This window comes from Mustela erminea, chromosome 8, assembly GCF_009829155.1.
Source record: "Mustela erminea isolate mMusErm1 chromosome 8, mMusErm1.Pri, whole genome shotgun sequence".
Taxonomy (NCBI): Eukaryota; Metazoa; Chordata; class Mammalia; order Carnivora; family Mustelidae; genus Mustela; species Mustela erminea.
In genome coordinates, this window is record NC_045621.1 from 73,309,096 (window position 1) to 73,450,719 (window position 141,624).

At 40.5% G+C, this 141,624-nt stretch overlaps 5 protein-coding genes across 14 annotated transcripts in view; 2 read left to right on the plus strand and 3 right to left on the minus strand.

The window, feature by feature from the left end:
* Positions 1–414: 414 nt before the first annotated feature.
* On the minus strand, positions 415–19,478 carry PRKRA (protein activator of interferon induced protein kinase EIF2AK2). 4 transcript variants are annotated; one of them, XM_032356062.1, is made up of 8 exons: positions 19,231–19,478; positions 18,508–18,677; positions 15,294–15,375; positions 13,083–13,161; positions 11,922–12,039; positions 10,232–10,326; positions 4,244–4,418; positions 415–1,086 (listed from the first exon to the last, which is right to left on the minus strand). In XM_032356062.1, the coding sequence occupies exons 1-8, from the start codon at positions 19,293–19,295 to the stop codon at positions 929–931; spliced, it is 942 nt and encodes a 313-aa protein (XP_032211953.1). In that variant the 5' UTR covers positions 19,296–19,478; the 3' UTR covers positions 415–928. The 4 variants fall into 4 exon arrangements, with proteins under 4 accessions (XP_032211953.1, XP_032211954.1, XP_032211955.1 ...); XM_032356063.1 differs by lacking the exon at positions 19,231–19,478 and having other exon boundaries at positions 15,245–15,375; positions 18,508–18,620; XM_032356064.1 differs by lacking the exons at positions 18,508–18,677; positions 19,231–19,478 and having other exon boundaries at positions 13,083–14,196; positions 15,294–15,359.
* Positions 19,479–21,537: 2,059 nt separating this feature from the next.
* On the plus strand, positions 21,538–27,470 carry PJVK (pejvakin). The gene is made up of 6 exons (XM_032355617.1): positions 21,538–21,748; positions 23,008–23,203; positions 23,978–24,119; positions 25,277–25,394; positions 26,866–26,964; positions 27,178–27,470. Exons 1-6 carry the CDS (start codon positions 21,538–21,540, stop codon positions 27,468–27,470), a joined length of 1,059 nt encoding a protein of 352 aa, XP_032211508.1.
* A 2,540-nt stretch (positions 27,471–30,010) lies between these two features.
* On the minus strand, positions 30,011–40,541 carry FKBP7 (FKBP prolyl isomerase 7). 3 transcript variants are annotated; one of them, XM_032356074.1, is made up of 5 exons: positions 40,196–40,541; positions 38,776–38,927; positions 33,700–33,833; positions 31,783–31,834; positions 30,237–30,359 (listed from the first exon to the last, which is right to left on the minus strand). In XM_032356074.1, exons 1-5 carry the CDS (start codon positions 40,402–40,404, stop codon positions 30,331–30,333), a joined length of 576 nt encoding a protein of 191 aa, XP_032211965.1. In that variant the 5' UTR covers positions 40,405–40,541; the 3' UTR covers positions 30,237–30,330. The 3 variants fall into 3 exon arrangements, with proteins under 3 accessions (XP_032211964.1, XP_032211963.1, XP_032211965.1); XM_032356073.1 differs by lacking the exon at positions 31,783–31,834 and having other exon boundaries at positions 30,011–30,359; positions 33,700–33,830; XM_032356072.1 differs by lacking the exon at positions 31,783–31,834 and having other exon boundaries at positions 30,011–30,359.
* A 100-nt stretch (positions 40,542–40,641) lies between these two features.
* Positions 40,642–67,351, plus strand: PLEKHA3 (pleckstrin homology domain containing A3). 5 transcript variants are annotated; one of them, XM_032356071.1, is made up of 9 exons: positions 40,642–40,727; positions 46,801–46,917; positions 47,860–47,901; positions 53,389–53,544; positions 56,159–56,295; positions 57,828–57,992; positions 61,699–61,742; positions 63,775–63,890; positions 66,400–66,819. In XM_032356071.1, the coding sequence occupies exons 4-9, from the start codon at positions 53,412–53,414 to the stop codon at positions 66,525–66,527; spliced, it is 723 nt and encodes a 240-aa protein (XP_032211962.1). In that variant the 5' UTR covers positions 40,642–40,727; positions 46,801–46,917; positions 47,860–47,901; positions 53,389–53,411; the 3' UTR covers positions 66,528–66,819. The 5 variants fall into 5 exon arrangements, with proteins under 5 accessions (XP_032211962.1, XP_032211961.1, XP_032211958.1 ...); XM_032356070.1 differs by lacking the exon at positions 47,860–47,901; XM_032356067.1 differs by lacking the exons at positions 40,642–40,727; positions 47,860–47,901 and adding an exon at positions 42,347–42,784 and having other exon boundaries at positions 66,400–67,351.
* A 21,620-nt stretch (positions 67,352–88,971) lies between these two features.
* The window catches only part of TTN (titin), a 274,226-nt gene continuing 221,573 nt past the window's right edge, over positions 88,972–141,624 (minus strand). Inside the window, exons 301-342 of the mRNA XM_032356075.1 lie at positions 141,264–141,461; positions 140,877–141,173; positions 140,198–140,785; positions 139,804–140,106; positions 122,588–139,693; positions 121,704–122,000; positions 121,014–121,601; positions 120,619–120,921; positions 120,205–120,501; positions 118,533–118,820; positions 118,117–118,416; positions 117,542–117,844; positions 117,137–117,442; positions 115,251–117,017; positions 114,641–114,934; positions 113,466–113,753; positions 113,054–113,353; positions 110,903–112,969; positions 110,503–110,805; positions 110,097–110,402; positions 109,690–109,980; positions 109,294–109,590; positions 108,861–109,166; positions 107,386–107,691; positions 107,024–107,305; positions 106,237–106,830; positions 105,830–106,117; positions 105,428–105,727; positions 104,676–104,978; positions 103,515–103,817; positions 102,812–103,396; positions 102,378–102,683; positions 101,963–102,262; positions 100,701–101,276; positions 100,291–100,596; positions 99,159–99,752; positions 93,371–99,018; positions 93,103–93,259; positions 91,535–92,388; positions 91,280–91,433; positions 90,447–90,749; positions 88,972–90,315 (exon numbers count right to left, since the gene is read on the minus strand). Of these exons, the coding sequence (XP_032211966.1) occupies positions 90,017–90,315; positions 90,447–90,749; positions 91,280–91,433; positions 91,535–92,388; positions 93,103–93,259; positions 93,371–99,018; positions 99,159–99,752; positions 100,291–100,596; positions 100,701–101,276; positions 101,963–102,262; positions 102,378–102,683; positions 102,812–103,396; positions 103,515–103,817; positions 104,676–104,978; positions 105,428–105,727; positions 105,830–106,117; positions 106,237–106,830; positions 107,024–107,305; positions 107,386–107,691; positions 108,861–109,166; positions 109,294–109,590; positions 109,690–109,980; positions 110,097–110,402; positions 110,503–110,805; positions 110,903–112,969; positions 113,054–113,353; positions 113,466–113,753; positions 114,641–114,934; positions 115,251–117,017; positions 117,137–117,442; positions 117,542–117,844; positions 118,117–118,416; positions 118,533–118,820; positions 120,205–120,501; positions 120,619–120,921; positions 121,014–121,601; positions 121,704–122,000; positions 122,588–139,693; positions 139,804–140,106; positions 140,198–140,785; positions 140,877–141,173; positions 141,264–141,461 (39,851 nt within the window). The 3' untranslated portion in view covers positions 88,972–90,016. The remainder of the gene's footprint in view (positions 90,316–90,446; positions 90,750–91,279; positions 91,434–91,534; positions 92,389–93,102; positions 93,260–93,370; positions 99,019–99,158; positions 99,753–100,290; positions 100,597–100,700; positions 101,277–101,962; positions 102,263–102,377; positions 102,684–102,811; positions 103,397–103,514; positions 103,818–104,675; positions 104,979–105,427; positions 105,728–105,829; positions 106,118–106,236; positions 106,831–107,023; positions 107,306–107,385; positions 107,692–108,860; positions 109,167–109,293; positions 109,591–109,689; positions 109,981–110,096; positions 110,403–110,502; positions 110,806–110,902; positions 112,970–113,053; positions 113,354–113,465; positions 113,754–114,640; positions 114,935–115,250; positions 117,018–117,136; positions 117,443–117,541; positions 117,845–118,116; positions 118,417–118,532; positions 118,821–120,204; positions 120,502–120,618; positions 120,922–121,013; positions 121,602–121,703; positions 122,001–122,587; positions 139,694–139,803; positions 140,107–140,197; positions 140,786–140,876; positions 141,174–141,263; positions 141,462–141,624) is intronic.

The following is a 141,624-nucleotide window of genomic DNA, read 5'->3' on the forward strand; positions in this document are numbered from 1 at the left end:
GGAAACAGAAAAGGCAAAATTAAACTTTGCACCTGAGACTGATCTCCTAACCTTTCACTCACTCACTGCTTTGTTGGAAACATTCTTGTAACTGAAATAAGTGCACTGGGAAGTTTTGTTTTTGTGATTTACTAATGCTTTTTCAACCACCAACTCCTGTAAAAGGTTGTCAAAGAAAAAGACGATGTTACATTTGCTTGGAGAAAGAACATGGAACATCTATCACCCCATAGATATTTGTAAGTTTTTGCTTAGGCCATGGGTGTTTTATCAACTTGGACTTTCAGAAGGATACTAGAGATAGGTAAGTAACAGAGTATCCGCATCGTGTCACTGCCAAGAATGGCTACAGAGAAGGGTTGGTAGGTCGGTAACAGTGGGTTGGTACCACCTTCACAAAACGAGCAGAACCCATTACAACAACAGCTCTTTATTACACGGATTCAAATACACAGCAGACCAATCATGTTCCCTGAAATTCAACAGTGACATTCAATGGACGTCTGTCAGCGCATTCCTCCAAACTCTAAGGGGCTTCCCTCAAATTCCCTGTACAAAGCCTTTCGCAAAGAAGAGGTTAAGCACCAGTAAGAACGACTGTTGCTAGCAGTAGTTTTGTTTCTTTGCTGTCTTCGTCATCCTCATCGTCAACAACATGCACTTTCTTCCCTGTGTGGACGTGGCATTGTAACATGGGTGCTACACTCTGCCTATGGTACAAAGTTTATAAATACAATATACCAGTACAAAGTTGAAGCCATTAAAAAGAGTTTAAGAACTACGAGGAGGCGTTAATTCTGGAGTGTTGATGGAATCTAGGTAGAGATTTAGAAACAACACACAACTCAAATGTAGTAAACATTTTACTTGGTGAGGGCGCAGGGGGAGTTCTTCTGTGCTACTGAGGGCTCCAGGAGTTGCTTCAGGCTCACTTTCTTTCTGCTATTATCTTTAAATACTGTAGGGCGTTGTGAGCGGCGTCACTCTGTGCGTTGCCACAGGAGATCCCAGAGCCGTGACAGACCGTGATGGGGCTGGTGGAGAGTTCGGCGAGACACTGATACTGTCCGTTGGCGCTCAGTTCTTCTGCAATGACACGTTCGAACATGACTGTCAATGTCAAGTGTACAGAAAGCCCATCCTTTATGAAAACAAGTCTTTACTACAGTCTAAATCTATACCACTCCGCTTCCTCCTCAGCTTTATCATTCTTCTCCAAACAGGAAACCAAAATGAGACAGCTCAACCCTAGCAGTTCTCAAACACAGCTGGGCTCCGTAATCACCTGAGGGAGCTTCAAAGGCGAGCAGGTGCTTTGGCCTCACTCCAGCTTGCTCAGTCAGAAACACGGGGTTGGGGGAGGAGGTGCCAGAGTCTTGCATTTTCTTTTTAAAGCTCCTAAGGCCATTCTAATGTGGCTAGCTGAGCAGTGTTTGCAAACTGAACTGAACCATATCCAACTTTTTTTTAGAGGGGAAAAACCCACTGGCTAGAGCACTAGAGAGATTGTGTTTTTCACTATGAAATCTAGGGTTATTTTCAGGAGACCTCTGAACCAAGAAATAAATGACTCAGGGCAAGACCTCTCTTTTGCCTTCTGTGTTCTTTCCTTCTACATCTGTGCCGACAGTCTCACTGCACGCTGTGTATGTGGGTTAGGGTGTTTCAAAAACAATACCTAAACTCAGGAAACAAATGTTCTTCTCCTCAAATGATGAATCACTGTCTCTAAGGATGGTTAGATGACACAGGGGAAAGAGAAACAGGTAAGTTACAATTTGTTTAAAAGTGGCCACAATTCAATGTTATCTCAGCCACAGTCAATATGATGGGAAACATTCAGATACAGTGGAGGTGTTTTAATGTGTGAAGAGGCTTTCTAGTTCTGGCACTGAGCTTTTATTTCTTTTTATTTATTATTAATTAATTAGTTAATTTTTAAAGATTTTACTTATTTATTTGACAGAGACACAGTGAGAGAGGGAGAAGCAGGCTTCCTACCAAGCTGGGAGCCTGATGTGGGGCTTGATTCCCGGACTCTGGGATCATGCCTGATCCGAAGGCAGATGCTCATTGAGTGAGCCACCCAGGAGCCCTTTTTGTCCTTTTAAACTGAAGTAAAATTCATGTAACATACTATTAACCATGTTAAAGTAACTATGCAGTAATATTTAGTACATTCACAGTGTTGGGAAATTGCCATCTCTAACTACTTACAAAACATTCTCATCATTTCACTTTCCCACGAAGAAATTCCATACACTTTGAGAAGTTGCTCCCTACCTCCCCTCCCCCCAAATCCCCTGGCAACCACCAATCTATGCAGTAAGCTATCCTGGATATTTCATTTAAATGGTATCATATAATGTGACCCTTTTGTGTCTCACTTTTCACTTAGTAGGTTTTTGAGGTTAATCCATGTGGTAGCATGTCTCAGAACTTCATTTCTTTTCATGGCTGAATATTTAATTGCACATGTATACCACAACTGATTTGTCCATTCATCTGCAGATAGACATTTGGGCTATTTCCATCTCTTGGCTAGTGTGAATAGTACTACTGTGAGCAGGTGTGTACAGGTGTTTGACTACCAGCTTACAATTCTTCTGGGTATATACCTGGCAGTAGAGTTGCTGGGTCACATGGTAACTCATCTGAAGAGCTGCAAACTTCTGTTTTCCACAGCAGCTGAACCATTTTATATTCCATGCAGTGTGGGAGGGCTACAATTTCACTACATCTTTGCCGACATTTGTTATCTTCTACTTTCTTCATCACAGTCATTGCAGTGGGGACGAACTAGTACCTCATTGTGGTTTTGATCTGCATTTCCCTATGCAGATGACTAAGGATGGTGAGCATCTGTCTGTGTGCCTGTTGGCCATTTGTGTATATTTTTTGGAGGATGTCTAGGTTCTTTTGTGGGTAACTGCATAGAAGTTAGCTAAATTAGTGGACTGTGCTATTTAGACTGCTGTTCTATATTTAGAAGAACCACTTAGTTCTTAAAATTGGTATGATGCATTTCAAAGGCATCATTAATTCATAACCTCAAAAACCATCTCAACTTTTTTTCTTTTCCCAGACTCTACCATCCATAGTCCTATTCTTGACCTAGCTTATTCATCTCTGTGTCTGAAACACCTAAAACAGTGTGGGTAACTTAATAAATATTTACTGAATGAATGGTCTCCCCTCAGCCACCTCTTCTGACCACGTGCGTCTGTACTAAACTCCCACTTTCCACATCTTTCTTAGTATATATTAAGACATTACACTTTATCTATCACATTCAATCCCAAAGTAGCAGAGAAAATTAAAAATTCTTTAAGCAACTAAACACCAGAGCTGGCAGCTCCTTCAAGCTGGGTCCTCACAGCCCACAAGGATGGAACAAGAGATATCAAATTCTCCACAAATTACACTGATGTCATCAGTTAAAATCAAGACACCAAACACACGTGTGCCAGCTTTATAAAGTAAATTAAAATCCAATGTGACTTGTTTTCTAATCTATCCACAACTGTCTACCTCAATGATTAAGGGTGAGGACATACAAAAGTGGATTGCTGGGATGGAAGAAAGCTATAAAGTGTTTGTGCCCACTGATCTCCTTGAATTGGCCAACAGTGACAAAGTGGAGAGAAGGGGTCTGGCCCCCACCAACTTAGTGCTTGTTCTAGAAATGTGGCTGGTTTTTATTCGTCAAGCTCTCCATCAGAGCTAGTTTAATGGACACTGGATCTGCAGGGGCTCTTCCCCTGATCAGACTCTACCGCTAACCAGCTACGTCATCTCAGGCAAGTTTCTGAACCTCTCTGTGCCTTCCTTTCTCTCCTCATATATAAGGATAATCAACCTACTTCACAGATTAGTTTGAGAATTTAATGAGCTGAAATATGTAATATCCTCAAAACTGGGCCTGGGCTATAGTAAAACTACAACTATTACCTACTGTTCTCTATTATTATAACATCTATAGAGATGTTAGCTATTATTATTATTTATAAGAATGGGACATACCAGTGATGAATAGAACTCTGCTAATTTTATATGTATAAACATATGTGTATGAAAGAGATATATATATATATATATATATACATATATATATGTATATATATATATATATATATGCCATTTCAGTATCCCTGGTCAATGAAATAAATTGTAATACAGGCTTTGTTTCTGAAATACATTTTAAAAACAGATTTTGAGGTAAGCCAAAGAAAAAAAATCCTACCTATATCCAAATATGTTATATTAAAACCTTGTTCCTTGGCGATTTCACTAAGCAGCTGGATGTAATCTGTATTTGGAATACTGAGAAGGCTCCTTTTCAGTAAGTTGATCTTTTCACCAGGAGAATTCCTCAACGAATGCCAAGTACATCCTAAAGAATGGCCTACTACATTTGTCTGAAAAACAGAGAAGATTAAAACTCGTAAATCAGACTGACTTCTAACACTATGATATAATTACAAGTATTTATTAGACACTCATATTTAATACCTTATAAAGCATGTTTAAATGAATACTATCTGGTTAACTTTCCCATTTTAAATGAGATAACACCAATAAGCACACACCTAACAAACACCACAACATCAGAGAAAAAAGCACATGCAGTAATACACTGGGAGTTTTTAAAAATACTTTCGTATGGGACAAAGGGCTCTCAGTTAAATTTCCTGAGGCCACATTTAGATGTATAAAATATTTTTAAAAAGATGTAGAAGATATTTAAGAGCAGTATAAACCAAACTGTTAATAACTGAATCTGCCTAATAGCAATTTACAAATTATAATATAAAATAATTTTATCATTATGATTTCTTGTATTGAATACCAACCAATCACTCTGACAGCTGGGAAGCAGAAAACTGTAGAAAAGGTGCATTGTACAAGTTAGGTTTGAGAAGGACAAGTCTTTCAAATGAATGGCAGGAGATCATAACGTGCTTACCAGCCTTTTCCCAGAACCCAACAGAACGTTCTCCTCTTCCTCTTTTCCTTATTGTCCCCTATATCCTTCCCTTTGCACCTGTGTTCTTAGAATGCTTTACATTTCCATGTTAGCTTCATTTTTCTCAAATTGCCTTCATATATTATGCCAAAAAATCTCACAAAACAAACAAACAAAAACTACTGCCCTCTGAAGTTGGGCAACCTATCCATAGTCTTATTAATGAGCCTGGCAAAGATTAAGGGATTTTCAAAAAAATAGATCACAAGAATGGCCAGTATACAGAATTAATAATCTGCAAAATTTGCTAAGCAGAATTTCATTTTCCTTGGTTGGAACTTTAATTTTTTTTTTTTTTATAAAATTTTAATTCATTGATAGAGTAATTTCATTTAGAACACGTATATAATGAAGATTAGTCTCTTTCCTTACCACTCCTTCCTGAAGACATGTTTCACTCCCAAAAGGTACTTACTGTTAAAACTATTTCTTCAATAATCTTCTATAATTCTAAATTCAAGTGCACATAATCTTTTTATTTTATTTTTTACTTCTTTCTTCCTCCCTCTCTCTCTCTCTCTCTTCTTTGTAGCTCCACACCCAACATGGGACTTGAACTCAGGACCTTGAGATCAAGAGTCATATGCCCTGGCAGAGCCAGCCAGGCATCCCCATAATCTTCTTTTAAACAAAAATGATAGCTTACTCTTCTATATCTTATTTTTCTCATATCAGTGTACATCTAGGCACTATATTTCACCAGTTTTCAATTATGGCTTTTGGGTTATTTCTGATTTCTTTTTACTAACAATGTTACAATAAAACTTTTGCACTTGGATGACTTTATCTGTAGAATAATTTCTAGAAGTAGAATTGAGTCAAAGAACAGGTATGCTTTTAATTTTGATAAATACTTCTGGACTGATTTCTAAACCCACTTATACTACCATCAAAAGTCTTGGCGGGTGCTTGTTTTCTGATACCCTTGCCCACACCTAGGACTATCTTTGTAGGTTTCATCAGTCTAAAAGGTGGAAATAGTTGTATCTTTAATTTCCATGAGTGAAGCTGATCATTTTTTTACCCATTTGTATCCTACAGGGTTATCTTTTTTATTGATGTGTAAGAGCTTTTTATGTGGTACTGAAAATATTCCAATTACAGACCTGTGTTAAAAGTAATTTGTTCTTGGGGTGCCGGGGTGGCTCAGTGGGTTAAAGCCTCTGCCTTCGGCTCAGGTCATGATCCCGGGGTCCTGGGATCGAGCCCCACATCAGGCTCTCTGCTCAGCAGGGAGCCTGCTTTCCTTCCTCTCTCTCTGCCTGCCTCTCTGTCTACTTATGATCTCTGTCTGTCAAATAAATAATAAATAAAATCTTTTTAAAAAATTTAAAAAATTAATTTGTTCTTATTCTTGGTTTTATTTACAGATTTTTAAACTTTTTTGCAGTGTAATAGATTTTGTGGGGTCAAATTTATCAGTCTTTTACTACTTTACATCTTCCAGATTTTAGGTTCTATTACAAAGATCTCCTCTATGCTAAGAATTTTAAAAAGCAAAGCTCTTCTATGTTTTCTCAAACTTGGTTTCAATTCTTAGGTTCAAATTTTTGATCATCTAAAATTTGTTTTGATATAAGGAGTAAGGCAGCAGCCTAAATACGCCACACTCACACCCCCCCCCGCCCCCGCACACATCCTCCCCTCCACCCCCCACTGCAAATGTGGCTGTAAGTTATTTCTACATCATTTATTGACTCATCCATCCTTTTGCCCACTGATCTGAAGTCTCACTATTGTCATATACTCTACTCCTATGTGGATTATTGTCTGCACCTGGATTCTCTATTCTGTCCTCTATCCCTGTACCATACACGTTTCACCACTAGAGATTCATAGTGTGTTTCATTCTCTGGTAGGTAGAGTCCCACTCTACCTTTTCAGTTTTCTTGGCTATTCTTGAGAGTTTATTTCTCTGGATAAACTTGGTAAAGCTGTATTGTGATCCAAGATGAATTCTGGTAGATTTAGAGTGAGACTACATTGCCTTTTTATATATTTTATAATATTGAGTCTTCCTACTGGAAATAGGTAGCTTTACATAAATTCAATTTCTGTTAATCCCTCAGTAGAGTTTGGAAGGCTTTTTCACATGGGTCTGCACATTTTAAGTTTATTCTCCAGCACATTATCCTCTTTCCTATTATTGAAATCTTTTTCATTCCAACTTTTAATATTTATAAATAGGAAAACTACTGATTTTTTTCCCCTAGTATACTTTTTAAGGACAGATTTCTCTTTTGCTTTAAAATGATCAATGTTATCAATCTTCATAAATTTTGTTAATAAAACACATAGCACAAAAAGTCAAAAAGTACAGAATTATAAAAGCAACACTCTTGAACTCATTTCATCCCTACCTTCAGCCCCCTTTCCAGAAGCAATTTTTAACACTCTTCTTTAATTATTCTAGTGGTTACCTTCATAATCCTAAATATGAAAAAGCTATTGGTTTTATACATTAATTTTATGATCAATCACCTTAATGAATTCTCTTATTCTAGAAATTTTTCTTTTACAGGGCTTTACAGGGACACAATCATATTATTTGTAGTTAATGATCACGTTTATCTCTTCTTTTTAAATATTCAACCTCATTGTTTTATCTAATTACATTGATTGGTACTTCTAGAACAAGACTTTAAAAATGGCATTCATGGGTATCCGTGTCTTTTTTTCTGAAATTAATGTAAACATGTAACTGTGATTTTGATTTTTTTTTTGAGGTATCTTTTGAGTCACAATAGGGATATGTTTTTAAATTTTTATTTAAATCCAATTCAGTTAATTGTATTATTAGTTTCAAGGGTAGAATTTAGTGATTCATCAGCTGTATAGAACACCCAGTGCTCATACCATGTGCCCTCCTTAATGCTCATCGCCCAGTTACCCCATCCCCTCACCCATGTCCCCTCCAGTAACCCTGTGTCCTAGAATTAAGTATCTAGGACACAGATACTTGGTTTGCCTTCCTCTCTATTTTCTTTTTTTAGAAGATTTTATTTGTTTGTTTGTCAGAGGGAGACCGCTTCCAGGCGTGTGCATGAGTAGAGGGAGCAGCAGGCAGAGGGAGCATGCTCTATGCTGAGCTAGGAGCCAGATTTGGTACTCAATCCCAGGACCCAGGATCATACCTGAGCTGAAGGCAGATACTTAACGGACTGAACCACCCAGGTGTCCCTCCTCTCTACTTTCATCTGATTTTACTTTTCCTCCCCTTCCCCTATGTTCATCTGTTCTGTTTCTCAAAACAATAGGGATATTTTTAAAAGAGTTTATCAATGATTGCTAAATATCTTTTTGGCATCTGTTGACTTGTTTTTCTCCTTTGACCCATTAAGGTGATTAATTATTGTAACAGATTTATAGGACCCAGCCTTGCATTCCTGAAATGCAAAAGAAATATCCTTGTGTTCCTGAAAGAATAATATACCAGAAAAAAGTTGGGCAACTTTTTTCTGGTATATTATTCTTTTACTGTTCTACTGGATATTTTATTAAGGTATTTCACTATAAGGGAGCTTAATCCATAATTTTTTCCATTGGGATTTGCTACTGTCAGGTTTTGGTGTTAGTGTTATGTTAGTTTTGAAAAATAAATTTAAAAGCTTCCCCTCTGTATATATGTATTGCCTGGAAGAGTTTAAATAGCATTGGAAATGATTTCTTCCTTGAATATTTAACAGAATTCACATATAAAACCACTTATAAATTTATCTGTGCTTTGTGATTTCAGTGTCCTTTCTGATCCAATTTTAAAACAAGTGAATGCACTCTTTAATGTTTTTCTATTAAGAATGTAAAACCAAAAATTTTTTTACTTTGTGTACGGTCTTCAATTTTTTTTCCTACAGGATGAGCCCTTATTTTGTTATCATCATCTAGGACACTACTATAGTCCTCACTTCTCATGTCCCACCTAATAAATCCTCAGATAATGTACCATGAGATGGAGAATATCATAATCTCAAACAATATGTCACAGGTAACTCAATCTCTTACACTCTGTATTTGTTTGCCCAGCTGCCTACTCCATATCTTTACTTAATTCTCTAAACACTTCAGATTGAACATATCCTACTCGCTATAGGTATGAACTCATTGCAGATATTAACTCAGAATCTTCTCTCCCTCATGTCCCACTCGTCTTCTGTGCTCCCCACACTACTGAACGGTACCACCTTCTACTCAGTTGTCCATCCCCTTAGTCCCCACATCCAATCAACTGCCATGCCCTCTTCACTCCAGTTTTCTAAATAATTTTTAAACTAACCATGTCGACTGCCACTAGCTTAGTCCAGGCCACCAATATTTCTCATCCATTTTTTGTAGAATATTCTACAGGTCTCTGAGCCTAAGACTCATTCACTCACCAGAGTGCGGCCAGTGATTCCCCTTCTAATCCTGTCCTTCCCAGCTTAAAATTCTTAAATTTTAAGGAAGAATTTATCAGTGATTGCCAGATATCATTTTTGCTCCACCCTCGGGATAAAGTTCAATCTCTTGACTATAGTAGTCCCTTCCAGATTTAATCCCAAAGAGGCCTTCTGGCCTCATTTTTGAGACACCCTCCTCCAACTCTATGCTCTAGCCAAGCCAAACTACTTGGGGTTCTCAGATGACATAAAGTATTTTACTCCTGGTCTGTGTAGGTGCTCTTTCTTCTCTTTGGAGTTCTTTCCTACTGTTCTCATCCTGTAGGTCTTGGCTTAGATATTACCTCCTCCAAGAAGTCCTCCTAAAATCCCCAGTCTTGGCTGGATCCTTCTAGGTTGCCAAGCCCTCTCTGTAAGGACTAGTCCATCAGGTTATTTTCTCTTTTAGTGGGCTACAAACTCCCGAGTGGCTGAGACTGTCTTATTCAGATGCACAGAAGCTGGCACAAAGTTCGGCACACAGTACGAGCTCACTAAATGTCTGCTGAGTGGATAAATGAATGAATGCATTGTCAATGGGAAGACAAAATGGCAATATTGGCTTATCATCTTTCAATCCCATCATGTGATTTTTAAACTTGACTCCCAAGTGCTCTTACCTGGTCACCCTTGTGACAGCTAAAATTGGGGTCGTGTACATCTGAACAGTGAAGAGTTTTTTAAAAATTATGACTCTCAAGTGTCTCTACACCAAGGAATCTAGGCAAGTTTCCTACAGCAAGAGATGCTTAATTGTATTGTCATCACAGGCATCTTGATCATTACTTACTAAAGAAATGTGGTTCTCTGGAGAAATATTACTGAATTTGGCAAGAAATTTCTCAGCAGCGTTTCTCTTGGCTTGCTTTTTTGATGCCCCCTTTCCTAAATAAAAAAAGAAATGGTAGGTTTAGAAAAAAAATTAGTGTCCATAAAGTATTATTTTTTTGAACTATACTATTCTTTTGCTGACATCTTTGCTTATTGTGCTTCATACAACTATTAGTTCTTTTTTAAAAAAGATTTATTTAGTTTAGAGAAAAAGTGAATGCACACGAGTGTGGGGGGTGGGGGGAGAGGGGCGGGAGAGAGGGAGGGAGAGTCCAGACTCCGTGCTGAGAGAGGAGACCCACACAGGGCTCAGTCTTACAACTCTGATATCACGACCTGAGCCAACACCCAGAGTTGGGTGCTTAACCAACTGTGCCACCCAGGCGCCCCGATACAACTATCAATTCTTACATTTCTGAAGGCATTTCTTTGACATTTTTTCTTTAACAGTTACACTTTCTGTTTTTAACTGGTATATTTCCCTATGGCCTAGCTTTAATGAATCATACTTGGTTTAATTCTGACCAAGTATTCAAATTTATCAAGGTACACCTGAATTATAGCTCTTATCTCTTAAGGTTACTTCTGACTTACCATCTTCTACAAACTGACAAACATGTGGAATTTTTCTTTAACATGAATAAGAAGGGCACAGGAGATACTGCAGTTGAAAGATACCATAGTAGCATCTCCTGTCATGCTTTTTGTTTTACAGATTTAAAAACTGAGGCCTAGAGAGATTAAGTAATTTGCCAACTCTCGCAAATCAAGGTGCATCAAGAAAGGACACAAGGTGGGGTGCCTGGGTAGCTCGGTGGTAAGCATCTACCTGCATTGACTCAGGTCATGATTCCCAGGATCCTGGGATGGAGATCCATGCGGGGCTCCTTGATCAGTTGGGGAGCCTGATTCTCCCTCACCCTCTACCCCTCCCCAACCGCTGTGCATGCTCTCTCAAATAAATAAATAAATAAAATCTTTAAAAAAAAGAATGGAAGTTGGGGTTCCCACTTGCAGTCCAATGCTTTTTGCATTGGGCAAACGGTTGTTCATTACTTGAAACAGATACCTAGCCAATTCCATTTCATGCCATTTTAAGAATGACAGAAACACGGTGAGACATTACAATAGGGACCCTCACTTAGTACTCTATTAAGTGACTTTCCCCCCATTATTTCTGGCCCTTATAACAAGGAAGTTGCTATCATTCAAAGGGATAATTTCTACTTTATTTTTAGCTCACGCTATTTTTTGCCATCCAGCCTCTTATTAATCATCTTATTTTCAAATGTGATCGTCTTCTAGTCCTCCAATTTTCTCGAACAGCTGTTGAAACTTCCAAGAGATTTACATTGCTTTTTTCTAAAATGATTCTAACACATCAACACAAAGTATGTAAAGTCAATTATTTCCATAAATGAGCTTCTCCAGGATTTTTAAAAATATCATATTAAGAAGCATAAGTATTCTTAAGCCAAATATTTATACTTAAATTCAACTGCAGAAAGAGACAGTGGAATAGGAGTGTATCAATTTTTCCCCCCACAGAAATATTTGAAAGGAAATCACAGCAGAACTTTCTATGGTCATTCATCATCTGAAAATATTTCAAACGTCTTCAGTTGTATAAGAGTAAAAGAAATACCTACCAGTTTCCATAAACGACTCTAGCCTACAAATTGTGGTATATTCTCTCTTATGCGCAGGTCCTCCCTCTTGGGAAAGGGTATATTCAGGAAGTCTCCAGCCATGATGAATAGCCAACTCCTAGAAAATCGAGATGAGGCTGTAGTAGTAATTTTTATTATGCAATGGCTTAATCACATAAATGATACTTTCATGATTTTGATCCCATCTCTATTTATATGTTTGAAAAGAATAATGATATTCTGCAATGGAAAAATGGGGGAAGACCTTATACACCCCATAAATACTCCTGCATTTTATATCCTGCAAGCCCACAATACCACAACTGAAGCAGTTTGCTGCTAGGATAGGAATGGTGTTCCCCTATTAAGCCATAGCAAGCAAATATCAAAGAGCTCGAAGAGAAAGAGAAGCTACTATGGCCCTCCTGGGGAACATCTACAGGTCTCACTGTCAGCAGTTCCAATGCCTCTCCCTCCTAGTTACAGACTTCCTTCCCACAGCTGGCTAACTACCGCACTGGAACAAGAGCAGATGCGCAAAGGCAGCAAACAAACAGACTTGGACAGAGCTGAGGAAAGAGCAGGCGAAGAAAACTAAAGAAAAAGACAGCAAGAAAGGGACCAAAAGATGGGCTGGATAACGGGGAGGGGAGCTGTCCAACAGAGCACATGGATAAATCTGCAAGAAGGATATTCTGCGTGCAGAAATTCAAAGCTGAATTTTTTTTTTTTTTTTTTTTTGGTAGAATAAGCAAATAGACTACTTCCCCTCTCTTGAGGTAGGTTGCCAGATCTGGATTCTTTATAAAATCTTCTGTCTTAACAGAAGTAGAAAGAGGTTTGTCACAACAGTGGCATGAAATATGCTTAGAGTATAAAACACTCTACCCATGTGCACTGGGGTCCTGTTGATCTCAAATGAGAATTCCAGAAAACAAAGGCAGATACTGTATATGGAAGAAAATCCAAAACATAAATAAATAGGAAAATAATTGCAAGTAAGTGCTGTAATATCTAATGATCATAACTGGAAAAACAAAATATTATACCATCTTATCTTTAAAATATTTATTCCTTGTTTCAGCCCTTGTCATATGATCAATTTATGACATCTTTCTTCAATAGACAAAGTGTTATGTAAGGAAAAACCCTGTGACTTACCTGTAATGAACCAATAGGGTTAAGCTGATTCTTTGGTTGCTTAGAAGGGTCAGGCATTAAGGGGTCAGGAACTGCAAAGCTGAACATTTTTTTTAAATGTTATAAAACAAAATAATTTTCCCCAAACTATTAAGTAAATGACAAGCATTTCTTATTTCATCCTCCATGCCCCTGCTGTTCTCCATGGGATGCCCTTCTCTTCCACCTCATCTATGAGAATGTGATCTATCCACTAACCAAGGTATATCTCAAATGCCACTTCCTCTAAGAAACCTATATTATTATGAAACATAATGGAGTATAATTTCTCCCTCCTTTGAACCATTATTAAGGTTTAGGTTGACCCTTTCTTAGGCAAATTATTTTACCATAAATTCTACACTCTTACAAATACATATAATTTGTCCATCCCTCACCACGTCGCTCCTGTGTTCAGATGTGAAATCTCTGATGGCAGAGCCTATGTACTACTTACCTCCATAAGCCTCACAGGACTGTGCATATAGTAGGTGCTCAATAAAAATGTTTAAATAAACCATAGTACTGTCACAGCTACACAAAAAGGGAAAGACTAGTGATCGGACAGGAAATTCAGCCTGGTAATGTGCAAGGTACAGATTATAATGATGGTTTTCCACTAAAATAATTATGGGAGAAAAATCCATCTGATCTATCATCTGCTCCAAGCTAGAACAATCCTCCTGAGATTGGCATGTACCCTGCATCAAGTAGATGGCCTACATGTACCTGGTTTTAGCACGTGGGGACTATGGTTGGGGAAAAAGAGAACAGTGTCTTCTAACTCGTTTGAAATTACTCATTATTTAGGCGATGAGTTTCTAGCCCCGAGTAAAGCTACATTCAAGGTTAGTACCTCCCAGGTGACTGAGGAGTCACTTTTCTATGACAAAAGCGGTTTAGTTATTGCCACTTCATCAGGTTGCTTTTTCACTGCCAGAATCTCAAGCCTTACATAGGCTGATGAGACAGGAATAGTCACTTACTATGCTGCACGCCGAAGCTACCCAAATAATTGTGATGGAGAAGTGAGAAAATCTCTGTATTAAATCAGGCCACTTTAGGCCTGATTACAGCTTAGTAATTCCCATCTTATCTGTCAAGAAGCATAAATATATAGTAAAGTTTGTTAGCCTTTTTTTGCTGACAAAGTGAAGTGTCCCTGTGCAGAAAGGACACTCCATATGTTCATTTCTACAGATATACTTAACACTTTGGGTTGACCTTTGGGCAGCACAGAAATAGCATGGTCATCACTGGCGAGGGGGAGAATCTGACACCTGCCATGTCGCTGGGCATATCTTCAAAGCCAGCATAAATCAGCTACAATGTATGACCCCAAAGACTCAGGCATTGTTTTGGGAGATCTAAAGCTTGTCAATGCTTCATTCCAAGCTATTCAAATGCTTTGGAAGGGCTTGGGAAGGGGAGAAGCACCGCATGAGAACCTAAGTACATGCTAGACCAAAAGTTTTGAAGCTGGAGGAAAACCCCTTCTCAATTCCCGTGGACCTCTGCTTTCAACGCTGAGCAGGCACCAGACTATACTCCAGGAATAACTGAGTGCATAAGAAGAGGAGAATTTAAAGGCTCAGGATGCTCCAGACTGTGTCCATTAGAAACCACAGGACCTCACTCTACGATACGTGAGAAGCTCCAGGACCAATATTTTCCAAAAGCACCTAAAGTGACAACAAATTTATTTTGGAATAAAATCTCATCAAGGGTTAACATCCCACTGAATGGCACTTAACATCTTCTTATATTTGGTATACATTCTATAATAAAAGGAAATCACTTTGTCGCCTTCCAAATTAGAATCTTCTGAAGAGTACTTTCCACTGACCTTTTTGCACTTCACAACTTATTTTATGTAGTGTAGAAATTATTACAGTCTTAATACAGTAAGATATCTTCCAGAAAAACTGGGGTTCTTTACTGTTGCATCCCACTGAGGGGAGAAAAAAAGCCTCATTCCTGAGAGCTTTCATTTAACACTTAATTGCTGGATTGAATTTCTTAAGGATAAAGTCATCTTTAACAGATGACTGACCGGTTTTCTCAAGGAAATAGAATTTTAGAGCTATTACTAACAACTGTTCACTTTGTTGCTTTTGTGAGCTTGTTCAAACTTATAATTTTACCTCAGCCATGATATTTTTGAGCTGCAGAATACAAAGAAATTTAGCTCACCAAATACTTGCATTGGCTTTCAAAATGTTTATGGCAGCCTCTGCAGCTCTATGTTTCGCCAGCTTCTTACTTGTACCTTCACCTGAATTAAAGTTAGGAAAAAAGAAATGTCTTTATATGCTGTGAAAGTGTGAGGCTTGCATAGACATTTGCATAATACAAAGCAAAGTCACTATGTGTTTCTATACATACATACATACACAAGGGTAATAAAAATATATACTACATATTGTAACAAGTCTCTACATGAAATTCATACATTAAAAACCTATGATTTTAAGTTTTATGTATCTAATTCTATGTACACCTATATGCAAAAATTCTTGTGTATGGTTGTTTATTACATACAATGGTAATAAAGTAGACCACGTCACACTTTTTGAAAAAATGCAACTTAGTACTTTACTCTTCCTTATTCCTGGAGAGAGAGCAAACTCTTCTTTGGCAAGAAGTCTCCTTCAAGGGAGCCACTTATATCAACACTGTTTGACAGCAAAATGTGCACAATCTTATTTCAATAGTCCATCCTAAATTGAGTTTAACTCTGTTTGGCTAAGCAATCCTGGCTACATGTTGGGTACAGTGGGAGAAGGCTTCTACAGGGAACGTGAGAGATTATGTCATGTGTCTTTCACACAATCTATATCCCTTACCTTCATAGCTAACAGGGTGTCGGGGACTGGGCCTGACTCATTACTGAAACTGCAGCCTAATTTCAGTAAGCCATCACACCTGTTAAATGGTAAATTGAATCTCTTGCCCTTCTGAGTTCAAGCTAGGTGCTGAGAACCTTTCATAAGTGGTACCAGAATACTGATGTCCATTTCTCTGGTGTGGAGGAAAGAAACAGGATATGGAATGAATTTCAACCGTGACCCTCAAATGTCAGAGGACACACAAACCATACATCTTTATCTACTAACCTAGGGACTTAAGAGCTATCAGAGAGTGCGAACCAAAATCCCGGCCCTTAAGGAGCACACAGCCTAGAGCAGGATTTTGTCTGTGAAGAGGCCTCCGAAATATAGTCGTAGGTGTTACAGCCAAAGTGCAGACTGGAGGGGGAAGCACGCAAAAGGGGCAGCTCCCCTCCTCTTGGTAAGGATTCAGAAAGGTTACAGGAAGGAAGAGATAGTTGAACGAAGACATAAAAGACTAGTAAAAGCTAGTAAGGTAAAGAGAGCTGGGGCGAGGGGGTTAGGAAGAGCATTCAGGGCGGAGAAAAGAGCACCTGCTGGGGCTTGGAGATAATGGGGAGCATGGTGTTCTCAAGAGCCCAGAGCAGCTGGGGAGATAAGAGCTTAAGGAAACGGGTTTTGAGATAAAAGACCATAGGGCTGGGACAGTAGGAAGAAAGGTCAAAGAGCAGTCTTCTAAATTTGTGCTTCTCAAACTTGAATGTGCATAGGAATTGCCTGGGAATTCTGTTCAAATGTATACGCTGATCCCACAGGTCTGGCATGGGGTCTGATATTCCAGAGCATTTGCAGCAAGGGCCCAGGTGATGGTAATGCTGCTGCTGATCACATTTCAAGAAGCAAGGCCATTAAGTCATATTAAGAAATCTGTATTTAACCAGAGGGTGATGGGCACACCTTTGAACGAATTTTAGGAGCAAGAAGCACACGAACAGATCTAAAGAGCCAGTGTCATATGAGAATGGACAGCCTGGGACTAGAAGCTGAGAGAACAGCAGCAAGGTGGCAGCTGTGGTCCACATGCGAGACAACGGCGGTCCAGACTGCAGCAGCGGGAAGACAAGGGAAGCAGGGAGATGCCAGAGCTGCTTAAGAAGTAAGACTTGGTGGAAGAGTGGGCAAGAGGCGGATGGAGAGCGAGAGGAAGGAGTCATGAAAATGAAACCCAACTTTCCACTGTGAGCAAATGGGTGACGGTGGCGCCTTTAGTGAGTGAGGCAATGCAGGGAGAACAGTCTTGAGGGAAAAGAGATGGTCTCAGTCTCGGATAAGGTGAGACTGAGATGCCTTTGGGTCATCCAAGTGAAGAGGCATAGCAAGCACAGGTTGATAGACTGTTCCACAACCAGACCTGGGCTGAATGAAGACAGAAATTTCAGGATGTTCAGCCTTAGAGAGCACTTGATCCCATGGAGAGGCATAAACTTGCACAGAAAGACAGGGCAGTGGGAGGAGAGCAGGGGCCTAAGAGGAATGGTTGGTTGCCCTAGGTTGTTAATCCCTGGGCCCAAAAACACACTGAAGGGGAAAACACTCTTTACTTAAACGTTCACTGAGTATTTAAAAATAGACCTGTTAAGGAGTAAGGCAACGATTCCATGGTTCATTATGAGGAAACTTCCAGCTAGCACCTACAATCCACCTGCCTCATATAAAGCCTCAAAATTAAAGTTGTTTCAAAGAAAATAGTGGAATCCAGATTTTCAGGGATCTAAACAAATGATGTCTTTAGATGAGGAAATGATGCAACTCCAGCCTTCCTGCTGAACTGTTTTCTTGGCATTCTTCAGAATTAAATGTAGTATTATTTTTTGCTTGCAACTAAATAGATACATAAGAAACAAAATGCCTACATTTACAAATGGCAAATTTAGTTATCATTTGTTCAAACTCACAGACCATAAGGGGAGTCTGAGCTCTGAAACTTCATTGTTAAGTGTCTTTGGGCATGTTAACCTGTTTTCTCATGTATAAAAAAGGAGATTACATCTTACTAAAACCTGTAAAGTGCTAGGAACTATATGGTGCTAGGTGCTATGAAATATGGTATTTGCTATGAAATATGGTATTTGAGCTGTCTTCCTCACTTGGATACACAAACAAGTGTGGCACAATGGGCCCCAAGTGCCAGATGAGTCACCAAACAGGGGTGAGGCTCAGAAAATTCTGTGCACATGTCTCTTGGCATCTTCTATAATCTATGAAACTTGTCAGCACCTACTGATCCAGCTATGGTTGCTCCAAAAACCTTTCCTGCGTCTCCCTAATTCTTAAAGAACCCTAGGAGGATCCTAGGGCATGTTTCTGAGCTTTTCTTGGTATCTGGAGAAGAGAAAATTAGGGAGAGAATCAGATGGAGCTGGAAAGTCCCCATGACCTGAGATGAGAGGTCGCAGTTTCAAGAGCCTGCTCCTCACAGCCGTCCCTGGTAAAAAGGTCACTTTTCCGAACTGAAAAGCAATACCAAGTCTTGCCGGACAACCCACACGCGCATGGGGTTAACTGTGCATACAGACCTGTGCAGGTTATGTCACCAACGGTTACTCTGAAGGTGAAAGTGGGTACGTGTATTTGCACATCCGATCTTTCACATTCATAAACCGGGATGTTCTTGGTCTTCATGCCGTATTCGTGTAATACCTGAATTGGTGTTTTCCCTGGCTTAGCTGTTATCATCTTCCCCAAACTGCAAAAAACAGAAAAAGGTGTGCTTTGCATGCCAAAGCGGGTAGGGAAGCAGAAGCATACAGAAGCTAGCTCTGACTGCCACCAACACTGACGCGGGAGGCGCCGAATCTCCCCTGCCGTCAGCGCCAGAGATGGCGAATCGCACCAGTCTCCGGGCCCCGCTGCGGCGGGCAACCCGCAGGGTGAAAGAGGGCTTTGGGGCGATAACTTGAAAGCGGGTGGGAGAAAGTCCCCGAAGTCTCCGGCGCTGCAATCTCTCAGGACCAAACCCACAGAACCGGTCTCCCGGGTAGCGGCGGCGCGCCACCTCCGCCCTCCCCGAGCGCAGCCCGGGGCCGCAAGAGGGGCGGGGCCAGGCCGCAGACCCCAGCCCGCGCGCCGCCGGGAGGGCGGAGCCGAGTGCCCCCGGGTCCGCCCGCAGCCGCTGGGACGAGGGCGACGGGAAGGGGCTTTACCCAGAATGCCGCTGGAAAGCGGGCTCCTCCGCCCCGCCTCTCGCGCCCACCACTCCCGGCCCTTCCCGGCTCGGCCCCTACTATTCGGGCGCTGACCTGAAGGTCCCGCTGTCCTCGCGCTCCAGCGGCGGGGCCGCGGCGCGATGCCTGCTCTGGGACATAGCGAGAAGGGACGGCTTGGCGGCAGGCGGAAGAGCGGTGCGGAGCGATATCCTCGCTCCGCGGGTCAGCCGGTCCCCGAGAGGAGCGCTCCAGCGCCGCCGCCGCCGCCTCCTGGACTCCCCCTTTCCTCCCGGCTTGCGTCCCTCTTGCGAGGGGGACGGGCGGGGGCGGAGTTTGGGTGCAGCAGTGCCGGCCACGCCCCCTCGCTGCCCGGGCTGCGGGCCGACTCCAAGCTGAGCCCCGCCTACCGGCTCTCCAGTCTCCTGGGCGCCCGGCCCCGCCCCCTCCCCTCTAGACTCCGCCCCTTTCCCCAGGCCCGGCTCCTCCGGCTCCCGCGGGTTCCCAGATTCCGTCCCGCGGATTCCAAGCGCTTACCCGCCTACCACCGCCTAGGTGTGGCCGCAAGTTTATGGCCTCCATAAATGGAGGCGGTTTCCGTCCGGGAGAGGCGGCTAAAATTTTCGGAGGCAAGCCTCACGGTGGGCGAGGCCTGAGGCTCAGCTTCTTTTTCGGAGCTGGGGCTGAGGGAGGCTAGGGATCGGGGCTGCGTCACTTTAAGAGAAAGATTTCAGGATTCTAAATGCAAAATTGCTACGGAAAGTCCCTGGACCTGGCCCCGAAGCTTGGGACTCGCGGTATATCCGCCCTGGGGGGCTGCAGTGGGCTCTGCCGGTCTGAGCCCTGCCTTGAGGAGCTCGCAAGGATGTCCGGGGACCCCCGACCCCACGCCCAACTCCTTTCCGTCCGGGTGGTTTCCATTGTCTCTAGGCTTTCGTCGCGGCTGGACGCTGGGCAAGCAATGCCCGTTAGGTGTGAATGAAGGCTTTTCTGTAGGCTCCAATAAAATGCTGTTTCTGACACCTGTGTTGTTAGTCGTAATTGCGTTTGCCTGGGGTGCACCACCTTAGGTGGGGATCGGATAGCGACGGTAGATGAGTCGCCTCGGGTATTGCTAGCCACTTGCAGAAATGACTCCCCGTGCTTTCTCTGCGTGGTTGAAGATTGCACAGTGCTGTTCACACAAAAGGACGTTACTAAAAACTTTTAGTGATTTTTGGTTTTGAGTTTTTTGTTTTGGTTTGGGTTTTTTTTTGTTGTTGTTTGTTTGTTTGTTTTGGGTTTTTTTTTTGTTACATGAGAGTCTGGATACTCGCAAGCAAATGAAAACAGCTGAATCCTGAATCTAATCAAATTGATTTATATTATTTGGGGCTTGAATTAGGCCTATTCTGTCTTCCTTCCACTATCCCTTCTGTATATGTGTGTATCGTGATTACTACCTATTATATTTTAATGACTATTTTACTGTAAGTACACATAGCCACTTTTTCAAGCTATTTGAACATCCACATAACTATGGCAATACAATATTTCAAGCACTCAGCTTTGTTTCTAAACATTTACTTTTTGCCCTGATATCTTAAAAACAAGGCCAAACTTGATATAGCTCTCTTTAAAGGTTGAGTAACTGAGATAATAATGATGAAACAAAATAAATGCAGCACTATTTCGAAGAGTTATCTATGTGCCAGTTACAGAGTAAGAAACCCCTAAGTCATAGTTTATAGTTATTTATATATGTTAGTATTACATAGTTATTTCTGCATTTATATATGTAATATGTCTTTTATTTGTTATTTCATAAAAATTGGTGTGCAGTTGCTTCTCTATATTCTGTGAATTTATATTTTATATTAATCACTTGGTTTTGTAGCATATAAGAAGGGAAATGAATGAACTGTATACTATAAGGATTCAAAATAGCACTTTAATGTTGCCACACTTGGCATGATGTTGTTGTGAAGGAATTCCCTTTGGACTAGGTCCACTGCAGATGGTATCCAGGGCTAATGTTAGTGCCTCAATTGCCTTGTTCCCATAGAGCTATAGGTTTCCTCAAAACTGGCATACTACCATCAACAGCAACCCTCATCAAGGACACTGGTAGTATTTTAAAATTAGTAGTTTTCTGCATAAGCTTATTGACTGCAGTTCCAACTGACTTGCTCGCAATATATCATTTAACACTGTTGATCTATAATTCATTACGTGAGCACACCAAGAGAGGCAGTGTTGTGAATTGTACACTGGTATGCTACTTGGTGAAACCATGTTTTGTATTTTTAATGTGTTCAATTATATTTAAAATCAAGCAAGTCTGAGGTGTGTGCCTGGCTTTCTTTGAAAGTATGGATTGTTATTGGAGGGTTGCAGTTGAGGACGTTTTGATACCATAATAATATGTTTGCTGCGGCTACCAAGAGCTTTGTCAAGCAAGTTGGAGATGGAGGGAGATTAGTTCCTGTTCCAAGCCTCAGTGAGGCTGACAAATACCAACCTCTAAGTCTGGTGGTAAAAAAGAAGCGATGCTTTCTCTTTCCTAGGTATAAATTTACCTCAACACCTTTTACACTGAAAGATATTCTTCTGGGAGACAGAGAAATTTCAGCTGGTAAGTTTAAATATCTGTTTGGGAGTGACTACTCATTCAGCTGTATTAATGACATTTTAAATATCCGTTGTATGTACTAATATTTGTAATATTTGCACATTGATAAAAGCAACTTTTCTTAAGATAGTAGTATTAAGATTAAGATTAATAATATCTAAATTTGTGTAGTATCAAATCTCATTGGTTGAATAATTTTCCAACCTATTTTGTGAAATTATTTATTGTGTAATTTTCTTTCGAGTATTTTATAGACTGTTTAAACTGAATCAATTTAGAATATGACAAAATAATATATTTCTTTATCTATAAAGTGGGATATTACTTAGTCTTACCTATCTCACAGGGTCAAATGAGATGAAAGTAATTTACATTTATTTCTTATGACTCAGTTATTGCAATTGGTCAACTGAATTGTAGTTTACAGGCTAGATTAGAAAATAAATTGACATTTTGACAAATTAGTTATAAACACTTGTTTTTCTTTCAACCATTCAGTGGATCTTACAGCTTTCAGAGTTCTTTTGGTTGAACAAAGAAATTGAGTTCTCATTTAAGTACTCTATTTTTTTGTTGTTGTAAATTAATTGAGTTGCTATTTAATTTTTTAATTAAAATTTTTTTAGTTAATAATATTTAATAGTATTATGTGGTGACAGGTGGTAGCTACATTTGTGGTAATTATGGCATAATGCATAAATTTGTTGAATCACTATGTTGTATACCTGAAATTCATGTAACATTGAGTGTTAACTACACTCAAAAAAAGTTGATTTTTTAAAAAAGAGTTCATTCTCTAGCAGGAGTGGTATTTTACATGATTTAAGATGTTTGACTGTTTTGGGGCAATTGGGTGGCTTAGTCGGTTAAATGTCTGCCTTGGGCTCATGTCATGATCCCAGAGTCCTGGGATCCCTGGACTCTGCTCAGGCTCCCTGCTCAGCAGAGAGACTGTTTCTCCCTCTGCCTCGGCCTGCTGCTCCCCCTGCTTGTGCACTCTCTCTCTCTCTCTCTCTGTGTCAAAGAAATAAATAAAATCTTCAAAAAAACATGTTTATGTGTTTTAACAATAAGGTCATAATGTATATAAACATGTAATTTTTTCATTTAAATGAGTTGCTACTTTAAATCTCAGTGTGAAACATCACCTTTCTCAATGTTTATGTAATGGAGTCTTACATAGTAAATTAATGCATTACTATAAATAATCTATATTAGATGAAGTCAAGACATTTAAAAATATTGATTTCCTTTTCATAAAGGTATTTCATCTTATCAGTTACTGAATTATGAAGATGAATCAGATGTTTCACTCTATGGAAGGCGAGGCAACCATATTGTGAATGACGTTGGGATTAATGTCACTGGATCAGATTCTGTGGCAGTAAAAGCTTCCTTTGGTGTGGTGACCAAACATGAAGTGGAAGTGTCAACATTACTCAAGGAAATTACTACAAGGTCAGTAGAAGAATATTTAATATGCTTCAGTGTTTCCATTAAGTATTTTAATTGTATAAACTTTGTTATAAACAATGCTGAAAATATTCAGGTTATGTATATTGTCTAATGTAATTTATTTGCTTTATTTGCTTGAAATATACAAATTAGCAATTTATCCAGACCTTAGATAAGGGTAGATATCCAAAAAAAAAAAAAAAAAAAAAAATCACATGGTTTAAACAGATTTTTTTTTTAATTGTTCCACAAAATTGCTTTGGTCCTATACATAGGTACTAAGTTATTAGATTAAAAGGATACACTGTGGCACCTGGTCAGCTCAGTGAGTTAAGTGGCTGACTCTTGATTTCAACTCAGGTCATGATCTCAGGGTCCTGGGATTGAGCCCTGTGTCTGGCTCTGTGCTCGGTAGGGTGTCTGCTTGAGGATTCTCTCCTTCTCTCTTCTTCTTCTGTCCCTCCCTCTGCTTGTGCTCTCTCTCTCTCAAATAAAAACAAATCTTAAAAAAAAGAATACACAAATCTGCTTCCAACAGATATTCTAAGGGAATCTCTTCCAACAGACTCCTATAATAAGCATGTTTTAAGAAAAGACAAAGGAGAGGCAGATTACTAGTGGCTATGGAGCATATTTTCTGATTTGTATTAGACCTGCCTTGATTTGTTTTTAGTTAAGGTGGACCATGAATGAGTAACACATGACAGCAAGAAACGTACTCGGTTATATAGAATTAGAATGTGACATTCTTGTGAATATCTCTATTCTTTATTCTAGAAAAATTAATTTTGACCACAGCTTGATACGTCAGGCAAGGAACAGCAGAAAGGCAGTATTGTGTGTGGTCATGGAAAGCATTCGAACCACACGACAGTGCTCACTGTCTGTGCATGCTGGAATTCGTGGGGAAGCCATGCGGGTAAACCACACTCATGAGGTTTCTCTTACTAAAAATGTGCAATGAGAATTTTTAAAAAGTACTCAGTGTCTAATGAGATGTGTGTGTTTTGTCAAGTGTTGAGATTAAAGAATTACAAGGGTATATAGGATTTTGCACAGTAATGGCTTTGTTTTAGAATGTTTAAAAAATCCAAGAAAACTTCAATTCTGAATGTGTAACATAATGCAAACAAAACACTAATCCTTATGAAGTAATGCATATTGGAGTTCCTTCTATGACTATTTAAATGATGTTTTAAGAATAAAGTTTGAATGCTTATGTTGAATTCTTGATTTTATTTTTAAGTGAAGTACTTTATATTGCATTTTTAAAAAGTCGATTTTATATTTTTTTAACTTTTCTAAAATAATATTGTGAATGTTCAAACATGCTTCATTCAGTGTTAAATACCTAGAACAACAACAACAAAAAAATCTTGGAAGTTACTTGTGTTTAGTTCTCAGCATAGTATTGTCTTTGTCATTCACATAGTAATGACACATAATAATGACTTGATTCGTCTTACCAAAATCATTTGTTAGAAAAAGAGTCCAATGAAAAACTTTTTGAATCTTTGCAAATTAAAGTTCTGTTTAGTCAGTGGCTACATTTAGCTGTCCACTGAGTTGTTTAACATTGGATCATTCTGGGGGCACAAATTGAAATATTTATTTAATTGTTGGAGATTATTTTGGTAAATAAATTGATGATTGCTTTGGAAAGCTGCTGAAAACTCTAGGAACTTTGGAACAATCGACAGAGTAGGCTAAAAACAACTGTAGCTCTTAAACAGTTGGTTTGTAGTTGAAAGGAAAAGGTGTCTATGTCAGCATTACTGTTGCGGCAGCACTACTCATTGGCCCTAGGACCAATGTTAGTGAGAAAGTGGTGAGTGGTATTGCCTGGATTGTGAGACCTCCATTGGATCATTTGGACTTCTGGTATAGACAGTTAAATTCAATGGGATAATTTGTTTTTGTCTTTTTTTTTTCACATTTTTAAAAAAATTTTTTATAAACATATAATGTAATTTGTTTTTGTCTTATCAGTAAGATTGTATGAAATGTTTTGCTTCTCCAAAAAGCTCTCCTTATGTGTTATGCCCCTTAATAATGTTATTTACTTATTTACTATAGTTTCATTTTATGGATGAACAGAATCCCAAGGGAAGGGACAAAGCTATTGTTTTTCCAGCACACACAACCATAGCTTTCAGTGTTTTTGAACTCTTCATTTACTTGGATGGTGCCTTTGGTAAGTGAATGATTTGCATGAAACACTGAAATGATTATACTTTTAAGAAGAATTTAATGGGAAGCAAACACATACACACCCTCTCTACGTAATTCAGGAAGAATGATACTCTCGGTACTGTCAGTCTTACGCTTGGCTAAAGCAGCTGGGAAAGACCTTCCGGTTCCACTTACCCGCTCCCTCTTTTCTGCTTTTTGGGGAACGCTGCAGACTCCCTACCACCCCATGTGCGATTATAGAGAAGAGCTCACATGCAATCCACTGACAAAGTTTTTCTTGACTTACATGAGGAGATAATAAATGATCTTCTAATAGGTCGTTTTTGAAGACAGCAAATAAAGGAGTGGGTAGGTAGTTAAGATGCCTGTCAGAGTCTGTGTGTCCAAACTAAGATACCTGAAGACAAATTCTTTTCAGCTTTACCTCTCATGGATCCAGTTTCCCCCCAACTCTCCCTAAAAAATAATTTTGACAGTATAAATGCTTACCCTAAAATTGTCTTTCCCCTCCAGAATGCCTTGTATACCTTATATAATAGTGTAGCTCGCTTTAGACTTTTCACGGGTCTTTAAGAGGCCTGCGCCTCAAAGGATGGGCAAGGGAGCCCCCTCACCATAGTAATTCGTAGACATTTTTAGACCTGTTTGTTTCTGTAGTTTTGTGAGAAGTGAGAATGGGAAGTCCAGAAACATGACAAAACATGCTAATTACAGTCTATTTGGGACATTTCAGTTGTAGGTTTTTACAATTATATTGATCTTTAGGAGTATAAACTGATAGAACTGACACAGGTATTGAAATTTAAAATGTGCATACGCTTTTGGGAATTTATCCTACAAATATACTTAAACATAATGGAAGTGATATGGGTGTAAGGATATTCAGTTTGTAAGAGTGAAAGATTGGAAATAATCTTAAGATCTATTACCAATTAATAGTTCAATAATGGTGCATCCATAACTATGGAATATTATGAAACCATTAAGAAGAATGAGATATGGGCTCTGACATGGAAGAATGTCTAAGAGATATTTTTAAGAAATGTGCTTAGTGTATAACTATTTGAGCCTAATACACACACACACACACACACACACACACACACACACACGTTCTTTTATGTGTGTATGAGCCTACACACACACACACACACACACACACACATATATTCTTTTATGCTTATAAAATATACTGAGTATATCTGGAACTATACTCTGGAAACTTAACAGTGGTTACTTGTGGGTGGAAAACTGAGGCTGGGGTCTAGGGTATACTGGAGACTTGTTACCATATCTTCCTTTTGTAGTCTGGATTTTGTGCCATATGAATATTAACTTTTCTAAAAATATATAAAATTTAATTAAAAAAATACAGTGAATGGCATGTACCAGCGTTCATCAGCCACAACTAAAACTCCCAATGAAATTTGAGTTGTCCAAGTCATAGCATCTTCTAAAATTTTTTTTTATAGACCTTTGTGTCACTTCAGTGTCAAAAGGAGGATTTGAGAGGGAAGAAACAGCAACGTTCGCGCTGCTCTACAGACTGAGGAATATACTATTTGAGAGAAGTATGTCCGTTATAGAGTATTTCAAATGTCTATTTTCCTCTTGGATTAAAACTTGAGTTTGTCTAATCAGTACTCCTTGTCTGTTGAGGATTTTAAATCTAAAAGCCAAATCATTTCATGACAGATGGTTTAGATTCACGTATTTGTAAATGGGGTTTGGTTATATATTTCTAATGTGACTTCTAACACATTTCTTTGCTTTTGTGCTTTCAGATAGAAGAGTGATGGATGCCATTTCTCGCTCCCAGCTTTACTTAGATGATCTGTTTTCTGACTACTATGACAAACCTCTCAGCATGACTGATATTTCTCTCAAAGAAGGGACCCATATCCGAGTTAACTTGCTTAATCACAACATTCCAAAAGGACCTTGCATACTCTGTGGGATGGGAAACTTTAAAAGGGAGACAGTTTATGGGTGCTTTCAGTGCTCTGTCGATGGGCAGAAGTATGTGAGACTTCATGCAGTTCCTTGTTTTGATGTTTGGCACAAGAGGATGAAATAAAGTGGAAAGTGAACGTAGTGTTTTAGGTGCAACTGTGCCACATACCTTTCCAAAATCATTTGGTATGCTTTGATGAATTGTGGCAAATTAAAGAGGGGGAGGAAAAAGAAATTAACCTGTCTGGACATCATTTTCTTCCTCTATAAACATGGAGATGATAATAGTATCTGGCCTACAAATTGTCATAAAGATTAATATTGTTTGTGTAAAAAAAGGTTAAATATAAAATTCAAAATATAGATGTTCCTTCCTGAAATCTACCAGTTACTTTAAAATTATATTTGGGATTCGGCTATCATTTTAGATAACTTTATTACATAGTGATTTTTCTAAATATCAATTTTATCTTTAGTTGATTTTTAATTCAACATTTAAGAATGACAAGAGGTTAGAAGTGATGACTTTATGATGCTTTAACCATTGCCTTAGGTCTGGTAAAATGAGAAAAATGTGTTAATAATTTAATGTAATCCTAAATGTTTAATTGTGGTATCAAATGAAAAGCACATTGAGCTCTGGGTGGGGTTTTATGGACATAGTTCACAGGGTGACTGAGAGCAGTGTGCTATTGTGAAATGTGCACAGGCTCACTAGTTTTCTCCTTATAGAAACTCACTACTGTCATTTTAAAGTTAAGACCACTAGGACACCTCTATCTTTCTCCTCTGAAAATGTTTAAAATATTTAATATATTCAGTTCTGAGAGATCTTTTTCATCCACCCTATAAAACATCTGAGATTTTTCATACACAAACAACCTAAATTATTAATTTATTATATACCCTTATTATAATAATTGCAGAAGTAATGAAAATTCTAGAACTCAAAATGTAGCGACAGCATTCACTATGAGATATACACCTGTGAAAGTGTAAAGCAATTGGGTAACTATAAAATGCCTGATTATGTATGTAGAATGATTAAATTTTTACTTATTTAAATTTGACCAGAGTTTTAGAATCAATCTCCATTTTACTTCATCTATAATTTTTAAAAACAGAAGTTTAAAAGCATTTGGAAAACAATGGGACAGAAAGGACAGAATTACAAAGTTTTCTTCATTATGGAATGATTTCCGTTTCTTCTTCCACTGTGTTGGTGGTTTGAGCCGAATATATGACTCAAAGGCAAATAGGAGTATACTGATTGCAAAATGCTCTAGTGACTTTTTTTTAAGAATAGGGGCAGTTTCCAAACCAAAACATAATATTGAATCACCAACTTCGTTCCAACGGAGCAGATTTTCCTGAGGGAAGTCAAGAAACAAGAACTGGCAGTTGAGCAAGTGAGGAGGAGTTACAAAATTGGGTACAGGTACGAAGCACTCTTGGGAGGAAAGGAAACCAAAACCCAAGGTGTTGGTTTTATGAAGTGTCAAACTCTGTGCTATGCATACGTGATATCTGTCAATCTGGTGGGTTTTGCCTTACCCCTGAACTTTTAGATAATAGCATTTGGGGCAGTGTAGTTAAAGAGTTTAAAGACAAACACTGAACAATGGTTTGGAAAATGGAAAATGGAAAATGGAAAAAGCTTTGGTTTGAACTCACTTGTTTGGAGCAGAGCTATTTAATGCCTGACATAGTTTTCTACATACGCAATGGGCAAAACCTTCCATGGTCCAATAAATAACATGCACTTTCTTTGACACCAGTGTGATCTACAGCATCTCTTACCTCCTATTCTCAACAAGTTGGATGTCATGATTTGACCATGATGCAAAACTGCCACTGAAGTGTATATCCCAGTTTGTATCCCCATTTGATACCCTCATGTGTAAAATAAATTGTACACATTTTCAAAAATTTGATGGGGTACCAGTTTGTAAGGCTCAGTCATGATCAAGAACAAGGACATCATAAAATGAAGTGGCATAGGGTAGAGATACATAGAGAAAGGGAACCGGAAATTAAGGAAAACCATGGCATTAATTTAAAACGATCAAGACAAAAAGTTAGGGATGATAGATCTAAAGGCCTACAAGAAGGAAGAGGAGGTAGCACATTTATAATGATGTCTGAAGGAGTACAGACTCAGAACAGTATAGATTTTATTATGTCTGCTATGTAAGAGGCACAAAGCCTTTGGTCTGGTCAATTGCCTTTAAGCATTCCCCATTGGAATAATGACCAAAGACCAGAGCTTGCACCAAAAAGTAGAGAAACTGTGTTTAAGGCTCTCTGTGGGACAGAGGTATACAACTAATACTTTCTTATATGCATCCAAAAGGAGTATTTGTTTAGTTCTGTGATTTTTATATGCTTCTACTTGTAATGCTGTGAAATGTATAAACAAATGAAATGTTAATTCCTGGGTCCTATTGAATATTTTCAATATAATGGGACATTTTTACAATTAAAATGTTAAAAATTGGGTATTTAACACTTTTACATGTTGTTAAGGTTGGAGCTGGAAAGAGCTTGTAGATTTTGACATAGATGTCCTCTTGCTTCCTGAAGGGGGAAAACTGCCCAGTGGGATGTGGTCTATTTCTTGGTGATGCAATTTGTGTTCACAGAATAAAGCAATAGGAAACACAATTATACTTTTCCTGAACGTTAAATTTGCAAAATACCACACATTTATTATGCCAAAATTACATGTATTGATGGGATCAAAATATATTCTCGTGGGAGGAAAACATAAAAGACAAATTCTAGGGGAAGTGACTTTGTTTTATATATAAAGTACAGTAAGTAGCTAAGAAAATTTAGAAATAAAAATATGCTACAGTTCATCATGTTGATATACATTGTATTCCTTGGAAGAAATGAAGCCATCACCATCATGATCATTCTTCTTAAAAATATCTTCTAAAACTGCATTCTGATATGACTTGTCACGTGGCTTATCATCCTTTTCAAACTCCCTTTGCAGGTAGTGATTTATCTAGAGGGCCAAAATAATGTCTTTAATAAAAAAGTACCACAGTAAATTTTCTGTAACTTTAAGGAAATGTTTACATAAGGAAACTCAACGGTAAGGCTACTTACAAGTGATATTAGAAATTTAAAAAACGACTTGAGGTTTTATTCTTTTAACCTTTGAAGCAATTTTTCTGAAAAGAAGCATCTTCAAATTAGCTTCCCCTGAGGTTACAGATGGTTAGTGGTACATACTCAAAGATTAACCTTTGAATTGAATTTTGTTGAAACCAAGTATTTTCCAATAATCTATACTGTCCACATTATGAAAGGAAAATGAGGAAAATCATTCTTAAGGAATCCTATTAGTGAATAAAAACCAAATTGGTATTTTTATAATCTCTAAAATTAATGTACATATTGAATTATCAATAAAACTCAACCATAGGTTTTGAAATAAAATTCAATTTTCTTAACTTTTCTATGATTCTATAACTCTCCTTCAAATCCATACAGCTATGGCAATCTCTATAATAATAAGACCAAATAAAGAACAGGTATTAAGTATTCTTTCTCTGCGTTAATATGACATTTCTACTAACCACATGGGACTACTAACCACTTGACATGTGGCTAGATCAAATAGAGGTATGCTACTCTCAGGGTTAAGTACACAACATATTTTGAAGACAATAAAAAATATTTATAATTTTTACATTGATTTCATGCCGAAGGGGAAATATTTCAGATATACTGTTAGATAAAACATAGTATTAAAATTCATTTCACCTGTTTCTTTTTGCTTTTTTAAGATGTGACTACTAAAATTTTTTTTATATACGTGACTCAATCATATTTCCATTGGAAAGTGCTAATATATATAATAACTAAAGAATACAATGTGCAATAATCTGGAGATACTGTTCAGCAAGTCTGGGTATTTTAAACGCAAGAGGATTTTTAAAGCTAAAGTTGAACTTTGAGAGGTTTTTAGCAGTATGTATCCCAGCTCAGTCCATCATGAGTACACTATTTTAGAATGATCAACAGAACTGTTCTCAAGTGAGACTTTAGTCCTATTGAGGGAGATACATTTTTTTCTTCTAGTTGAGCCATAACAATGCTATGTAGATGAAAAGAATTTTAAAGAACCTCAATATTCCTCAGTTTCTAAATAAATATATTTTCATAACCAATATTACTGACTCTCAGGACACACTTTTCTAGTATAGTTTAGTGGAAATGTACAAAAAGGCAGCAGTAAGAACATAACCTTAATTTCGCTGACAATGAGTTCCATACTATTTCTACTTCATAATTTAATAAAAAGTACTGTGTACCTCTTCTCTCCCACCTTATACTAAAGAATTGAATTGATCTTTCTGATGATGAGAGGAGGTAGTTTCTTCTAGTTCATGTTTTAAATCTAGTCTTTGTCATGTACTCACTGTGTGGTCTTGGGACAAATAATTTAACCTCTCTGGACCTCAATTTTGTTATCTGTAAAAGAGGGGAAACAGTATCTCTATGGTAGTATTTATGTGAGTATTAGAGTAATGTTTATAGATGTCAATGAAAGCTATTACTATTCAAGCATGTGAAAGTCACTCTTAACCTAGTGATAACACAGCTGATACCTGACAGACATCTGGACAGACTGTTGCTAAGCAGGTCGCTGTTTTGGACTTTCTCTACTTTTATTTTCCAGAAAGAACTAAAGAACCCATAAGAACTACTGAAGACTATTCATACTGCAGAATGTGCCTCTTTGTGTACATCTGATAACGAATGGTTTGTATGCACAGGCTGAGCTCTTGGGTACTTTGTGAATTCATCAGCTGCAGTTCACTCTGAAACTCATAAGGAGTCAACGCCAAGTACGTGCTGGATGGATTTGCCACTCCACTAATTGTCCTCCTCCTTAAGGAACAAGGGATGTTTTCATTCACATATCCCTCTCCCACTGCTGAGCAACAAAGGAGCTTCAGGGGCAAGTCCTTACTAATATCCTAGAGGAGGAAGTAGAATCAGGGTGGGGGAAGGACTGGAGAGGGAGCACACCTGTCTCTGGAAATCAACCCCTCAGGGACCTTTTGTTACTGAGGTGGTAGAGTCATGCTTGTTAAACTGTCTCCCAACAAAGGGGAGACAAATGGGTTACTCAACTGAAGCAAAAAGGGTATAGTCAGTGGGACTAAGCCAATCACTGGCCTTCAGTAGTACAAACATTAGCCCTCAAACATCCAAACTGGAAATTCCCTGAAAGAGGTATGTAGGCCCTGGTTAAAAGCAAGGTAGTGTGGACAATCGGGTGGCATGGTGGGTTAAGCAGTCAACTCTTGGTTTCGGCTCGGCCTGTGTCCGGCGTTGTGCTCAGCACAGAGTCTGCTTGAATTCCTCTCTCCCTCTGCCTCTCCCCTCTCTAAAATAAAAATCAATCAGAAAGAAAAAAAAAAAAAGAAAGAGCCAAGTAGCAGAGCCAGACTGATTTTGCCACTTAAGGGTGGTGTGAACTTAGGCCAGTTACTTAACCTGCTTGGGCATCATTTTCCCCTTCCATAACATAGAGATAATGACATGTGTATATCTCATAAACTGTCATAAAGATTAAGTGAGTTCACATGCTAATGTGCTTCTAGTAGTACTTGGTACTGAGAAAATACAAAAGAAAATTACTATTATTGCTCCGACATCTTTATTAATCCCCCAATTCATATAGAAGACTGACTGGAGGGGCGCCTGGGTGGCTCAGTCAGTTAAGCATCTGCCTTCAGCTCAGGTCATGATCCCAGAGTCCTGGGATTGAGCCCCACATTGGGTTCCCTGCTCAGTGGGGGGCCTGCTTCTCCCTTTGTCTGCAGCAACCCCCCAACTTATGCTCTCTCTCTCTCTGGCAAATAAATAAATACAATCTAAAAAAAATAACTGGAGTGTGGAAGCTAGTTAGGGAACTCCTGGATCCTGCTTACAACTTTCTAGTGCACACAATTCAAATTCTCACTAGCTCTTTTCATAGTTTCATGTAATCCCCACAGTCCTGCAAGGCAGAAATTATTTGTACTATTACAAATTCCTATGGTGTTGCTTGAATGAGCTCTGTTCCGGTCTAAAAACTGGAAATGCCCTATGGAGATGAGCTTGTTATTTTAATGAACCTCTGGCAGGGAGAAAGGCAACTGAACAGGATGACTCATTACAAGTTTTATGTTGAAAAAGGCACATTTTCTTCTTGGAGCTTAGATTTTTTAGTAATCGGCTCTGTAAAAGCAAAGTAATCAGCCCATGCTCAGTAGAACTTAAAAATAACCAATGTAATAGAGATCTATTTAAATTGTGAAGAAAAAAAAAGACTTTGTTTGAATTACCTCAGTTTTAGAGAGTTGCCTGTCGTTGTCTGTGTCTATCTGTTTAAATGTTTCAATGCTTCGTGGTCCTTTGGTCACAGCATAAAGTTCAATCTCAAAAATCAGTGTTGCATCAGGTGGAATCTTGCCTTCTGCTAAAGGTATAATTTTTAACAGTTTAACTTACATGAAGATAAGGTTCAGATATTTAATCACAAATAGCCATTATAGCATTATGACTATATTATTTCACATTTATAAAAACCACTTACTAAACATTTTAAAAAAAAATTTCCATGTTTTTAAACCAAATCAGTTTTAAGAACCTAGTAGGTCATTAATTTCTTATTGAATTAAAATAAATACAAGTCATGTAATTTTTATTAATACACCCCATCATTATATAGAAAAGAGCTAGTGCAGAGAAGAAATGCATGGGCAGAAAGATTTCAAAGTGTAAATCAGTAATCTTCTAAAAATTGACATTGTGTAGTTATTTGGCAGCATAAATAAAACATATGTTTCAATATATTTGTCTTCCCAGTCCTTTACAGACATTAAAAAATAAGTGCAATGACAGAATAACACAGTAACAATTTTATGAAATCTGTAATCACAATAAAAAAATTAAGCATTAAGGTGAATAGTCCTCTTAAAAAAGTTAACCTATTCACTCATCTATTACATCACAAGACATCACAGATGATCTTAGAAAGCTATGGGCTGATTCAGATGACCATTTCATAGAAATGACCTGCAGAAATGATGTGCTAAGAGGCAGGGGTTGGCTTGTGTCACCGGTATTGCCCAGTCTCTCCCAGAGTCTCATCCACTAATATTTGTTGAATGAATATTTGTTGAACTAATGCCCCTATGGTTTATTTTTTAAATGGGCTGCTTGTTCTCTGAAGTAAATAGAATTCTTGCTAAAGTATTGATTTAACCCAGAGAGAAAAGAGCTTCAAAGTTACAGCCAAAAGGAGAGATAGATCAGTCATCTCCAAAACCAGGACATAGAAAAAAATCTACCCATACATCCTATGACTAATGAAGTTCCAAGTTATGTAGCCACCTCTTACCTGACTTTAGAGCAAAAAGAGGTAGAGATTAATTCAATGATCATTTTTACAAAATCCATCCCTAGTCTGTCCAGTTACAATCTCCTTACAACAGGGAAACAACTAATGATAATAAGGCAACCTCAAAACACAAATTCAAATTTCTTAAGAAAAAATATTACAAGTCCATATGAAGTTTCTAAATAATTCTACTGGAAACACAGAAAATATTGCCAATTAGGCTTTGTCATACAAAGAAATCAGAGCATAAAAAAGGAGAAAAAGGTGAATTTGCTATAGAATTACTTGTATTTAGAGAAGCAGATCAAAGACGTAGGAGTTAAAGAATCTATACGTACCACGTGTACTGTTAATTTAAAGCACTAAAAAGTCACATGCATTTCAAGACATGCAGGGTGCTCTGTCATATGAAGCAAGGATATTGCACAGAGGAGAGCCTTCTTCAAGTACTACCTAAAATAAAGTTATAGCTGATGTTAGGTCTCAATAACAACTTATTTAAAAGAGCTTATTTGACAAGAAGTGGTTGGTTAAGCAGTGGTGTATGGTCTCCACCACAATTTTTACGTAATCTAATCCTACCTACGTGATGCAGGTAAGCCAGCAATTAAGTATGTCCCAAAGAACATACTTTAGTTGGGCCACAGTTTCTTCATGTGTAAAACAACAGCGTTGGTGGTATTACTAATGAGATTCATCATTTTTATGTCTTTTGGGGACACCTCAAATTGAATACCATCTAACTTCTTCAAAGTTAAACTTGTACCTCTCTGCAGTAAGGGTCTGGTTTATTAATAGCTTAGGCAGCCTGGGTAATCATTCATAGCTAAGCATAAACTAGTTTACAAAAAGTGTAACTACGTGGACTTCTGCTATAGGGAAGCGGGGCCCAACAGGATGAATAAGCACCTATTAATGCGGGATGTGGTTAAAATGAGACTGAAGAGTCGAAAAGGCAAACTTTACCTGTATCATCTTGCCTAAAATCGGCCTCAACCTATGACAATATTTTTGGGCAAGGACTGCATTCAATTTAACTTATCTTCAATTTTTTTTCCTCTCTCCCTCTCCCAGATTCCTGTGCAACTCTAAATAGGATATACATATTATGGTTCCATGGGAGCTATTTTGATGGGACCAAATGATTGGTCAAAAGCATTGAGAATGAAGCTATAGTCACCTGTAACTGTCTCTTTAGGAGTTTTCAGTCTGACTGGGTCTGTTTTGTGCCACTAACCTCCCTGCAATCCAATCTGGGGCAGTGGGCCCCTCCTCTTGCTGGAAAGAGCACGTGAGGGAATCACAACTATCAATGAGTTAACAAAACAGCCTCAGAGAGGGTGAACCATTCAACGAAATATTTGGGAGTAATGACAGCATCTCATCATAGAAAATGAATCTGTAATGACTTTAATCACATACTAAATATTTCAAATAGGTGGTGTTAGCAAGGGTTCTAAATTGTATGAGGAGGGAATGATTATAGTCTTCACATAGCAAGAGGGAGCAAGGATCTGATAGAGAATGCAAAGTGAAAACCATCCCTCTGTCAGGCTGACCATTTCCCCCTTTTAAAAACTTCTCTTTATTCAGCTTCATTTTTAATTTTGTCAATTTCAAAAATTTAAACAGTACAAAATGTTAGAGAGTAAGAAGAAATCTCCTAACCCTTGACCCTCAGGGTTTCCTTCTCAGGAACACTTAATATCATCAGATGACTGTGTATCCTTTCACATATAATTTGTGTAGATGCATGATGCATATGTGAAATTCTCCCCCTCACAAGTAAGATCTTTGAGGATAGGAAATTGTTTCTTCTTTGTACATTGGCTTTATGCTCAATGCCTGGAAAGGGCCTGGCTTTGATGCTCAATAAATACTCCTTGCATGAATACATTCTATGCCACTTTATTTTATTTTATTTATTTTATTTTTAAAAAGATTTTGTTTATTTTGTTTGTTCTCTCTTTGAGAGAGAGGGAGAGAGAGCATGAGCAGAGGAGGCGGGTAAGGGCAGAGGGAGAACGAGAAGCAAACTCCTCACTGAGCAGGGAGCTCAATGATGATGCAGGGCTTGATCCCAGGACCCTGGGATCATGACCTGGGTTGAAGGCCGACATTTAACCCAGTGAGCCACCCAGGTGCCCCATCCCACTTTATTTTTAACATATTAATACATCTGGCTCTATGGCATTCTTTTTATTGGCTGCACCACAATCCATTGTATAGATACATCATATTTGACTAATTCCCTATGGATGGATTCTCAGGTACTTTCCAGTTTTTTGCTACCAAATAAAAGTCTGTAATGAATGTTCTTTTATATATACCTCTGTGTACATTTCTGTAAATGAATCTACTGGCTCAGAGGATATGTGCTTTTAAATCTTGATAGAAATTGCCAGAAAGGTAGAGTGATTTATATTCCCAGCAATAATGTATGAGAATGCTAGCTTTCTATACCTGTGCCAACTTTGATGCCTTTGATCATCTGATGAGTGAAAATGGTGTCTCACTTTGTTTTAATTTGCCTTTCTTTAATTATTAATGAAACTAAATGTTCCCATAGATTTAAAGGTGTTTTTGTTTTTTGTTTTTTTGTTTTTGTTTTTTTTGTTAGTAGGCTGCTTGCCTATTTCTAGGGTTGGGTCATTTTTATTATTGGTGAATAACACAGTTGCCAAAATTTTGTCCATTTATCTGCTTTACCTAGGTTCTTAGATCTTATAGTAGGATTTTTAAAATAGGTAAGATATTGAAAGAAGCAGTTCATTTCTTCCACATTTCAAGGCTGTTCCCGAATTCGGGGATTAGTGACTGATAGCTTTTTATATTCAGTTGCTCTTTTTACTATGTTCTCGTGCTGTCCTTTTATTCTAAGATATGTTCCAGTTTCCTGAGGTTTATGAATTTGACTTTGGTACTGCTTACCTAAGGTATATGATATAGACATTTACATAATAATAAAATAACATGTACTAAAACCAATAAAAATGACTAAGGTAGATGGGGCGCCTGGGTGGCTCAGTGGGTTAAGCCGCTGCCTTCGGCTCGGGTCATGATCTCAGGGTACTGGGATCGGGTCCCACATCGGGCTCTCTCTGCTCAGCGGGGAACCTGCTTCCCTCTCTCTCTCTCTCTCTCTCTGCCAGCCTCTCTACCTACCTGTGATCTCTCTCTGTCAAATAAATAAATAAAATCTGAAAAAAAAAAGAAAAAAAATGACTAAGGTAGAACTTATAGAATATATAGGATCTTTATGAGTACTGCCACTATATGAGGGAAAGAACTCTGGCCAGAGAGCTATCTTCCAACAAATGTCTTAATTTTCTATAAATGTGAAAAGTGGGGACCAAGCTGGACTGGACTAGATACAGCTAGATTATTGGTCCCTGTGATTCTGTAACTATTTTCCCCTGTGGTTTTTTAATTTTGTTTTTAGTCATTCAAAAATTTTTAATTATGGAAAATATATGCAACATAAAATTTATCACTGTAACTATTTTAACTGTATAGTTCAATGCATTCACATTGCTGTGCAACCAATCTCTAGAACTATTTCATCTTGGAGAGCTGAAACTCTATACCCATTAAACCACTTCTCTGCCTATTCCAGCCTCTCTCCAGCACCTTGGCAGCCTCTCTTCTTTGTATTTGACTAGTCCAAATACCTCATACAAGCAAAATCACATAGTGGTTTTTTTGTGATTGGCTTATTTCATTTAGTATAAGGTACTCAAGTTTCATCCATGTTATAGCATATAGAATAATTTCCTTCCTTTTTAAGGCTGAATAATACTCTATTTTATGTGTACACATGTTGTTTATCCACTCATCTGTCAATGGACACTTAGGTTACTTCTACTTTTGGCTTCCACTTTTTTATGAATGGTGCTGCTATGAACACGAGTATACCAGTATCTCTTTGAGACCCTGCTTTCAATTCTTTTGGATATATACCCAAAGCTATGCTTTATTTTTAAATATAACTTAGAGATAGAATATTAATACACCTTACCATAGCCTTCCTTTCCATATGCAAATGAAGGGGGTATAATCACTTTCCGCTTCTCTCCAGGGCACATATCCATCATCGCAATGTCTAGCCCTTTTATGACTTGCCCAACACCAAGAACAAACCATTTGGGGTGGCCTTCATTTTGTGTCCGGCTATAATAAAAAACAATACTTAGGTAAGCTGATTTTAAGAAAAATGAAATAAAACTTTAAAATACACCTGGGCGGGATGTCTGGGTGGCTCCGTCAGTTAAGTGCTTGCCTTTTGCTCAGGTCATGATCCCAGTGTCCCAGGATTGAGCCCCACATTGGACTCCTTGCTCCGCTGGGAGCCTGCTTCTCCCTCTGCCTGCTTCTCCCCAGTTGTGCTCTTTATCTCTCCCTATGACAAATAAATGAAAAACCTTTAAAAAAAAATAAAATATTTCTGGACATGAGGTTATAATTTAAAATTGGAGTCCTTTCTCTTTTTTCAAATTAATATTCATTCTGAACCTCCTGGCAGGATGTTTGGCTCAAACTTCCTTCAAAATAGCCAGAAAGAAGTATGATTTGCCCAAAGCTAATCATTAGGAGTCATGTCCATCTTTTTTATTGCCATTTTGCAAAAACTATTCAATAGTTACCTTTTTAATGGGTCTCTGGCCTCTAACTAGCTGCATGGCTTGTCAAATAACTCATTCAACCTTTCTGAGTTTGTTCTAAAAACTGATGGCTCCGGTTTAACCTCAAAAAGTCATTTGAACAATAACTAAAATTTGTATCTTTTCTTACTAAATTTATCTATTTTCTTCCAAATGAAAAGAACTAACTTTCCCCAATCATATCTTTAGAGGGTTATAGCACAGATGAAGAAAAGCCATTCTTCCTTTGAGTAGTAAAAAGATCAGTTAAATCAGAGCAGGCAGTGGTGAGATTATAGGGGTGACATGAGAGAACACAGGGCCCAGAAGACACCAGGGAAAGTTATTGTGGTTTTTGGATACCTTTGGAAAGTGGTCCATAGTCTGTAAATATCATGCTTCTGAAGCTTCTTAACCTACCCTACCCAATCCTCTGTAAAGAGGCTCCAAAAAATGGCAGAAGAAAATGTTGAGAACATCCTTACAGACAGTACCATAACTTATCCTTCCATGGATCCCAAGGGTGGTGGCAGTGGCCGGGGTGCGTCTGTATGTCGTGTATTTCCGATAATCTCGTGGGCCACCATTTTTAATAATTTAACAAGTAATAGTTCAACAGGGAACTACTGCATATCAGTAGGAATTCCCCCCGCCCCCTCTCCCCCCCGGAATAAAAGGCTCAACTCTTCCTGTTAAATAACGAGAACCAATCAACCAACCACGTAGCTTCTGGTTAGTAGAGGAAGCCTGGATTTCATGCATCAACAGGACGCCAGAGCAGTTCACAGCCTTTCTTACCTGCAGTAGAACTTCGAACCGTCTTTAGCCAAGAAGCCGTCGTAATGGGCATTTAGCAGGTCTCCCTTCTTGCTTGTCTTAGAACAGTTTTCTGGACGATGCAAAACTTCGATCTTCACTTCCTCTGTGCTCTCCTCTTCCTTTTGTCCCTGAGCGGTAAAAATGCCCCATACATAAAAGAAAACGATTAATCTTAACAGAAGCGGCATGATTCCTGAAGTTGGCCTCAGATGACCACCGCGTTCCTTCACGCGTGTCAGTCGTGCCCAGTCGCTGCCAAGGCAGCTGAGTTCCGACGCGTGGCAGGCATTGTTCTACGTCACAAAGGGCTGGGGGCGGGGCGCCCCATGGCCCCGCCCCTTTCGGGCGGCGCGCTCAGCCTCAAGAATTTTCGTCGGTCTGCCCGGGTTCCGTCCCTCCCGGTACCCGAGGCTTTGGATCGCTGTCATTAGTCGTTAAGGCAGGACTGAACTCTTGCACCGCTTCTCGTTAAATCCGCATATTTTACAGAAGGTTTCCTCAGCGTTCGCTGGTAATGATCTCGTTTCCTAAAATGAAACAGAAAAAGAATTAAACGGCCTGGTAGTGGGATGTTGTAGTCAGAGAAAACGGCTGTCATTTCTGGGCGTACAAGGTTTCTTCTCAGACCCACAGGGCGCTGGTGGGCATCTGGGGAGGCATTCTGCCTCTGGTAGGTCCTTGAAAGCACCTTCACGGGGCGGAGTCACGCATTAAGAGGTCCCAGGCTAAGCCACACACCATCTGACGGCCACCTGGTCGGGAGTAAACAGAGGTGCTGCTGCTCCTCTACCGTTTAAAGGCGTTTCCCACCAGCCAACTCCGGAGATTGGGGGACCTGCTGCTGGCGGCCTCCGGGCCGCCCTCGACTGAGGGCCCATGGGAGTTGGGGGAAAACCTGACGGTGTCCCTTTTCTTACCAGCTCCGCGAGGTTGGTAACCATCCACGGTGCACCGAGGAGGAAATGAAGTTATTTGAGTATTTGGCCTTTTCAATCTCACATGCACGGTAGGGATTTCACCAAGTTTGGCACAAAACCAGCTTTTACCCCACCCAACATTTTAGTATGAAATCTTTCAAACATACAGAAAAACTGAATTTTATTGCCCCATTCCCGCGGCCTTCTACTCACCACTTGGATTCTATCATTAACTCGTAACTCTATTCGACTTTTTTTTTACGCCACCATCTACCCATCTCTGTACCCATTGTTCACCAATTCACCTGATTTCCAAGTGAATACCCAAAGACTATTTACCCAGACCAGAAAACGTTCAGCGCAGGCCTGGATTAGGTTCTGGAAAGAGAGAGTTCGTTCTGCTTGGCGTACTCGGCCCTGCTAAGCGAAACCGCAGCACCAAGCCTGCCTGGCGTAAAGCCTGCAGCATTTCATAAATCGGAATTATTGTCATTATGTAAGATGATCATTTCCAAACAGGATTTCTTAAAATCACAAAAGCTAGGGGAAAGTCTTTATTTCTAGAAAAAAAAAAATAAATTCCAAAGTTTGGTTCCGTGTTTTATATTCTAGATGAAGTCGTGGCTATCTGAGGTTAAGTGTCGGCATGGTGACTGTTCTTGGGGCCCCTCACGGTTCCTTGCCGGAGGGCTCGTAGCGGCACCCCGAGGGGATATCTTCCTAGGAGATAATTTCTTGGGCTCTCTGAATTTGGGGAGGGTACGAGGGACACAGAAATAGGTAGTCTTTCACGTTCTTGAAACAACCACCGGAAGGACCTGAGGCTCGGCGATAGGAAAACCTACCGCGCACCAGGACGTGTGCGCGGGCAGTTCGTCGGGGCTACGGGGGGCCGAGAGCGCCGCGGGGTCCCAGTCCGCCCGCCCGGGCTCGGAGGCTTTAGCTCCACCGTGTGGTGGGTCCATGCCTCCCCGGGGCGGAGGGAGAAGTGTGGGGAGCCCCCGGACCGCCGGCCGAGGGCCTGAGGGAGAATGAGGAGGAGTCAGGCGGCAGGACTGGGAGGTGAAGGGTGCGCCGCGGCCGCCAGTCCTCTCCCGCAGCCTCCAGCGCCGCGACCCGGCAGCCAGGCCGCGCCCGCTCCTCCAGCCCCGCCGCCGGGGAGGGGTTTCCCGGGACGAGCCGGCCCCTTTCATCCAGGAAGTGAAAGCGACGTCGGGGTCAATGAAAACAAACGGGGAGGCCCGGGGGGGTGGGAAGGAAGGCGGGCGAGGAGGAGGGAACGCCGGGGCGCGGGAAGGAACAGCCGTGTGGTGGACGCGCGAGCCGAAGGCGGGTTGCGGTCGTGATTTTGTCGCCGCCGCCGCCGAGGCTCGCCCGGGGATGTCTGAGTCCGCGCCTCGCGGCCCCCGAGCTTCAAGCGGCGGCCGCCGCCCGGGCCTCTAAGGGCCGCCACGTCCCGGCGGCGCGCGCGCGGGCTCAGGGCGGCTCGGTGCCGGCGGGGTTGCCCGGGGAGTGCCGGGGCGGGCCGGGAGGGGCTGCCCAGGCTCCGCGCCTACCCAGCACCGCGGCCGGCGCCCGGCCAGGAGGATGCGCGGCGCCGGGCTCTGAAGCATGGAGGGGGTTCTGTACAAGTGGACCAACTATCTCACAGGTCAGAGGGCTCGGGTACCCGGCGGGGGGGGTGGGTATTGGCGGGGAGAGGCGGGGGCCTCCGGCGGGTTTATGTGGGGAGGCTGCGGAAAAAGAGGGTCAGGGGCCTTTCCGTCTCCTTGGCCTGCAGTGACCCTCGCGGAGAATGGGCTCCCTTGGCTTCCCGGGCTTAATCCTTCCCTCCGTCCCTTGTTAGAACTGGCCTCTGCAGGGGACGGTTCGAGACTGCGCACCTTCCTGGCGGTGGGAAGTGTGCCTGACCACTTCTTTCCCCGTGTAATAATGCTTATTTCCTCCCATGGCTTCGGTAACAATTTCCAGTCACACTGCGTGTGTTGTTGCAATCTCCATCCTTATCCACACTTGATTCTGCATTTTGTTAATAACTGAGTTGTCAGGGTGTAGGACTAGAATGGATCCTGTAAGATCAAGATTTAATTTTAGGGAAACTTTTCTATATATATATTTTTAAATTTGTAGAACATTTTAGCACGGTTTATTTTAAAAGTTCTGCACGGTTTATTTTAAAAGTTCTCTTGTTAAAGTTGTTAAACTGTTCCCAGATAACATTCTCTTAGGAGTTGGTTGTCCATGTGCTATCTTTATGTTTTGGAATTAAGGTAAGTGTGAGAAATAGTGGAGGACGGTGCAGTACACAGAAGTGGAACAGTCAGTGTCACCCATGAAGCAGGTTGGAAGGAAAAACTCCCAAGAATCTGTGTTTCTGTAGAAATGAAAGATCAGCAGGGAAGGGGCTTTTTCCGTGACACCAAGAGCCTGGCCCATTTAAAGACCCTTAATTCTGAGTTGTAGTCCCATCTCTGCCATCAACCAACAGTAAGGACAAGTCACTTGCCCTCTCAGGATCTCAGTTTGTGAAGTACAGGATGGTCAACTAGTTTATCTTGAAAGGTGCCTTTCAACTCCAGAATTCTATGATCTCAACACATTAGAGGAAAGGAAGTGAGTTTAAAGGAAGATTAAGTAGCAAATAGATTTCTTGTTCTAGTGTAATATAGACATCTTGATTCCCTACCCACTTATCTACTCTGCCCAAAGTATTGAAAAGTTACCCAAAGTTAGCCTTGGTAACTGCAGGTACACTCAACTTGTGTCCACCCTGACCATGTGCAAAATCTGCCCATAAACACTGTAGGGCATAAGCACTGAGCTAGGGTTGCTCCCTCCTTCCTTTCTTCCTTTCTTCCTTCCATCCTACCTACCTACCTTTCTTTCTCTCTTTCTTTTTCTTTTCTTTTCTTTTTCCTCATTTTCTTTTCTTTTCCTTCTTTCTCTCTCTTCCCTTCTCTGTCTCTTCTTTCTTTCCGATTAATTAGAACGTAAAGCCTGATTTATAGCAGCAAATGCTTTAACATTTATTATATATGCATGTTTTATTTTGCTCATTTGACATTTGCTCATTAAAATGTCAAACAGTTTGTTTCTATAAATAACATGTTTTAGCAGGAAGCTTTTAAAAACCAAGGTATGTATTTGTTCTTAAACATTTTTGGGGGGCAGTTGTGAGAACAGTTACCCTGTTTACTTGAAGTACGGTATTAACTTTAAAGACAGTGGTTTCTATGCTTTGAGATGCAAATGATCATCTCATTGCAAACTTTCATAAGCATAGTGTCTACAGTGTCTTGGGAGGAACCACTTAATGCTAGCCTAGAGCAATGGGTGATTACTAACATGAGTCATAATTTATTCCTGGAGCGAAATGTGGTCTTGGTGGCCATCTTTCTCATCTAGGGCACTGAGCACCAGCTGGTTGAGCTTTTAACCACATGTGCTTAAGCTCTTAGTCTTTGCAGAGCATTTAAGCTAACTGCTAGTATGCATTGTAGAAGCTTGCTGAAAGGAGATCTTTGTTTGGAAGAATTCCATTTTAAAAATATGAATTTGACTTGGTGGCATGATGATTATTAATTTTAGTTCATCTTAGGTCAGAAGAATGAGCAGCTGTTCGTACTGAATGATGTTGAAGGAACTTTTTAGTTTCATGACAGTGTTCTTTGAGAATGTGTTCTTTGTAGAGAATAAGGATTTCAGTAACATTTGGTAGTTGGAGATAAAACGAAAGTTGTTTTTTTTTTTTTTTTTTAAAGAATGCCTCTGAATCTTTTTCAAAGAGATATAGTCCTTTGTTATATAAATGTGTGAATCAGTTAGATTGTTTTGATTAAACATTTCTTCACAAAGGTGTGTAGAGATAACTAACAGTCTCAATTATTTTATTAAGCATGATCACCTTTCAAGTTGCTGCAAATTATAAATGAGTCATTTTACTCATTTGTTTTAAAGAGATATTGAATCTCAATAAAGAAGGCTTACAAAATCACAGTTTGTCTTAAAGGCACCCTGGACCTGGGGTGGAGTATACTTTTACCACCCTGCTTATAATTTGTTTGCCACAGTGAATTAGTGTTTGGAAAGATAATGTTTTCACCATTTCTGTACATACTCAATATACAACATATGCTCATGCAATATATTGCATATCTTTACTCTCATGGATAACATGCAATATCTCACTTTTCTAGTATTTAATCACTGGTTTAATCATTGATACTTTTTTTTTTTTTTTTTTTTAGCACCTGTTATGTGCCAGGCACATTCTAGGTGCTGGGAACATAATGATAAACAAGATAAAGTTCATGTACCAAAAGAACTTAATGTTTTAATTTGCTAGGCCTTATTAGGAGTTGTAGTGTTTCATAATAAGATTTTTTTTAGTGTTTGAAATGTATTTTAATTATTTTGGATATCCAGCTTTCTGAACTGTATTATGACATTCTCTTTTCTGAAATTTAACCTTTTTATGATGACTTGATCCTGTCATTTCACAAGTGTTACAGGAAAAGCCATTTGGGGAGATAAGTCCTGCGTTTGTATCGGGGGTAAGAATGAATCTCCCATCTGCCACTGTCTTGGTATTCTTTGGCCCTGGAAAAACTGAATTGATTAAGCATATAGCAGGCTGTGTCTAATGTGACCAGGCTGAATTGTGATTTAATAGTTACAGAAAGAACAAGGAGAGTCACACTGGCTTTAGTGAGGCACTGTGGTCATGGTCACTCTGTTATTAATCAGTGAACTGTTGTAAATTAGTAGCATGCTTGATAAGATTTTAGGGATCACTGAGTTTGGCTTGTAAGAGTAACAGTTGAACTCTGAGGAAAGCCATCAACCTCATTCTCAGCTTTGCCTTAGAGCCAAGTCTGTGACAGTTGTGTGATCTAGTCACTGAGTAAACACAAATGAAATGAATGATTGCAGTTTCTAGCATTTCTGCCTGAGCTGTGTACAGCAAGGCAAGGAGAGAGGGAATGTGGGAAATCCATGTTATCGCCACAGAATATGCAGCTTCTGTGGAAGAGATTAGAATTCATTCAACACTCACTTGTGCAGGGGAGTTTGCTTAGGCTACATGTAGAAGAAAGAGGGAAGGTCGCATTGCAGAATTGAAAGGCTTAGTGGCACCCGAGAGGTCATCTTGTTCAATCGCTCATGGAAACTGAGAATTTTTGATATTTACTGAAATGGAAAAATTTTTTTCAGCTTACCTAACTAAAGAGTGAGAATAGAACTAGGGCTGGAATCCGTGTTTCTGTTGCTTTTTTCATTATGTTGAAACCCAACTCTGTTCCCTTCAGGAAAAGGGGGAAGTCATGTTTTATCCTGTGTAGGGTTATTATAATATTATATTATTATAACATTATTGAGGATGAGTCTCATGGGTTGTTAAGAAGAAGGTCATGAGTCAGAATACAGGTATTACTCCCTATATTTATGCTGACTGACAGATTTCTGGAGAAGGCTCTGGAGAAGGCTCTCCTAGCAAAGTGGGATTGTGGCAAGAACATTTTGGGTAAGATTTGGCCATTAAAAATTTCATTGTCAGAATGTTACTTTAGAACCAAGAAAACATGGATGACAAATCTTAGAAATCATAGATTTCTATGTGATTAAAGTAATTTCTTATTAATCTTTTGTTATTTATAATCTTTGTAGGTTGGCAGCCTCGTTGGTTTGTTCTAGATAATGGAATCCTGTCCTACTATGATTCACAAGATGATGTTTGCAAAGGGAGCAAAGGAAGTATAAAGATGGCAGTTTGTGAAATTAAAGGTAAGTGAATACATGGAATTAGAGAAACTTGAAGTTAGGTAAGTAAAGCATTCTTCATTGTAGTCTAAAAAGAGGAAAAAAAGCATTTCTAGTCCAATAGAGATCTTCTAATATCATCTATTTGCTTAGTAATTAAGAGTGGCACTTAGCATTATTAAGCACAGTTTTTTACTTTTCTCCTTTTATACATGTACTTTGAATTGAAGTTCAAAAATCTCAGTGTTGGTCTTCCAATTTGGACCTGAAAAAAAGTCTCTTGGGGATGCTATTTCAATAGCATACAGAGTCCGCAAGTGTTTTCTTTCATTCTCATTGTAAAGGTATTGTGAAGATTAGAAGCTGAGCTTTGAAGATGATGAGGCAGGGCGTCTGGCTGGCTCAAGTTGGTAGAGGTACAACTCTTGATCTTGGGGTCATGAGTTCAAGCCCCACGTTGGACATAGAGCTTATTTAAAAAAAAAAAAAAAAGCTGAAGATAATGAGGCAAGCTCTGTATGGTTTTTGATAAAACAGAGTCATAAACTCTTGTTCTTTGCTGAATCAGAGGTAAGCTCTTCTGGGGAATAGAGATATTTTCCTTTTCTTCCAAAAGAGAAGAAATAAAGTGATAGGTCATGCTGTAATTTTCATGATGGAAGGTTTCATAGACCATTGATTCATTTGGACATGTGATTGGGCTGTGTGTGGGGGGTTGAGGTAGGTAGGAGAGATCAGACAAAATGATAAAAAGTACTGAATTCTTCAGGGAATTGAAGGAAAAACTAAAACACTAGAGGAGAGATCAGACAAAATGATAAAAAGTACTGAATTCTTCAGGGAATTGAAGGAAAAACTAAAACACTAGAGGAGAGATCAGACAAAATGATAAAAAGTACTGAATTCTTCAGGGAATTGAAGGAAAAACTAAAACACCTACAGGCCTTTTTCATTTTTCCTCTGTAGCTTGGATACTTGTCCTTCCTGAAGAGTACTTCTTTTGACACGGTGAGCTCTTGGTCATAGCTGTCAGACACTTCAGAGTAATCTCACTGCTCTGTGCATTTTCTTATTTAGATTAAACCAAAGCAGCAGCTAATGCGTTACGTTATATTTTCCAGGGCTGGACCGCTAAATTTGTATGGTATCGTGGTAGTTTTTTGTATGATTTAGCCATGGAGACAAAATAGAATTTTTGCTTGCTACACATCTGGTTCTTCACATTCATTTAAGACTTCCTACCACTGGGACTCTTTCAACGGCAGTGATTTATAACGGGTTAGATCAGTGTCATCCAGGGAGCTTTCTCCAAAATGCACGTCTGCCAAGTGATTGTAACATGCTCCCGGTAGTTGAGAATTACTGCTGTTCTAATGGAAGGAAGTCATGGCTATCTAAGGTAGAGAAACACTTCAGCCTAGTTTTTTTTTCATCTTCCCTGAAATATATGTGATATAATTTTGTTGTTTATTTTTTTTATTTTTTTATTTTTTTAATTTTATTTATTTATTTTTTTTTTAAAGATTTTATTTATTAATTTGACAGAGAGAAATTACAAGTAGATGGAGAGGCAGGCAGAGAGAGAGAGATAGGGAAGCAGGCTCCCTGCTGAGCAGAGAGCCCGACGCGGGACTCGATCCAAGGACCCTGAGATCATGACCTGAGCCGAAGGCAGCGGCTTAACCCACTGAGCCACCCAGGCGCCCCTTGTCGTTTATTTTTAACAAACATACTGAAATGTATACCAATAAGTGTTAGCTTTCCAGGTACTCACTTTTGATGTACTTATTTTTAATTGCACCATCATCATCTGTAACACTTCAGAACTCCTCTTTTAGAATTACCATATGGGGGCCCTGGGGTGGCTCATTCAGTTAAGTAGTTGCCTTTGGCTCAGGTCATGATCTCAGGGTCCTGGGATCAAACACCACATCAGGCTTCCTGCTTGGCAGGGAGTCTGGTTCTCTGTCTGCTGTGCATGCGTGCGCTTTCTCTCTCTTACACATAAATAAATAAAATCTTAAAAAAAAAAATTGCCTTATGAACCAATTTATAAATTGCACAAGAAAAGCGCATTCAAAGCATGAGGGTTTTTTTTTTGTTTTTTTTTGTTTTTTGTTTTTAAGATGATGATTTTGTCTTATTTTATTCCCCAGATTTGATTCCAAATGATATTTGGTGAGAGTCAGAAATCAAACTACAAAGTTCAAAGATTCTCCACCCTTGGGGATATTTAAAAAACTTAGTAGTAGAATCCCAAGGCAATTCTAAAATGTTTCAAGCTATGGCAGCATTTTTGCTGTTGTTGTTTGTTGGAAGTAATCATTCTTTCAAGAATAACATACAGAAAAGGGAACAGATCTTAAATATTCAGCTCGAAGAATGTTTACGAAGTTCACACACTCATGTAATCAATCAGATTAAGAATTCAAATACTAGGGGCACCTGGGTGGCTCAGTCTTTAAGTGTCTGCCTTCAGCTCAGGTCATGATCCCAGGGTCCTGAGATCAAGCCCCACATCGGGCTCCTTGCTCGGCGGAAAGCCTACTTCTCTCCCTCCCACTCCCCCTGCTTGTGTTCCCTCTCTTGCTGTGTGTGTCTCTGTCAAATAAATAAATAAAATCTTAAAAAAAAAAAAAGAATTCGGATATTATCAGTATTCCAGATGCTGGGATATTATCCTGTCTCCTCAGCCACTAATCCCTCTAAAAAGTAACCATTAATCTTTTATTGCCATAGATAAATATTGCCCACTTTTGAACATTTTATAAATAGAATAAATCAGTATTTTGTGTGTGAGTTGGCTTCTTTTACTCAACATTGTGGAATTCATCCTTGTTCTGTGTAATGGTAGTTCAATCATTCGTATTGATTTGTAGTATTTCTGCTGTATGAATATCCCACAATTTGGCTATCCATTTTAGTATTGATGTGTATATATGTTTTTCCATTTGGTATTATAGTGAGTAAAGCTGCCATACAGATTCTTATATATTTCTTTTGTTGAACATATGTATGCATTTCTCTTCAGTATATATCTGGAAGTGGAGTAGAATTGCTGAGGCATTCTGTATTCATACATTTAGCTTTAATAGAATTATAAGGAGAAAATTATTCTTGACACTTGCTAGTAAGGCTGACTTTATTCAGGTCTCTTATGATAGGTATAGGGGCTACTGCAATGGGGTTTTGCAGTAGGGGATAGAGATTGGGCTCAATTCCAAATATGATAAGAAAAGTGGAAATTGGTAGCCTCGGATTGGAGGGGGGAGATTGGTGGATGGAAAATTACTAAGAGAAGACACCAGGGAATAGGGGCCATTCTGGCTAAACCGATCTTAAGGATTCTTGCTGAAGGCCGGCCAGGGTGATCAGATATTACCTGGAGTATATTGGGGGTAGAGGGAGTTGTTCAGACATTGGGGGTAATCAGATATTGATGGTGGAGGATTCTAGCTAAACTGACTTAGTGGAATTCCTGCTAAAATTGGATCCTGTAAGGACAGAGATGGAAGCCCAAGGTCAGCCCCAGTCAAGCAGAGGGAACCTGACTGAAGTTCGATCAAGGAGAGAAACTTTGTCACAGATAATGCCAAACTGTTTACCAAAGTGGTTGTGTCAATTTATTCTTGAACTAGCAGAGCATGAGAGTTCCAGGTGCTTTGCATTCTTTCCAAAACTTGATTATTAGTTTTAAATTTTTTGAATATTTCTAGTGTATATAATGGTATCTTGTGGTGGTTTTAACTTGTATTTCTTCAATAGCTGATGATGAGGTGTTTTTTTTCAGATATTAATTAGCCATTTGAACATTTTCTTCTTTTGGAGTCCCTTTTCAAGCCGTTAGCCTAATTTCTACATTGGGCTATCTTTCATGTTGATTTGTAGGAATTTTTTTAATAGTCCAAACAAGCTTTGTATTGTGAGGATCTTCTTCCACTTTGTAGGTTGCATTTTCTTTCTATTAAAGATATCTTTTGATGAACAAATTCTTAATTTCAATAAAGTCCAATTTTTCAGCTTTTAAAATCAGAGCTTTTTATGTCCTGCTTAGGAAATCTTTTTTCTTCTTGAAGGCTTATTGTTTTACCTTGTCGATATTAGGTCTGTGATTGACTTAAAATTTATTTTTATGTATGGTATCAGCAGGGGTTAAGATTCATTTTTTTCTTATAAGGATATTCAGTTGACTGAATATCAATTATAGAAAATATCAGTCTTTCACCTAGTGCTCCTTAGGAATGTCTTTGTCACAAGTTGAGTGACCGTGTACATTGGGTCTTTTTCTGGACTGTCTTTTGTTCCAAGGACCTGCTTTATATCCTTGTGCCAATATCACACTGTCTTAATTTCTTTTAGCTTTATACTTCCTCATATCTGATAGTCTAAGTCTTCTAACTTTGTTCTTTTTCAGGATTGTCTTGGCTATTATTGGTCCTTTACATTTCCTTAATGCATATTAGAATCTGCTTGTAAATTTCCACAAATGTCTGCTAGAATTTTGACTGGCATTGTATTGAATCTGTACATCAATTTGGGAAGAATTGTGTTCTTGACAGTACTGAGTCTTATGATCAATTAACATGGTATATCCCTATATTTAATTAGGTTTTTAATTTTAATAATGTTTTACAGTTTTGCATATAGAGGTCTTGTCCATTTTATGCTAAAGAATTTGATATTTTGGGAGTCTTGTTCTTAAGTTTGTTGTCTTCTCAGGTGACTACTTTGGAGGAGACATCCTTGGTTAATACACCAATTTTGGTATGTTTTAAAAGGAGTCATCTTTGAGCATCTGGCTGGCTAAGTTGGTGGAGCGTGCAACTCTTGATCTCAGGGTTGTGAGTTCAAGTTCCACAGTGGGCATGGGTCCTACTTAAAAAAAGAAAAAAAAAGGAGTTATCTTATTTTCATTTGTAACAACAATTATTATAAATTTGAGGTTTGTTTTCTTTTGAGGTAGCTATTGATACTTTCACTAGTATTAACAAGTAGCCAAAAAAGAGTTACTCTTGGAGCCTGGGGGTTTTATCCTACCTTGGAAATCTTTTGTACCCATCATTGAATGTTGCATATTTATGTATTTCACTATCCACGTCCAAGGATGGTCTTTTTAAGTAGAATAATAAGCTTCCACGTCCAAGGATGGTCTTTTTTTTTTTTTTTTTTTTTAAAGATTTTATTTATTTATTTGACAGAGAGAGATCACGAGTAGGCAGAGAGGCAGGCAGAGAGAGAGAGAGGAGGAAGCAGGCTCCTGCTGAGCAGAGAGCCTGATGCGGGACTCGATCCCAGGACCCCGAGACCATGACCTGAGCCGAAGGCAGCGGCTTAACCCACTGAGCCACCCAGGTGCCCCCAAGGATGGTCTTTTTAAGTAGAATAATAAGCTAGCCAAGCTTTTGTGGCACTACTTGCCATAGTACATCTAGTCAGTATTTTCAGTAATTAATCATATAAATTAAGGCTTCTTCCAGACTTTCAGGGGCCCTGAAAATTTGGCTCAACTCAGCTTGTCCATTCATGAATATCATTACCATGTAATACAACACAAGGCTCTATTTAGGCTTGTCTCCTCCCTACGTATTGTGTTTATTTCCTCATCTAGGCCTTTTTTATGCAGTTTTTCTCTTAACTAAATCCTACTGTTGTCAAATCCTTCTTCCCGAAGGCTTTTTTCCTACCTTTTCTTACTTTTTCTCAGTTCAGTTACATATGATGTCTTCATACCAAAGAGTTTATCATTTAGTTGTTTTGATTATTTTTAGTGTGTCAGTTTGTTTCCCTGGCTAAAGTGTCAGCTCTGTTAGAGCAAAGACTCCTTTCTTTCTCCTCTCCTTCCCCCTCTACCGTCACTCCTTTGAGCTGAGTAAATACTTGTTGATTAAGAACGATGTAGCACAAATTTAGTCTTACAACAAGGATTGAGGATTGGCTCACTATGATCCTTGATTAGTTCTTTTTTGTCAGAGTATCAAGGGGGGGTGGTTTAGGAGAGCAGGGAGGATGGTAGGAAAGAGAAGGTCTCAAATACTCATGCTTATGCTGTGCCCTTAGTTGAGGACTGCTGTGCTAATGGAAGGTGGCCTTAGCTACCATGTATTGGGCCTCTTCTGAATGTCAGGCACTGTCCTAGGTTTGGGGGATAAAACACAGCCTTTTCTTTCAAAGAAATCAGTAAAACCTGTGTGATAAGTGTGACAGTGCCTGTGTATCAAAAGTAGTACAGGCAACCCCTAGAGAGGGAGTTTTTTAGTTGTCAGTGCTGTTTTCTCTTTCTCTTTCCCACGACTTTGGGACCCTGCCAGCATGAATATATGTGAGCATGTGGTTTTGCGAGGCCACTAGACAGCCCTTTAGGGAGAAGCAATGCCTGCATCCTGAAGCTCGACTTCTTGTTTTAGGTGTCTAAAGCCTCTAACACTGTACGAGTGATTGTTTGAGTCTCCCCTAATTAAGTTCATGACTGTATTTCCCCCATGTTTATCATCATAGTCCATTCAGCAGACAACACAAGAATGGAATTAATCATTCCAGGCGAACAGCATTTCTACATGAAGGCGGTGAATGCGGCGGAAAGACAGAGGTGGCTCGTTGCTCTGGGGAGCTCCAAAGCCTGTTTGACTGATACTAGGACGAAAAAAGAAAAAGGTAAACTATATATTTTTCTTTTGTGATGAGAATATTTTCTTAAACATAAATGTATATAGTGTCTTGTGCACTTTTAGTCATCTGTCCTAAAGACATAATCAGAAATGTACAAGATGATTTACATGCTTAGATACTCATTATAGTAAAAAAAAACTTGTGAACAATGCAAAGGTTGAAATTTAGGGGAACAGGTCAATAAAGTATAGGCTGTTATAAGCTGATATGTAGCCAGTAAACTGTTTGCAAGGAATTTTAATAATGTGAGAAAATGCCCAACATTAAATGATAATTGGAAAAAAGCAGGATTCAAAATTACATATCCATTCATTGGTCAGCTCAGGAAAGCTATGTAAAATTGGTCAAGTTGTTACCTTTGGAAAGGTAGTTTGTAGGAAGGAGACTTATTTTTCATGCATAGGGCCCCCTGCTCAGCGGGGAGGCTCCTCCTTCTCCCTTTGTCCCTCCTCCTGCTCATGCTCCCTCTCTCTAATACATAAACAAAATCGTTAAAAAACATATTTATATTTTGGGAGTGAGTTTGCAGTTGTTTGATTTTTCTTTTCTATTTTTTTGGAGTATATAATATAATTATTTTAATAATTAAAAAATACTAGGAGTTAGGTTACTGAAAACAAGTAAACTATGGGTATTGAAAAATGAAAGCCTAGAATTGAATTTTAATTATTTAAAAATATATGAAAGAACATCATGGGTAGAGTATGGCTAAGGGTAGGATAAGAAGGAATGGAAATTCACAATAGCCAAAAGGTAGAAATAACCCAAATGTCCATAGACAAAGAAGGAGATAAACAAAATGTAGTATTACACATACAATGGAATAGTATTCAACATTTAAAAGGAAGGATATTCAGACACATGTTACAACATGGGTGAATCTTTTAAGGTAAGTGAAATAAGCCAGTCACAAAAGGACAAATATTACATGATTGCACTTACTGGGATGCCTAGAGTAGTAAGATTTATGAGATAGAAGGCAGAGTAATGGTTGACCGGGGCTGGGGGGTGGGAGAGATGGGGCTTTATTGTTAAATGGATGTAAAGTTTCAATTGGGGAAGATGAAAAAGTTCTAGAGATGGATGATGGTAATGGTTGTAGGCATTATGAATGTACTTAATGTCATTGAACTATATACTTAAAAATGGTTAAGACAGTAAATTTCATTGTATGTATTGTACTGTAGTCGGGGGAAAAAAAAAAGGAATGGACTTAAATTTGAGTAGAAACTAATTTAGGTTAGGTCAGATGGGCAGATAGAGCTGGTTTGGTCCACTGTGGCTAGAGTGGCTTTGTGGCTAGTATCACAAAGCTGTGCCACTGATTCAGGGTATAGGGAGACATGGGAGGATCTACTACATGTATTTTTCCCTGCTTCCTCTGCTATTTACACTGCTAGTTTAGAAGGTATTGGTAAGTAATGACTGGGACTATGGCTGGATATTTACTCTTTCTGGACATAGTAAAGAAAAGAAAGTAAGTTCTTAATAAAACCATTCTGAAAACAGTATAATATGAAGATGAAGTTATGGAAGGAACAGAAGAAAATAGATGTTTATATGATAGTTTTAACTACATAAAAATTAAAAACTTCTATGTTAAAATGCACAATAAAGAAAACTGAAAGATAGCAGATAGATATGGAAAAGGGCGTACAGTATATAGGAAGGGAAAAATTGCCATATTTAATGTGTAAGAACTTTCATAAATTATTAATTTGAATATTAATAAGAGAAAACATTACAACTGGAGAAACATTACAACTGGAAAACAGCAGTACAACTGGAAAAACCTTAATATTCAAAGGTTAGAAAAGAACATTTACAAAAGAAGAAATATAAGCACTTTTTAAATGAAAGATGAGTAATGGAATGAGAATATTCTGGATAAAATATCCAATGGTTGGGGCTCTTGGATAGCTCAGTTGGTTAGGTGACCAACTCTTGATTTGGCTCAGGTCAGGATCTCAGGGTAGTGAGATAGAGCCCTGAGTCCTGTCAGGCACCATGCTCAGTGTGGAGTCTGCTTGAGGTTCTTTGTCTTTCTCTGCCCCTCTGCCACTCACATGCTTTCTCTCTCTCTCAAAATAAATAGAATCTTTTTTAAAAAAGATTTTTTTTTTTTTTATTTACTTGACACAGAGAGAGAGAGAGACAGAGAGAGACAGTGAGAGATGGAACACAGGCATGGGTAGTGGGAGAGGGAGAAGGAGTCTTCCCACTGAGCTGGGAGCCTGATGCAAGACTTAATCCCAGGACCCTGGGGTCATGACCTGAGCTGAAGGCAGATGCTTAAAGAGTGAGCCACCCAGGCTCCCTAAAATAAAGAAAATCTTAAAAAAAGATCCTGTGGTCATCACCCTGACTCTGGAAATTAATCTACCTAAACTTCATGTCAGATATATGACTCCCATTTTTTCCCAGTTGTCTGAAGAAACGGTATTTCTTCAAGACCCTTGTATCCTATTTCCAAGAGCTCCCACCTCGTAAGCTATAGGTATTTATATCTATTGCCTTACTTTTTAAATGATTCCATTTGTTTTATTGCTCAAAGGATATGAAAACAAACTAAGTGAATGTTTATATATGTTCCCTTCAGAAATAAGTGAAACCAGTGAATCACTGAAAACCAAAATGTCTGAACTTCGCCTCTACTGTGATCTCCTAATGCAGCAAGTTCATACTATCCAAGAATTTGTTCATCATGATGAGAATCATTCATCTCCCAGCGTGGAGGTACACAGAAATGATCCCTTTATGTCTGGTTATGCTTTGTAATACCCTGATGGGTGAGGTTCTTCCCAAGGGGTGACAGAGAAGCATTTTCTAAATGAGCTATTTTTAGCTACTCTGAGCTGTCCCTACTACAGACTCTGGATATCTGTAGGATCTTCTAGATTATATCTGTGCTACCAGAGGAAAGCAGGAAGCAGCACATTTCTCTGGGAAATCAAGGCATATTTTTGCAGCCAATCTGATGATTTGGAGGTTGGGGTGGGGAAGAAGCATTCCAGACTTTGTTTTCCAGACTGGAATCATTAGGCAACCGCTATTCTCTTTCTTTCGGTATACAAGGCCCCAGTTTCAGTGACTGAGAGTTGATAATTTAGCTATTATCAAAGAACTTTTAAAAAGTGTCCTCAGAAGAGTAATTCAGGAATCAAATTTCAAATCTGTGGGGCCTGGCTCTGAAATAGGTTCACACTTTCTGATAAAAGAGGGTCAGTGGGCCCTCTTCTCTGGGTGAGAGGCCGGCATGGTTCCCAGTCTCCTTCTACCTGATTTGGGAAAAATGGGACAAGAAATCTTCCTGTCCCTCCTGTGGCCTTCTCCTGGTGGGAAGTAATCTTCTGTGAGGTCACCTCTGGTTGCAGGCACCTGAAACCAGAAGGGCATTTACTGTTTCACCATAAGCTCTCTGGAGGTAGGTGCCCTCACATTTGTTCCGGCAGCTCTATGGTGGTATCGAGGACTTGGGCTTGTTCTGTCCTTCCACTCTGCTGTTCTTGGTGTATTCAATTTTTCCCCTCTGCCCAAGGCTTCAGGGTGACTTCCAAGGTCACACAGGTGCAGGAGGCAGTTGGGGTAACCAGAGTGGAAAAAGACCTTCCCAATTTGCTGTCCTTGGCTTTAATCCAGGATCGAAAGTCTCAGCAGCTCCTCAGTGGACTTCTTATTTTTTTATTTTTATTTTTATTTTTTTGGTCTGGGTCAAAGGAAACTGAAGAAATACCAATATTTCACAAAGGGTCATGGACTAACCATGGCTGGCTCAGACCAGTCTGTATTCACCCCCCCCAGGGTCAGGACACATTGCTGTCATGGAAAAAAAAAAAAAAAAAAAAGATTGGGGTTTGTATTCTACCAAGGAAGAAGTGGGAGAAGGGCTTGGAGGTAGATACGAATTGTGCCTGCCACTAAGTAACTAAGTAACTCTCAGGGTGTTCTACTGCTGTGACCTCCTTCAGAATTTGGATGCTTAGAAAATTACTGTTTAGTTAGGTTTATCTAAGATACATTTTTATACATAGTTTTTAATACGATTGGTATTTGGTTTAAATGCAAAACTTATTTTTTCTTAGACTCTAATTCATGCATTCTTTGCTTGATAGGCATTTCTCATTCATGTATTGCTTTAATTTTCTAAGGTAGTATATTTTGAGTAGATTTGCACATAAGCTAGTAAGATATCTGTCACTTGATTAGAACATAGTGCATGATTCCATGTAGTCGTGTGTGAGTGTTCAACTCAGTGCATAATTTTTCAGAACATGAATGAAGCCTCTTCTCTGCTTAGTGCCACGTGTAATACATTCATCACAACGCTTGAGGAATGTGTGAAGATAGCAAATGCCAAGTTTAAACCTGAGATGTTTCAGCTGTCCCATCCGGATCCCTTGGTTTCTCCTGTGTCACCTTCTCCTGTTCAAATGGTTAGGAATTGTTTTTGTTTTTGTTTCCAGTGATGTTGCATGTTTGTTTCTGTTTTTATTTTTAAGGGAGGAAAGTGGCAGTGGCAGAGAAATAGTCAACAGATCGAATCAACAGATCTAACATCTTCGGTGTTGGAGCCTCTCAGCTCTTTGGGGTTAGAATGTGCGAAGGTCCTGATTGCCTCCCCTTGGAGGACCATGCCATTTATCCCAGCATGCTGGGGAAATAGTAAAATGTTCTGTGGGTGTTGGGACACAGAAGAGGTTGGGGGCACTGCTCTCCTTGGGATAAAATGAGGGATAAAATTAAGCAAAGGGATAAAATTAAGCAAATCTTAAAGGAGTTGTAAGGAGTTTGAAACAACATGATATAGGGAAAACAGTATTTTGTAGTCAGTATTTGGATTTGAGCCCTCTGGGTAGGCAAGTTCCTTAATCTCTCTGGACCTTATTTTGTTCATCTCTAAAATAAAGGGTCTCCTCCATCAGCGGGTTATTGCAAAGGGGCTGACCTGTTTTACACAGGTGCTTTTTTTAGTTTCTTTCCTTCTGATTGCCCTGAACAACCAGTACTCTTTGCTGGGGGCAGTGGACTTGTTGTCCTTCCCAAGCTAATAAACTCGCTCAGGTAAGCTATACAGAACTCACAGGTGAGACAAGAGTTTGATGAAACTTTTACATTTCTTTCATCCAGGTGTTTTCAGGAATATATATTTGTGTGTGTGTGTGTGTGTGTATGCACACACATATGTGTATGTATGTGTATATGTGTGTACATATATGTATGTGTGTGTGTGTCTGTATATATATATATATACACACACACATACACTTTTTTGAAAAAGATTTTATTTATTTGTCAGAGAGAGGCAGAGAGAGAAACAAGTGGGGGCAGTCGCAGGCAGAGGGAGAAGCAGGCTCCCTACTGAGCAAGGAGCCCAGTGTGGGACTTGATCCCAGGACCCTGGGATCATGACCTGAGCCGAAGACAGACATTTAACCAACTGAGTTATGAAGGCATCCCAGGAGCCCTTTTATAGAAGGAAGAATGCCTCCTGGTACTATTTTAGCAATTTCTTGAAGGCTTATTTATTAGAAGAAGGAATAGTGTACAACTTACTTATTTCTAGGTTCTCTTATCCACCCCGGCCAATTTAGCAATATGAGATTAAGTAAAGATTATTACCTGAATTTATTTAGATCATTGTTTTCTAATCAATGTATGATGCACTAATAACGTCCCCTGGGACAGGCATACTATGAAAATGGGTTTTATGGGAAAATTAAATTGACAGATGCTAGATTAACTTGAATGAATTGGGTTTCTCTGTCATAGGACTTCTTAGAACCTCTTTTTTTTTTTTTTTAAAGATTTTATTTATTTATTTGACAGAGAGAAATCACAAGTAGATGGAGAGGCAGGCAGAGAGAGAGAGAGAGGGAAGCAGGCTCCCTGCCGAGCAGAGAGCCCGATGCGGGACTCGATCCCAGGACCCTGAGATCATGACCTGAGCCGAAGGCAGCGGCTTAACCCACTGAGCCACCCAGGCGCCCTTCTTAGAACCTCTTTTATGCTAACATGTATTATGAATCTCTGAGGAGAGGTGTTATGTCTTGTTTCTGAAATTTATTTGACCCTTCTTTTGTATTTTTGAATAACATCTCATAGGACAAGTAGTCTTCAGTAGAACAGTTTGACAGTACTGCTTTATAAAACAATTATGAAACAATTATGAAATAACCTGTATGGTTGAACAAGAAAAGATATTTTGAGATGGTTGTGTATATATTATAGTGTTATGTTCCTAGGTCGGGCACGTTCAGGATGGTGTGCTGGTAGATGTCTGTTTTAGGACTGTGTTCCTGAGATTGATATATAAGGGCTACACTGTTTTTTAAGGTGTTAAGTACAGACTTTACTACAAATTCTACTGTATTTGACTTCATAAAATCAAATGCAATAAAACTGCCTCAAAACTGCCTTTTTTTTTTTGTATTAGATTTCTGAGGAAAATGCCTTCTGTTACAAATGCTCTGTAGTTGAGAGAGGTCATATGTATATTTTATGTCTAAGAAACTATAATAACTGTCCGTTTTAAGCCAAAACCTTTTATCAGTAGCAGCAGTACAGGAAAGTCTAATAAGCTAATCTAAAAAATACTGGCTAGGAACTATTTATTTTTACTTTGCCATTTTATTTCATACATCAAGCAAAAATTATGGCATATGATAATTAGTTCTGGAGGCACAGCATGGAAAAAAGTTCAGACAGTCTTTTTGGGAAAATCTTTTTTTTTTTCTTTTTAATAATATGAGTAAATGGAAAATAAAGCTATGAAAGATTTGAGAATTCTAGAACTATTTCAACTGATTTTTTAAAAATTTATTTATTTTTTTGACAGAGAGATCACAAGTAGGCAGAGAGGCAGGCAGAGACAGGGGAGGAAGCAGGCTCCCTGCTGAGCATAGAGCCAGATGTGGGGTTCGATCCCAGACCCTGGGATCATGACCTGAGCCGAAGGCAGAGGCTTTAACCCACTGAGCCACCCAGGTGCCCCTAAACTGATTTTTAAACTACTTTATGTAGTTAATCTTATTGTGTCCCTTCCTAGAATAAATGTGCATTCGGTTTTATTTCAAATCATAATCAGAAGTTCAGACAATCGTCATTTGACCCACAGATCGAATAATAATTGTAGTTGGGATGTCCTTAGGTGAGTAATCCCAAAGGACTTGACTTCTGTTAAAGGAGATGTTAATGTCCATCTGCAGCTTAATGTCAATCATATTAGTGTTCCTGGACTATAAATTGGGTTGGTCATATCTGTTATCATTTCAGCTGGGACTTCTTTGAACAGCTGGTGGCTCCTGTTACAAATACAGCAGGCATTTACATAACTCAGATGTTAGACTTGGAATTGTAAGACCCTTGGGCCCCTGCATGTAAAAGCAACTGACCTTATCCTGTAGTATAAACTTTGCTTTTCAGCTGCCTTGCTAAACATTGAAATAATCTGTTTTAATTGGGGATCTCCTTCAATTTTTTTGGTGGAGTAGTTGGATCTTTTAAATTAAATTTGGTGTTTGTCGTATTTATTAGTGCTTTTAATTATGTTTTTAAAAATTATTTTAAAATACATGTTTTAAGGACTATTTGAGACTTAAGATTCTTCTTCTGAGTTCTTTAAAGACTTGAATTACCAATGCCCTCTTCCATGAAAACCATACTTTACAACATCTGTGTGACAGCTACCTGAATAATGAATTATAAAGAGAAGCTTTGCTACCAGATTCTTTTCCTGGTCTTTAAGAAAAAGAGAGGGAGAGATATTAGATTATTTTCTGGCTTGCTATATATTCCTTTAAATAGTATGGTTTTTTGGGTTGGTTATATACGTTTTTTATATTTTTATATATGAGCACACACTCAGACATATATGATACATATGAAATTTGATTTTTATTACTGAGGAAAGAATCTAGCATGTTTCTGATATGTGTTGAGAAAGATTCCAATTAATGGTTATTAGGGACAAAGCTTGACATTGTGCTGATAGTGTTGCTTGAGTTTGTAAAAGATAAATTTCTTGGCCAGTCATCTTTTCCTCTGAGCAGATTTGTGTTAATAATAATAATAATAATAGATCAGAACTGTATTATTCTACTTGGTGTATGGATTAGGCTCATTTTCCTTTTCTGTTTCTAGATGAAGCGTTCTGTCAGCCATCCTGGTTCTTGCAGTTCAGAGAGGTAAAATAAACTTTTGTTCTAATCAAGTTCTCTCAAAATTATACCTACTCAGAGAAGTTTTTTGGGCCCTTAACACAAAGTCGTGTGGGTTGGCAACTTTTTGAGCAGAGCCTGGTTCTGATTTGCTTAGCATTGTATCTAAGTATAGGGCCTAGCCCCTGTAGGTAGTCGGTGAAGATAAAAATGAGTGAATAAATTCACCAGCAAGGTAAACACCTGGTCAGCTCTTACTCCTTTTTTTAATGTTTGAAATTATATCAAATGATTGTTGTAGAAATCCATTTTGAGGTACTGGGGGGTCCAAAGCTTAGGCTTACTTTAGGACAGCTTTCTATAGTCTTACATTCATTCTGATCTGTTGTTTTGTTAAGAGTTAAAGATATTATTGAAAAACCAATTGATACTTTAAAGTATATATTCATAGCAACACATTTAAGACATTTATCTTCTAGATAGATCTTGCTAATATCCCAGGCTACTTAAGTGTTCTTTATCTTGGTAGGTCTTTTAAGTTGCTCTGATTGGTTCTTTGGAAAACAATGAAATTGTAGTGGCATTAGCTTTTATTTCTCTACATTAAGAAAATGTGCTAACTGAGCCCTTAGTATTGTCACTCCCTCCCACTCCCCACCATGAATATGTAACCTCTGAACTGTCTCGTGCTCAGAGGAGCCCTGTGATGTGTACATACCTGATCCTGTCGGGGAGTGAAGAGATTCACCAGTTAGTAAAAGCTTGATCCCTTTTACAGACTTATATTTGTGATAGATATTTCTACCTTATTAGATAAAATATAACTAGAATTTAAAAAAAAATGGGCTGGGTATCACAACCTGAGATCAGGACTCTGAAGTCAGAACCTGAGCCAAAACCAAGAGTCGGATGCTTAACCAACTGTGCCACGTGGGTGCCCCACGTAGGTGCCCCAAATATAATTAGAATTTTAAAATTGTATTTTCTCGATAAATCAGGATAGTCATTACAAACAGTAATGTTGGGCTTTCCATAGAGTGGTAGCTGAAGTGCTGTTGAGTGGTGCCGATTTGCTTCTGTGCTGGATATTTTAGATTGATTTTTCTAGTTTTCTAAGCTATTATTTATTTATTTATTTATTTATTTATTTATTTTTGTTAATTTATTTGAGAGAGAGCACGAGCGAGAGTTGGGGGAAGGAGCAGAGGGAGAGGGACAAGCAGACTTCAGCATTAGTTGGAAGCCAGATAGCAGGGCTCAGTCTTACCACACTGAGATCACGGCCTGCCTGAGCTGAAATCGACAGTCGATGCTTACCTGACTGAGTCACCCAGTCGCCCCACAGATTGCTTTTTTAAAAATAGTTTTTGTAGCCTCTATTTGCCAGGGCTGTTTGTTTTTGCTGCTGTCAGGGAGCTGACCTCTAGCATGTTCTTGCCTGCTTGCTTATCCCCTTCACACTGCTATTTTTGATCAGATATGGATGGACACTAGATACATGCACTTGTGAAGTCATAACTTTTGGTTTTCAAACATTTGTTAACCATCTGATATGTCTGCGGTCTCACTGGACCCTTCTCTGTAAAAGAAGTTGCTTTCTTTTACGCCCTTTCCATTTAGTTTGGCTCAGAGGTCTTATTCTTCAGGTTATCAGCTGGATTCTAAATGATTTGACTTGCCTGTAGCCTGACCTCTGAAAGAATCAAAAGTTGCTAAAATAAAAATTTGGAAATAAAAATAGTTCCACTTTCGTTTAAAGAAGTCATTTAAAACTCCAGTTAAGGGGTGCCTGGGTGGCTCAGTCCATTAAGTGTCTGACTCAATTTTGGCTCAAGTCATACGTTCAGCGTCATGAGACCAAGGCCCATGTCTGGTTCATGCGGAGTCTAGAGCTTGCCCCAGATTCTCCCTCTCCCTCTCACCCTCCTGCCCTACCCGCATCCTCCACTGATGCGTGAGCTTACTCTCTTTAAAAGAAACAAAAAAACCCTCACTCCAGTTGAGGGTATTATCATTTGTTTAAGGCCTTACAATGTATTGCATTTTACTTACTTTGTAGGAGTAGCCACTCTGTAAGAGAACCAGTATCTACACATCACCGACTCACCCAGCGCCGCCGAAGAACCTACTCAGATACAGACTCTTGTAATGATATTTCTCTTGAAGACCCAGATAGTGAGTTAAATGGGGCTCTGTCTCTTTCTTTGGCTTATTCTCCAGAATTATTGTGGTGCCCTCTAAGCGTTGAAATAAATGAAGGATACTGAGAGTCAACACTGTACTTTGCCCTTGGATTCATTCCTTAATTCAGAGTCAGGCAAACAGCACCCAGTCCACAGAAGCTCATACTTCCTCTTACAGACACCTTTGTTATTAACCAAGAAGTGCTGAATACATCCATGTAAGTGCCCTATCTTTGATTTATAGATATAACATCAAAATTTTTCTTCCCACTACATTTTAGTAATTTCTTAGTAATGTTCTACTCCCACTCTATTTACATTTCAAAACCATTTTAGAAGAAAGCGTGAATTGTGGCTAGGATTCTAGGGGAAAATAAAGGCAAGGTCTAAGTTCAGAGAAGAAAAATCAGTATTGTTACTTAAATAATTTGAAAGGGCTAAATTTTTCAGGTGGTGGTGGTGAATTATAGTAGCATTTATTTCTGTACCTTTTTCTCCCTTTTTCTTTAAAGAGGCAACATACTGTGATTGAATACTTTAGGAAAGGTTTTGTGATTTATGTTCAAATTTAGTTATTTTTCTCTTCAGAGAGAAAGCTTTGAAAGTATGTCAGAATATCTAGTTAGACAGTAGTGACTGTGGTTTCTAGTGAACACAAATAGGGTCTTATTATTACGACTCCATTAGTAGACTTTTGCTTTTCAGAGTCTTTACTCTTGACCATGAAACGTGTGATGGAAATTACATACAGTTCCTACTTAGGGGATAGGTTGTGTTCCAAGAATTTGTAAGTCTGTTGTTTGGAACACAGATTTTATTTCTCTTGTGGAAATGACATCATAAATAGTGTTTAGATTTCTTTAGGTTGCCTGGAAGAGCCTAGCTAATTCACTTTGATTAACATTTGTTTTACTGAACCAGAAAGTTAAATGGGTTTAATGAGACGGGAAGATAGAGTTTGTGAAGATGGTGGAGATTAGAAAGGGACTGCTGGTCATTTTCAGATTTTTAGAAGATGGTGACATCTTTTTTTTGTTGTCCATTTTTCTTACAGAACACTGTAAGAGCACTACTCTATGCTTATGGCCACTTTTGAATTTAATTGGGATAGCGGGTAAAAGAAGGAAGGAAAAGGGGTGAGGGTGGGAAGGGGGAAGGAGAAAGAAACTTTTCCAGGCCAATGTAGTGCAACTTGGAGGAGATAAGAGGAAGAGGGTTAGAGGTTAGGTGTGGAAAGAAAAGTTACCAGAGGCAAGTAGCGTAGATTCTGATTTACTTTGTTCTTTCTGGTTTACGTGACTCTGAGTCTAGAGCCCATGAAAGGGTTCTCTATGCTGCCTTGTACTTTTCTGTAGATGCTCTCCTTTTTACTCTAAGGGGATCATTTTCATTTGTGATGGTGAAAGTAATTTTTTTTAAAAATCCAGCCACTTTTCTTAGTTCTCTTATAAGCACCCCTGTTTTGAGTTTTGAAAACAATTTCCATAAGCTCTCAGTGCGCTTGCCCAAGTCCATTTGGCATTCCTGTACTAGCTGTTAAGGAGTGTAACAGAACCAGTCACACATACTGCACACACGTGTACACACACACACGAACATCCCTGTTTATATAAATACATGTATCTCAGGTCTCTAGGTCAGAAGTTTTATCCTTAGATTGCCTTCTGTTTATCCTAGAGTTTAGTGTCTCAGTCAGTTGATAAAGTGGAGACTGCATTTTAGTGCTCTTCTTTAGAAAGTACGTGTTTTGCAATTGGGCAGTCTTGATGGCGGCCCCACTAAGAATATTTATCCCCAAATATTCTTTTCCTTGAGAGAGAAAATGCCTTCTATTTTTTATTAACTAGATTTAAGAAAATTATAAAAGTGTAACTGTTCATGGTAAAATCAAATACCATGTACATAAAAGTGCAGTTGTTTTGGGTTGGGGCCATGCCGGGGCTCTCAGCCCGCAGCTGCAGCAACAGCTCTGTGAGTTGCATTCCACGTGGAAATATAGGGACTCCTGGTGACAGGTACCTTGTCAGCTTTGCTCAGGAAGTCATTCTATTACCAGTTGTTTGATCTTGGGTTAGGCATGTAACCTTTTTTGAGTCTTATTTTTTTGTTTTTTGTTTTTCCCTAGAAAACAAGGGGGATACTAACAGCATTACCACAGTCAGGCTGAAGAAGCCATAATTAACCAAGACCACATTCACTTCAGCACATATTTCTGACTGCCCGTTATGTGCCAACTGTGCTTCTAGCAGTGAACAAAACAAATACCTCTACTTCTGGTAGCCTCATAATTTATTTCCCTAACTATGAAGTTTCTCCTTATGATTGCCAATAGCAGGAAAGTGAGATTTTTCTCTACCATGCAAACAGTCAAAACATTAATAGGAAGCTGAAGGAGTTTCATGTCCCTAAATAGGAAATTTAAAATGTTTTTTTTTCCCCCCCACAGGGAACTGGAGTTCATATCGATAGGATGTTTAACCGTTTAATTAATTTCTTCATAGGACCTGTTCACTGTTCAAGAAATACACTCAATGGAGATTTGACATCAGCAACAATTCCTGAAGAAAGCAGACTTATGGCCAAAAAAAAATCTGAATCGGAAGATCCTCTTCCATCCTTCTCTTCCTGAGGAAACGGAAGTGTCCAACTTCCTCTAAGTATTGCTATGCAAAAGCTGCTGTAATTAAACTATGTTATAGGGAGTAGTTTTTCCCTTAGGATTTCTCTGCACTTTATAGAATACTGTAAAACAAACAAACAACAACAAAAAAACAACCCACATACCTTTGAAGTGTATTTTATCTTTATATAGTTTATTTGCAAGAGTATTTTCCTAATAACTTCACAGTATGAATGTGCATCTTTTCTTTTTTTTTTTTTTTTTAAAACAAATGATGGTGTAACATTTTGACCTCCATAAGGACAAATGTAGATATTTTTCTAAAAAACTGTGAGGGACTGACAGATGAGTCAGTGTGTATTGTAGCTTATAAACATGAAATCTTAGAAACATAAGGTTTCTGTTTGACAGAAGTGTGATATATGTAACTTGTGCCATGGACCAGACGGTCACTTTACCCCAGCTAAAAATGAGTTACAATAGCAGCTTGATGGAGATTCTATTGTATTCCTTTAAGCAAAAGGACACATTTAATATTCTAAATATTTTTAGCCCAAATACCGTGACATATTGAGGATTTTTTAAAAACCAGGCTGTGCTGTCCTTCATATGTGAAGTTGACACTACTGATTTGTCAATACCAAATGTTGGGTTAAAGTATTTAACTTTTATTTATTTTTCTGTTGCATCAAAAAAATGATTGCATCCTAACTTTTATGACCTACCAAATTTAAGATGTGTATACATTGTTATTTACATTGTTCTAGAAAAGAGGTTAATGTTGTAGTGACCTTGCTCACTTATACCAGAGAAATAAATGCCTTTCAATGGAAGAGGATTTTAGTGCTTTTTTTCCTAAAATAGACATTAAGCTGCTGTTGTAAGGTATTAATGTTTGCAGCTGTAGACTATCTAGGGACACTTTTTTATTTATGACTATTTATACAAAAAAGGAATTCTGTCAAGGTGACTGCTCTACATCACTTGAGAATGGCATTATTTAATTAAAGAACGAATAGCATTTTTTGGTAGTGCCTGTCCATACCTATTGTCAGTGTTTGCCTTGTAAACTGTTTCTTTCTTTTTTTTTTTTTAATTCATTTTGGAGGGATGGTTTTGTCCAAGGTCTTGGATGAGGAGCACTTTAAAACAAAATGGTTTGGTGTTTTTAAGTTAATCACATGTTTAATAAATATATGGTTTTTGCATTCAAACTCCTCATATAATACATTGTATTTTTTATATTATTGATATTCTGTCTAATCTTTATCAAGTGCTATTAGTGTTCTCTATTGCTTTGGTTTTGTTTGTATATTTTTTTAGTTTGTTGCATATTTTTTGAGGCATATTTTTTGGTTTGTTGCCTATGAGCTTAGAATAGTGTGGCCTATTTCACTTTAAATTTTTTTCATAGATTTATGTGGGACTTTTTTTTAAAGAGTTAATATTTGGTATTTACTTCACTAAAAATAAATCTGTAATTATAAGTTTAAAATGGACATAAACAATCTAAATACATTAATATTCATTTAGATAAACTGTATGCTACATAAAAGTATTTGTGATTTTAAATAGCACACAAATCATTAGACTATCTTAAGTGGAATTGTTTTCTGCTCATATGTTGTATTTCATATGTTTGATTTGAGAAAATTTTAATGATGTAAGTTTCATGTTGTGTGAGTAATCAGAATTTTTGCTTTTTTTTTTTTGTGGTAGTAAGAATTTGCATAGTGATTAGATCATGAAAGTCAAGGTGCTACTGATAGGGCGTTTTCAGGTTGGTATTTTTTTTTGTTTTGAACCAGTAGGTTTATAATGAAAACACTATACCAGGCTTTTGAACTCATAGGAAATAAATCCATTTTTTATTGCTTTATCCAAAAAGATGAGTTCTTGAACAGTTTTCTGTAAATATTTTTTAAAATAAAATACTATCATTTCTGGGTCGCATCATTTTTTCCCCCTTGAAATGGGTGCTTTGAACAGGTGTTGCCATATTCCTCAGTATGGCTTTTATTGTTACTGGAATCTGCTTTTTCCCCTTAGGAGCCAACACATTTGTGAAATCATTTTTTGGGGGGAGTATAAATGTATCCTGAATGACATCTAGATTTGAATTAGTGACTTGATAGCATGAAGCAACATGTTAAAGCCTCAGTGAACCTTGGGTTTTGAGGAGCCCTGTGTATGTTCAAGTATGGCCTGACTTTTCTGAATTGTAAGAAAAAGGTAAACCAAATAAGAACAATTCTATAAGAATTTTAGCTTGTCAGAATTTTCTGTAATGTATAGGTATTGGTTTTTTGCTTTGTCTAGGCCTTGAGGTTATCGAGAAACTTGGGGACTTCTGGTATATCATTAATCTTCTAATGCTGCTTTTCTTTCTAAGTGCCTGGTTTCTGTTGTGTGGGAACCCAGGCTTCCACGGTTAAAGTGACTTGGATGCAATTCTTTGCTAAGTGGACTACATTTGAATCCTGTTACATTACATTGAATTATTGTGTTATCTTCGATCAAGACAGGTTGAGAAATGATGCTGTTTCTTGAATTTAGTTCTACAGCAGGAGATGAAGTATCTTTATTTCCATAGTCACCATGGAACCTTTTACCCTAAAGTGTAGTTTTTCACTGTGTATTCTTACACGTGGTGTTTAAGTTAGAAATCATGCAGATCTCAGGAAATATATCTTTGTAATATATTACAATTATACTGCTGTTAATACTAATTCCATGTATATTACCATATTATTAATTTGGGTTCTACCAGTTCTCGCCCCCCCCCCCGCCTTTTTTTTTTAATTAAATGAAGTGCCTCCAGGTCTGTCCTTTGAGACCTGCTGTTGCCCTTTGGTGGAGAGGGTGTGACCCAGCCAGAAAGAAAACCTGGTGAGGCTGAAGCGCGTTATAGGAGGTCTGTCTTTTAGTAGCCCAGGTGGGGTAAGCAGGTTGTAGCTAGTAAAGAGGGTTTCCTTTTCTTGTCTTTCCTGTTCCCCAGTTCTCCTTTCTTGGAATTCATACCAAATTTGTCCATGAAAAGCATTTTTAAAAAATTTCTTTTTATTAAAAAATAACTCATGCACATAGTTTATAGTGGGAAAAAAAAAAAAAAGTCCTCCTTCCCAGTTTAGTGCCCCAGAGATAAGCACTTTCAGCTCTTACCGGTTAGTTCCTACCTGAAAATATATTGTGTTCCTTTGTCTTGATTTATCCATTTCAGAAATGCTTTCTTGAGTTTCTTTCAGAGCAAGCAGGATTTGCTTTTCTTATATCTCTCCCTGCCCCCTATTGCTTCCCCATCTCTCCCAATCTCCCAATATAGGTTAGCTGCAGATTTTTATAAAATCAGTAGCTCCACTGAAGTTCCCACTTACCTGCTGTTTTGCATTCTGTGGCTTCGCTTGCTTTGGCTTCAGTTACCCACACTTAGTCGCCGTCCGGAAGCAAGTGATCATCCTTATGTCATCAGGGCAATAGTAGCCTAACATGTCACAGTGCTTGCGTCAATTACCTCCCTTCGTCTCATCCCGTAGGCACATTATCATCTCATGTCGTCCAAGGAGAAGGGTGAATACGATATTAGAGAGACCACGTTCACTGAACTTTTATTGCAGTATGTTGTTATAATTGTTCTATTTTATTAGTAGTTGTTGTTAATCTGTTACCATGCCTAATTTATAAGTTAAACTCTATCAGAGGTATATATGCATGGGAAAAACATAGTGTGTTTTGGGTTCGGTGCTAGCTGCAGTTTCAGGGGTTTCCTGGGGTCCTTGGAACGGGTCCCCAGGGATAAGTGGGGGGACTGCTATAAATGTTGGTCATTCATGAACCCTAGGGTGATCTATCAGTATTTCTTCTCTACTAAGCCCTTATTTTCCCCAGAATTAATAACTGCCTGATTTTAAAATTTTGCTTAGTTTTTTATGTACCTATCATAAAGATTATCCAAAGGCTTAAGTGCCCAAAAACATCAAATAATCTGTCAGTTCCTTTTTTTTTTTTAACCGTTGGAGACCTTTCTTTACAATCCTTTGTCTTCTGCCATCTGGACTGTTGCTTTTCAGGCCAGTTCATGGCTCGGCAGTCATTCTGGGACCTATTCTGTTTTTTAGTCTTAGGTTGCATTTCCTGTTTATTGGATCCTGTGACTTCTTCTTTCTTGATTTACTGTCCCTTTTTTGTTAAAGTGTATTCACCGCTGAAAACTTGCTTGGAAAAGTGCATGAGAGGTGAAGATTTTGAAGCTTTATAGGTCTGAAAATGTCTCTACTCTTGATGGATTGGTAGTTTGGAGTGTATGTTGTGAAAATAATTTTTTCTCAGAATTTTAAAGGCAGTGCCACATTGTCTTATTGTATTTGTTATTTTTATGAGAATTCTGATACTAATTTTTACACAGACCTGCTTTTACACTCTGGAGGCTTTTAGGAGCTTCTCCCTGGCCCTGATGTTTCATGATGTTGTGTGGGTCTTTGCTGATTCATGATGTTGGGTACTCGACTTGGTGGAGTCCTTCAATTTGGAGACTCGTCTTAATTTCTGGGAGTATTTTGTGTTATCTTTCTGATAATTTTCTCTCCTCCTTTTTCTCTAGCCTGTCTTTCTAGGATTTCTGCTATTTAAATGTTGGATCTTCCAGATTGAGCCTTTAATTTAAAAAATTTTTCCTCTCCAGTTTCTCATTGAATTATATATTATCTTCCAGCTCTCCTGAAATTTTTAAAACTATTTTAATATCTTTCTTTCTTTCTTTCTTTTTTTAAGGTTTATTTATTTTAGAGAGAATGAGAAAAAGAGTAGGGAGGGTGCATGAGGGCCAGAGGGAAAGGGAAAGAGAGACTCTTCAAGCAGACTCCCCACTGTGTCCAACATGGGCTCCATCTCACACCCCTGAGATCACGACCAAATCAAGATTCAGATGCTTAACTGACTGAGCCATCTAGGTGCCCCTGTATTTTAATTTCTAAGATTTTTTCACCCTCTTTGTTCCTTTTTTAAAAATATAATATCCTGGAGATCTTTTCTTTGGAGCCATTTGGTTTCTCTAGAAAGGACTCTTGGGTTTTGGTAGTAGGGTAGAAAAAGAGGACTAAGGACCCCACAGTTAATATGGTGACTTTTACTTAATCTCCTTCTTTCAGTCTCCCCATGCACTGTCCCCCCTGCCTATCCCTTCCAGTCTTCTATGAATGGTGACCCACAGGTCACCTGTGGATTGGGGGTTGGGTGGTGGGTGGGTTGTCTGGCTAGGGAGTGGACCTGGGGTTTGTTGCTTTTTATACAGACTTCTAGTCCTATGTTCAGCCTTATACTTCACCCCTTTTTTCTGTAACACCTGGTACTTCCAAGTCCTGAACTTATTATGTACTTGGTAGGATGTATTTGTTGGCTTCTCTCTTCTGGGTAGTAAAGCTTTAACTTCCTCCATTCTGCTAGGTTAGTTGTCACACCTCCTCCTGTTTTTTATTTTTATAAAATCTCTTAAAATCTCATGGCTCTGTAGTCTGTTCTCTTTGTTTTTATGAATTAATACCTTTTATATTCCTTTAATGTCTTTTTGGTGGGGTTTGGAGGTAGAGAAAATAAATACAAGTGGTCAGTCTACCATATTTAACTAGAAGTCTAGTTTTGAATTCAAATAGTGTCCAGAAAATACAATTTCTTGAGTATTATTTTGTAATTTATTATTTCCACTCTGATTTTTAATTAATGTGATTGATTCTGTTGCACTACCTACCTCGTAGGGTGTTGTGAGGATTGGAAGAGTCTGTGCATATGGAGCACTGAGAATACACTACTTAACACAGTAGGTGTTAAGTCAGTGTTAGCTATCAGTACTATCGTTGTTACCATTATTATTTTTACCATTATTATTTTTACGACGATCATGCTTAATTCAGTAATCCATTTAGACTTGGATTAAGATGTTTTCATCATAGGAAGCATTTTGACATATGGGAAAATCCAGTGTTTGATAATATTGACCCTACATTTAAGTAGACTTCACATGAAATGTTCAGGTGTTAAAGGTTATCTCTCTAAGACACATGAAAGCCTTAAAAATCCAATCAGTAATTATTACTGTGTAAATTTTTAGAAGTATGTAATAACAATTTTGGTGTGTTTTAAAGCTTTATTGGTATTGTATTTTGATCATCTAAATATGAAGTATGGAAAATAAACTTAGGGAGATGATTGTTTATTATGCCTTACCTACAGCCAGTAAATGTAATACTCTTTGAATATGTAGGGTATAGAAATAGAGAAATGGCGGTCTCCAATCCCTTGGTCTATGACCTTGTGAGTAGTTGTACAGTTTTCAGAAAATGTGAATTGATACATCAGAATGTCTGCATTTGCTCAATTTTAATTATTTCCTTTATATCTAGATTGACTGTATGGTAACACCGGATTCTAACTCTTGAAGGTCAAGTGGGATTATGTGCTTATACTCCTGTTTTTATGACTAATGAGCTGCATACTTTGGAGAAGGGTTTTTCTTTTTTTGAGGGATTTTTATTTATAAGGAGATCTGAATTCTCTCTCACTAGAGTCCCATGATTGTGACAATGGCTGTAAATATTAATACCACTAGACATGAGGAATTTTTCTATAAAAGGAATGACCAGTTTCTTAGTGTGAATAAACCTCTTTGCAAATTATCAGGTTCTTTTTGGTTGTACAGATGAAATGGAGACAGGGCCAGGGTTAAAACCATGCCTGCCATTAGCTTGCTGCGGGCTCTCCCCCTTCCCTAGATGTGAATATTATTGTACCGTATTAATTTGCTTTGATATTTCATCTCTGAAGCCAGGGATATTAACAAATTGAGGAATTCCCTTGACATCAGGGAAGGAGTAGTTTTATATGGGTGATATATTCAGAATATCAGTGATGAATAAAATGTATGACTCTAATGAATTCTTCCTTAGTTCTATTCTGTCACAGTGAGAGGAGGATGCTGATGATATTCTTTGTGCTTTTGAAAATTTGTCACAAAGACTGTTTTACCCACTTAACTATATAAACTATATTACCAGATTTGGTAGCACAGGGACAGTTAGGAACAAAGGAGAGAGAATAATGTCATGAATGGAGCCGTAACCACCATGCGCTAGACCCACACACTCTTTTCTTTTTCAGCCTCTCGGCATTAGCAGGCAGAGGTTGTCATTTTGGATGATAGCAGTTTGGGCATCAAGACTAACGAGTTACGTGCAATGAAGAGGAGGCGTTCCGGGGAAACTTCGCAGCCTCAATCCACACCATCATCTTCTCCCAGGACTGTGGACTTCAATTTCTGAGAGAGCCTGGTTATTTCCTACCCTTTCTCTTCATTTATTTTATTTTATCTTTTTAAAGCAGTACATGAATTTATTCTCTTTATTAAATTATCATTTGGCCAATATGAAGAAATTTTGCCTTGACACCCCCATAGCCCCTGCGATAGCCACTTTTCTTTGGTGTGTGCCCTTACAGCCCTTTTCCTGATGCACTAACTTTGATGGTGTATGTGTACTTGCTCAGATTAGCTCTCCGACAGCAAGGTGGCCGGTCTCTAGGGTGCAGCTGGTAATCGAGAGGGAAGTAACTCTATATCTTCACAAACATTTTTGGTGTGTGACGGTAGAATAATTCTGGTCTCTGCTGTGGTCGACCTTACCAGCATTTCAGCTCTTTTATTTTCTTTTTAATCCCCCTCCGCAAGGAGCTATGAATTGACTCCTTTTTTCTGGGTAGCTAGAATGAGGCCATTTTCTTTGGAAAGGTAGTCGTAGAATTTCTAGTGCTTTTCTTGAACTGTGTGTGCACAATGTGTATGCAAGTATGTCTGGACATATGGTTTCTTGGTTGTCGACAGTGGAACCTGGAATTATGTTGAGATACAGCTTTATATATATTGAGTTTCACAATTGATCTCACAAGTGGAGCTAAAAGTTTGCTGGAGAAGTTACCACAACTCAGTCAAAACAGAGTTGTGTTTTTAATTTTTTTGGCAGCAATCAAAAGTATGGCCCAGGGACAGCAAGTATAAAGTATCCAGATTTGTGTCTTGGAATGTATACCTAGCCATGTGATTAAAACCTTTATTTGACAAATTCACATGGTAAATGAGCATACAGTGAATATCTTTTGAGTCTTATCACCCGCATCAGACTATACTGGAATTAAAAAGGAACTTTCTATACTGTGCCCTTTCCTGTGGTATCTGTGGTTGCTAGGGTATCCAGGTGTTTCGGCACGCCTTCAGAGGAGGCATACCCAGCCCAGAAGTGATCTGGAGTCCCTTGCTGGGATGCCTCATGCTGGGTGAGGCCTTATAGGGCAGCTATACAACTGGTATAGCTATACAACTGGTATTTGCCTTGTTATTTTTTGTTTGTTTGTTTTCTTGTTTTGCAATGGTTGGCTGGGGAGAAGTGTGTGGCAATAAACAACCTGTGGGTTAACACTGTGACTGTGGATGGCAGATGGTCCTTTTTTTTTTTTCCCCGTTACGTGCCATCTCTGTCTAGTTAGCTATAGCTTCCAGGGATTCTGAGTTTGAGGCTGGGATCAGCAGAGGTTAACCTGCTTGACTAATGATGTCACATCGTCATGGGCTTGGTGGGAGGGTGTGGGGAATGGCGGCAAGGGTATTCCATCATCCAGAATATAGGGCAGTGATTATGGCTCAACTTTGTGTAAGTTCGCTATGTTTTTTTTAAGCACTCACAATAAACAAAGTTGAACAACTCATAATTGATTTCTTTTCGGTTTACACTATCACACCAACATAAACTTAACCATATATATATATGGCTAACCATATATATATATATATATGATTTCTTTTCGGTTTACACTATCACACCAACATAAACTTAACCATATATATATATGGTTAAGTTTATATATATATATATATATAATTTTATTTTTTCTGGAATCTTTTATTACTATTTATTTATTTTTTTAATATAATTTTATTTTTTTCTGTGTTCCAGGGTTCATTTTTTATGCACCACACCCTGTGCTGCATGCAATATGTGCCCTTAATACCCACCACCAGGCTCACCCATCCCCCTGCCCCCTCCCTTCCAAAACCCTCGGTCTGTTTCTCAGAGTCCACAGTCTCTCATGCTTCATCTCCCCCTCTGATTTCCCCCAATTCACTTTTCCTTTCCTTCTCCTGATGTCCTCTGTGGTATTTCTTATGCTCACAAGTAAGTGAAAACATGATAATTGACTCTCTCTGCTTGACTTACTTCACCCAGCATGATCTCCTCCAGTCCCGTCCATGTTGATACAAAAGATGGGTATTCATCCTTTCTGATGGCTGCATAGTATTCCATTGTATATATATAGACCATATCGTCTTTATCCATTCATCTCTTGAAGGGCATCTTGGTTCTTTCCACAGTTTCGCAACTGTGGCCATTGCTGCTATGAACAATGGGGTACAGATGGCCCTTCTTTTCACTCCATCTGTATTTTAGGGGTAAATACCCAGTAGTGCAATTGCAGGGTCATTGGGTAGCTCTATTTTAATTTCTTAACGACTCTCCACGCTGTCCAAGTGTCTCCACTTTTCCAAAGTGACTGCACCAACTTGCATTCCCACCAACAGTGTAAGAGGGTTCCCCTTTCTCCACATCCTCTCCAGCACTTGTTTACTATCTTGTTATTTTGGTCATTCTAAATGGTATAAGGTGGGGCGCCTGGGTGGCTCAGTGGGTTAAGCCGCTGCCTTCGGCTCAGGTCATGATCTCAGGGTCCTGGGTTCGAGTCTCACATTGGGCTCTCTGCTCAGCAGGGAGCCTGCTTCCTCCTCTCTCTCTCTGCCTGCCTCTCTGCCTACTTGTGATCTCTCTCTGTCAAATAAATAATAAAATCTTTAAAAAAAAATAAATGGTATAAGGTGGTATCTCAATGTGGTTTTGATTTGAATCTCCCTGATGGCTAGCGATGATGAACATTTTTTTCATGTGTCTGTTAGCCATTTGTATGTCTTTTTTGGAGAAGTGTCCGTGTCTTCTGCCCATTTTTTCTAAGGTGATTATCTGTTTTGTGTGTGTTGAGTTTGAGGAGTTCTTTATAGATCTTGGATATCAGCCCTTTGTCTGTAGTTTCATTTGTGAATATCTTCTCCTATTCATTTGTCTGTTTTGTTGACTGTTTCCTTTGCTGTTCAGAAGCTTTTGATCTTGATGAAGTCCTGAAAGTTCATTTTTGCTTTTGTTTCCTTTACCTTTGGAGACATGTCTTTAAAGAAATTGCTATGGCCGATGTCAAAGAGGTTACCGCCTATGTTCTCCTCTAGGACTTTGATAGATTCCTGCCTCACATTGAGGTCTTTTATCCATTTCAATCTTTGTGTATGGTGTAAGAGAATGGTTGAGTTTCATTCTTCTATACATAGCTGTCCAATTTTCCTAGCAACATTTATTGAAGAGACTGTCTTTTTTCCACTGGATATTTTTTTTCTTCTTTGTCAAAGTTTATTTGACCATAGAGTTGAGGGTCCATATCTGGACCTTCTACTCTGTTCCACTGGTCTATGTGTCTGTTTTTGTGCCAGTACCATGCTCTCTTGGTGATCACAGTTTTGTAGTAAAGCTTGAAATCAGGCAACGTGATTTCAAGCTTTTTCTTTCTTTTTCAACATTTCCTTAGCAATTCAGGGTCTTTTCTGATTCCATACAAATTTTAGGATTGTTTGTTCCAGCACTTTGAAAAATACTGGTGGAATTTTGATCAGGATGGTATTGAAAATAGAGATTGCTCTGGGCTGTATAGACATTTTAACAATGTTTTTTCTTCCGATCCATGAGCATGGAATGCTTTTCCCTCTTTTTGTGTCTTCAATTTCTTTCATGAGTGTTCTGTAGTTCCTTGAGTCCAGATTCTTTATCTTTTTGGTTAAGTTTATTCCAAGGTATCTTACAGTTCTTGGTGCTATAGTAAATGGAATTGATTCTTTAATTTTCCTTTCTATATTTTCATTGTTAGTGTGTAAGAAAGCAACTGATTTCTGTGCATTGATTTTGTATCCTGCCACATTACTGAATTGCTGTATGAGTTCTAGTAGTTTGGGGGTGGAGTCGTTTGGGTTTTCCACGTAAAGTATCTTGTCATCTGCAAAGAGAGAGTTGGCAATTTGAATACCTTTTATTTCTTTCTGTTTTCTGATTGCTTTTGCTAGGACTTCTAGTACTGTGTTGAACAAGAGTGGCAAGAGTGGGCATCCTTGTCGTGTTCCTGATCTCAAAGGGAAGGCTGTCAGCTTTTCCCCATTGAGAATGCTATTTGCTGTGGGTTTTTCATAGATAGATTTTATGAAGTTGAGTAATGTTCCCTCTGTCCCTATACTTTGAAGAGTTTTATCAGGAACAGATGCTGTATTTTGTCAAATGCTTTTTCTGCATCAATTGAGAGGACCATGTGGTTTTTCTCTCTTCTCTTATGGATTTGTTCTGTCACATTGATTGATTTGTGAATGTTGAACCACCCTTGCATCCCAGGGATAAATCCCACCTGGTCATGGTGGATAATCTTTTTAATGTACTGTTGGATCCTGTTAGCTAGGATCTTGTTGAGAATCTCGGCATCCATATTCATCAGGGATATTGGTCTGAAATTCTCCTTTTTGATGAGGTATCAGGGTATCAGGTATCAGGGTAGTGCTGGATTCCTAAAAAGAGTTCTATTTTTTGAAACAGCATCAGGAGAATAGCTCTTATTTCTTCTTTGAATGTTTGGTAGAATTCCTCAGGGAATCTGTCAGGTCCTGGACTCTTGTAAAAGACAAGAGGTTTTCGATGACTGCTTCAATCTCGTTACTAGATATTGGTCTATTCAGATTGTCAATTTCTTCCTGTTTCAGTCTTGGAAATTTATAGGTTTCTAGGAATGCATCCAGGTCGTCTAGGTTGCTTAACTTATTGGCATATAACTGTTGATAATAATTTCTGATGATTGTTTCTATTTCCTTGCTGTTATTAGTGACCTCTCCCCTTTCATTCATAATTTTATTAATTTGGGTCCTCTCTATTTCTGATTAGTTTGGCTAGTGGTTTATTGATCTTATTGATTCTTTCAAAGACCCAGCTTCTAGTTTGTTGTATTTCCCCCTTAGGACCACCTTTGCCATATCCCATAGGCTTTGGACTGATGCATCTTTATTCTCATTGGTTTCCATGAATTCTTCAAGTTTTTCTTTGATTTCCTGCTTGATACAAACATTCTTGAGGAGGATGGTCTTTAGCTTCCAAGTGTTTGAATTCCTTCCAAACTTTGTCTTGTGGTTGAGTTCCAGTTTCAGAGCATTGTGATCTGAGAAAATGCAGGGAATAATCTCAGTCTTTTGGTATGGGTTGAGCCATGATTTGTGACTCAGTATGGTCTATTCTGGAGAAAGTTCCATGTGCGCTCAAGAAGAATGAATATTCTGTTGTTTTAGGGTGGAATGTTCTGAATATATCTATGAAGTCCATCTGGTCCAATGTGTCATTCAGAGTTCTTGTTTCTTTATTGATTTTCTGCTTGGATGATCTGTCTGTTACTGAGAGTGGTGTGTTAAGATCCCCTACATTAACATATTCATATCAATATGACTATTTTGATTAACATTTGGCTTATGTAGTTGGCTGCTCCCATGTTGGGGGCATAAATATTTACAATTGTTAGATCTTCTTGTTGGATAGACCCTTTAAGAATGATGTAGTGTCCTGTATCTCTGATTACAGTCTTTAGCTTAAAAATCTAATTTATCTGATGTGAGAATTGCTACCCCAGCTTTCTTTTGAGGCCTGTTGGCATGAAAGGTGGTTCTCCATTCCTTCACTTTCAGTCTGGATGTATCTTTAGGTTCAAAATATGTCTCTTGTAGACAGCATATGGACAAGTCCTGTTGTTTTATCCAGTCTGCAACCCTGTACCACTTTATGGGAGCATTTAGGTCATTCACATTGAGAGTGATTATTGAAAGATAAGTTTTTATTGACATCATGTTGCCTGTGAAGTCCTTGTTTCTATAAACTATCTCAGTAAATTTCTGTTCTGTGTCACTCTTGGGTTCTTTCTTCTTTTATAGAAGCCCCCTTAATATTTCTTGTGGTGCTGGCTTGCTGGTCACATACTTTTTTAAACCTTGCAGGTCTTGGAAGCTCTTTATCTCTCCATCCATTTTGAATGTCAGCCTTGCTGGATAAAGTATTCTTAGCTGTCTGCATGTTCTTCTCATTTAGTGCCTGAATATGTCTTGCCAGCCCTTTCTGGCATGCCAGGTTTCTGTGGACAGGTATGACATTATTCCAATGTTCCTTCCTTTAAGGAATCTCTTCCCCCTAGCTGCCCTTAAGACCTCCTTTCTGAAATTATGATTTGTAAATTTCACAATTGAGTGTGCGGATGTCTTTCTAGACTTGTTGATCTTGGGGGGTGTCCTTTCTGCCTCTGGGACACGAACACTTGTTTTATTCCCCAGATTAGGGAAATTTTCTGCCAGAATTTGTTCAGCTACATCTTCTAGTCATCTCTCTTTCTCTGCCCCCTGAGGGATCCTAATAATTCTGACATTGGAACATTTCATGGTGTCATTTATTTCCCTAATTCTGTTTTCACAGTTTCTAAGCTGTTTGTTCCAGGCCTCCTCCTGATCCTTTTTTTCTATCAGTTTGTCTTCTAGATCACTAATTCTGTCTTCTGCCTCAGTTACCCTAGCTGTTAGAGTATTTAGATTAGATTGGATCTCATTGCTAGCATTTTTAACATCTGCCAGATCAGCTCTCACTTCTGCCCTTAGAGATTCAGTGTTGTCACTAATGGTCTTCTCCAACCTAGCCATTGCCTGGATTATTGTTACCCTGGATTCCCTTTCTGACATATACTGTTTATGTCCATATCCAATAGTTCTGTGGCAGAGGTCACAGTCTCTGAATTTTTCCTCTATTGGGTGTTCTTCCTCCTAGTTATTTTGGTGAGAAGTGTTTGAGGAGAAGTATAGCTGAATATATCAACCACGATCCAGTCAAGGTGCCCCTCTCCACTGATGTCTTCTGCCCCTGTAGAGATCCAGAAGTGTATAATCCTACATCCTAGGCTGATTTCATGGGTGTTCAGAGTGTTCTGGTAGATATTTAGCTCACTTTAGGGGACTGGTTGGAACAGGGTGTCCTACTTTTCTGCCATCTTGCCCCTCCTTCATCTATATTTTTTAAATGGAAGCAAAACTAGCCCATCACCTATTCAGACCAAGTGTGTATGTGTGTCAGGAACACACACCATTCACTTACTAGCAGTATCTTTGTGAATTTGAAGACTTTTGCAGCCTTGGTGTGGTGCTCAGTTAGGAAAAAGACCCCAAACAGTGGCATACTTGTTAAAAACTTTAAAAAGTCTGAGGTTAGCAAGTGAAATTCAGTAGCCTACCAGTGCTTTAAGTTAGTCACTTTCTGTGTTTCAATCTCCCTTAGTCATCATTTGAGAGAAGAGTTTTAGTTAATCTGCTGTTTTATGGAAGTAACAACCCTCCTTAGAGTTGTCCCTTCTCCTTGCTGTTTGTTTGTTTGTTTGTTTGTTTCTCTCTTTCTTTTTCTTTTTTTTTTTTAAAGAGAAGCCATGATTTTTGGTGGTGGGTGGGAGAGGGGGCATTTATAGATTGAAACTTCTTTCTTGCTTTTGTGAATCAGGCCATGTTGGCCGCACAGTGTCCTTGAATATGGCTTGAGTCATGAAGCCTAGCAAAATGTACCAGTGACCTACCAGTTGTGGCCTCTTAATAGTATATTTTGAGGACTCTTGGCTTCCTTTACTATAGTGTTTGTCAATTTCCGATTCAACTCCTGTAAGTGTTTTTTCTTTCTTTTGGGAGAGTATGAAGGGATTAAGGGAGCAGATATAGTTTTAGATGAGGTTTTTAATAGTTCAGCTTTATTACTAGCTTGATCTAGAGAAACTAAAAGACTCACTATGTGATTTCCCCCCTCCTCTGGTTTTCAAATTCTGTATGTTATCTCAACCTTTCCTTTTTGCCAGCTCTGAAGAAATCATGGTTGTATGTTGTGTTATAAAAGTCATGGTTGAATGTTAAAAGTATGTTTCTAAGACCTTTCCGATATTATCTAGCCAAAGACAAAGTCATAGGAGCTTTTCCCATTCTGCTTTTCCTTTTTAGATATTCTTACTCACTTTATCTTTTTCTCTATTTTTTAATGCCTCAAACAAAATAGAAGTTTTTTTTTTTTAAATAATTGAGATATAATTGACATATAACATATTAGTTTCAGGTATTTAACATAATGATTCAGTATTTGTAACTTTTTCTCCATAATGATTAGCGATATAGAGTCCCCCAAAAGAGCCTCCTCAATGTCTCCATATTTGGTGGACTGTTTTGGAAAACAAAATAATCACTTGGGAAGGGTGGTGAGTTCAAGAGGGCATTTAAATTTAGGATAGCTTATATATTTATTCAACTCAAAAAATCTGTTCAGTCACTAGTCATTGACTGCTAAGTGCTATTTTGTTAGCATTCATCCTTGCTTTGTAATTCTTTTTTTTTTTTTTAAACATTTTATGAGAGAGAGGGAGAGAGAGAGAGAGAGCACAAACAGGGGGAGTGGCAGGCAGAGGGAGAATCAGGCTCCCTGCTAAGCAAGGAGCCCAATGCAGGACATGATCCCAGGACCCCAGGATCATGACCTGAGCCAAAGGCAGCAGCTTAACCCACTGAGCCATCCAGTGTGTCCCTTTGCTTTTTAATTCTTGAGTACACTTAAAACTCAGTGCTTTATTTTTAATAGTTTAGATAAATTGACTATCTTAAATATAATTGGCTGTCCTAAATTTTCATTTTTTTAGTTAACTAGTTAAATAGTATTTAATATTCACATTTGCACACCAACTATTATTTCACCTCAACGCAAATAAGCGAGCATTGGAAAATAGTTTTAAAATAGATTTTTCTTTGTGTGTATGAATACTATTAAAAATATAAGCACTTTTTTTTTTGCCTTTGAAATGTTTTTATTTTGGGTTAGTCATAACCTATTACACATAATGGTTCTTGCAATAAGAGTTTGTGGGTATTTAATGAACAGTTTGTAACTTCAGAAGTTAAATTTGGAAATATTGGAAATACTGAAATTGACAGAAAAGCTAGTCTCTAAATAAAACTTAATAACCTAATAGCATATATGGCTTTAGATTGGTATAACTAAGCACTTTAATCTTGAAACATTCTTAGAATAGGGTTTTTGTTCCCAGGGGAAAAACAAACTTCATTTTAAAGTATATATATATACTTACTTTGTGAGTATTCTTTTTTCTCTTCCAAATGCCAAAAGGTGTACTCTATATTTTTGTTATGAAAATTCTGGTTGTTTAAAGTATTGTAGCAATTTTATAAATCAATAAAACTGAGCCATGACAACAGCGTGGGGGAAGCTTTAATAAGTTTGCTACGTCACTAAGAAAAATTTTTAAGGACAGCATGTATTGAAAGTTTAAGGAAGGGTAACCCTTTGCTTTAAAAATAACGTGACAACTGGTTTGCTGCACACTGAAGTGTAAAATCTGATTGGCTAAATCAATAGTGCTTTGATGTGAGGAAAGACTGGAGAAGGAGAAATAACACTTAAATGAAAACATGTAATGGGTCACCTGATTTGGCTAGATCAGGGATTCTCCCCTTGGCTGTACAGTAGAAACCCCTAGGAGCATTTACACTTGGTGATGGTTGACCCAGACCAATTATAGCTGGATCCCTAGGCGTGGGACCCAGTTACTGGTATTTTTTGAAGCTCCTCTGTGATTCCAGTGAGTAGCCAAGGCAGAGAACCACTGACCTAGGTGTAAGCTCTCACTCCTGATTGTTACATTTAAGAGGTGTATTAGATAGCATTCAAGTTCGGTGCCATCACTGAACAGCCAGAAAGGTTGAACATTTTTCCAGGTCCTTTGTAGTGTGGCCCGAAGATCAGCAGCACCGGCTTCACTCAGGAGCTTACTGGCAATGCCGAAGGTCAGGCCCCTACCTCAGATCTGCTGACCCTCAGGTTCTTTCTATGCTCAGTGAAGCTTGAGATGCACGTTGCAGGTGGAATCAGGGTAAATGTAGCTCTTGATACATCCTGCCTTCTGCTGTTTTCTCTGGTTTTCTGTCCTAAGTAAGTTGTGATATTTTCATACATGGTTGGAAAATGAAACCAGTACTACTGTGTGCTCACATCAGCAGGTGACAAGCTAGAGATGATTTTTCTGATCTGGAGCATGTGTGAAGGAAGTGATGCCCACTGTCACATCACCACCGAGCTCCACGCTCCCCAAGGTGGGGACAGAAAAGGAACTGAAAGAAAAAAAAAAAAAAAGAAAAGGAACTGAAAGAAAGCTCTCTGGGCAGAAGGCCGTGCTCTTTGCTCTTTCAGTCCCCGCACACAGCTTTCTTAAGTGCTAAGGAAAAATAAGTTGTCGCCCTTGCAAGGACACGTCCTCATTCACGTCTTTACTTTGATAACTGTTCAGGGAAAGAGAAAGAAATTTCCCTTAAGTAAGAAATGTACTCCTCCTTGTCTCCTGTGGAAGTGAAGAGAGCCAAATCCTCCCAAGTGCTCTAGAATAATGACTGTCCAGCACCCAGCTCTCAAAACCCCCCTTAGCACAGCTAGGGTCCCTTACCTTAAACATTCCAGGAGCTCTCCATTGGCTTCCCTCCGTCTAAGGCATCCAATGAAAACCAGGCAGATTGCCTCATTCCTTGAAGGTGGGAAAGACTCTTTTCTGTTAACTTCTTTAGAGCCCATAACATGATGTCCAGAGAGCTGTAGGCTCTCTCACCCAGTGTCTGTCCACATGGCATGTTGCTGGGTCAGATAAGCACCCTATCGCCTAGCTATATGGCAGACACCAGTGAAGGGTTCGAAGCTTTCTGAGAAGAGAAACTGACCACACTGGCACAGAGGAGCCTTTTCATGGGGAGTGACCCAAGGGCATCTTGCTGTCTACCCTGTCCAGGAACCATAATGACCCTGCAAGGTGGAACAGAACCCTCTTCTCCCCAGACAGGTCTCCCTCCTGCCCTCTCGCTCTCCCACAGGTGTGAATGTTGGTGTTGTGAAGAGGTGGCGAGACCATGCTGGGGAAATGGGGAGCTGGCCTCTCATTCCAGCTCTGCTATGATGCGGCTTTTGGGCCCGTTATTCAAAGACCCTAGATCTCAGTGTTCTCCCCTTGCAGCTTGCTTTCTGGTGGATCTCTTCACTTGGGTCCCCATGTTCTTCTCCTTAGTGGTCCTTCCATTTAGTAGATGGGGCATCTCAGCCTCCCTTCTGGTCTTGGCCTGATGGACCTGGTGGTGTCCCTTCTCTGTATCTTCTTCAGATTATTCTAGGCAGGGACATGAGTGGAGGAAGATTGGGTGAGGTTCTCAGCAGATGAGGGGGGCTTCTCTCAGAAAAAACTGGCAGCTGTCAACAAAAAGCTGATTTCATTCATGTGTTGCAAGTGCGGGGAAGAATTCTGCCCTTGAGTTCCTCCTCAAGGCTGAGACGGGGGCCAGATGGGATTTCTTCAACATCCCTAGAACCTTCGCCTGTGACTCAGGAAATTTGTACCTGTTCTGTCCTTAGCAAGAAGGGTTTGTCCTTGAGGCTCTGCTGGTTCAGGAGCCCCTGTTTTGGGGGGACCCCTCAGAGAAGTGCGCATCCACCCCAGGCTCATCCACAGCGCTGCCTTCTGGCTGCAGGAGGAAAGGAATCCTGAGCACCAGAGTCCTGGAGGGGTTTCCAAAATGGGGTTCCACTGCCTCTTTTTATGGGAACCATGTGTGGGTATTTCTCAGCTGTCTTGGCATCTACCTGCCTGCTCCTTTGGAACATGTACGGCGGTAGATTTTAAGCTTTTTGAATCATTGACATCCTTAAAAGTAAAATGAGAGCTAAGGAGTCACAATCCCTAAAAAATATATGTAAAGTTTTTCCAGAAAAATACACCAGGAGTGGTAGGCACAAGGGAAGATTTATTAAAGGCACTCTCCGGCGCAGTCTCAGGGCTCAGGAGAAGGGGAGCCAGGAAAACCGCGATGGGAGGAGGGAGGAGGGCACCCTCCGGTGAGGTTCCGCAACTCTGGAAAGCAGAGTGGGGGAAGTCGCGCCCGAGGCAGGGAGGAGGGGGCTTTTAAGGGGTCTCGAGGGGGAGTTCAGAGGTCTTTTGGCAAGTTTCCCTTATTTGGATATTTCGCCTGCTCGTAGGGGTCCCATTGGCCCACTGGAGCCTGGAGCCGGGGTCTCAAGACTCCCGCTTGTCAGGGTCCCCATTGGTCCATGGGAGCCCAGGGCGGGAGGGTTTTCAGATTCCTGCTGGGGTCTTTGTTCTCCTGTCCGAGCTCAGGTTCCGTGGGGGGAACTTTCGCCATCTTAAGTAGCCCTTTCTTTCTGCCAGCCCAACAATATACATAGGCATAATAGTATGTTGACGGACCCCTAAAGATATGAGGATAAGCATGAGTTTCAGGTTTGAAATCCCGATTTTCAGGACTTGCTGTCTTTTCCACAGGATTCCTGATAGACTGGAAAGCACTGGTGTGCTCTCTCCCCTTACTCGCTTCCTACCCTTTCTTAAAACATAGTAGAAGGCACAAGATTTATGCGATCTGAAGAGAAACCAGGGTAGGTGAGTACTGTGAAATGTGTAAGCCTGAAGCCACAGACCTGTATCCCTGGGGCAAATAATACATTATACGTTAATAATAATTAAAAAAAAAAAAGGAGTAGGAGTGAGTGGGGGTCATCCCTAGGAGCCACAGTCCCACATGGCAACCTTAGGGAAGCTGGTCTGCTGGCCTGGACTACCCCCCCATCCCCCCACCGTTAGCTCCACTGCCATGGTCATTGTCACTGAGAAGGCTGTGGGCTGTGGGCTGTAAGGTGCCCTCTCTCAGCTCCACAGGTTCCTTCTTTCCCCTACCTCTTGTGTACCCAGAATGGGCCAGTCTGACTTTATCATTGTATTCCTAAGACTCCAGACAACCTTAAGAAAGACCTTTCCAGGAATGGTTCTAAAGCCCCAGGGGTATAATTAATTATAGGGCCAGTTAGGGGCTAGAGATTTGGTGGTAGCTAAAGGTCTTCCCATGAATGGAGTCCCCCAGGAGGGAATCAGCTCTTTGTTTTAGAATGACAAATAATCATCATAGCTATCTCAGACTAGCTAAAGACTTTGTAAAACTAAAATTCCATCAAGTAACTACTTTGCTTAAATCTCTTTCATGTTTCTTTACCTCTTAGGGAAAAGCCCAAACTGTAATGTGGTTTATGAGGCCTTTTACAATGCTACCCCGCCTCTTGCCCTTCGCCCTCCAGAGGCTATTGTACCAGCCTTACTGTTCTTGCCACTTTTTTTTGAAAGCAGGGTTTTCTCCCTTGCCCCCAGGTCTCTGTAGGTGCAAAAGTCCTCAGCCTGGGAAGTCCCACCCTGCTTCTCCTTATCTCCTCGCTAATTCAGGCGGAAGCTTGGACATGGAACTCCCTCTAACCTGATTGTCCAGCATTTCTTTGACTGAATCAAGTGTTCCGGCAGTGTGCTTTCAAACACTTTAGATTTTTTTTTTTTTTTTTTAAACCATGGCACTTAATTTCATTTCTTAAGAGATAGCCGGTTCCTCCTGCGAAGATGTAGGCCTGTTTACACCTTGCATGTTTCCACCTGCCGTAGCCTGGTTCACCCTGCATATTCCACTGATGAAAACTTTTCTTTCTGTCATCAATGAATTAACTTTGGGGAGCACTGTATCACCTCCTGGAAAATCACAACGCATTTAGCTCATCAAAGACTCTGAGAAGTCCTGCATCAAGTCCTTGCAATAACCGACGTCTCAAGTTCATTTGGTTGTGGAACACTTTTTTCACAGCATCTGCGAATATCCAGAGGAAAAAAGTTCAGGAAATAGAAATCCAGAGATACCAAAGGCACAAAGTTGAGTTGTAAGCTTTCACTATTTATAAGCATAGACTAAAAACGATGAGCCCGTCTATTTTTAAAATCCTTATTATCAGGGTGCCTGGGTGACTCTGTGGGTTAAGGCCTCTGTCTTCGGCTCAGGTCATGATCTCAGAGTCCTAGGATCGAGCCCGCATCCGGGGCTCTCTGCTCAGCAGGGAGCCTGCTTCCTCCTCTTTCTCTCTCTGACTCCCTCTCTGCCTACTTGTGATCTGTCAAATAAATAAAATCTTTAAAAATAAATCCTTTTTTAACTAGCAATCTTTTCTCCTATTACAAGGAAACTGGACTTTTCTCTTTAGTTTTCAAAGTTATATTTGGGGCAGAGTAAACAAAATCAAATTAATTTCTCTTTTTGGAGCACAAGCATAAAACAGGATTCTTAAATCAGTCTCCATAGAGTCTGCCAATTTAATTTGTTATTTTGCCAGCTGTTTGCGATTTACATCCCTGCCCCACCCCCCCCACCCCCGCCGAGGTTCATCTACGTCATCAGCTACTACTGAAGGCAGGTGAAACGTTCGCATGGACACCCCGTGCCGCTGGCCTAGGCCACAGGCTTCTCATAAGGCTTAAATAGAGGTCAGACCTTGCCTCTGGCGAGGCTGCGCTTGGTTGGCGGTCTAGGCAGTCGGTCGCCCCTCCCATCTCTCCCTGACCCAGACTGGCTCCAAGGCCTGGGAGCTGTAACTCCAGGGAGTGTGAAGCCCTTTCAGCTTTAGAGCTCTCCTGAGCTTGGACAGTATCAGTAGCGGATGGGACGGATGGGACGTGTGGGAATATTAGCATATTGGGGCTGGGAATCCACCCCAGGAATCACCCAGCAAGTTCTGCCTCTCATTTTAAGGTAAGAATAGGCATTTCAAATGGTTACATGATGTCATAGATGCTGTCGGTAACGCCCGGGTCCCCCAAGGTAAGTGAACCCACCGGGTTTCTTGAGTGGTGGTTCCTTAAGCGCCCCGGCCTGCAGGGACTGCTCTGGCCGACAGGTGTCCCTCTCTGGGAGGTTATTTCCCTGTCCTCGGTGGGCCCTCCTGCAGCCACTGGCTGTCGCTGTCTCCACTGCATTCCTTCAAGGATAGGGTCTACTAACCTTGCTCCTCTCTGTGTTCTCAAGGGTGTCTAACAAAAAATACTGTGGAATGTAGATGTCCAGTGTTTTTGATGGATTTAGTTGAATCAGTTCCCATAAAAATACTCTTGATAAGTTTAAACGATTCAAGCTATTATTTTGGGGGATTTTTTTGTTAAGTTTTGAGGATAAATTTATCCATGAGAATAAAATCTGTGCTTTTAAGAAATTGTTGAATATATTCAACACAATAATCAAATATTTGCTTTAAAAAACCTGTTGATATGGGTCATTTTGAACTTGATTTACTCTAATCTGTCCTCAATTATGTGATTGGTGAAGTCATACTACCCAACCCCAGAATTTCACACCCGCACACAAAAAACAGCAAACCACACATTTTGAGGTGCAGATAGCTTGCTTTATTTTGTTGTTACTATTTCTCAAGGAGGTCCAACAATTGTAACTAACAATTGAATTTATACCTGCATGAAAGGAACTACATCAAATTGGCATTTTGGGCAGTTAGTAATGGTGTAGTTGTTTTTAATTTAACGACAGCTTTATTTTATTGTTGTTCTTTTTTTTTCTTTTTTCTTTTTGCTGTGGCTCATCGCTTAGTTGCCCCAGTTTCTCAGGTTTAAATTTAAATTTAGAGCTACCACACGAAGGCGTTGGCTGCACCCCCAGAACCTCCAAGAGTTGACACTGCTCTGGCATAGGAATACTGGAATAGCTTGGTGAAATGAAGGGATGGCCAGGCGATGTTACTTTTCCAAGCTATCCCCGCACTCTCTATGGTCAGAGACAGTGTAGAAGGAGCGAACAGAGTGTTGGCCGTTACACTCTGCTCTGGTAATATTTAAGTCATGACAATTTAGAATGTGACATCATCAGAGAAAATGTAAGACGTTAAAGTGTTGCTTACAGGAGGGTAAATGCAAACATCACCAATGCCTTACATTTCTGATTCAATAGGTATCGGTGCACATGTCCAGTTACGTGCATGGCATCATCTCTTAGGTGGATAGGACTTCTTCAGTGGGGAATTTCTCAACCCACTGAGGCATGCTTAGACATCAACATTACGTTGAGGCACAAAGATTGATTAAGTGTTGAGCAGGGTATTCGTTCCGTAGGAAACTTTCTCCTACCAACGGTTAGTTCCAAAAGTTACACTGTAAAATGTCATAAAATAAATGGTACAAAACTTTATAACCGTTAATCCGGCTATATACAGTATGTACATGTCACTAGAAAATGTGTAATATTCTTAGGTCAACAATTATGAAAGATTTAAATGTTTGATTTTGAACTTTGACTCATTTAGGTTGACACAAAACTACTTTTTCTTTTGGAATATTTACAGATCAGAAAGATTAGTCCATGTGGATCATTTATGGAAGGTTAAGAATGAGCATGAATATGAGGAGCACAGGCCCTCTTATATGGATCGAATATTTATATTCACAGTGGCAGAGTCAGATCCAAATTCGTTCCCTAAGCTCAGAGTATAAAGTCCACCATCTTGTTTCTGTACGTCCATGATGATCAGAGTCGTCAGGTCATCTGTGTTTTCAATGTGGAATCTCCCGTGTTGTTCTTGGTTTTGAATTTTTCTTCCGCCACGGGACCATACTATTTCCGGGGTGGGCTCACCAGTAAAAGCACAGGCTACTGTTAAAACTTTCCCCTCATCAATGCTGATGTCAGAGGGGAGAGCTTCAATTTTAGGTGGAATTCCTTTATGGGACAACAACAAAAATGTTTTAGGATCATGAAAACATGATTTGCTTTCTACTAAATTATATGAACTAAAGACTCTACGGTGCTACTAGGCTTATCTGCCTCTACCAGTAATTTATATTGCTCACCTCTTACGCCTGCTTTAAGCATTCTACTAGTTGAGCTTTCCAGTTGTGTCATACTAGATTTTCCCATAAAACTGCTGGAACTCATTTCTACAAAGGACTCTTGCATGGAGGACATGCTTTGGGCAGACATGCTTGCAAATTTCATTTCAGTCATGCTGCTAGCGCTGCTGCTGCTGAAACTGCTGAAGGAGGCCTCCTGCTTAGAGGCAGACATTTGCACTGACTGAGACGAGAAGCTTCCTTGCAAGCTTGTGTCGCCACTTGTCCTCAATACTACCTCTCTGGGAGGTTCTTCAACTAGAGCTGTGGAGCATAGCAGATACACAGTGAACATCAATGACATCTGGTTAATTGGGGACATCGACATTGACTTGCAGAAATGGAAACTTACACACACACACGCACACACACACAAAATGTAACTCAAACAATTTGCTGAGAAAGCATAAGCAGATACATACATTTGTCAAGAGCTAGCTCAATGTCTCCAAGAAACAAATCTTTCGATTTCTATCATTACATTACATGCAGGGGCTAGAATAACTAGGAGAAAAATGATTAGCCATATAGAAAATCACAGAGATTTTGTGCATTCTGAAAATAAATATAATAGGGGACTTGTTAACTTGGCTTCAAAAGTTAGTTTGTTCACGTATCTGTTTAGCTGAAAAGAAAATTTGAGCATTAGGATGAATTCCCATGGGGGGGCGGTCTCTGCTGCTTACACTTGGAATTTAATGAGGCTTCTCAGAGTTGGCTGTGCTCAGAAGACAAAGGGGAAAAAATACATAAAGGCCTTAAGCAAGTGAGGAAAATGGGAAAGATATACTTACGAAGGACTGTTAAGGAAGCAGTAGCTGAACACTGGCCACGGAAATTTTTGGCCTTGACTGTGTACTTCCCACTGTCGCTTATTGACGCATTTCGGATTTCAAGAGAATATACATTTTTGGAGCGACTTACACTGATTTTTGAAGAAACAGAAATCTAAAATGTAAGGAGGGGGGAAGAAGTGTTTCTTTGAGCTCTTAAGGAACAGATGTGGCCTTTTAAATTTTCTTCAATGATATACTCATGATTAAACTTACCGGCAAGTTGTTTTTAAACCATTCGATTTCTGGGGATGGCTCACCACTGATTTCACAAGAAAAGACAACATTTTGTCCTTCATTAATATTTTGAGATCTGGGCTGTGAGATGAAGGCTGGAGCATCAGAGAGTTCTTTGCTCAGGGTCAGATCGTACTGACATTTGATGATCCCTTGGCTGGTTTTGCCAATGCAGGTGAGGATGCCTTCATCTTTGTGACCGACCTGCTTGATGGTTAGGGTCTGATCGCTGCCCGAGACACCGTATCTGTACTCGTCGGAGTTAGTGAGCTCTACGCCGTTTAGTACCCATTTGACATCGGTAGCACCAGCAATGTTGGCTTTTAGGGTCACCTTCTGACCATCGGTTATGCTCATGTGAGTAGAAAATGCTTTAATCTCTGCATGCGTTCTGATTTCTTCCAATGCCTGTGATGTTTTGGTGATTTCCTCATGGACAATGGATTTTTCCAGAGAGGTTGCTTCTGATTTCTTGACTTTTTCAGATATCTGAACCTTTGAAGATTCCTCCTTGAGGGCTAACTTTTCTTGAGATTTCACCTCTGATTTTTTCATTTCTTCAGAAATTAGGGCTTTTTGGGAAATTTCTTCTTGGACAACTGCCTTCTCTTGAGATTTCACCTCTGCTAATTTCTTTTCTTCAGAAATTAGGGCTTTTTGGGAAATTTCCTCTTGGACAACTGCCTTCTCTTGAGATTTCATCTCTGCTAATTTCTTTTCTTCAGATATTAGGGCTTTTTGAGAGATTTCCTCTTGGACAACTGCCTTCTTTTGTGACGTAATTTCAGAGGTCTTTTGTGTAGATACCTTCTGTGCCTCAGTGTCTTTTACAGCTAAAAAAGAAAACTCTGTAAGGCAAATGAAATTGGAAAGAGGCCCCACCCTTTTTACTCTTTTGTAGATTCTGCAAGCAAATAAATAAGACTCAAAGAAAGGGATGTTGTCTTTTGTATGCAGTGTAGGTAATATTGAGTTCTTTCTCAGTCCTAGTCTTGGAATGTTGTCATACGTGACTTTTGAGATCAGTATAATAATTCTTTAAATTGAAGACGATTCCTATGACTTGAAAAAAAAGACTTGAAAAGAATAGTTGAGATATTCAGGATACATGTGGATTTAGGAAATTTTGATTAAAAAACTGAATTACATTTTAGAAGATTGAAAGCAACCTAATTTTAATTGGAAAAGTAATATAGCTCTTTTACTAACTGCACTGCTTGGGAAAATTAGCAAGAGTGAAGGTTTATGGAAGCAGTAACATTTTGTATATTGACCTGACTTCTTTCCTAAGTGTTCCTGGGAACAGCAGCTGCCTCTTGGAATCTTATATACCACCACATATAATTTGGCACTTATCAAATGCTTTTTATGCTAATATTATGCTTTTAAAAAATACTTATATTTCTCTATTTGTGTACAAATGGTATTCTAGAATTTGGAAAACAGTTTTAATACTTTAATGTGTGTATTTGTGTAAGGGAGAATGTTTGAAAAACCTCCCGCTATCGTTTTCTGCAAAATATTCGTAAAAACAAAAGCCAACCTACCTTTTATAGTTAATTTGCAGCTAGAGGACACAGATCCAGCTGAATTTGTTACTGTGCAAGTATAAAGCCCACTGTCAGATGTATCAGTCTCATGAACTTCTAAGAAGAAAACTCCTTTGTCTTCAGAGAGTTTGTATTTACTTCCTTGTGTAACAGCCTATAGAATGCAAGTGATTTGAGTTTTAAAAAGTTAAGTGTAAACATTTTTTGGGAGGAAGGGGTGAGATTTTTAAGAGATAAAATTGAGAGACATTTAAGAATGGTTTACCTTTCCATCCTTTGTCCAGATGACGGTGGGCCGGGGTTCTCCAGTAGCTTTAACTGCAAACTTAGCCACGCTGTCTGAAGAAGCAGTTGTATCCTGCAGCCCAGTAACGATGGCTGGTTTTGAGGAAATTGGTTCAGGTACTTTGGGTTCAGTTTTCTTGGTTTCTGTTGATTCAGCAGTTTTCTGAGCCGCTTTCTTAGTTTCTGATATCTTTGACACCTGCTCATGGATACTCTTAAAGGCTTGTCCCATAAACTGGAAGTTCGTTTTAGAAGTTCCACCTTCGCTAGATATCTCACAAATGTATTCTCCACTATCAGATTCTGTGAGGTTATGGATTTTGAGCTCATAGGTACCATCTGCTGAATAATGAAACTGAAAATGCCCATCTTCCTTCAGTTTCTTACCATCTTTATACCAGGTCACCTCTTTTGCGCATAATACACTACTTTCGACTGCACAGATCAGCTTCACAGTATCTTTAGAAGCTTCTGCTTTCAGAGACTGAGTTATCTTGGGTGGGACAGAGACCGGCAGCTGCTGAACCTTCTCTGTGGGTGTGGGTTTGGTCTCTGTGGGTGAGACGGCTTTTGGGTGAGAAGTGACCAGTTCTGGGGATTTTACTCGTTTTGGAGACTTAGCGGCTTCTGGAGATTTCACTCGAGGCTCGGGAGATTTGACTCTCGGTGGTGAGGTCACAGCCTTTTCAGTAACCCTGGCCTTTTGAACGGTCAGAGTGAACTGAGCTTCTTGCCTCCCTTCACTGTTTTCTACCACCACGCTATAGTTGCCCTCATCGGAAGCCTGAACCGAAGAGATCTCGAAGGTAGATTTGTACTTTGTGGTGGTCACTTGGTGGCGAGCAGAAGAACTTATCACGTGGCCCCCACGCTGCCAGACCACAGTGGGTACCGGCTCACCGTCCGTATCACAAGAAAACCTCGCAGACTCGCCTTCATACACGGTGATGGACCTTGGCTTCGTCAGAATTCTTGCTCCCACCAAAGTCGTCTTGATCTTCCTGTGTGTGGTTTTTTCTTCCAGCAACTTTTGTTCCATGGCTGCGCTTCTCATTTCCGCGGATGCATGGTGTTCATACGCTGAGAGACTTTCCCTTGTCTCGGTCATCTGCGACTTCATCTCCCTGACCGAGGAAGACGCTTCCATCTCAGATGTTTTCTTGAATGACGAGACCGCGTATTCCTCTGTTCTTGTCAGCTCAGGGAAAACAGACGCGGGGACTTGTTCGTCTCTGCGCTGGGAAGCGTAGGTGGTATAATCCCCACCTGTTACATCCAAGGTCGCGTAGTCGGAGGCCTCACCTTTGTAGTTGGTGCACACGGCGCGGTATGTTCCGCTGTCCTCAGCTTGACAGTCCAGAATTTCTAGGGTCAATACCCCACTCATGTTGGTGTAATGAATCTTACTGCTTTCCTGGAGTTCGACACCATTGTGGTACCATTTAACCTCAGCGGTTGGCTTAGACTGAACATTTAAGATAAAACGGGTATTTTGGCCACATGGTACCCTGTGGGAGCGCATTCTCAGTGTGATTCGGGGGGCATGGTCCAGCGTAAAAGGCTGCTGACTCAGAACTTCATACATCCTTTCTGATGTCTTCTGAGTCTTTAAAGCAGCTTTCATGGACTCATACCTGGAAAAGATATCAAATCTTGCAGACCTCTCAAATCTCGAGAGTGATCTCTCACTAGACACGGGGCTGGGGGAACGTGGGCGAGTTCTCTCTGGAGTAGGGGATCTTCTTTCTGTGTCATCTTCATATTCCTCCTCTGGTGCTCGATGTGGCCGGATGAGCTCAGACACTGGCCTCATTAACTCGATATAGGTTGGAGACAGGGAACGCCGCCGCCTCAGTAGTCTAGACACTGAGGAGGAGGAGGCCTCTCTATGAGCATGTTTCAAGGAAGCCTCTCTCTGAGCGTGTTTTGAGATTTCATATTCTTCTTCGATTTCTGTTATTTCTGTCACTTCTCTCTGTCGCCTTGATTTCTTTCTAGACTTTTCCTCCTTCGACATATGGTCAAGCTCACTTCTGTATTCCGAGAGGCGCTGGGTGGTGGTAACTGGGCGGAGCAACTCTTCATCCTCTTTCTCAGCCATGATCCTCTGCCGTTGTTTCGGCTGCCTGTAGGAGGCCCGGGCGTGCCGTTCCCGCAGTTCTGCATAACTCGTGCTAGTCTCAGCCCTTGTGGGGATGTGATAGGTTGAATACCTGAAGTCTTTTCTGGTTTCCTCCACCTTGACGTGAGCTTGTGGTGAAGTGTAACGCAGACTAGAAAGCTCAAAACGTGGAGGGCTTCGACTTGGCGGTGAAGCTGAGAAACCCAATTCAAGCTCTTCTTCAAGACGCAGCCTCTCTTCCTCTGTTCTTTTCATTGCCAAGTAGTCATCGATGGGAAGGAGTAATTCTTCATCTGATATGTCGCCAAGAGAACGTCTTCTAGGTCTGTAATAAAAGTCATAATCAGGAGAAGGTGTGCGGCGGCGGGCTGGTCTCACCATTTCAAGATCATCTTGGGAGAGTTTGGGAATACGCCATTTAGGTCTGTATTGATCTGTAATGCGTGGAAGAGGCATCACATAGAACTGTTCCCATCTTGAAAGGCGGATGCGCTTGGGTCTTTTCTGTACAACTCTGTCAATTTTCCCAGGCATTTCAAATTGATCACGGATCTTTTTGTACCATTTCATGTCGGACATAGGCACAAATTGCTTAATGCGTTGGTCTTCTTCTATGGTAGTCTGTTTGTACTTGCGTGGTTCTGGTACCTCATAAGGCATACGGAGTTTCCTCTCTTCCTTCTTTTCTTCCGTCTCAAGTCGGAATTCCCCTTTTACAGTCTTGGTGCTTACAGCTGGTTTGTAAAGGATGGCAGCTTCTCTCAGAGCCTCTTGGGCTACCTGTGTCAGTGGCACCGTTTCAGTTCCAGAAAGAATTTCAGCCATTCTTAGCGTTTTGTCAATTTGCTTTTGGACGTGTCGTTCACGCTCCTCCTTAGTCTTGAATTCTTGTTTGACATACCTTAAGCGTTCCACTTGGAGGTGAGCCTGGCAGCTGGTGGATCCAGCTGTGTTCGTGGCTGTGACCCTATAGTAACCCGTGTCTTCGGGCAAAGTGTCCCTGATGTGCAAGGCATAATAATCCAGGCCTTCGTGGATAATTTCAATGTTAGGCCCAAGGGACAGTGGCTGGCCATCTTTCTCCCATTTTAATGTTGGTGGGGGGATGCCAGACACTCTGATCTCAAAGCAGACACTTTGGCCTTCTTGGCATTCTGCATTTGCCAGCAGCCGTTTGAACATGGGTCTTAAGGTTGTATCTGTTGGCGGTGGGTGTGGGGTTACAGTCAGTTTTGCTTTACAGCTGTCCTCGCCGTATTTGTTCCTTGCCACAACCATATATTCAGCATCATCATCTGTAGTCACACTGTTGATCGTTAACTGGTAAAGACCCTTGTCAGACTCAAAAGTGTACTTCACATCATCATCACCTGGTTTGATCTTCTGCCCTGATTTATACCATGTTACACGAGGCTCTGGGTGGACAGTTATAGTCACTCCAAATCGGACATTTTCACCCACATAAGCGGTCTTGTTATAGAGAGGCAGGGTAAATTCTGGTGGCCTTTCCAGGAGTCTCATTGTGTCAGTTCTGCGCTTAATTTTCTTCATGGTTCTACGGCAGTAGTAGTCGTAAGTTTCTCTCACACCTTTAACAAATAGTTCTGCATAAGAACTATCTTCACCGTAGTCATTGACTACTTTGCATCTATAGGTGCCATCATCAAATTTGGTAATGTCTTTGATGTACATGGTGGCTACTCCATCTTCATAGGTGATTTCATATTTCTCACTGTTCTCCAGCTGTCTGACTCCAAAGTACCAGGTAACTTGGGTAGACTGATCATAATTTTCAATTTTGCATACATATTTGGCACATCCTCCTTCTTCGCCAACTGCATGCATTATCTGTCCAGAAACTGGGCCAATTTCAATGGATGCTACTTTAACTTTAGCAATACTCACTCCCTTCTGAGATCTAATGGCACCACCACAAGAGATTCGTGCCGCCGACACAACCATGTTGAGGTCTTTCTTGATGAGAGTGTGGTAGTAACGACGATGTTTTAGTGTTCTGATAACTTTAGTACTGACCCTTTCTATCTTCTGCTTTAGCCATGGATGCTGGAGTGCCTCGGATGCCGTCATGCGAGATTTTCTCTCTTTCACTAACAGCCGGTCAACAAAATCCATGGCTTCAAGGCTAATCTCTTTGAATGCTTCTTCCTCAAAAGTATATTCAGCGTTCATGATGTTCTCAATTATCTGTTGGTTAGTTTCAGCCAGGAATGGATTGGTACCACTTAACAGCACATACACCAGTGTTCCAAGTGACCACATGTCTGTGGCCGTACTGACAACGTCATGCTGGTGGACTTCAGGTGCATAGTATTCAGGGGCAGTGAACAGAAGCCTAAAGTTGTCCCCTGGCTTCAGCTGACGGGCTTGACCAAATTCTATGATTTTAATGGTGGAGCTCCTTCTTGTTTGGTAAATGATATTTTCTGGTCTAATGTCAAAGTGTCCAATATTATGACTATGTAAGAACTCAAGTGCTTCACAGACCTGGCGAACGTAACTTACAATTTCTCTTTCATTAAGCTCAAAAGCACTTGTGTTAATGCGCTCAAATATGTCGAGTCCTGATATGAACTCAAAGATCATAACTAATTCTTCCATGCTCTCAAATGATTCATGGAGGTATAAGATGTTTCTGTGCCTGGCGATATTTAGAATGGAAATTTCCTTCTTTACCAAAACCTGATCAGTCCCCTTGACTTTAACAAATTTGGCCATGTAAGTCTTCTTTGAGGATGTTTCGACACAACGGTGGACAATTCCAAACTGACCACGCCCAAGATCCTCAGCAATCATATATTTCTCATACAGTTCCTTAGTTGAGGAGTGAGATGCTTTAGTCATGGAAACTTCCCTGGTTTCATCTACCTCTTCATCGTAATTCATGGCTCTGGTCTTATCTTCTTTGGTTATGGTTGGTTCTGAAGGCTCAGAAGGCTTGCTCAGGCCAAATTTATTTTCAGCTATTACACGGAACTGGTAGCTTGTTTTTCCAAATAAGTTGATCACGGTATAACGTGTTTCTCGGGCCTGTCCTACACGGAGCCATCTTTCTGCAGTAGTTGCACACTTTTCAACAATGTAGTTGGTGATTTTGCTACCACCATCAGAAGCTGGCTCAGTCCATGTTAAGTTGACAGAATCTCGTGAGACGTCACTAACTTTGACTCCTCTGGGTGGGTCAGGAACATCCGCCACATCCAGTTCAACGGTCTTCTGATCAATTCCAAATCTGTTTTTAGCACAGACCACATAGAATCCAGCATCTTTTCTCTCTACTCCACTGGGGAAAACAAGTGATGTGAAAGATCTTGTGACAATAACTTGGTAGTGGCCATTATTGTCGATGAGATCTTGTCCTTTCTGCCAGGTGATCACAGGGTCTGGTTTGCCACTGAAAGGGATCTTGATGCTGACCACTTCCCCTCGGAGAGCATGAACTGCTCCCATGCCTTCAAGAGTTTTAGGCAAGTGTATCTTAGCTGGGACTGTAGCAGAATAAAAGAAGAAAGAATGCAATTTAGCAATACTCAACACTATTTAAGTGCAACAGCTCCCCCACCCCCACTCCTAATTCACAGTATGCCATCTAGCACCAGACTGGTTTTTATAGATTTGAGGTCTTTACCTTCTACTTCTAAGGAGGCGGTGCCAGACACAGATCCCCCTTGGTTGGTAGCTCTGACTTGGTAAACTGTGGCATCATCATCTGTGACACTTGCAATGATGAGCTGGTGGTAGCCACCCTTAAACTCTTGAATCCTGTACTTCAATCCATCTGCAATGATTTCTTTGCCTTGTCTGTACCATTTCACAATAGGTTTCGGATGACCAGTCACTTTGCAGACCAAAGTAGCATTGCTCTGATATCTGACATTCAGATTTCTCAGTTCCTCTTTAAAGTGTGGTGCCTGAATTGGGACATCAGATTTGGGAATGGCAGGTTCTGATATTTCACTCCATTCACTCTCCCCACCTAGATTTTCACATTTCACACGGAACTCATATTCAAGACCTTCAATAAGGTTTTGCACTGAAAAGACGGTTTCTCGAATTTCTTCTGTTGTCACAGCAATCCATTTATTCTGCTTCTTCTCACGTTTCTCAAGGTAGTAATTTCTAATCTTTGCACCTCCATCACTGGCAGGTGGCTTCCAAGCCACAACACAAGAATCTTTTGTGAGAGCAGTGATAGTTGGTTTGCCAGGAGCACTCGGCTTTTCTGTTTCAAAGAAATAAGAGAGATTTGAGTCATGAGGCGAAACAGGCAGCTTTATGAAAAGCTTAGTTTTTAAAAATTTAATTTAATTTTTTAAAGGATTTTATTTATTCATTTTACAGACAGATCACAAGTAGGCAGAGAGACAGGCAGAGAGAGAGGGGGAAGTAGGCTCTCCACGGGGCAGAGAGCCTGATGCGGGGCTCGATCCCAGGATCCTGGCATCATGACCTGAGCTGAAAGCCGAGGCTTTAACCCACTGAGCCACCCAAGCACCCCCAAAGCTAGAACAGCTATTCCAGAAAAAGGAAATGGGTCACTTTATGCTAAGAAACTTACCAAAACACAAGTTCGTTTTTTAAAGAAGAACTAGGGTTTATATTTGCCTTGTAGATGTGCAAAAGTTCAGTTTAAGTGAGATAAAAGGCACTTGTATTTTATCTAAATCTTGGCTATTTCCTTTCAAACGTTATTTCTATTAGTAAGAGTTTTGCGTAAGGATGGAATTTTGCCGTAGGAAGATTGTAGAGATTGTACTCACCAAAAGGACTCTTAATGATCACAACTGAGGCAACCTCTAGAGGCTCACTGATGCCGAAAGTGTTTTGGGCTGAAACCCGGAAGTAATAGCCAGCATTTTCTGTGAGGTTTACAATTCTGCAGGTTGTCACCGAGATGGCTGAAGACACCAATTGCCATTCAGCTCCTTCCTTGGCCTCACATTTCTCCACCACATAGTTGGTGATCCAGGAGCCTCCATCATCTGCCGGTGGTTTCCAGCTGATCACTGCGGAGTTCTTCAACAGAGCTTCTATCACAATTGGTCCTGTGGGTTTGTCTGGTTTATCTGTTGAGAGAAAATACAATTATAGTGGTTTTTTGTAGTAGGTCACCTGAGATCTTTTTTTTTCTTGAAAATTTAAAAAAACACTAAAAACTAAAATAAAATACCTTGTATTTCCACATCAAGGACGGCATCAACTGTTCCAAAAATATTGCTGAGCTGAACTTTGTATTTCCCAGCATGAGTCTTATGTTGGACATTCTTTATGACAAGATGAGTATAGTGCTCAGTGTTTTCAATAGTAATGTTTTCTGAGTTTTGCAGAAGTTTCTGGCCATGGAACCAAGTGATGGAAGGTACTGGACGACCAATGTACATAACATGAAGTCGAAGTGTCGAACCCACAGCACCGTAATATTTCTCTTTCAGTGGGTAACCGGGATGGAACTGTGGTGTTGCTTGCAGGAGAAGCTTACTACTGGTTTCTACTTCTCCAACCTCATTAGTAGCTAGGCAGGTATAAACACCTTCATCTTCTTGTTCCTCTGTCATTACGGTTAGTGTATGTGTGCGTCCATCTGAAGACATTTTGTACTTCCGGCTTTGTACCAGCTCCTTTCCAAATCGGTACCATTTAATGTCAGGAAGAGGCCTTCCAACAATCTGGCATGACAGCTGAGCAGCTTCACCCAACTTGGTGGTAACATCCTCCATTTCTTTGCGTACTCCTGGAGCCTCTCCGGCTGAAGGAAATGAAAGATAATATTAATGCATTATGATTACTACTAAATCTATAATCCTCTGCCCTTGTATAGCAGGAATGAATTTACCCTATTGACTAACACTCTCTTAGATACCATGATTTACACATGAGTACCTAGAAATTTAATAGTGCTTTTCCTGGGGTCTTATGGGAAATAGGGATTCAGTGAGCACATCATCACATTATTACGTAAGTGACTTTCCTCTTTACAGTTGGGAGACAATCGCTTCTCGGCCTTTTGGCCAAGATCAAGTGTACAGTCAGAAATTATAAGGGGTCTGGGGAAATTTATGAATTCTCTCTATTAATCTATAGAAAGAATCTTTGCCTTACTTAGGTTCACTGAAATGGGGTACATTTGTTGACCCTTCAAGTCTATTAGGAAGCATAAAGAAATCCCAAACCATTGCATCTGAAGAGAAATTGCTCTAAGAATGTGCTCAGGTCACTGCACCTAACATCTACTGAGGTTACATGCTTGGAATGACTTCTGTAGAACATGGCAGCTATTTCCTGTTATGTATATGCCAAAGTGAGTTCACTCTTCCCAAACACTTGCTCTCCTCCAATAAGGTTTTCTGTACATCTACTTAATATCAAGGAAGAATGAGCCTTAATACGTTGCTTAGTTTGTAGGTCAAAAGCAGAGAGCTAGTGGCTACTTACATGTTAGCTTAGTCTTTACAGACATAGCAGTTCTTCGAGGTCTGCTAAGCCCGGTCTCATTCTCAGCAAAAACCCTGAATTCATATTCAGTGGCTTCCAGCAACCCCCCTATTGTGAACTGCCTGTCCTTGATGCGCTCCTTATTGCTCTTCTTCCAGGCACTGTCTCCAGACTGCCTGTATTCAACCCAGTATCCAAGGATGTCTTTGCCACCATCACATTCTGGTTTCTCCCACTGTAGAGTGACACTATCTTTGGATATTGAAAGAATCTCAAGTTCTCCAGGTTGGCTTGGCTTATCTGAAATATTTTCAAACAATCGAAAAGGGAATCAGTGTTACTGCTGACATAAAAGCGAAAGACCCAAGATGGCTTGCCTCTTTGGTTTGAACCCCTTTAGAGACTCTCTCCTTACCAAAGGGATCTTTGCAAACGACTGGTTCAGAAGCAGGGCTGGTCTCGCTCAGGCCAACCTCATTCTGTGCGATGATGCGGAACTGATACTCTGCGTCGGGAACAAGCCCAGTGACTGTGTACATTGTGGTCGTTATCTGAGTCTTGTTGTGCCTGACCCACTTGTCCGTTGATGTCTCCTTGCGTTCAATGTAGTAGCCTGTGACTCGAGAACCACCGTCGTCTTTGGGCCGGGACCAAGACAGGCTGACAGAACTCTTGGTCACATCGAGTACTTCTGGAGGATTGCTTGGAGGCTCCGGAGGATCTATGGATATGAAGTAGAAAACATGGGTTGAGAGTACAGTCCCATATCTTGTAAGCTGATGGCTTTCATCTCAAAATGAAAGAGTACTGGAAGAATTTTTACAGTGTCGTGGTTGGAAGAGTACTTACTCAGTGGTGTTTTTGGTACGACTGGTTCTTCAGATTTCAAGGGTTTGCTTATGCCAAACTGGTTTTCAGCTGAAACACGGAAATGGTATTCCACATTCTCTTTGAGGCCCTTTACCACCAGAGATGTACCTCGGACTCTGGAATCAATCGTATACCAGGCAGCTTTAGACACTTCTCGTCTCTCGAGAATATAGCCTAAGATGTCAGCACCACCATCATCGGCAGGGGGTCTCCAGCTGACCCTTACAGAGCGAGCTTGTATGTCGTCATATTCAAGTGGCCCTTCAGGAGGGTTGGGATTTCCTATCACCCTGACTTTGATGTAGACAGTCTTCTTGCCACACTTGTTTTCCAGAACCAGGTCATAAGTGCCAGAATCATCCCTGTCTGCTTCTTTGATTACAAGCTCAGTGTGTGTTTCAGAGGTTGCAATCATGGCACGTTTACTAACATCTTGTCCTTCCTTGGTCCATTTACATATTGGGAATGGTTTTCCTTTGATTGGTATGGTAAGTCTGATGACTCCACCTTGTCTCACAAAGATACCTTCTTGGTATCTTTCATCAAGTTCATAATCAGGATATTCTAGGAAAAAAGATCCAGTTACAATTAGCATTTCTTAGGCAGTGGGGTGGGATGGTAAGAAATAAATCTTAAGAAATAAATCAATTATTCACAGAAAGTAAGTGATCATATTTCTTACCAAGCATTTCGGTGACTTTGACTGTTCCTGGTACTTCAGCAGGCTCCCCAGGTCCACCAGCGTTACAAGCTAGGACGCGGAATCTGTATTCAGCGCCCTGAGGTAGATGTGTTAGGGTATACTCCCGAATCTTGGTTGGGGTGGTGTTACATTTGGTCCATTCGTGTTGATCTACTTTTTGCATTTCAATCAAGTAACCTGTGACTTTAGATCCTCCTTCATCTTCTGGAACACTCCAGGCCAGGGAGACTGATGTCCTTGTTGTATCAGTAACTCTTGGGTTTTGCGGCTTCCCTGGAGGAGCTGGGGTTAAGAATAAGACAATTAGGGCGCCTGGGGCTCAGTGGGTTAAGCCGCTGCCTTCGGCTCAGGTCATGATCTCAGGGTCCTGGGATCTAGTCCCACATCGGGCTCTCTGCTTAGCAGGGAGCCTGCTTCCTCCTCTCTCTCTCTCTCTCTCTCTCTGCCTGCCTCTGTGCCTACTTGTGATCTCTCTCTGTCAAATAAATAAATTAAAAAAAAGAATAAGACAATTAGATATTGTTAAAGTTGCTGCCAAGCTGAAAACCAACTGTGCCACCTAACATGCAATGAATTGTGTAAACATTAGAATACAGTTTTTTGTTAAAATTTTATTCATTTTATCAGTTAATAATACTTAAAGCTCTTGCTTTTTCCTCAGTCTTAAATGTGCTTTATTTATGATCACTACTGCCACCCTACATTTATCATCAGCTCTCAAAGTGCTTTTAGAAGTAGTAACTTATTCAAAGAACTAAGCACTGATATAGAGCATGTATTATAAGTCCCATTTTAAAGAATTGGGAATAGATTCAAGAGGGTCATACAAAAAGTTACTTGCCCAAGCTGCTAGGGGCTGGAGTGGGGAGGGGATCCACAACTGAACTTTCTGAGCTGATGGAAGAATGAACTCACTCTCTCTCTCTCTCTCTCTCTATATATATATATATATATATATATTTTAAGAACTCTATATTTTGACTGTGGCGGTGCTTACAAACAGGACCTTTACAGAAGTCGGCTACCACCATCATAGAGTGGTTTTTCCCAGGCCAGAGTGACAGTTGATTTGGTGACATCATAAATTCTACTATATTGAAATTATACCTCAAAAAATTGACCTATACACAATGTATTTACCAATTGGATCCATGGCAACGATGGGTTTGGAAGGACGACTTGGTTTCCCAGTCCCTCTCACGTTAATGGCTGTGACACGGTGTTCATATTCTAAGCCTTCAATAAGGCCAGTGGAACGGTACCGTGTCATCGTCACTGGTACTTTATTTACACGGACCCATCGATCTGCTCTCACTTCTTTGCGCTCTATGATATATCCAGTCACTTGGGAGCCACCATCGTTTTCTGGTGGATACCAAGTCAGTGTCATGCCATCACGGGAGACATCAAATATTTGTAATGTTTCTGGAGGTCCTGGAATACCTGCAGTCAGACAGAGGTAAACACATTATGGCAATGAGAATAAAATAAAGACACACACATTTCTGTAAGTATGTCTTAGCCTTTTAAATAGCATATAAGACTGGTGACTATTTTTTCAATGTTTTTATTTTTATGCTTTTCTTGAGGCTCCTCATTTTCTTTAATTTTGTAAACATTTACTAGGCATGTATTCTGTATTTTTTTTCCTCACTATAACCTAGCCAGTCCCCCCTGTCTCCCTCATTCCTTTTCTCCTTCCTCTTTTTCATTAAAACAAACAAACAAACAAACAAAAAACCACTGTTGAAAACCTCCAGGAAACTTTAGAAAGACCGTAGGGTTAATTTTGGGACCTCTTTTTCCTTAGTACATAGTAAAAACAAATTCCCTTCTGTCAACTTTCAGAATCAGGTGGGGAGAATGGTAGTCTTAAGGGTCCAAGCACTTACTGATGCTGCTGCGACATTCTATGACCTCAGACTGCAAGTAAGAGCCAATCCCGAAGCGGTTCGTTGCAGCCACGCGGAACACATACTCATTGCCTTCAGTGAGTCTGGTAAACTTAAATGTCTGTCTAGTCACGGATTCAGACACTGGCAGCCATCCTGGACGATGGGCATCACGCTGTTCGACCACATAACCGCTCAATGGAGCGCCACCATCCAATTTGGGTGGTTCCCAGGAAATGGTAATTGAAGTAGCATCAATTTCATCAATCTTAATAGGCCCAGTTGGAGGACCAGGCTTGTCTATGAAAGAGAAAGAAATCCGGAAAATTAATTTTCACTTCAAATCACAATTGGGTGACTGAACATCAACAACTCACATGTGTCTTTGTCACACATCCTTACCAAGAATAATAACTTTAATGGTCTCTGAAGTAGTTCCAGTGACATTCTTCAGTTCAAGTGTATATTCTCCAGTATCTCTGATGGTGGTTTCACGGATGGTTAATTTGGCTACTTTACTATGAGTTTCAACCGTGACACGCTCTGATTCTCTTAGTTTCGAACCAGCAAAGAACCAGGAAGCAGCAGGAGGTGGGCGACCAGCGATTGGTATCACGAGCTCCACTGGTCTGCCGGCTGGGACATGAACGGTCTTCTGAGGCATTGTAGAAAGATCGATTGTTGGCAACACTAGGAGAAAGAGAATAGGCCTTAATTTTTAAGCATTATTTCTAAGGACAAAGTATCATGAATTCTGAATGTTTTCTTTACATCACTGTTATGGTTGTTTTTGTTGACTTGGTACATACCTCTGAGGTCTTGTACAGTCACGGCTGTGACGATCTCTCTTGGTTCTGACACGCCTTTCTCATTTTGTGCCCTTACTCTAAATAGATACTGTTCACCTTCGTTTAAGGAAATAACAGTGTGCTCTAGGACTGTGGGTTTTAAGGTGACGACCTTCATCCACCTCTCGGTGCCAGCTTTGCAGGCCTCAAGGACATATCCTGTGAGTCGGCTGCCACCATCATAGAGTGGTTTTTCCCAGGCCAGAGTGACAGTTGATTTGGTGACATCGACCACTTCTAGCTTTGTAGGCACCAGAGGTACTTCTGAGACCAGAACTGCATCAGATGTTTCACATGGTTCCCCTATGCCATAAATATTTTCCGGCAACACTCGGAAATAGTACATGGTTCCTTCTACAAGTCCGGAAATTCGGTAAAGTGTCTTGCTGCATTTGGTAGTTACTGTTTTGAATGCTCTCATGGCAGCTTCACGTTTCTCAATAATGTAATTGTTGACAGGAGCTCCACCATCAATTGTGGGAATTTCCCAGGTAATGGTTACAGAATCTCTTGATACTTCTTTAACTCTCACTGAAGGACAGGGACCAGGAGTATCTAAAAAAGTAGAATGTAAGATTCAAACTTATTTGCTGATTGGTTGGTAGATCTGTTTTGTGTTTTTCAGGAACACGTATTCAACATGGTTTCTCTCTAGAGAGGTGATCAATCTTAGGTCAAAGGGTATTTTTTTTTTTTTTTTTTTAAGAAATCTACTCAGAGTGTAGTCAATTTTAAGACAAATACTTACCATATACTTTAACAAGGACTGTTGCTGATTTCTTGCCAGATTGATTTTCGGCTTCAATAGTGTATTTTCCAGCATCGTACCGGTTAACTTTGTCCACAATAAGTAAAGAGTAGCTGTCAGTGGTGTCAATAATGGCCCGGTTTGCAAGGTCAATGCCCTTCTTGCTCCATGTGATGACAGGAGGTGGTCTTCCAGATACAGACACCATCAGGCGCAATGACGCCCCAGCTCTGATGGTCACAGTCTTCTTTAAATCATCGGCAAGCTCTAGGTCTGGTATTTCTGGAAAGCAAATGTCAAAACTTAATTTATGAATAGGTGCGATGAGAAAAAATTCACCTAAAAGCTTTTATTATAAATACCTAGTCTTTCCACGGGCTCAATTTCAGCAGTTGACTCGCTGTATTCACTCATACCCTTCGCATTCACAGCAGCAACCCTGAAGGAGTATTTCTGGCCCATTTTAAGCTCTGGCACAGTGAATTCAGTATTTCTTATTGTGGCATTGGTATGCACTCGGTACCAGTGATCAGTGTCTTTCTCTTGCATTTCAAGAACGTATCCTATGATGTCAATGCCACCATCATACATGGGCTTGGTCCATGCCAAACTAATGCTGGTCTTGGTGGTATCCACAACTCTTGGAGCAGAAGGTGGTCCAGGGGTATCTATGGAATTTAAAAAGGGCGAGTTCACATATTATACAAATAAGGAAGGTTTGAGGGTTTATATTTTTGGTTTTCAAGACTCACAAAGGCATTATTACTCCCCCGCCCCGCCACCAGTATTTCAAAAGGTCTTTAATAAGGTTTATAGGGAAAAAAAAAAAAACCCTGTGATTTATTAAAGTCAATATTTTAAAAGGTCTTTCTATAGTGTAGTAAAGGATTAAAATTTTTTAAAAAAGGATTCATTAAGTTGTATCCTTACTGGCCATAAGAAATACAAGTCACCTTATGATCTCTGTATCTTAACCCACAAGTATGTGGTCACCTTCCCTTTCTTCTGATTCTCCCACCCCCAGAAGAGTAAGGCATTTTTTTTTTTTTTTTGTCCACACTCACCAAGATAATCTGTATAACTGGGCTCTTCTGATTTTATAAGACAGCGCTGAATGCTATATCATTATTATTCATATATCAACATCATTAATATTTTATTTAAAAATTACATTTCCTTAGAAAGGTAAGTGGTTTCTTCCTGCTACTTTGGCTAGATATGTTGGATTCTTCTAGCTCCGCTCATTGCTTAAAAATACCTGTTCTCAGGCACTATCCCTTAGTCACTCAGCTCCCACAGGGTTAGTATCACTTGTCACCTCTGTGTTTCTACTGAGTATGCAAAGTGGTTTCCTCTTCTTCCACTATTCAGTCACAGTGTTTTATTCTTTTTAGTCAGGCTCAAACTCTGTACAAGGATTTGCCACTTATTTTTGAAGCTCTTGTGACAATTTTGTTAGGCACTTGTTAGAACACTAATCTTTATGCTCTTCTTAAACAAGACCTCTTTTTTCTTTTTAGTAATTATTATCACGTGCCACATTTTTCCCATTCTTAGGAATATTCACAAAATATATCTCTTTCATATTGGTAGTAAAATAATTTATTTTTTCATAGACTGGAAAATACTGTGATAATTTTTAGCGATGTAACTGCCAACTTATCAACAGAAGTAGTGGTTAAAATGTTCTGGCCTAGCTATATTTAAGATCCCTCTAATAAGCATATGCTTTTCTAGATCATTCATAAATTCTAGAGGTTCTTGGAAATGGTATATTGGAAAATTTGTAACATGGTTTTAATGGGCATTAGGTTTGTGTCTGATTCTTAGAACTCACATGATGGTTCTCGGCATGAGATAAAGTTGGAAGCTTCGCTGGGTTCACTGTTACCAGCAGCGTTCACCGCGGTGACCCGGAACTGGTAATCACAACCTTCCATGAGGCCAGTCACCTTCAGCCTGGTATCATATACCACGTAGTCTTTGTTGACACGTGTCCAGCGCAGGCTCTTTTTCTCACGTTTGTCTACTAGATAGTTGTTGATCTCATTACCACCATCAGATTCAGGTTTTGTCCACTGGATGATGATATGCTCTTTGCCAGCCCCAACTTCTTCGGGTATGCCCGGTTGTGATGGAATAGCTGTTTATATTTTTATGAAAGTGAGGATGGTCAGAATTATACAACATCACTATTGATAGGAGAGTCCCCCTTGCCCCCAATCCCATTATATTTAACTACCAAGTTGTTGCAGAGTGTTAATACTCACTGAATGAGTTTCTGGCTACAATTGGCTCTGATTCAGTAGGCACACCAGGGCCATATTTGTTCACTGCCCGCACTCGGAATATGTATTCATTGTTCTTGATGAGTCTGGTAACAACATGGGACAGGGTTGGGCATTCGCCTTCAACGATCACCCAGTTGAGCCTGCTAGTCTCTCGTCTTTCCACGATGTAGTGAGTTATTTCTGCCCCTCCATCTTCCTGAGGAAGGCTCCAGGCTAAAGTGCACTTTTCCTCTGTCACTCTGCTGACAGTGAGCTTTCCACATGGGCCAGGGGAATCTGAAACAGGTGTGAATGGTAAGCAGTGATTCAGATGTTTTTTTTTCTACCCACACATGAAAATGCTATACAAACTAAAAGAACATCTGACAGGCTTACCAAGAACTTTGACCAGGACAGACACAGCCTTGGTCCCACTGGCATTCTTCACTGTTAATGTGTATTTTCCGCTGTCACTTCTGTCACAGAACTTGATCACAGCAGTTGCACGCTTGCCTGTATACTGCAAAGAGACCTTTTCACAGAGATCTAGTTCCTTGTCCCCTTTGGTCCAGATAATTTTGGGTTCAGGTTTGCCACCAACTGCAGCATCGAGGACGAGATCCGAGCCTGCTCTGATGGTAACCAGGTCACCCTGTAATCTGGCATCCAGTTCAGCTTTGGGTGGAGCTATCATAGACAGAATGGATATGAATAAATATAGGACCGTTTATTTTCACAAAAATTGTGATCATTTAAAAGGAGTACATTGATTGTTATTTTATTATTATTATTATTATTTTTACCATATTCATCTCTGCAAGTGACAGGGCCTGTGGATTCTGATCCTTTGCTAATTACTCCTGCTGCATTCTTAGCCAACACACGGAATTCATAAGTGTCTCCTTCACTGAGAGCAGTCACAGTGAAGAAATTGTCGGATACGATGGTATAGTTGCATTTTAGCCAGCGACCATCTCCAACCTCACTGACGGGCTTACGCTCTACGATGTAGCCCACCACCTTGCTGCCACCATCATAAACCGGGGCAGACCAAATCAGTGACACTGTTGATCTTGTGACATCTGTCACCTCTGGTCTTCCTGGTGCATCTGGAAGGGATGCGAAAGTCAAGTTAAAAAAAATACAACTCTGAATTCTAGTATCAATGATGATGATAAACTAATGTACCCATTCAATTTTGATACATACCAACTGGGTTTTGAGCCATCATAGGTCTTGAAGCTTCACTGGCTTTGCTAACACCTGCAGCATTGAGTGCATATGTTCTGAACTGGTATTCAAGTCCTTCTACCAAACCACTCACTTTGTAGTTGCACTCTAAGCATGGCACTTTGTTTTCTTTCACCCAAAGAATGGTGTTCCGTTCTTTCTTCTCAACCCAGTAGCCAATGATTTTACTGCCACCATCATGGTAAGGTTCTTCCCAACGAATGGACATGGCATTGGCAGACACGTGGTAGACTTCAGGTCTGGTAGGAGCACTTGGCGGGACTAAATAAAAAACAAAGGCATCAAATATGAATACAATTTTATAAAATTCAGGGGAAATACTTAATAATGAAGTTTGAAATATTTTTATTTTTCTCACCGAATGGATGCTCTGCAATTATTGGTGCTGATTCTAGAGGCTTGCTGACACCAAATCTGTTCTCTGAACTGACCCGGAAAGAATATTCCATGTATTTTGTGAGATGAGTGACTTTAATCTGAGTGCGCTTGACGCTGGAATTGACAAGCTGCCAAGCTGTTGTACCCGATTCACGCTTTTCAACTATGTAATTGGTAATGTCAGTGCCTCCATCATCTTTAGGTTCAGCCCATGACAAGACACATGATTCAGCCGAGACAGATGAGACCTCAATGGGGCCAGTTACTGGGCCTGGCCTTCCAATGACCACAACTGTGATGGTAAATGTTTTAACACCAGCTGTATTTTCCAGGGTCAAGAAGTATCTTCCAGAGTCACCTCTCATGCTATCCTTCACAGACAGGGTGGTTCTGTCTTTTGTTGTTGTGATACTCACTCGATCTGTCTCCTTAAGTCTCATTTCTTCAAGCTTCCATGTTACTTTGGGAGCAGGACGACCAGTGATTGGGACATCAATGGTAAATGTGCTTCCTGCTTTGCAAGTTATGAGCTGATTAGTAATTCCAGTGAGATCAGCAGTGGGCTCAATTTGAGGCTCCTTGATGATGACGGAGGAGAAGGCTTCCCTGGGTTCGCTGTAGCCAGCATCATTCTTAGCCTTCACACGGAATTCGTATTCGGTGTTCTCAACCAGGCGCTCCACTGTGAAAGTCATCTGTTTGGTGCGACCAGCCTCGACCCAGAAGTCAGATCCCTTTTGTCTCATTTCAAGAAGGTAGCCAGTGATCCGGCTGCCTCCATCATGGTCGGGTTTAAGCCATGCTAAGACTGCTGACGATTTGCTCGTGTCAATGATGTCAAGTCTCTTAGGTGGAGCGGGCTGTTCTGTGGCTACGATCGGTTCTGCCATTTCATAGGGTTCACCCACACCGTACTCATTTTCAGCAGAAACACGAAAATAGTATGGAACGCCTTCTGCCAGGTCACTGACCTTGAGGATCTGACGAGTGCATTTTTCACTGATAGCCTGCCAGCTACGACGGCTTGCTTCTCGTTTTTCTACCACATAATGATGGATTCGGGCACCCCCATCAAGGATAGGAGCATCCCACATCAGTGTAACAGATCCACGGGTCACATCCTTGAAAGTGATTGGGCCAGGTGGGCCTGGAGTGTCTAGCACCTTTACAGTGAATGTGATTGACTTACTACCACTGTTGTTTTCTACGGTAAGGGTGTATTTCCCTGCATCATTTCTGTTGCAGTTTTCCACAGTGAGGGTGCTGAAGGAGTCTGTTGTGTGGATGTCAGCCCGAATGCTCAGGTTGGAGTCAGACTTGGTCCACACAGCCGTAGGAGTCGGTCTACCCTGGTAGGCAATGAAGAGGCGGATGCTGGCCCCAGCTCTAACAATATGGGTCTGCTTGAAGTTTGCATCAATGTCTAACTCAGGAGCTGCTAATCGGTCAACTGCTTTAATTGCACCGGTCACTTCACAGCTCTCTCCTTTTCCGGCACCGTTGATAGCACTAACCCGGAATTTGTATTCTTCACCTGCTTGCAGGTCAGTGACTGTGTATCTCATTTTCACACACGCCTCTGCATTTACCTTTTGCCAGTCTCCTAAGTCAGCTTTGCACATTTCAATGATATATCCAATTATTTCCATGCCGCCATCAAACACTGGCTTAGACCATTCTAAGCTCACGGTTGTCTTGGACGTGTCGGTCACCTTGACCACAGTGGGAGCACTTGGTGGGCTGACCGGCTCTCGACATTTGATTAGTCTTGAGATACCACTTGCAGGTCCCACTCCTGCTGCATTTTCAGCCATGACGTGGAATTCATACTCATTGCCCTCTATCAGACCAGTGACTTTGAATCTCGTCTCAGAGATTGGTCGTTTGCTGATCACTTTTACCCATCGTGTGCTTTTCTTTTCTCTCCTTTCAAGGATGTATTGTTGAATTTCGTTGCCACCATCTGATTCTGGCCTCGCCCATGTCAGGGTAATGCTATTGCCGGTTACATTACTAGGTTCTGGAGTGCCGGGGGCATCAGGAACAGCTGTAAAATTAAGACAAATTAGACATGTGGATTGGAAGTTAATCTTACGACATGGTACCCCTTAGAAAAACAACAGATACTTACTGTATTGTATTTGAGCAACTACTGGGTCAGAATCAAGCGGCCTCCCAACACCAAACTTGTTAACTGCAGAAACACGGAATTGGTATTCATTGCCATTTATTAGTTTGGTGGCAGTATAGCTGTGGGCCTGGCAGTTATCTTCAATTAGTGCCCAAGAAAGTCTGCTGGTTTCCCGTTTCTCAATGATGTAGTGAGTGACGGGAGCACAGCCGTCATTGACAGGAGCATCCCACCACAGGGTCACCTTCTCGCCAGTGATATTGGTGAATCTTATTGGCCCAACTACTTTTCCTGGTGTGTCTGTAAGAAAAGGTTCCAGAGGTAATTTTTCCTTGCCCCTTAAAGTACAATCAGGCATGTCTCTAACCCAAGTCCTATAAATTATAAGATTAAGAAGTTGTTTCACAAGTACCTTGTACTTTCACCGTAATTTCTGCTTTTGAGGAGCCAGATGCATTTTTGGCTTCCACACAATATACACCACGATGGTCCCGGGTAGCATCTCTAACAAAAAGGCTGGTGGATCCTAGGACATCAGTTATTTCCATATTCATCTTCTTTTCAATTTCTACTCCATCTTTGAACCAAGTTACTCGAGGTACTGGCCGTCCCTGCACCAAAGCTTTAATTCTGAGGCTCTCTCCAGACTTAATTATGAGACCATCAAAGTACTCAGGGCCAAACTCTACAGTTGGTGGAACTATAAAAGATATAGAAATAATATGCGTTAGTTTGGCTAGATAAAAACGTAAGCATGTTTTTCATTAGCACCATATCCTAAAGCCTGGAATGGTAATGTATATCCTGTGTTACCAAAGCTTGTTGTGAAAGCAGGATTGAGAATTGAGAATCGAGATTATGGGGCAGGACATCTGCATGCTACGAAGTCATCCCCATGTCTATCGTGTTATTAATCTTGCATTGCCATTTGTAATTAGAAGATATTTATAGATCATTTACTTCCTAATGCTGCTGTATATTCAAACAAGTTCCTGTAGGAGGTCATCAGCTGCACTCAAGCAAGGGGAGGACTGTACCACAGGGGTGTGCTGTATTTTAGTAACTTCAGAAAAGCTGGACAGTTATTCTTGAGAGTGTTTTTATTATAAAGGACTGGAATTACAAAACTCAAAACTCCTTCCCATTTGCATGCTATTTATATGGCAACAGAGTGAAACAATAACCATGCTAAAAAGAATCAATGCTAATTAGTTAATTTTTTTCCTTCTTTTTATTTGAAAGGTAGAAAATCTAATTCATCCACATAGCAGTCCTGGGAAATCTATATGAAATGGTGTTCTCGTTTCCCTGTTATAGACCGGGGCCAAAGGTATCTTTAAAAAACGTGACTGCTCTTGGGGCGCCTGGGTGGCTCAGTGGGTTCAAGCCTCTGCCTTCAGCTCAGGTCATGATCTCAGGGTCCTGGGATTGAGTCCCATATCGGGCTCTCTGCTCTGTGGGGAGCCTGCCTCCTCTCTCTCTGACTGCCTCACTGCCTACTTGTGATCTCTGTCAAATAAAAAAAAAAAAAAAAAAAAAAAAGTGACTGCTCTTAAGCGTGTTTGGCGATCACTTGGAAACGCTCACCATTTTCGTCTCTTGTCATGATAATGCCAGAAGACTGTGAAGGCGGACTTATGGTACCGACGGCATTTCTTGCAATTATTCTGAACTCGTATCGGTCCCCAGGACTAAGTCCTGTGACTGTGTACTGACATTCACTGACGTCAGTAAAGTTGCATCTGACCCAGCGATCGCTCCCTTGCCGTTTCTCAATGCTGTAGGCCACAATCTTACTGCCCCCGTCACGCAGGGGTGGGTTCCATTTAAGTGTGATGGTTTCCCGGGTGACATCAATGTAGTCAGGAGTGCCAGGAGGGTCTGAAAAAGTATGGAAATTAACTCTATCATTTCTGTAATCCATTTTTATCATCAATTCATTCACAGTGGAAGAAAAAAATAAATAAATCCCCCAAGCTAATTTTAATTTCATATTTTTTTTTTCTAGCTAAGCTTTAAAAAGAACTTGAAATTATTAGACTGACTTAAAATCATTCCCTTTGCTTTACTCAACTAGCTCTCGAGAGTGGACAGAAGATAGGTGAGGAGCAGATAAGTGGAAGAAAAGCAGTGTGTGTTTGTAGTAGGATATTCAGTTGCTGAATTAGATATATTCCAGAAATATTCAGTTACTTACCTACTGGAGAAACAGCTAAAGTAAATTTGCTTGGGTCACTGGGCGAGCTTAGGCCAGCAGAATTTTCAGCATATACACGGAACTGGTAATCTAGGCCTTCCATGAGTCCCGTAACTCTATATTCTCTTCCAGATATTGGTGATGTATTAACTCTTTGCCAGAGGATGCTATTTCTTTCTTTCTTTTCAACATGGAATCCAGTAACTTCTGAACCACCATCATAAACTGGAGCGTCCCAAGTTAGTGACATGCCATCAGAAGTCACGTTGTATACAACTGGCTTTCCTGGGGGGCCAGGAATCCTGAACTGGTGTTTCGCCACAATAATGTTTGAGACAAGTGGCTCGCTGACTCCGTATCTATTTTCCGCCCTAACCCTAAACTGGTATTCAGCATCTTTGACCAGATTAGGAACTTTGAAAGTTGTCCGGGCAACACTTGAACACACCATCTTCCAATTAGTTTGTGAAGTTTCCCGCTTCTCAATGCTGTAACAGGTAATTTCTCCTCCTCCGTCATCTTCAGGCACATCCCAGGACATGATGACACTGTCAGCCTTGATTTCATCAAATCGAATGGGCCCTTTGGGCTTGGACGGTGGGCCAAGTGTGATGATTGTAATGGGATAGGCGTTTCTACAGACAGCATTATCGAGAATAAGGGTGTATTTCCCTCCGTTTTCTTTCTTGACGTTCTTAATACTCAAAGTAATTTTGTTTTCGGTTTTACTGAAACGAACATGCTCGGTTTCTTTCAGTGGCAAACCATCTTTCAGCCAACTGATAGATGGTTTGGGTTTTCCTTTATAAGGCAATTCGAGGTGTACATTATGCCCAATTCTCACAGCGATCTGTGCCCCAGGGATATCTGACAGGTCAACTTCAGGTGTAATCACAAGTTCTTTCACTGTAATTGGCCCAATAGTAACAGCATCACTGAGTCCTTTCTCATTTTTGGCAGATACTCTGAATTCCAGGACTGACTGTTCCTTAAGTTGGGTAACTTCAATTTCACAGGTCTTACTTGTGCCGGCATGTGACCATGTTTGTTCACCTTTCCCTTTCCTTTCCACAACATATTCTGTGATGATGCTACCACCATCAAAGTCAGGCTTGGTCCAGCTCAGGGTGACAGATGTCTTTGTTGAGTCTTTCACGGAAAGATCACGGATAGGAGCTGGGACTTCAGCAGCCTTCACTGGCTCAGTAGTTTCACAGGGCTCCCCAACTCCAATTTCATTTTCTGCAAGAACTCTGAAGAAGAATGGAGTTTTCTCTGACAAATCTGTTATCTTAAAGGTTGTACTGGTACATTTGTGTGACACTGAAGACCATGTTCTCTTGGTGGCATCCCTCTTTTCAATGACATAATTGATTATGGGAGATCCTCCGTCAATGAGAGGAGGATCCCAGAACAGAGTGACTGTGCCTCGAGAAACATGTTTCACCTGTAGTTTCTGGCAGGCGGCTGGTGTATCCAGCACTTTAACGCTCACAGTGGAAGACTTTGCTTGACCAACGCCATTTTCTATTGTGAGAATATATTTCCCTGTATCGTTGCGAGTGACTTGAGGAATGATGAGTAATGAAGATGAATCAGTGTTCTGAATGTTGTATCTAGCATCACTGCCAAGATTCTTCTCATCTTTTCTCCATGTGACAGTAGGTGGAGGTCTGCCTTTGAAGGGAATCAACACTTGTACGTCTTCACCAGCTTTAGCTATAACAGAGGTTCTGAGAGCCACATCTAGGTCAATCTCTGGTTCCTCTGTAGACGTAAAATGGACATAAATTTTGAATTTTAAAGCAAGAAAATGAATGATTTCCTAGACGCACTCTCATTAAAAAAAAAAAAAAACACACACAATGATACGAGTAGGTACATACCAAGTATATCTTTAGCTTGCACAGGTTCAGTCATTTCTATAGGTTCTCCTTGTCCAGCACAGTTTACAGCAGATACCTGGAAGTAGTAGTTGACTCCAGGTGTCAGGTTCGATACCACATATTCTGTGGTTCTGACTTCTCCCTTGGTAGAGACAATAGTCCATTCCTCTTCCTCTCCTTGTCTCATCGCAACAACGTATCCAGTAACAGCACTGCCTCCGTCATAGACGGGTTTACTCCAGCCAAGAGTGATGGAGGATTTGGTTGAATCTGCGACTCTTATCTTAGCTGGTGGGCCTGGAGGGTCTGGAATGACCAGAATTACACTCAGTGATTACATGGTCATGTACAATTTAGGGGCATGAAGGAGACATAGGTGAAGATGCTGCGTTGATGAGCACTTACCGATTGGATCGGCAGCTTTGTAGAAGTCAGATGGTTCAGAAAATGGACCCTGACCAGCAGCATTTACAGCACAAACTCGGTATTGGTAGTCACTGTTTTCCGTTAGTCCGGTCACTTTCTCTCTGGTGTCACGGATAGTCTCCTTTAAGACTTTAAACCATGCTAGACTTTTCTTGTCTCTTTTCTCAAGGAAATAGCCGCTTACTTCACTGCCACCATCTGCAACTGGCCTGCTCCAGATAACAGTCATTGAATTCTTGGTAATCTTGGTTACCTCTGGTATGCCTGGAGGCCCAGGAGTAACTATTTAGAAAGAAAAAGGAAAAAATGAGTTTGAAGGATTGACATCACTGATAAATTCTACCTTTCAATCTTCAAATCCTATGCAAGAGTATAGTATAGTAGTTTCACTGACTATCCTTTCCCTTGTGACAAAGATGACAGTGAGGGGAGATGTGAGACAAAAGAAAACATTCTAAGAAAATCATTCTGAGAAAACATACAAGCTAGCAGAGTAATTCATTTGAAAAATTTCAAACATTCGATTTCAGTTTGCTGATGAACTCATGTCTCACCAAAGGCATTCTTTGCCACCACGGGGTCAGATTCCAGTGGATCCCCAATTCCATATTTGTTTACGGCTCGAACCCGGAATATGTATTCATTTCCTTTGATAATTTTGGTGGTTGTTATGATGCACTCTTCCAAATTTTCAGACACCATAGACCACACTACGCGGCTTGTCTCACGTTTTTCCACGATGTAGTGAGTGATTTTTGCACCACCATCATCCACTGGAGGGCGCCAGAGAAGGGTTATTTTTTCAGCAGTGACCGTCTTAAATTCAATGGGACCACCTGGAGGTCCTGGTTTGTCTGTGAATGAAAGAATAAAACAATATGTCAGTCAGTACTTTTTAAAAAGCTACTAATTTAAAATTGCTAAGTTCTAGGCAAACAAAATATGACATTGGCCTATCAGCAGCACCTACCAAGGATCTGTACTCTGATGGTGGCCGAGGCTGAGCCCATGGCATTCCTTAGTTTTAGTTCATAGCTTCCACTATTCAGGCGACTTGCATCTTTGATGAGTATAGATGCAAGGTCGGTGGTATTTTCAACACACACCAGTGCATTGGTTTGTAACTCTTTATCATCTTTATACCACTCAATTGTAGGCTCAGGTTTACCAGAAATGCCAGCTCTGAGCTTTACTGATGTACCTGCTCTGTATTTCACAACCTCTGTATATTCTAGAGGCAAATCAATTACAGGTCCACCTGTGGGAAAAACAGATGAGAAATATTTAAAAGATTACAAGGATGGAAAAAAATAATTGCAACATCAAAGCAAGGTCATTGGCTTTTACTAAGTAATATCTAAGTATATAATAGTTCTAATTTTATTTATTTATTATTTTAAACATTTAAATTTTGGAAGCCAGGCTTCTATCCAGATGGGGAATATAGGTTGTGAGGAAGCTCTGTCCTTCGGTGACACTGTAGTAATCACACAGGCACTTTAGTGCCTTTGAAATGTATTTTAAAGTCTATTGGGTGTTTAATTTCTGGGACAGAATGGGATACGGTAGTGAGAACATCCTCGAAGAAGCTGCATTATACATTTTGTCTCATTCTAGGTTCTCCTTTCTTTTCCTCGGACTATCTCCTATTCTAGTTTTCCCTTTGCAGTTTACTGACATCCAACTTTGGGTCGTTCAAGTCTGACTCTTGAAGTCTGAATTCTTTACTCACAGAGCTCTATATGTCACTGGACAGATTTTCTGCCAGGCTGCTTAGAACTTTTGAGAAACAGAACTAAATTTGACTTGTTTCACAGTCTCACAACAGTGTCCACAAAGCCTGATTCATAAAGAGCAGCCCTGCGATTCTGAGCAGGAGATACTTTTGCCTGGACACCAGAGAGACTCCTTGAACACAGGGAACTTTTAGACAAGGTATCACAGGATACCTAACCCTCAAGAAATTTTAATTTTGAAACTGCTGTGAAGTTGAATGTGTTCCTGTTTTCCAGAATGGCCAAGTATGTTTTTTTTTGGAATGACAACAACATAGAGAGAGTCCTGGAGTCTCTTTGAATTCCCACTCTACACTAATGAGCTTCTCCATGTTAGGGAAGTTACTAAGTGCTCTGAACCTCAGTTCCTGTTCTTTTTTTTTTTTTTTTTTTCAGTTCCTGTTCTGTAGAATGGGCCAATGTTAGGGTTGTTAAAATTAAGGGAGAGAATTCATGAAAAATACCCAGTAAATTTTAGCTACTGCTAATACTATTATTGTTAACACCTCTGTTTAGTTTTTTACTTATTTAAGGGTAATATTTTCTGTGCATTCAACCATGGTTTTAATTATTGACTCTGATAGTTTAAAATAGAAAAGGGAAAGTAGCAGCTCATACCAAGCATTCTAACAGGTTGAATTTGGAAGGGACTTTAGATATCCTGTTGTCCAAATCTCACATTTCACAGTTAAAAGAGCAGGAGATACTAAGGAATTCTCCTGAGACTCCCAGCTGTTGTACATACTTTCTTCTAAATATCTAATTAAGGTGCATAGTAAAAGATATTCTATAGATCAGGACTAGAAAAAGTATGGACAAACATTGAGTTAAATTGCTTTTGGGATTCAAAGTTCTAAAAATGCTTACCATAAGAATCAATGCACGTAATGGGGCCTACAACCTCAGATGGATTGCTGACTGAACCAACGGCATTCCTCGCAAAGACACGGAATTCATACTGGGAATTCTGTGTCAAGCCAGAAACGACAAATTGAGTCTCGATAACATTGGTGAAGCTGGCCTTGGTCCATCGGCCATCTGGGAGGTCTCGTCTCTCAACAATGTAGCCTGTTATCTTGCTTCCTCCATCAAAAGCTGGTTGTTGCCATGAGAGGCTGACAGAGTTCTTTGAAATATCGGTGATACGGACATTTCTTGGAGGCTCTGTGGTAAGAAGAGAAGGCAAGTCAGTGGAACTTGCGTCAACATTATTTTGCTTTGCAGAAATAAGAGTTGCATTTTTAAGTAGTCTGAATCCTCCTCCCCATGAAAAATACATACCACAGGCATCAATGGCTAGGACTGGCTCAGAAGGATGGCTGGGTTTTCCAATACCAGCAGCATTTTCTGCATATACTCTGAATTCATAAATAAGTCCAGCACTGATTGTTGTGACTTTGAAATGAGTTGTGCGGATGACCAATTTGTTGGCTTTTTGCCATAAAATACTGTTTCTGTCTTTCATTTCCAGGTGATAGCCAATAACTGGACTGCCTCCATTGGACACTGGTTCATGCCAGCCCACGGTGATGCTTTCTCGAGTAACATTAGTGACCCATGGTGTAGATGGTGGTCCAGGTGTTGCTACAGAAGAGAGAAATCCCTTAGGTTAATACAGACACTTAAAATATTTTTGTAAATAAAAACCTGGGATCCTTAAAAAGTTTGCAACTTACTGTATGGTAGTTTGACAAGCACACACGCTGAATCTATGTGATCGCTGATGCCGAAGCGGTTTTCTGCCTTGATGCGGAACTGGTATTCTTCTCCTGTGGTCAGCTTCATGATTTTAATCGTGGTCCTTGCAACTGTTGTAGACACTTCAGTCCATACTGCCGTACTTGTCTCTCTCTTGAGTACAATGTAATTAGTAACTTGACTTCCGCCATCATACTTTGGTGGCTCCCATTTGAGAGTCACACTTTCTTCTGTTATATCGCTAATAACAACAGGGCCAGTTGGGGGACCAGGCCTGTCCAGTACAATGATGTTAAGGAAAGCTTTGGTTGTTCCACTGGAGTTGGCAGCAGTGATCTCGTATCTTCCAGCATCAGTGGTAACGCTTTCTTTGAGATTGATGGTCAGGTTCTCAGCAGTCACTTCAGTATTAAATCTCATGGTTGCCTTTAGGGGGACACCATCTTTTGATAAGGTCACTTTGGGCAGTGGTTTTCCAGAAATTGGAATGTCAACTTTAAGGTTTGAACCAGCTCTCACGTATACAGTATGACTTGGGAAATTCTTCATATCAATTTCGGGTGGTTCTGAAAAATAAGCATACAGTAGATGAAGGTGAAAAAGGGTCTCTAAAAATGAAATCAACACAAACCATCTGAAATTTTGCTTCTACGTAAAATTAGACATACCTAGTTGTTCCTTAATAAGAACAGGAAGCAGAAGCTCTCTTGGGTCGCTCAGACCAGCTTGATTTTCAGCAGACACCCGGAAAAAGTATTCAGAGTTCTCTCTCAGACCAGAAACAATGTGATGGGTTGACTTGACCACCGCACATCTCACCCAATTTTTCTGTCCCTTTTCTAGTGCTTCAACAACATAGTGTACAATCCTGCTTCCACCATCGTGTTCTGGCTTCAGCCAGGTCAGGGAAACACTATCTCTGGATACACCTGTTACTCCAAGTTTTTCCGGTGGGCTTGGTTTTTCTAAGAAAGTAAAACACCAGAAAAAAGGGATTATTACAACATTTTTTCCCCATGTGTTATTTCTGCATTGTCAAAGAAAACTTTTAAATGAAGCCCACATTCTTCCTCTGATTTGAGTCTGTCTTACTTTTTATATAACAAGTTTGGGTTCTGAGCCAAGCGAAGCTACCCCAAGCTTTGTCATTACATGTCGTAGTATGTGGTAGTATCCAAATTCAAATTAAGTGTCGAGTGACTAGATTAAATAGTAAAATTTATCTCAAATTTATCCTGGGTATAAAAGTGATGAATAAGATGAACAATCTTCATAATACAGTTTCTGCACACATGCCATATATATGTGCAGTCAAATTCAGTTATATTTAAATTCAATATATATGATCTACTTCTAGCTTTGTAAATTTCCACATTTTTTTAATCAACAAAGAACTTCCTCTATTAGAGATTTCATGTCATGCTACAGTATGAATTATTTGAGGTGTGAAGCAAAAGCATTTTAAATTAAGTGAGACTAATTAGAATGATTCACAGTATTCTAAGAAAATTAATATAGATATATATAAATGTTCTTTGTTCTTAAAACATACCTGTTATTTTTACTCCTTCCTTTGTTTCAGCTGGTACACCAACACCAAACTCATTCTCTCCAGATACTCGGAAGTAGTAAATCGCCCCTTCTTGTAAGTTGGTGATTTTGTAGGAGAGGCGGTTACAATTGTTGGTCACAGAGACCCATGCTTTCTTACTGGCTTCACGTTTTTCTATGTGGTAATTCTTCACTGGTGCTCCACCATCATTTTCAGGAACATCCCAGGATAACACTGCAGACTCTTTGGTTATATCATGTACAGTGATATTGGTTGGAGGACCAGGAGAATCTAAAACTTTGACAACTAAGGTCAGTGAAGCAGCATTCACAATATTCTGAATTGTTAACGTGTATTTTCCAGAATCATTTCTGTTCGCATTTTCGATAGTAAGTGATGTACGAGAGTCTGTGGAATCAATATAAGCTCTAGCACGGAGGTCACTGTCTGGCTTACTCCACATGACACTAGGTGCTGGTCTTCCCCGGAAAGGTATGGTCATGGTAAAGGAGGTGCCGGCCTTGACAATCAAGGTCTTCTTCATTTCACTGTCAAGATCAAATACAGGTTCTTCTTCTCTTTCTTTTGCTACCTGGGGATCGGTACTATCGCTGGGATCACTAGCACCGACCTTATTGACAGATCTTACTCTGAAAACATACTCGGCTCCTGTTGTTAGTCCACCTATGGTATATTCTGTGCCTCTTAAGTTCTGAATGGCTGTCTCCCACTCAGTTTCATCAGATTTCTTATATTCTACAGTGTATCCTGTTACTGGGGCCCCACCATCAAACAAGGGCTTAACCCAGCTAATAGTTATGTTTGTCTTGCCTGAGTCCACAATTTTGGGTTTGGATGGAGGAGATGGCAAGAACACTGGATCTTCTGCCCGAATTAAGGGAGAGGTTTCACTTGGAAGGCTCAGGCCGGCAGCATTTTCTGCGTAAACCCGGTACTCATATTCACATCCTTCCCGAAGCCCAGTTGATTTCACTCTCAGGTCATAAACTGGTTTTTTGTTTACACGTACCCATCGTAGGCTGTTTTTCTCTCTCCTTTCAATTATATATCCAGAGATTTCACTGCCTCCGTCACTCTCCGGTCTCGACCAGCAAAGGGTCATGGACTCTTTGGTCACAGATGTAATTTCCAAAGAGGTAGGTGGACTTGGAACAGTAAACGGATCTAGTGCCTTTACTGCCACGCTCTCCAGGGACTCACCAACACCATATTTATTAACACCCGTTACTCTAAAGATGTATTCGTTGCCTTTGAGTAACTTGGTTACTTTACAGGATGTTGTCCTTAATTCCCCTTCACATATTGTCCATGCGAGGCGGCTTGTTTCACGCTTTTCTACGATGTAATAGTCAATATCTGCACCACCATTTTCTTGGGGTGGTCCCCAGGAAAGCGAGCATTTCTCAGCTGTGAGGCCATTTATTTCAAGCGGTCCTGCTGGTGGGCCAGGCTTATCAAGTACCTTGCAGTTAACTGCCATAGACCGAGTTCCTGCAACGTTCTTCAGTGTTAGTACGTACTGCCCAGTGTCTCGTCGGATACAGTCTTTCACTGTTAACGAGGTGCTATAGTCTGTCGAGACAATTTCTGTTCTTGCTCTTTCTTCAATTTCCACCCCATCCTTGGCCCAGGAAATCACTGGCAGAGGTCGCCCTGCGATGTCTGCATTTATCTTAAGGACCTCTCCAGCTTTGACAACAATCACATCTCGGAACTTGACATCCATCATAATTCTTGGAGCCTCAACGTCGTCTTTAACTGTAATAGGCCCAGTGGATTCAGATGGCTCACTAACTGAGTCAGCTGCATTCCTTGCAAAAACCCGGAATTCATAACGCTGATCTTCAGTAAGTTCGGTGACTTCAAAGTATGTTTCTTGTACGTTAGTAAAATTGCACTTCAGCCACCGGCCATCTGGTAGTTCTCTACGTTCGATAATATATCCTGTGATCTTAGCGCCGCCATCATAATGTGGTTTAGACCATTTAAGTGACACTGATTTTCTGGTGATATTTGTGACTTCAGGTTGTCCAGGAGGGTCACAAGGGTCTCTGGCAGGGACTGGTTCACAAGACTTACTGCATTTACCAATTCCAGCAATGTTCTCAGCATATACACGATACTCATACATCAGTCCTTCATCAAGGCCCGAGACTTTCATTTGTGTATCAGCGATGAGGATTTTATTTGCTTTTGACCAAAGAATGCTGCTCCTCTCTTTATATTCAAGGTGATAGCCAATTACTGGACTTCCTCCATCATTAACAGGCACTTGCCAGCTTACAAGCATGGTAGATTTTGTGGCATGCACAACTTTAGGAGTACCAGGAGGACCTGGAGGGCTGAATGGATACTCTGCAACAACAGGTTTAGATTCACTGTAGGAGCTTTTGCCATAGCGGTTTTCTGCACAAACACGGAACTGATACTCACTTCCTGTTGTCAGACGAACTATTTTAATGGACGTTCTTGCAACTGCCTGTGAAACTATGTGCCATGTGGTAGAAGTGGTTTCTCTCTTTTCAACGATATAATTGCTAATTTGGCAGCCACCGTCATATTCTGGAGGATTCCAGGAAATCGTTATATTGTCACAACTAACCTCATCAATATGAACAGGTCCCGGAGGGCCTGGTTTGTCAAGGACAATTACAGTTATAGGAACTGTTATGGATCCAGCGCTGTTGGAGACACATAATTCATAAGTGCCAACATCTTCCCTGGAAGCTTCCTTGATAGATAGTGATGTTACAGTCTTTGAAGAAGAAATATTGACCCTTGTGGTTTCTTTAAGAATCTGACCATCCTTTTTCCAGCTTACAGTAGCTTGAGGTCTCCCTTTAAATGGAACATCAATCTTAAGTTGGTCTCTAGCCTTTACATTGAAAGTATTGTAAGGAAGCTCGACGGAAGGCTTTATTTCAATATCCCTTGCGATTACTGGCACTCCAAGTTGTCTCGGATCACTTCTTCCTTTTTCATTGACGGCAGCTACCCTGAAGGTATACTCTTCTCCCATAGTTAAGCCAGATATAGTTGCTTCTAGAGTCTTAACTTGTGTGCAAGTGCTCCATTTTTCACTCCCTTTAGTCTGCATTTCAACTACGTAGCCAGTAATTTTGCTGCCACCATCACTTTCTGGCTTCTCCCACTTAATTGTAGCTGTGTTACGGGTCACATCAACAAGAGTCACTCTTCCGGGGGGGAGGGGTGGTTCAGAAACTTTAACAGGTTCCCTGGTTTCAGCAGGCAAACCAATCCCATATTCATTGGAAGCCAAGACTCGGAAGTAATAAGAACATCCTTCTTGTAGATTTTCAATTTTAAAAGAGTTCTTTGTGCAGTTGTTTGTAACAGTAGCATATGCTTTTCTTGTAGTTTCTCGTTTCTCAACAATGTAGTTTGTAATCTTAGCTCCACCATCAATAAGTGGTGGCTCCCAGGACAGCGTCACCGAGTCTTTTTTTACTTCTCTTACATTTAAATTCACAGGGGCGCTTGGTGAGTCAAGAACTCTGACGTTAACGAAGGCTGTTTTGGAACCACTGTTATTTTCTAGTGTCAGATTATACCGACCACTATCAAATCTGGTAACGTTATCAATTACCAACATTGTGTAGGAGCTGGTCACCTCGATCTGGGCCCTCTCTGTGAGAGTGCCTTCGGCCTTTTCCCATTTAACTTCAGGTTCTGGTCGACCTTTGATTGTGACAAATAAGCGTAAAGTAGTACTTGCCCGCAGAACGACCACCTTTCTGAGATCAGCATCAAGTTCTATTTCTGGTGGCTCTAGCCTCTCTTTAGCAACAACTGAGCCAGGTATGGTTGCAGGTTCACCTACACCTTCAGAATTGATGGCACAAATGCGGAAGTTATACTCAGTATTTTCTTTAAGCTTGGTCACTGTGAACTGCTTTCCTTGTAATCCTGTCGGTGGAGTGCAGGTTGTCCATTCATCAGCAGAGGCTTCTTTGACCTCCACCACATAGCCCTTAACAGGTGCACCACCATCATAAATTGGCTTATTCCATGCCAGGGAGACAGAAGATCTGGAAGTATCTGTTACCTTTGGATTACTTGGTGGACCTGGTGGATACAAGGCATCACATGCACGATAGAAAACTGACGGCTCGCTAGGTTCACCCACACCAGCTGCATTTTCGGCAGCCACTCTGAACTCATAGGAATGACCTTCGGTAAGGCCAGTTACTCTGAATCGGAGATCTGTTAGAGTTTTCTTGTTGCACTTGGTCCATCTAATGCCTTCCTTATCTCGTTTTTCAAGAATATAGCCCTCAATTTCAGCACCTCCATCATCCACTGGGCGTGTCCATGTTACTACCATAGAATCTTTGGTGATTGCTGAGGCTTCAGGCGGTGAAGGAGGACCTGGTGGCTTATACGGATTACAGGCTATAACAGGCTCAGATTCCAGGGGCTCTCCAATTCCGTATTTATTCACAGCCATGACGCGGAAAATGTACTCATTACCAGGAAGAAGTTTAGTGACTTTGTAGTTAAGGGCCTGTACCTCCGTTGAAACCTGGGTCCAGGAGAGTCTGCTTGTTTCTCTCTTTTCGATGATGTAATGGGAAATACTAGCGCCACCATCCTGTAAAGGTGGGTTCCATGCCAGATAACATTTCTCAGCAGTAACTCCAGAAACCTTCAGAGGACCTTCAGGGGGCCCTGGCCTGTCGAGTACCTTTACAGTGATTGGTATGGACTTTGTACCACCGACATTGCTGAGTTTCAGAATATACTGTCCTCCATCAGTACGTATACAGTCTTTGACAACAAGAGTGGTCTTTTGAATAGTAGATTTAATTTCCATCCTAGCAGTTGTTTCTTCAAGCTCTTTGCCATCTTTTGACCAAACAATATCAGGTATAGGCTTGCCGCGGATATCAGCTTCAAGGACAAAAGTCTCTCCTGCACGAACGACGATTACATCTTTGTATTTTGGATCCAGTGAGGCATTTGGTGCATCAATTTCATCTCTGGCAGTAATAGCACCAGTGCTTTCAGATGGTTCACTAAGGTTGCCAGCTGCATTTCTTGCAATTACTCTAAATTCATATCTTTGGTCTTCTACAAGTCCACTCACTGTAAATTCTGTTTCTAACACATTGGTAAAGCTGGCTTTCATCCAGCGGCCATCAGGTAGATCTTTCTTTTCTACAATATAACCTGTTATCTTGCTACCACCATCATAGGCAGGTTTCTTCCATTTCAGTGTAACGTTGTTTCTTGTAATAACAATGGCTTCAGGGCGACCGGGTGGGTCACATGGATCACGAGCAACAAAGCATTCTGAGACTTTGCTAGGCTTGCCAATGCCAACAATATTTTCAGCAGAAACTTTGAACTCATACTCAAGGCCTTCATCAAGCCCAGTTGTTTTGAATTTGGTGTCTTGAATGGGAGTCTTATTTAATTTGACCCATAAAATGCTGTTCTTTTCTTTCTGTTCAAGATGGTAGCCAATAACTTTGCTTCCTCCATCATGAACTGGCTCGTGCCACTGCACAATCATCTGATCTTTTGAAATGGATGTCACAAAAGGAGTTCCAGGTGGCCCAGGTTCTTTAAATGGATATTGTACAATAACTGGTTTAGAATCCAGAGGGGCGCTCTTTCCATACCTGTTTTCTGCAAAAATTCTAAACTGGTACTCTGTGCCTGTTTTCAGTTTGGTTATTTTAATTGTTGTTCTTGCAACTGTTGCTGATACCATCTGCCAAGTGGTGGTAGTTGTATCTCGCTTCTCTACAATGTAGTTGCTTATCTGGCAGCCACCAGTGTAGGCTGGAGGTTCCCAAGAGATAACAACAAAGTCTGCACTAACTTCGTCAAACCGAACTGGTCCAACTGGAGGTCCGGGCTTTTCCAAAACAATGATGCTGAGATTTTCTGTTGCCGTACCTGCACTATTTGTTGCTGTTATAGTGTATTTTCCAAAGTCATCTTTGTTACTTTCTTTAATGTGCAGCATTGTTGAAGTGGCTGTTTCTTCAACATTTACTCTTGTTGTCTGTTTAAGAGGCTCACCATCTTTGACCCATGAAACATTAGGTCTTGGTCGTCCGATAACTGGAATTTCAATTTTAAGATCTTCTCCAGCTTGGACAGTATATGTGTTAAACGGTAACTTAAAGCTAGGCTGTATGGTCAAATCTTTGGCTATGACAGGAACACCAAGCACTCTTGGATCACTTTTTCCTTTCTCATTGTAAGCCTTGACACGGAACTGATATTCTTGTCCAGAACTCAAACCAGTAATCACGGCATTACAGACTTTGGATTCGGCCACAACACTCCATTTTTCTGTTCCTTTGGGCTGCATTTCAACAACATAACCCAAGACTCTGCTGCCACCATCATGTTCAGGTTTCTCCCACATCAGCGATGCACTGGTCTGGGACACATCTGTGAGTGTCACTTTTCCTGGTGGGGAAGGAGGTTCAGCAGCTTTCACAGCATCAACGGTTTCCACTGGAACACCAACTCCAAATTCATTTTCAGCCATAACTCTAAAGTAATAAATGGCTCCTTCTGTAAGATTCTCAACTTTAAAGCTTGTTTTGTTGCATTTACTACTCACGTTAGCATATGCTTTTCTGGTTGACTCACGTTTGTCAATAACATAGTTCTTCACCTTTGAACCGCCATCAATGATGGGTGGCTCCCATGCCAGCAGGACAGAATCTTTTTTCACTTCTTTGACTGCCAGATTTTGTGGTGGCCCTGGGGTGTCCAGAACTTTCACAGTTACAAAAGCAGACTTAGATCCGCTGCTGTTTTCCAGCTTGAGAATGTATTTTCCAGCATCATTTCTATCACAGTTATCTATCGATAGCTGGGTATAGTTTACTCCTTTTTCAATTTGGACCTTATCTGTGAATTCACCTTCCTCTCGAGACCAAGTGATCTCAGGTGTTGGGCGACCTTTGAATGGAATGTGAATTCTGGCAGATCCACCAGCCCTTACAACTATTCCTTTCCTTAATTCAGAGTCAAGGTCAAGTTCGGGTGCTTCAAGTTTATCTTCTGGTTTCACGGTACCGGGAACTGATGCAGCCTCACCTACGCCAACTTTATTGAGGGCAGAGACTCGTATTTTATACTCTTGGTGCTCAACGAGTTTTGAGATTTCAAATCGCGTGGTTTTCAGGCCAGTCTGTGGAGTAACTATTTGCCACTCTTCTTCATCTGCTTTACAGATTTCTACTACATATCCTACGATCTCACTGCCACCATCATAGATGGGCTTACCCCAGGCAAGTGTAATTGAATTTTTAGTAGTGTCTACAATGTGTGCATTGGTGGGTGGGCCAGGTTTGAACACAGGATCACAAGCCTTATAGTAAACTGTAGCTGGACTTGGTTCCCCAACTCCAGCAGCATTTTCTGCAGAGACTCTGAATTCATACTCATGATCTTCTGTTAATCCTGTTACTCTTAGACGCAAATCTGTAATGCGGCGTTTATTACATTTTATCCACCTTATGCCACTTCTGTCTCTTTTCTCTACAATGTAACCAATAATCTCACTTCCACCATCACTATCTGGACGGTTCCAACAGACAGTCATGGAGTCCTTGGCAATGTTAGTGACTTCCAAGCTTTTTGGTGGTCCAGGAAGCACAAACGGATTTTTCATTAGTACTGGTGCAGATTCCAAAGGCTCTCCAACACCGTATTTGTTTACAGCCATTATGCGGAAAATATATTCATTCCCTTCTAAGAGTTTGGTAACTTTCAGAGAATTGGTCACAACTTCTGAAGCAACAACAGTCCAGGCAAGTCGACTCGTTTCTCTCTTTTCAACAACATAGTGAGAAATATCACTGCCACCATCTTGAAGTGGTGGAGACCATGTTAAAGTGCATTTTTCAGCAGTGACTCCAGTAACCTGGACTGGCCCTTCTGGAGGTCCTGGTCTATCCAACACTTTTACGTTTACTGGGAATGACTTGGAACCTGCAACATTGGAAGCTCTTAAAATATACTGTCCACCATCAATCCTAATGGCATCCTTTACAATAAGTAAAGCCTTGAAATCTGTGTTCTTTATTTCACATCTGGCAGACTCTTCAATTTCCTTATCTCCTCGTAACCACTCGATGGTTGGTAGGGGCTTTCCGTGGACATCAGCCTCAAGCCTGAACGTTTCTCCAGCATTCACCACAATTGTGTCTCTGAATTTTGGATCCATTGAAATTCTGGGAAGTTCAACCTCATCCCTGGCAGTTATTGGTCCGGTACTGTCGGAGGGTTTACTTATTGCACCAGCCGCATTCTTTGCAATGACTCTGAACTCGTATCTTTGGTCTTCAGTAAGACCAGACACGGTAAATTGAGTTTCAATGACATTTGTAAAGCTGGCTTTCATCCAGCGACCCTCAGGCAAATCACGTTTCTCTACAATGTAACCTGTAATCATACTTCCACCATCATAAACAGGTTTGGTCCACTGTAAAGTGATCTCATTTCTTTTAACCATTATTGCTTCTGGCGTTCCTGGTGGGTCACAGGGATCTCTGGCTACATAGCATTCGGAATTCTTGCTTGCTTTACCTACACCAACAATATTTTCAGCATAAACTCTGAATTCATATTCAATGCCCTCTTCTAGATTGACTGCTTTAAACTGAGTGTCATGAATAATAGTTTTGTTGACTTTTGTCCACAAAATACTATTTCTTTCCTTTTTCTCAAGGTGGTAACCTATGACTGGGCTTCCACCATTATTGATTGGTTCATGCCACTGAACAACCATGGAGTCCTTGGAAATGGCTGTGACAAATGGGGTGCCTGGAGGGCCTGGTTCTTTGTAGGGATATTGAGCTACAATTGGATCAGACTCCAAGGCAAAACTTTGTCCATATCTGTTTTCAGCAAATATTCTGAATTGGTATTCTGTACCAGTTTTCAATTTGGTCACTTTCAGTGTGGTTCTGGCAACAGTAGCAGAAACAGTATCCCATACTGTGGTGGTTGTGTCTCTTTTCTGAACAATGTAGTTGGTGATCTGGCAGCCCCCTGTATATAATGGGGGATTCCAAGATAACGTAATACTTTCAGCACTGACTTCATCAAATTTAACAGGTCCTTTTGGAGGATCAGGTTTATCTAGAGTTATAATTTCAATGGATGCTGTTTTCTGACCTACAACGTTAGCCACTGTGATTCCATAATGTCCACCATCATCCTTATTAGTTTCTTTAATGCTGAGTACTGTGAGGTCAAGTGAATCGGTAACATTGACTCTTGTGGTCTGCTTCAGTGGAAGACCATCTTTAGTCCAGGTAATGGTTGGCTTAGGACGTCCAGAAATTGGCACTTCTATTTTCAAATCTTGGCCGACCTGTACACTGTAATTGTTGAAGGCAGGTCTTACATCTGGCTCAATGACCAGATCTTTGGCAACTATTGGAACTGCAAGCGACCTAGGATCACTTCTTCCCTTTTCATTTACGGCAACAACTCTAAAGAGATACTCTTCTCCCTGAGTTAGGTTAGTAATTACTGCTTCAAGGGACTTGACTCGAGCACACTCTGACCATTTCTCGCTGTGTTTAGCTTGCATTTCCACAATATACTGAATGATTTTACTGCCACCGTCATGTTCCGGCTTTGTCCAACTCAAGGAGACACTGTTTCTGGTGACATCATCCACAGTTATTTTTCCTGGAGGTTGTGGGACTTCTGCAACCTTAATAGGATCAGCAGTGTGGGCAGGAAGGCCGATACCATACTCGTTCTCAGCTGTGACTCTAAAGTAGTAACTGCTGCCTTCTTGGAGTTGATCAATCTTCCAAGAATTCTTATGGCAGTTTGTTACCACCGCAGCATATGATTTTCTTGTGGCCTCACGTTTCTCAACAATGTAATTTTTTATTTTGGATCCTCCATCCAACAGAGGAGGTTCCCATGTAATTGATACCGAGTCCTTAGTGATTTCTGTGACTTTCAGGTTAACAGGTGGACTTGGTGTGTCCAGGACTCTCACGGTAACAAAGGCAGACTTTGTTCCACTGCTGTTTTCTAAAGTAAGAGTGTATTTTCCACTATCGTATCGGTTGACATTGTCAAGAACAAGAGAGGTGAAACTGCTAGTGACATCAATTATAGCTGCATCTCGGATTTCACCATCCATCTTCCCCCATTTCACTTCTGGTGTAGGACGGCCTTTAATAGGAACAAAGAGCCTTAAGGAGCCACCGGCCCTTATATTTATAATTTTCCTCAGTTCTAGGTCAAGTTCAATATCTGGTGCTTCTAATTTTTCTTCAACTACAACAGGTCCAGGGACATCAGCATGTTCTCCAACTCCGGCTTTATTAACAGCACAGATACGGAAATTGTATTCATGCTTTTCCAACAGCTTTTCTACTTCTATATTTGTTTTATTGATTCCAGTTGGTGGAGTGCACATGGTCCATTCACCAACACTCACGTCACATTTTTCAACAATGTAGCCTTGGATTTCACAGCCACCATCATATATTGGTTTGCTCCAAGAAAGGAAGACAGAAGATCTGGTAATATCTGTGACTTTGGGGTTGTTTGGAGGTCCCGGTTTATAAATAGGATCACAAGCCTTTTGGTAAGCAGAAGGTGGGCTTGGTTCACTAAGTCCAGCAGCATTCTCGGCTGAGACTCTGAATTCATAATTGTGGTTTTCTAGGAGTCCAGTTACTCTCAAGCGCAGTTCCCCAATCAGGCGTTTGTGGCATCTTGTCCATCTAATGCCCTCCTTATCCCGTTTTTCGAGAACATATCCAAGAATTTCACTGCCACCATCAGATGCTGGTCTTTCCCATACAACGATCATTGAGTCCTTGGTCACTGTTGTGATTTCTGGAGCCTTTGGTGCATCTGGCACTACGAATGGATTCTTGGCAATCACTGGCTCAGATTCAAGAGGTTCACCAACACCGTATTTGTTGACAGCCATTATACGGAAGATATATTCATTGCCTTCGAGAAGCTTAGTAACCTTGCAGCTGAGAGTTTGCACATTGGCATCAACCAGAGTCCAAACTAAGCGGCTGGTTTCTCTCCTCTCCACAATATAATTTATGATGTCACTCCCACCATCTTGTAGTGGGGGTTTCCAAGCTAGTGTGCATTTTTCTGCTGTCACTCCTGATATGAGAACAGGTCCCTCCGGTGGTCCTGGTCTATCAAGAACTTTGACATTCACAGTAACTGATCTCTCCCCTGCAACATTTTGGGCCTTCAGTATGTAATTTCCACTGTCGGTGCGTGCTGCATCCTTTACACTGAGACTGGTGGCAAAGTCAGTGCTCTTTATTTCTAATCGAGCTGTATTTGAAAGCTCCTGGTCACCTTTTACCCACTGAATGGTCGGTATTGGTTTGCCATGAACATCTGCATCAATCTTGAACGACTCACCAGCATGAACCACAATTGTGTCTTTGTATTTTGGATCCATACTTATTCGTGGTGGCTCTACCTCGTCTCTTGCTGTTATTGCTCCTGTGCTTTCTGAAGGCTCACTAAACACTCCTGCAGCATTTCGAGCTATAACCCGGAACTCATATCTATGATCTTCAACTAGGCCAGTTACTTCAAACTGAGTGTCAATGACATTCGTAAAACTGGCTTTCATCCAGCGGCCCTCAGGCAGTTCTTTCTTCTCTACAATATAGCCAGTGATCTTGCTTCCACCATCGTAAGTGGGTTTCTTCCACTGGAGAGTCACAGAATTTCGTGTGACAATAATCGCCTCTGGCCGCCCTGGTGGATCACAGGGGTCACGAGCCATGTAACATTCTGACACCTTACTTGGCTTGCCGATGCCCACGATGTTCTCTGCAGAGACTCTAAACTCATATTCAATACCTTCGTCGAGGCCAGTTGTTTTAAACTTGGTTTGAGGGATGGGTGTTTTATTCAACTTCACCCAGAGGATACTATTTCTTTCCTTGCGTTCCAGGTGATAGCCAATGACTTTGCTACCTCCATCACTAACTGGTTCATTCCAATGTACTTCCATGCTGTCCTTGGAGGAGAGCGTTACGAATGGTGTGCCAGGAGGACCAGGAACTTTGAAAGGATACTGGGCTATAACAGGCTCTGAATTGAGGTAGGTGCTCTTTCCATATCTGTTTTCAGCTGCAATCCTAAACTGATATTCACATCCAGTCTTTAATCTGCAAGCCTTTATTGTTGTCCTTGCAACAGTCGCTGACACAATCTGCCAGGTGGTTGTGGAAGTGTCCCGTTTTTCTACAATGTAATTATTGATAGAACTCCCACCATCGTACTTAGGTGGGCCCCAGGAAAGAGTAATACTATCAGATGTCACTTCCTCCATTTTAACTGGTCCAGTTGGAGGCCCTGGTTTGTCAAGAACAATAATGTTCAAAGTTTCAGTAGCTTCACCAGCCGAGTTAGTCAGTTTAACTGTGTAATGTCCAACATCTTCTCGGCAGGCTTCCTTTATTGTCAGTAGTGAATTATTTTCTGTGCTCTCCGCATTTACTCTAGTTGTCTGCTTCAGTGGTACATCATCTTTATGCCAGGTGACAGCAGGTGTAGGACGTCCAATGAATGGAACGTCAACTTTTAGGTCTTCGCCTGCCAGTACAGTGAAAGTATTGAATAAGAGTTTGAAGGCTGGTGGAATAACAAGATCTTTGGCAATTACTGGCACACTCAGTTGTCTAGGATCACTGATGCCCTTTTCATTCTGAGCTGAAACACGGAAAGAGTATTCTTCACCCTGAATTAATCCGGTTATGGTGGCTTCAGTGACTTTGACTGTGGCACACGTGGCCCATTTGTCACTACCCTTGCTCTGCATCTCAACAATGTAGCCTAGAATTCGGCTGCCTCCATCATGCTCTGGTTTTTCCCAAGAGAGGGACACGCTGTTTCTGGTGACATCCACCAAAGTTATTTTTCCTGGAGGAAGGGGTCGTTCTGATGCTTTCACAGACTCTGCAGTTTCGGCTGGCAGCCCGATGCCATATTCATTTTCAGCAAGAACCCTGAAATAGTAACTACACCCTTCTTGAAGCTGGTCTACCTTCCAGGACGTCTTGTGGCAATTTGTTGCAACCGTTGAATATGCTTTTCTTGTTGATTCCCTCTTTTCAACAATATAGTTCTTTATTTTTGAACCTCCGTCAAGGAGAGGAGGCTCCCATGTCAGTGTGACTGATGACTTAGTGACCTCCTTTATCTTGAGATCCTGTGGAGGGCCTGGTGTATCTAGTACTCTAACATTGACAAATGCAGACTTGCTGCCAGAGCTGTTTTCTACAGTTAGTATGTATTTGCCACTGTCGAATCTGTTTACATTTCCAACGATGAGCAGGGTGTAAGAGCTTGTAGATTCAATGCTAGCTTTATCTAAGGATTCTCCATGTTCTCGAGTCCACTTCACCTCAGGTGCAGGCCTGCCTTTGATCGGAACAAAAAGTCGCAGGGTGCAACAAGCTCTTATGGTAACAACTTTGCGCAGGTCAGCATCCAGTTCAATCTCTGGAGGCAGCATCCTTTCTTCAGCCTTTGGAGTTCCAGGAACAAGTGCAGGTTCTCCCATTCCTTCAGAATTCACAGCATAGATGCGGATTTTATATTCTTGATTCTCTATGAGGTTGGTGATGGTGTAAGAGGTTGCCTTGAGCCCAGCGGGTGGAGTGACAATCTGCCATTCATCTTCCTCTGGCAGGGCAATCTCAACAATGTACCCAGTGATTTCTGAACCGCCATCATAGATAGGTTTATTCCAAGCAATGGAGATGGATGATCTGCTCGTATCGAGAACACGCGGGTTACCTGGTGGGCCGGGCTTAAACACAGCGTCACAAGCTTTATAAAATGGACTGGTAGAACTTGGTGCGCTAATTCCAGCAGCATTTTCAGCCATAATCCTGAACTCATATTCATGTCCTTCTGTCAGTCCAGATACTTTATATCTTAAATCAGTAAGAGTTTTCTTGTTGCATTTCACCCAGCGCTGCCCAGCTTTATCACGCCGTTCTACGATATAATTGATGATTTCACTTCCACCATCAGAGTCAGGATGTCCCCAGCAGACAACCATTGAATCTTTAGTAATAGCTGTAACTTCAGGGTTTTTGGGTGGATCAGGGGGTCCATAAGGATTAACTGCTACCATAGGCTCTGATTCCAGTGGCTCTCCAACTCCATATTTATTTACAGCCATGACACGAAATATGTATTCATTGCCTTTCAAAAGTTTAGTGACCTTTAGTTTTGTCACTTGGACTTCTGAGGCTACATTTGTCCATGCCAATCTGCTGGTTTCACGTTTCTGAACTATATAGTGATCAATTTTGGCACCTCCGTCATCCAGTGGAGGCAGCCATGACAATACACATTTTTCTGCTGTCACTTCAGAGACAGCTAAAGGTCCTTCGGGTGGGCCTGGTCTATCAAGAACTTTGACATTGAAAATGTGTTTAGCAAACCCACCAGGATTTGTTGCTGTAAGGATATAGGCACCACTGTCCCTCCTTGATGAATCCTTGTTTATCAGGTAAGTAGAGAAATCTGCAATTCTTATTTCTAACTTTGCTGTGCCTTCAAGCTCCTTTCCGTCTTTGGTCCATTCCATTGTTGGTGGTGGGCGGCCTGAAACATCAGCTTCTAGCTTGAATGCTTCGCCTGCTTTTAATATTACTGTGTCTTTAAATTTAACATCCACCATTATCCTTGGTGCTTCAATGTCATCCCTGCACGTGATGGCATCTGATGGCTCAGACGGTGGACTAATAGCACCAGCAGCATTTTTGGCAATCACTCGGAATTCATAGGCAGCGTCTTCTGTTAGGCCACTGACTGTAAATTCATTCTCCAGAATGTTGCTGAAGTTGGCCTTCAGCCACCGTCCATTGGGAAGGTCTCTCTTTTCAACTATATAACTGGTAATTTTAAAGCCTCCAGTGTATTCAGGCTTAGCCCATTTAAGTGTCACTGTGTGTCTAGTAATATTTAGAGGAACTGGTTTCCCAGGTGGGTCTATGGGATCTAAAGCAAGCATGGGTTCAGATGGCTTGCTTGGCTTGCTTTTGCCAGCCAAGTTTTCTGCAATCACTCGGAATTCATAAGCAATACCATCTGTAAGTCCACTTGATTTGAAAATGTTGCCTGGTACTAATGCTTTGCTCACAGTCTGCCAGAGAATACCATTTCGTTCTTTTCTTTCAATGTGGTATCCTAAAATGGGGCTTCCGCCGTCAGAAAGAGGCTCATTCCAGCTAATTGTCATTGAATCCTTGGTAACTGCAGTCACCTGAGGGGTCCCAGGAGGCCCAGGAACCTTAAATGGATAGTTGGCAACTACAGATGCAGATGTGATGCCTGGTCCAACTCCGTATCTATTTTGAGCTTTTACCCGGAATTGATACTCTACTCCAGTAGTAAGGCGAGTGGCTTTATAGGTAGTGCGAATGACAGTGGTTGCTAACTCAACCCATGTAGTACTGTCAGTCTGTCGCATTTCTACTACATAGTTGCTTATCGGTACACCTCCATCGTTCTCAGGTGGGTCCCAAGAGAAGGTTACAAAATCAGATGAAACTTCATCGAATTTGATTGGTCCAGTAGGAGGCCCTGGGATGTCATGGACTTGAATGGTGATGACATCACCAACCTCTCCTACAATGTTCCTTGCCGTTAATGGATAGGGTCCACTATCACTTCTTACACACTCATTGATATTTAAGATGGTTGAAGTGGCTGTATTTTCAAAATTAACTCTCTGTGTCTGTTTAAGAATCTGGTCTCCTTTTTTCCACGTAACGGTGGGCTTTGGCCGACCAAGCACTGGAATTTCCACTTTGATGTTCTCACCGGCTCTGGCGATGACTAATTTCTGATAAATGCCACGAAGATCCAACTCGGGAAGCGCTGTCTGCTCCTTGACAATGACGGGTCTGCTTTCTCTGGGGGCGCTTCTTCCCGCACTGTTCACCGCCATCACTTGGAATGTGTATTCTTCCCCTTCGGTTAGATTCTTCACCACGCATTCTAACCCCTTCACGGTGCTGATGTGGGTCCACTGGTCAGAGCCTTTTCTTTGGGCTTCGATCACATAGCCAGTGATCTTACTGCCACCATCGTGCTTTGGTTTAGGCCACGCCAGGCTGACTGTGCTTTTAGTTATGTCCATGATGTTCAGACTGTCTGGTGGTGACGGTGCTTCAGAGGCTTTCACAGGTTCTGTTGTTTCTGCTGGCTCACCGATTCCATATTCGTTTTCCGCCATCACTCTGAAGAAGTATTCGCATCCTTCTGACAAACCAGTAACTTTATATGTGCACTTATGGCACTTGGTGGTAACGGTGGAGTAAGACTTCCGTGTTGCTTCTCGTTTCTCCACAATGTAGTTTGTTATACGGGAACCCCCATCTATCAGAGGGAGGTCCCAGTGGAGGGTGACACTGTCCTTTGTGATGTCTGTAGGCCTCAGGTTAAGGACAGGTCCTGGGGTATCCAAGACTCTGACATTAACAAAGCCACTTTTCTTCCCAGCAGGGTTCTCAATGGTCATGACAAATTTACCAGTGTCGTATCTGTTACATTCCGGTATGATCAGAAGAGTAAAGGACTCCGTGTTTTCAATGTTAGCTCGGTTTTTAAGGTTGATGTCATCTTTAGTCCATGTCACTTCAGGAGCAGGGCGACCTTTAATTGGCACAAATATTCTAATACTGAGTCCTGCTCTAACAACAAGTGTTCTTCGAAGCTCAGCATCTAGTTCAAAATCAGGAGCCATTTCCCGTTCTACAATTTCAATATCTGGAATCATTGCTGGCTCCCCGATACCTGCATCATTGATGGCTCTGATTCTAAAATTGTATTTTTCTTTAGTCTGAAGATCAGGGACAACGAACTGAGTGATTCGGAGACCAGTTCCTGTTGTATCTTTTATCCAGGCCTCATCTCCTACTTTTTGATGCTCTACAATATAGCCAGTGATTTCAAGTCCTCCATCATAGTGAGGCTTGCCCCATGCTAAAGAGGCAGATTTTTTGGTAGTATCAGTGACACGTGCATTTGAAGGTGGGCCTGGGGGATCTGAAACAGAAGCAAAGACATGAAAGTGTACGTTAGGAGTTTGGCTTTTGGATAACTTTGCTAAAATAGTGGCATTATCAAATGAGTGGTGTTAAAAAAAAAATACAAACATGCTACGTCTTTCATCAGAACAGGTTTTGAAGCATCACTGGGTGGACCAATTCCTGCTTTGTTTTCTGCGCTGACACGGAATTCGTAGGTGTTTCCTTCTTGCAGTCCTGTTACTTTGCATCTCAGATCTGAAACTGGCGTCTTTGTTGCTCTCACCCATCGCAAGCTTTTCTTCTCTCTCCTTTCAACATGATATCCTGTGATTTCGCTACCACCGTCATCCACTGGTCTTTTCCAACTGACGGTAGCAGTGTTTTTAGTGACATTTGATATTTCGGGTTTTCCAGGAGGGCCAGGGGGACCTGAAAAGAAAGCAAATGTATGAGAAATCCATGCCTTCATAAACCAGGCTGCAAATGTTAACATGTCAGTTCCCTTATATGCTCTACGTACCAAATCTGTCCACCATTTTGACAGGTTCAGACTGTACAGGTTCTCCTTTCCCATATTGGTTTACAGCTGAGACCCGGAAGAGGTATTCATTTCCTTGGATAAGTTTGGTGGCCACATGCCTACAAGACTGAATATCTTCAGCAACCACTGTCCACAAAAGTCGACTGGTTTCTCTCTTTTCAAGAACATAGGACTTTATTGGTGAGCCGCCATCCTCCAATGGAGGTGTCCATGTGAGTGTTGCTTTTTCAGCAGAAACATTACTGATTTCAATGGGACCTGGGGGACCAGGTACGTCGAGGACTGTTACCTTCACGTGTTCTTCCTTTGTGCCAAAAGGATTGGTAGCAGTAATGGTATATTCACCAGCATCTTTTCTAGTGGCATACTTGACAGTAAGCATGGAAGATGTTGGGGTTGAGGATATCTGAACAATATCTGATGGTCTCATGTCTTTTCCTGCCCTAGACCAACTCGACTTTGGAAGGGGCTTGCCAAGAATGCTAATGGCACTCAAAACAATGGTATCTCCTGCCTTAATTGTCAGCCCATCTTTTATTGTGGGATCAAGGACAATGGTTGGTGCCTCTGCAAAGAAAAAAAAATACATTTTAATCAGCAAAGAAAGGAGGCTTAATTTGCGATTTTTTATGTGCATAAAAAGTAAAATTAGACCCACCATATTCATCCTTGCAAATAATGGTTCCTGTACTTTCTGATGGAGCACTGATAGCACCTGCTGTGTTCTTCGCTCTAACTCTGAATTCGTATTTTCCACCTTCAATGAGGTCAGTTACAGTAAAGGCACAATCTGGGACATTAACATGGTTGGCTTTCGTCCAAGATTTAGAGGGTAGATCGCGCTTCTCCACTATATATCCAGTCAACTTATGACCACCATCATATTTGGGTTCAGTCCAAATGAGGGTCACTGAATTCCTTGTTACATTAATAACCTCAGGTTTGCCAGGAGGATCTAAAGCAAAGCAAAAAAAAGCCAGTCGAATACCAATTTTTTTTTTCATGCAGAAAACACACCTGGGCTTTCCTTTGTATAATGACTTACCAATTGGATCAAGTGCCACAACAGGCTCTGACGGCAGGCTTGGCTTGCCGACTCCTGCTAAATTGATTGCCATTACTCGGAATTCGTACTCAAGACCTTCGGTTAATCCTGTCACTTTGAAGTCTTTCATCCTAATAGGAGTCTTGTTAGCTCTCTTCCACAAAAGGCTGTTTCTCTCCTTGAACTCAATATGATACCCTACAAAAAAAAGAAAAGACCCAGTGAATTTGTCAATTCAGGTAGAAAACACTGATTTTTAAGTACACGTTTTTGGCCAAATGGTTTATATGTGGGCATAATATGGAATAAATAGTCATTCTTGCTGGGCTATACTCTTATTTCTAGGCACTTTTTCCCCCTC

Bases quoted from the DNA above. Each gene is read 5' to 3' on its own strand.
- PRKRA (XM_032356062.1), bottom strand. From the start codon at position 19,295: ATGTCCCAGAGCAGGCATCGCGCCGCGGCCCCGCCGCTGGAGCGCGAG. The intron at 15,376-18,507 runs GTCTGTATGCAC...ACTTTAATTCAG, and splicing joins TGGTGACATAACCTGCACAG to GTGAAGGTACAAGTAAGAAG. The intron at 10,327-11,921 runs GTAGGTATTTCT...TTTTTTATTTAG, and splicing joins AGAGTCGTTTATGGAAACTG to GAAAGGGGGCATCAAAAAAG.
- PJVK (XM_032355617.1), top strand. From the start codon at position 21,538: ATGTTTGCTGCGGCTACCAAGAGCTTTGTCAAGCAAGTTGGAGATGGA. The intron at 24,120-25,276 runs GTAAACCACACT...TATTTACTATAG, and splicing joins TTCGTGGGGAAGCCATGCGG to TTTCATTTTATGGATGAACA. The intron at 26,965-27,177 runs GTATGTCCGTTA...TTGTGCTTTCAG, and splicing joins GAATATACTATTTGAGAGAA to ATAGAAGAGTGATGGATGCC.
- FKBP7 (XM_032356072.1), bottom strand. From the start codon at position 40,404: ATGCCGCTTCTGTTAAGATTAATCGTTTTCTTTTATGTATGGGGCATT. The intron at 33,834-38,775 runs GTAAGGTGTATT...TTATACCTTTAG, and splicing joins ATATGGAAAGGAAGGCTATG to CAGAAGGCAAGATTCCACCT. The intron at 30,360-33,699 runs GTAATTCAAACA...TTGGCCCTCTAG, and splicing joins GGCAACTCTCTAAAACTGAG to ATAAATCACTACCTGCAAAG.
- PLEKHA3 (XM_032356066.1), top strand. From the start codon at position 46,579: ATGCTGACTGACAGATTTCTGGAGAAGGCTCTGGAGAAGGCTCTCCTA. The intron at 46,658-46,800 runs GTAAGATTTGGC...TAATCTTTGTAG, and splicing joins TTGTGGCAAGAACATTTTGG to GTTGGCAGCCTCGTTGGTTT. The intron at 56,296-57,827 runs GTACACAGAAAT...ATAATTTTTCAG, and splicing joins ATTCATCTCCCAGCGTGGAG to AACATGAATGAAGCCTCTTC.